Source organism: Pangasianodon hypophthalmus, chromosome 7 (assembly GCF_027358585.1).
Source record: "Pangasianodon hypophthalmus isolate fPanHyp1 chromosome 7, fPanHyp1.pri, whole genome shotgun sequence".
In the NCBI taxonomy this organism is placed as follows: Eukaryota; Metazoa; Chordata; class Actinopteri; order Siluriformes; family Pangasiidae; genus Pangasianodon; species Pangasianodon hypophthalmus.
In genome coordinates, this window is record NC_069716.1 from 21511620 (window position 1) to 21651984 (window position 140365).

The following is a 140365-nucleotide window of genomic DNA, read 5'->3' on the forward strand; positions in this document are numbered from 1 at the left end:
TAATTATATTTAATTCTCATGATTTGTATTCACAGTAGGCATATTTATTTTTACATTTTGACAGGGGGTCTACTTAATATTTGCTTGTGGGTCTTATTTTGTTTAATGCTTTGGCACAAGCACCATGCTTATATGGAAAAAAAAAAGTTTTCTGTACCAAGGGAAACACAGGGTTATAGAATGTGCTTGGTAGGCAAATCTCACACGGATATTTCAGGGCAAATATGGCAGCAACATACTGTGTGCAGAGAGTTTTTTTATTGTATGGTGGAATAATATAAGCAGTGAGGAATTTTCAATCTTACCTTATTATGTTATCCTTTCTTAACACTGAACTATTTAAAGGCAAGAAATTAAGGATACAAGTATTCTGTAAACAGTTTATTTTGTGTATAATAAAAGTTGTAACAATCGAAAGTATGTTACACCCATATTGATCAAAAACATTTAACAATACTTTCTATAGTGTTAAACATTTGAATTAAACAAAGAATTAATGAATAAAGATCCCTCTATAAATCTAAGAGCACAATTAATCAAAAAGCATCTCAGTGTTCATTGACCAAAATATATGTATTGCTGTAGAACAAATATATAGAATATATATATATATAAAGCTACATAAAGCTACTACTACTGACTTCCTGAACATCCTGATTGTGCATAGCAACTATGCAGTATTTACCCTGAATGTAACAATCAGATTAACAAGAAGTAATCTCCCACAGAGGGAGGCAGAGACTCAGTAAACATTTTATTTGCTTTGGCATATGGAAAAAAGAGCTAGTCACACTAAACTACAGCCTGTTTGTGTTGGTAACTCATTACTGTGTATGCTCAAGGCACTCAACATGCTTAAGACTTACACATAATAGGCTGGTGCTTGGTCGTTGTCATAAATACATTCAAATAAAAGGAATGGTTTCAATCTAGCAGAATTACGAAGAATAACTTACTCAAAAAAAACTCACACTTGTGCAGGATCTTTAAGTCATTAAAGATTTCTAAATACAATGAATCATCTTTATATGTTTATACTATTTGGTAAGACTGATCTGCGAAAATGTAATCAGTAGCTTTGCATACATACATACATACACATACATATACATATATATATATATATATATATATATATATATATATATATATATATATACACACACACACACACACACACACATATATATATATATATATATATATATATATATATATAGAGAGAGAGAGAGAGAGAGAGAGAGAGAGAGAGATGCATATACACATATAGTCTTCTTTTTGAGACCAGTAAAATTTTCTTTTCTTCATTTTCTTTGACCAGCAAAATGGAGACACAACCTCGACAGACACACAGTTTTGTCCAAGGTTGAACTGTCCACTTGTTTTTGTACATGTATTGTCCTTGTAAAAACCCACACAATACAAGTGCAAATACAATCAACAGTGAACTTTGTAAGAGCAATGACATTTCCTCTTTGCAATGGCCATAACTCTTCTGAAAATATTCAGAGCTTTTACATTTAACAAACCTATGAGCGCTGAATACAAACAGGAATCCAGATAAATTCTTTCCATTATTTAATGTAGGTTAGGATTGAAAAGAGCCAAGGACAACACAAAAATAATCTGTTTAAAATATTCCAAGGCACATAGGGTTGGCTGGACAGTGTAGTAAACGTGTAGCATTTCATCAGCAACGAGTCTCACTGTCACCATTCTGTGACTGACAGCTTTGGGCGTAACGGACGGCATCAACGAGAGTGTGAAAAATGATCTCTGTGCTCTTGGGGTCATAATAACCACCTCTGCGCAGGGAATCGATCACCGATGTGCTGCACTGGGCTAATAACAAGCGCACAGCAAACTCCTTGTACTCCTTACACACCTCCTTCAGAGCGCTAACTCCTGCCGTATCCAGAAATAACACGGCGCTGCAGTCTAGGATCAGTGTGTGAAAAGAAGGGAGGAAAATGTTGGTGGGCACTTCAGGGTCTTCCTTCTTCCTCTTCTGCTTTTCCAGCTTCTTGCGCCTGGCTTTCTCTTTCTGTGGGTCCAGACCTACGCTGCGATACAGAGACTTCTTAAACAGAGTCTGGTTGGCGTAGTAGATGGGAGCTTCATAGCGAAACACAGCAACCCCGGCTTGCTTGTGGAGGTTTTTATATGATTCCAGGTCCTTGAAGAGGTCACGATGCCCTGCCTGGCCCAGCTCGAGTGTCCGGGCACATTGTGTGCGGCCTAGCACACAGAATGCAGACACCAGCACGCCTACCAGCAGGCCCAGCTCAGTGTTTACAAGCGCTGACGTGGCCATGGTCACCAGCCAGATGACAGCGTCTATGCGGTTCACCCGCCACATTCCTGGAACATCTCGGAACTTCCGCAAGGCGCCACGCAAGTTCACCACAATGATAACGGCTAGCACACATCTGAAAACAAGGAAGGAGATGGTAAATGACATTTAACAATGCTGAAACTCAAATTTAATCAAGCCCACAAGCATGCAGTTTTCCACAGTTTAATATCCTAGCATACTGTCTTGTGAAAAGCAGCAATGGCTACGGTCAGCATCAAGCAGGAGCTGGAAGATTCCCCCAAATCTTTAAAGGTCTGGTATAAGGGAGCACTTTAGATTCCCAGTAAGTGATGATACTGACAGCCAGCGAGTGGTGGATCGAAATTACAAAGTAATTGTAATTTACAAAGTGCCAAATCTGCCAAATGTGAGTACAATAAACTGATGCTAATACCACAAACATCTAAAAATCACTCTTATGTGTCTACACGAAAACACAAAGCAAAGAGTATGCACGCACGGCAAACTCTCTGCTTCATTCAGACAGCCTTTCCTCACCGAATCTGAAGAAATCACCTTGGCGATTGGGAAGTTCATATTCGATAATGGAGAATGCAGGAATCGAAAACAAAAATGCATAACTTTTTTCCCTCTCCTAGACTGAGATTACACTGCATTACAGTATACACTTACTTCTGTAGTGAGTAGAAGAGAGGCGCGATGACAAGTAGCACCAGCAGTAGGACGAGAGCAGTAACCAGGCTTGAGAGCTGAGTCTGGCAGCCAGTGGACTCCTTCACCAGGGTCTTGGTCAGGGCAGCACTAGTGGTGAAGCAGCGGAAAAATGATGGAAAGATATTGCAGAACCCGATGGCGTACATCTCCTGATTGGGATCCACTATGTAGCCATGCTTCTGAGCAAACATCTCAGACAGAGACACAGTGATGGCGAAGCCCACAATGGCTATCGAAAAGGCATCAAGCGCTATGTTAGGTATGAGATCCCAGGCTGGGAGCTGTGGAGGCATGAAGCCTGTGGGAATGGCCCCAGACACCTCAGATCCATACTTCTCCTGGAAATGACCGAAGTGGGAAGCCAGTGTGGCAATGATGACCACAAACAGCTCAAAGGGAATTGGTGCCTTGAGTTTGGATTTAAAGCGGTCGTTCAGCTCTTTGGCGGGGACCAGAACGAGCAGGCAGAGGAGGCTGGTGATGAGGTCACATATGTTGGTTTGGCTCAGGTTCTCGATGAGCCTGAGCCAGGTTTTGATCAGTGAACCCCAACCTTGGGCACGAGGCAGCTTCAGGCCCAGCAGGTACTTCAGCTGTGAGGTGAGGATGGTGAGAGAGGCGCCAGTGGCAAAGCCACTTAGGAGCGAGTCAGAAAGGAAGACGGAGACAAAGCCGACCTGAAGGAGACCCATTAGCACCTGGAACAGAATAAAAAGCTCAGGATTAGGATTGTTTGTTGAGATCAAATATAGCTGCAGTTTTGGCTCAATTATGAGATTGCTGGTTTTTACACCAAACTGTTATAATTTTTAAACCAAAAGTTATACATTTTTAAGAGGAATAATAACTTGTTATTTGTTAAGCAAATTAGAATCAAAATGTGTTCTTCAACCTGAAAGGGTTACACAATACACGATTTCTTAAATATTATCACACATCAGAGGACAAACACATTACGCATCTAGGATATCATTCACATTTTCTGGGAGGACAATCAGGTTCAGTAGGCTGCTGATATAACACTCACCAGTGTTTTCTTTTTTTTTTTTTTTTTTAACTTCACTCATCTAACAATCAGAGATAGAAAACTATTAAAAAATTTATTTGATTTATTTGTTTAAAACTTGCATCAACTGGCAAAGTACCTCTCTTCCAAGTCCCACTACCTGCTGTATTACACACATGAAGCAAAGACGTGGTCTGCGTGTTGTCTGACTGTTTTTTACTAGGCATATTAATTATCTTGAATGGATGCTAGACGATTGTTCTACAATCAGGAATATGAACAGATGTGGAAACAGTGATACAAATGAGCAAAACACAGTGCAGTGCAGCTACATGACTATAGTCGTGCAGTCACCTCACCTTAATACTTCATCAAATGAAAATGAAGATAATAATGTCTCAGACTTAAATAATGTCTTTATGTGCAACGATAGAACACCACAGCTCATAGGTGAAATATTAGCTAAAGCAAACACTTTCTGCCTTTCTGCCATGTACACAAACAGGATTATGCTTCATCACCAGAGACATTATCAGGAGACTAAGATTAAGATTATGACTTTATTAAGTCAGCTCTCCCATGGATTCAAGTAAATGCATATTTTCCATAGCTCGTCATACTTTAGAGTTTAATTACTGCTTTAAAAAGCACTTTCTGCGTTTTAGCCTTAGGCTCAGTTGGACTTCTGAGCCATGGAGCTTTCACTTGCCTGGTGAGCTAGCTAATGCATATATTATTTGTCCATCCCTGTCACTATATTGATTTTAGGAACCTGCAATCACTGGTTACTATATACAGACACTCCCTCTAACATACCAACAAATGTTTTATCATTTGCTGACCAGACTTTCCATACATGTACTTATGTGTTTGAGTACTCAGAAGTGACTCCCAGCTGCCTGGCCATAAATTAAACCCATACACATAACACATCACCATGGGATCCCTCTCACCCCTCCCATTGACTGTTCACACTCCTCTCATCTGGAAGATTACAGACCATCCATGTCAAGTCTAGGTTCATGAACAGTTGCTTCTCTATGGCCATTAAGACTCTTAAACGGATCTGACTGATGGCTATTTAATTTATTTCCTACCTACTCTACCTGCTCTGCCATTTTACAAGACAAGACATAATTTATACCAATTCCACTGCACAAGTCACTTTCCATACACTGTACATAATAATGCTACTCACGAATATGCAAACAGTTTACATCATCAAGAATACTACTGGGTATAGTGTTTGATGTGTAAAGTTTAGTATTTAGTATTTACTGTATATTACATAGTTTAGTGTTTACTGTAAGTTATATAGTTTATTGTTTGTTATAAATTTCTAGTTTCATGTTACTGTATATTGAATAATAGCTCCAGTAGCACATTCTTCAGCCATGGATCTCCTTGTTAATGGGACTGGATTATTGACAATTTGACAAGATCCTGGATTTTTCAGGTTTTCAACGATGTTGTTGGACTTGTTCCAAAGATAACAGCAAGCCTGTAATCACAGACCTGTTCAGGAGCAGGCTTACCCAGAGTAAATAAGATTAGCGGACACGTAATCATGGCGTAGAACATGGCCATGACATAAAAAAAACCCATGGTCATTTGCAATATATGCACAGGAATGGCTTTGTTATGCTCTCGTTTTTACTATTGAAAGCATTTGTGGTTAATACATACTCCATAATTCAATGGATAAACTGAACAAGAATGTTAGGGCTCAGTGTTAATACATGGAGTCTTTTAGTCTCTTCTATGCATAGAGATTTTTCATTTGGCAAGGGGAAGTCTTACAGAGACATAATGAGATACAATGTCATCACAATGACATTAGAGGGGAGAACAAAAAATTTTTTTTAGCACAATTCTATTAATTAAAGAACTTTAAGAGAAATAGCCAATGGCTTAATATATTATCTTGTTGCCACAGTAAACTATAATGGGCACACACATTACTACATTGTGAGAATGAAATAATGAAAATCACAAGGTGGCCTCTTCTTTTGCAGCATTGTTGTCAGTCATCTTGTCATGGTTTTAAGTCTGTCTGATATATCTGCTTTTTCCAGTCAACATATTCAGCTTAGCTGTTATTTCAGGCATCTCAGTCTGGCTATAGTAATCAAGTTTATCTTTATCTTAACTCCCCCACCGCCCACCAAATCTGGTATATGTTAGAAGACTAGGTCTAAGCAGACACCTACCTGATACACTCCTGCCATGAAGGTCACAGTGACCCCTATGGTGATGGCGTAGCAGCTACGGTCACAGTGTGGAATTGTGCTGTTCTCCAGGCTGGTGAGGTTTCCTGACTGATCGGTGAGATATCCAGCCAATGTCAGCTCCCTGTCCACCACCTGACCCACCAACAAGCACAGCACCCCGAAGATACCCACTGAAATGTGCCTGGATGTGCCAAGCAGAGTGTAGATAATGCTGGAGAAGAACGAGGTGTACAGCCCATAAATGGGATCCTGGCCTGCCAGCAGTGAGTAGGCGATGGACTGGGGAACCAGCAGGATGCCCACAATAAGGCCTGACATCATGTCACCCAGGAGCCAGTCTTTGATCTGATATTTTGGCAGCCATTTTAAGATGGGTACAGAGTCTAGAAGCAGGGCTTTTGCTCGAGCTGGGCTGCAGACACATTGCTTCTTCAGTTTTTCTCTCAGCAACACCCTCAGAGGCTGGTCCTTTCTCTCATATTCCTCTAGGATGAATGGAGTCTGAAGTTCATTCTCAGATTCAGCTTCTGCTTCTGCTGTAACCTGGTCCGCCTTAGCACCTGACATCATGTAATCACCCAGAGCTCTCCCTTAGAGGAAAACACACAGATAGGTTTTAATAAAGCTATCAAAACAGTGTTGTGTGGTACATAAAAGGTAAATATCAGAATGACAAATTAAGTTGCTGTGCATCTGAACCTGTGGGAAATTGGATATGTAATATGGCCTTTTAATGCAGAGCAAATAACTTTATCAAAATCCAGGGTTTCAACAGGGCAGACAGGGACAGTCAATATTTGCTATATGGCACCAAAGTCATCCATCAAGCTTTATCTAATTAAATGACGTAAAATGACTTTGCAAGCCTGAAAGAGCCTATTTTTTTTTGGAGATTTATGCTTCTGTGACTTATTCTGACTTGCACATAAAAAGAAATAATGTTAACATGTAAGATAGCCCCTTCAAAAAAATTGCTGCTTCTAAAGTATTTCAGTTACTTGAAAGGTGTTAAGTACAATTCCTTTATGAAGAAGAAAAAAAAAAAAAGAAAGAAAAGCATTACAGTCAGAGAATATACACTCACTGACCACTTTATTAGGAACACACTGCTCATTCATGCAATTTTCTAATGGGGCAATCATATGGCAGCAGCACAATGCATAAAATCATGTAGATACAGGTCAAGAGCTTCAGTTAATGTTCACATCAAATATTAGAATGGGGGGAAAATGTGATCTCAGTGTGACTTTCACTGTGACATGGTTGTTGGTTCCAGACGGGCTGGTTTGAGAATTTCAGAAACTGCTGATCATCTTGGGATTTGCACACACAACAATCTCTAGAGTTTACACAGAATGGTGTGAAAAACAAAACAAATTCAGTGAGCAGCAGTTCTGCAGGAAGAAGCCTTGCTGATGAGAAAGGTCAGAGGAGAATGGTCAGAGTGTTTGGGGTTATAGGAAGGCTACAGTAACACAAGTAACCACGCTTTACAACCGTGGTGAGCAGAAAAGCATCTGGACAGTTGAAAAACATCACCTAGCCCACTTGTGCATCTGCCTCAAGGTTTGCCATGTTGTGCATTCTGAGATGCTTTTCTGCTCACCACGGTCATAAAGAGTGGTTACTTATTTATTCGGCAAACTCTTTTACCCAGAATGACTTCACAGTTGAGCCACAATATAATCCAAGCACAGTGATGAGAAACTGAGTCTATATGATTTTGATTAAGGATCTAACTCTGGCTTTCTGGTACTCCTGGAATTTAAACTCGATCTTCTGTTCAGGAGCTCTGAACCATATCCAATGAGCCACTACTGTTCTCACTAAAGCAAACACTAATGCTGCATGCAGGAATTACCAAGCAGTCAAAAGCACAATGAGAGCAGTCATGATCTAATCATCGCTAATCACAAATTAATTATGCGAGCAAGCTCACACAAAATCTTCCAGATTTCCAAAACAAACCATCCTCTGTGTAAATGATGTGGCACACAGCTTCATGGAGGACCTCCCTTTGCATAATTCCTGCATTTTTTTTTTACACAGATGTAGATTCTGTGATTCTGCAAGACTCTGCCCCTAACCCTGATCTAAACTTTCACTACATCATCACAAATGGATAATAGTTATCTGGGTGTCCATATCAGAGGTCTGTGCTGACTACGCATAAATTCCTGCACCTTATATTGTATTACAACTAATACAAGTACAGGAGTCCTAACTAGAATTAATGAAATAACAGCTGACTAACTACAATACAATATTATTGACAGTTATCAGACATTTATCTGTCATGGCATGAGAACATGTAGCTTATATAGACCACTTTTTTTTTTTTTTTAATTCAAACCTGCAAACTAATGGAAGGTCATGCTATTCTGTACATTTTGTACTGGTTGCAGTTATATTTCAGTGTGACCAATCGTTCCAGCGAGAGAGGCTCTTACTTACTTTTTGAGCGCTGATTATGATTATGATTGGACAATTACGATCGGACAAATTCAAATTAAAGGACACTATCCATTGGCTGTCTCACTGAAACACTAGGATGCTAAATTCATTTCGCTTGCCGTGTCATTTTGCCGTGTGGAATTGGATCCAAATCTCTGGGGTTGACTGTTTTGGGATCGTTTTTGTCTTTTTATTTTTAAAAAAAAAAACGCAAGCAAACACACATGCTTCATTTAAGGGACTAGTGTGTTTTTCTAGGTCAATCAGATAACATTGCAGGGAGAATTTTAATCCTGTGTACCTATGTACAGCTATTACTGTGCACTTTCTAGAGCTGCATTACAGTATTCCATTCATATTTCCTGTAATGTTTAACCAGTTTTACTTGCTTCTAAATTGAACGCTTTAGGATTTAGTTCAAAGTAAGATTTGCAATCAGGTATAGATACCGGTCAGTACAGGAGTATAACGAAATCGAAAAAACTTTGAGTTTGGTTTGAGTGAATAATATAAGAAAAGAAAGAACGAATTAAAAACAAACAAACAAACAAACAAAAAACCCCACTTTAAACTCAGCAGCAGTAGCTTCCCAAACTCTTAAATAAACCTAATCTCAAGTGGCACTATGTAGAGTATGATGGCTCATAGTATGTCCAATAGATAGATATTGCAGTAGTTGTAAACAAAGTGTAAATAATAGCAGGATGTCAGAAGTTTTAGTTTACCCTTAAAGATGCATTAAACAGAGTGTAAACTTGTGTAGGTAGGTAACTAATACCAAAAGTAATATCATTCATTTCAGCTAAGTTGAAGTTTAAAAGCTCACAATGACATCTGCAACACTCTACTGAGTTTTCTTCCGTGCACTGACTTTACCAGCATGCTTTTAAACGAGGTGTCTGTTAAGAAGTGCCACGCCAGCAGTGGATGAATGGGCCATTGATCAAAACTTTGCGACGTGTAACTTCAGGTTACATGTACATTACCAGACTCACAACAGTTCAGACAGTGCACAGATATAACGCTTAATCTGTAACTCACCTCGTAAAGCTTACACACTCATTCACATCTTATCATATCCACCGGATGACGTGCTGCATCTTTCCCGACTCCGACTCACTGACACTTGTGAAAGGAAGTAGACACAGAGTTCACCAACGAGATCTGAAGCCGCCACGGAACACCGCTGTCACGTGGTTCACTTCAGCACGAAAACATGTCACGTGAGCAGATATATACCCCGGATGTTGAGTAGCGTACTGTGAAACAGCATACTATCTTTCTAACTAGTGTGAGTTGAGAGAGTGCGCTACAAACCCGTACAGCCAGCCGTTTAGTCATACTGTTTAGTACAGTAGTATGCGGTTTATACATACACTACTCCCATTAAAAGTTTTATTCAGGAAACAGAATCACATACAGAGCTGATGATGATGATGGTTATTATTATTATTATTAGTAGTAGTAGTAGTAGTAGTAGTAGTAGTAATATTATTGTTGTTGCTGTTACTGTTACTACTACTATTAGTAGTAGTAGCAGTAGGAGTAGTTTTAATATTATTATTATTATTGTTGTTGTTGTTGTTGTTGCTGTTATTACTATTATTATTAGTAGTAGTAGTTTTAATATTTATTATTATTATTATTATTATTATTAGGAGTAGTAGTAGTAGTTTTATGATGATGATGAAGACGAAGATGATGAAGAAGAAGATGATGATGATAATTAGCAGCAGCAGCAGTAGTAGTAGTATTAGTAGTAGTTTTATGATAATGATGATGATGATTAGCAGCAGCAGCAGCAGTAGTAGTAGTAGTAGTTTTATGATAATGATGATGATTAGCAGCAGCAGCAGTAGTAGTAGCAGTATTAGTAGTAGTTTTATGATAATGATGATGATGATTAGCAGCAGCAGCAGCAGTAGTAGTAGTAGTAGTAGTTTTATGATAATGATGATGATGATTAGCAGCAGCAGCAGTAGTAGTAGCAGCAGCAGTAGTAGTAGTAGTAGTAGTAGTTTTATGACGATGATGATAATTAGCAGCAGCAGCAGCAGTAGTAGTAGTAGTAGTAGTTTTATGACGATGATGATAATTAGCAGCAGCAGCAGTAGTAGCAGCAGCAGCAGCAGTAGTAGTAGTAGTAGTAGTTTTATGACGATGATGATAATTAGCAGCAGCAGCAGTAGTAGCAGCAGCAGCAGCAGCAGCAGTAGTAGTAGTAGTAGTAGTTTTATGACGATGATGATAATTAGCAGCAGCAGCAGTAGTAGCAGCAGCAGCAGCAGCAGCAGTAGTAGTAGTAGTAGTAGTTTTATGACGATGATGATGATTAGCAGCAGCAGCAGCAGTAGTAGTAGTAGTAGTAGTAGTTTTATGACGATGATGATAATTAGCAGCAGCAGCAGTAGTAGTAGCAGCAGCAGCAGCAGTAGTAGTAGTAGTATTAGCCATGCTGCACTATATGAGAGACAGTAAGGTAGAGAGTTTCAAGTGGTATTCTGGTGTCTCAGCAGACTGTATGTGGCATGTGGTGTCATGTATTAATGTGAAGGTCAAAGACATTTCTGTAAACAGGTCTCACACAGATACAGTATTCCAATATACAGAATGCTGATCCCCAGTTGAGTGCATTGACACTTTCAAGTACAATTACACAAGTGGATTGATTTAATTTCCTGTTTTCTCTTGCAGAATGCTTCTATGATAATGTATGCTTCATGGCCAAAAGTATGTGGACACCTCACCATCACACCCATATGTGGCTCTTCCCCAAACTGTTGCCACAAAGTTGGAAGCATACAATTGTACAGGATGTCTTCGTAAGCTGTAGCATTACAATTTCCCTTCACTGGAACTAAGAGACCCAAACATGACATTGCCCAAGTATTACAGTACCCCTGTACGCACAGCGAGGTCCATGAAGTCATGGTTTGCCAAGGTTAAGGGTGGAAGAACTCAAGTGGCCTGCACAGAGCCCTGACCTCAACTGCACTGCACACCACTGGGATGAACTGGAACACCAACTGCACCCCAGGCCTCCTCACCTGTCATCAGCGCCTGACCTCACTAATGCTCTTGTAGCTGAATGAGCAAATCCCCACGTGCTCCAAAATCTAGTGGAAAGCCATCCCAGAAGAGTGGAGGTTATTATAACAGCAAAAGGGGCTAAATCTAGAATGGGATGTTCAAAAAGCACATATGGGCGTGATGGTCAGGTGTCCACAAACCTTTGGCCATATAGTATATATGAACTCTGACCATGTACTGTAAATAATCCAAATTATAATTGGATGAAAGATTAGGAGCATGCACACCTCTTTAAAGCAATCCACATAATCCCAGTTAGTTCTGCCCACATCTTAAGTGTAGAAGACATCACACACGAGTGTGTGGAGTGTGTGCAGTTACAGTCCTACAGGAAACTCTCAAAGGACATTTCTCAGCTAAGGCACCTATATGGCTGTAGTAGATCAGGATGTGGCTGAAAAGTTTCTGGACAGTAATCCTGCCTTTGCCAAGCAATACTATGATTCCCACTTTAGGGCCCAGGTTGTGTCGAACCTGCTGTCCACATCCAAGAAGACTGCAGTGGACATCAGCCAGTACCATGACCTGAGCTCTGTGGAGGAGAGCGAGTTTGTGTTTGACATGGTGCGGGACTTTCAGGACCACCTACAGATGGAGAGGGCTCTGTTCAACCTCATGCGCCATCTAAGCTTCATAATACGTGCTGACCGCATGAGCCTGTTCATGTACCGGCAGAGGAATGGCACGGCCGAGCTGGCCACTCGCCTCTTCAATGTCCACAAATATGCCACATTGGAGGAGTGCCTGGTCCCTCCAGACAGTGAGATTGTGTATCCACTGGACATGGGTATTTTGGGTCATGTTGCCACCGTCAAGAAGACAGTTAATGTACCTGATGTGACACAGGTAGGCTAATGTCTAGGGCTGGTGTGTTGAGATGACTGAACATGTGTTATAATCTCAAAGATTTTTCACCATTTATCATTATCTTCAAGATGAGTACTGATTAAAACTCAATGATGAAACATCCAGTCATTTTAATTTACTGCTATGAGACATTTACAATGATCTAGACAACTGAAACCTTTATAGACATTTAGAATTTTGATAGGATATTAATATTTCTAATATTAATTTTAAGACCTAAAGCAACATGACACAATGTATTTCATAATGCATTTGAAAATGTGACCCACTTGCTTCCAAAACAATATTTTGACCAGTAGAGAGCAGTGTAAGTTTAAATTTCTGTAGCATGACATGATTTTAAGAAATTGCCAACAGACTAAAAAACATCAAGTTGCAATAATTTATTATATTTTTCCCGGTAGGTAAAGAATTTGACCAATTACATCCTATTAGACAATTTTAACACATAAATAAAACAATTGTAACACATTTAATACTCTATAATAATTAGTTTGTGTTAATAGCTTAACATAGTTACATTTGTTTTCTTGCAGGAATAGTACATTTCAAATAGTACCACTTTTTGAATCAAAGATCCAATAGATTAATTTAGTCCTGAATCACACTACTGCAAAGAAGGCACATTATTAAATGTGCATGACACTGGTCTGAAATGAACACCATGAAATTCTCCCTTATAGCAATCAGTTCAGAAAGGAACAGACTGTCTCTCTCTCTCTCTCTCTTAACATGAAAACCTGCTATTCATTCTGGAAAATGCCTTTCTTTGTAGACCACGACCTTTCCCTAGCACATAATCATTTGTAATAAATTGACTGCCTTTATCTTCGTCAATGAAAATGTGACTGAAATACAAAGTCTGTGGAATGCAGCAGTGCCACTCCCTCCCTGCTTTAGCCCATCTCCCGTATAACTGACCAGCTGAAAATATCACTCTGTGTTCACCAACTCTGTCTTTAATAATATGCTAAAAGATTCCTCTTTGATTTGATTGCTTCAATTGCTCTTTGGGTAAATTATTTGCTCCAGAAACTATATGAGTGCAAAGTAGAATTAGTGCATTAGGTCTGTTTCTTTCCACTGGCTATGATGGGCCACAGGGAATAAAGCTCTTTAATCTTGCTTGAATTAGAGCGACCCTGGATTAGATTTAAAGGTCAGTGCATAAAACCATGTTCTCTAAGTCAGCGGAATAGCAGCAGCTTACCTGCACCTTGTATTTTTCAGCTCAATCACAAATGTCCATAAACTATGTAGTAAGAAAGATAGGGACTGTTGTTAACTAGTCAAAAACGGCCATGTGAGCTGTTGGTGAAGAATGACAGCAGATTGAATACATGATTTGTTCATGTTCAGACAGACATTTGGCAGTTGCTCATTTAATGACAAAAGTGATTGTATATACAGTAAATATAGCCTAAAAGCATGTTCAAAATGTTTTTAGGCTTCAGGGAAAAAGATCAAATGTATACCAAACAGGCGAATAGATTCGATTTGATGCCCTGTCAACACTAGCTAAAATGTTGCATGCAAATGTCATACTTTATCATTCATTGCAGTATTTATAGGTTGTGTCATGCTTTCTTAATGGTACTTAACATGTGGTTCTTTGTTCAGTGCCCCCACTTCAGTGACTTTGTGGACACACTGATAGAGTATGAGACTAAGAACGTACTGGCGACTCCCATCATGAACGGGAAGGACATGGTGGCTGTCATAATGGCGGTGAACAAGATTGGTGGCTCCTGTTTCACCACACAGGATGAAGAGGTGTCTGTCTTTCCCATTCTGTCTCTCCCTCTCTTTTTCTCTCAGATAGTGTACATCATATTATTTGCTCTTATTCCAGATGGCATAACACATAACACTGGGCACTACACATGGATGTGGAGAATTGTACAGAAATGCTTATACTTTATTTCTATGCTCATTTTATCTTCCCAGCTTAACTGTGTTTGTTAGAGTAACTCCTGCCTGTTTTTTTTTAGACGCTAGACAAATATTTGAACTTTGCCAATCTTGTTCTTCGAGTGTTTCATCTGAGCTACTTGCACAACTGTGAAACCAGAAGAGGACAGGTGAGATGATTAGTAATAGTTTATTGTTTTGCCTAATGCAACAACATGGTGGATTAATTAATTTCCATTTACATCTACCTTGCAGGTTTTGCTCTGGTCTGCCAGCAAAGTGTTTGAGGAGCTGACAGATATTGAGAGGCAGTTCCACAAAGCCCTGTACACTGTGCGAGCCTTTCTCAACTGTGACCGCTACTCCGTGGGCCTTTTGGACATGACCAAGACAAAAGTGATTTAACTGATCACTGGAGTAGTGCTATGACATTTGAATTAGAACTGGGTTTTTATCTTCCTGATTAGAGAATGGTAATAAGTAGATTAAATGTTAACCATGTGTCTTTACAAAAACACTCGATATGTAAACATTTCTTGAGTGTACTGAGACGTAAGACAAGCCTTCGCATTGCTGCTTTGAGACACAGAGACCAAAAATTACATATATATTGCAAATACAATTCTTTGTAACACTTACCTACAAGGTCCATAAATAAGCATTTATTAATACTTAACCTAACATCTATCATCTAACAACTAATCTTATCATGATGTTCCTGAGATAATCAGCAATTAACAGCCTCTGAGTCATATAGTATATAGCCAAGAATAATGATACCACTTAAGTATTAACAAATTTGCACACTCATTGTGTTAATATCATGACTTGCAGTATTAATTAATTAATATATAATTAATTAAATAGTATAATTTAAGAAGGGTGTGTTTGGAACCCAAATTATAGGCTATAATACAGTATAAAGTTGAGAACCTTTCGGATTTTTGTTTTCCAACACCCCAGTTCTAAACAAAACCTACCATGAAACATATTATTAATAGAAATGAAATTTGTGTGGTATGAACCATAAGCAAATACGCTGGATTCTAAAATCACATCTACATACAACTCTAAGCTTGGTCTCAACAACTGTTTACAACTCTTATACTCTTATTTACCATATTTTACATTCCTTACTGTATGCTTGAATAAACGAACCTTCTTTGATATCATCATTATACCCATTTTTATAACATCACACTGAAAAAATGGTCATGTTGTCTGAAAGCAACTTATTAGCGGTGCTGGGTTTGAATTCGGAACCATGAACTGTCCCAAGTTACTTAAATAACCTAATGTTTGGATTAACCTACAGTACATTGTGTAAAAAAAAAGCCCATTAATAATATAAATGATCTTCATTAATACTACAGGTCACAGTATTAATTTACAGGATGAGTTAATATGATGTTAATTCATAACTGTTACCATTAGTAATGGATATTCATATATGACTCAGTTTGCTGTTAATGTATACACTTCATTATTTTCTGATGTGCTCATTATGAAAGCATTACTTAAGGATTAATATATTCTTATTTGTGGACTTTATGGACTTCATATAAGATAACAGATTGACCCAATTGTACATCAGTGAGTGCTAACATGACTGTAAGCATCTCTTATTATACTTTTAGGAGTTCTTTGACCTTTGGCCTGTTCTGATGGGTGAGGTGCCTCCATATTCAGGACCAAAGACTCCTGATGGCAGAGTAAGTTCCATAAAATATGACATTAAATAACCATTGGTTCCTAAATCCTATATTCTATTTCAAAATACACCTGTGTGTGTGCAGGAAAAACTCATGATATTACTTTCCCCTCAGGAAATCATCTTTTATAAAGTGATTGATTATATATTACATGGAAAGGAGGACATTAAAGTAATACCGTAAGTCACTCCACTTTTATCATTTCTGATCTCTGAAATATAATTACTAGGATTTATTTATAGCCTTGGGCTGAAGCCAATTATGACTGTCATAAAGAGACACCATAACAGCAGCACCAATTTAAGAAGAAGCTCAGAAATTACCTAATGTATAATACAATAAAATAATAGCATTCATTCATCATAAATGGAGCCATGGAATAACTGAAATTTGGGAGAGTTTCACATATGAATCATCTCCTTCTACTTTGTTAGCTCTCTATATAGTTCTGTCTCCTCATTTCCCCCCTTGTGATGAAATTTGGCATCCACCACCTCCCCATCTCCTCCCACTCAACTCTATCTCAAAAATCTTCAAAAGTCTTCAAACGAAAAAGGGGCCTATCTATCTAGCAAAATCACACCTCGTGCTACCAAGAGTTAAAGGCATGGTCTGCATTCACAAATGGAGGGCTTCCCCACAGTTGGTTTTTTTGTAAACAACAAGCAATGCTGAGCTCTGATGCAATAATTGGATGTAAATGTAAATAAATAGTGCTGGATAATGCTGATGATAATGATTATATAATACAGTTTCACACTGTGGTGTAGAGAAATGTAGTCTTTCAAGTCATGGAAATTGTTAACTATTGATTACATACATTTGATCATTAAACCAAATTATGTTCATCATGCATCTTTGTCAGAAAAGAATATATCAGAAGATATTTGGATTATTATTTTCATGGCAAATATGATATCAAGATATCAAACTCCAAATTGTTACATAATTTGAATGGAACTGTTGTTGGTTCCCATGACAAAGGTAAGGCTCTCCTACTGCTAACTCCCAATTTCCCCCCCAATTATAATGCTGTGCAGATCCCTAGACATGTATATTGTTTCAGGAATAGTATTTAGCCTATATGATTCTATGCTTTAGCTACAGTCTAAAAAAGATGTATTGTACATACTGTATATTGTCATATTTTTGCAACTCTGCTATATTTGCTCTGTTATGTAGGAACCCCCCTGCTGATCACTGGGCTCTGGTCAGTGGATTGCCCACCTATGTGGCTGAAAATGGCCTGGTAAGAGTCCTCTGTCTATCAAAACTATCATGCCAGTCAGCAGAAAGGCATTATCTGAATGTAATGATGGAATACTGTAATGATGGACACAGCAACTAATGGATTGAACCTTTTAAGTACTGGTGAATCTCATGATGTTGATGGTCTCCATCTTTCCAATAGATCTGTAACATCATGAATGCTGCCCAGGATGACTTCTTCAACTTTCAAGTAAGTTCAATGAATGTATTATTTCTGCTGCATTTCATTTGTTGAAAAAGTGAACTATATTAACTGAAATGTGCTCTGAATGTAAACTTTGTTGCTGTTGTTATTATAAGAAAGAGCCTTTGGATGAATCTGGCTGGACTGTAAAGAACGTCTTGTCTCTACCCATCGTGAACAAGAAAGAGGAAATAGTTGGCGTGGCAACATTCTATAACAGGAAAGATGGAAAGCCGTTCGATGAAATGGACGAAACACTAATGGAGGTATTTGCGGATTCAGCCTGAGTCACTGTTGTATTTTTATACAACAGTCTCTGCATTATTGATTCATGAACTCTTCACCCAGAGGCTATGAAGACTTCCAAATTAGTCCTGTTTTTTTTTTTTTTTAAGTCAGAGTGTTTACAATGATTGTAATGACTGGAATTATTTTAATTCCAGTTCTTATTCTGTTTTATATCAGTCCCTAACTCAGTTCCTGGGCTGGTCAGTGCTCAACACAGACACTTACGATAAGATGAACAAGCTAGAGAATCGCAAGGACATCTTTCAGGACATGGTGCTTTACCATGTCAAGTGCAGAAAGGATGAGATCCAGAACATCTTGGTGAGTTTCTGCACCATAACATCGTCAGTTAAACATTGTAAACAGTGTATCCTGATAAAAAATAATACATTACCCTGATCCTTTAATAACTGTTAGAATATTGTAAAATTAGTATAATGTGGAACTATAGTAACCTGCAAAGAGACTATTATCTTCCCTATGATGTTGTTAAAATAATTTTATTATTATTATTGGGTCTTTTGTGTTAGAATACTCGTGAGGTGTATGAGAAAGAACCAGATGAATGTGAAGAAGATGAACTGGAAGACATTCTGGTAAAAAAAAAAATAGTCACACGAATGAAAAGAAATATTTAAATATGATTAATTAGCTATATTTTTAAGTTTCATTTTATCTGTCTTGTAGGCAGAAACTTTACCAGACCCAGAGGAATCAGAGATCTATGAGTTTCATTTCTGTGACTTTGAGCATACTGAGCTGGACCTGGTTAAGTGTGGTATTTCCATGTACTATGAGCTGGGAGTGGTGGACAAGTTTCATATACCTCGTGAGGTGAGTTAGAGCTAACAGCAAGCCAATTGATATCTCAAATTATGGATCTGGGGGTCCAAGACAGCATAATTGGCTCTGCTCTCTGGGTGGCAAAGATTGGCTTTGTTTCTTTCCTAGTCAACCATAGGATGCGGCGAGTGGAGGAAGCATGTGTTAGCTCTCACAGTCCCAGACTGGTAGCTGTCATGTGGTAGAGAAGCTCTAGCTAGCAGATAGGAAGAAAACCATGTTAAACGACTGTACATGGTCCTTTTGGGTTTGTTTAAAAAAAACAAAACATTTTCTACCAATTTGGTCTTCCAAGATGCCCACAACTGGCTAGTGTTGTGTTGATTGACAGGGCAGAGGGCAATGCCATCCTTCCCACTCCCAAATTCTCAAATTTGCTTAATTGTACTCCCCATGGATGGCTGTGGCATCATTGGGATTCAAACTCATGATCTCCTGAGCACTTTTCTGTACTTGTTGGTAAGTAAAGTACTCATATGTTTCCAGGTGCTGGTGAGATTCGTGTACTCAGTCAGTAAAGGCTATAGAAGGATTACCTACCACAACTGGAGACATGGCTTCAATGTGGGCCAGACGATGTTCACACTTCTCATGGTAAAATGCAGCTGTGTTAGAAACAAGCACTAGATGCATTCAGCAAATAATAGACCTATGACTGAATCTATGAATAGATTTGATCGTATCTCGCTAGAAACAAACAAATGACCCCCCTTGCTTGTGTATTTGACAGATTCCTTCAAAACATGTTGTCACCTTATTTTAAGTGTGCTGGCAATATGTACTGGTATAGGGCCCTCCTCCATTATGTATTCCTAAAAAGGAGATCTAGAAGCACGATAATGAGGCATCCATGCATGAAACTGCTTCATGCTGCCTCATCAGTAAACACAGACATTGACTCATATGACAGGCAGGATGGAATTTTGGTGCTGGTGTGAGTCCAGTCTGTAATGAGCACCACTCCCAGGTGTCATTGAATGTAATGAGCTCTCTAGAGTCCAGTACAGACATTGAGTCTCCTCACGCAGCTCTGCAGAGATGTCTTTTAAACCTTTAATATAGGTTCAGGTCAAAACGATACATTTTTTTCACTAAAAGCAGAGTAATATTGAGAATGATTTTTCTAATAAGAAACTGTACCTACTTGGCTTACCATCTGAAATAATGAAACAAGAAAGAACATTTTAAACTAACGTTTATATTAGGGACATGTTTGACCAGAGAGTAACAAGGTGTAATTAATGTGTTAAAATTGTCACTTTTATACATAATTGTAAATTCATATTTTTTAAATATTCAAATTCATCATTTTAAATATGTAAATATGTAAATAAACAAAATGAGGTTACAGAGCATGTCACATGTCTTATTTATGCTCTCACCCATTTTTCCTTAAGCATTAAGAATTTTGTCTATTTTCTTGTTTATTTCCAATTATTTTCATATACTTGCCTTAATGCTCTAAATATTTCTCTCAGACTGGTGACCTGAAGCGCTACTACACAGATTTGGAGGCCATGGCCATGGTCACAGCTGGTTTATGCCACGATATCGATCACCGCGGGACAAACAACCTCTACCAAATGAAGTATCAGCTGCATACCATAATTACTGCCATAAACTGCAGAGATGTTGCACTTACTTTTGATGACAACATCTCTCTGTAATCTGTTGCTTCTTATTTGTGTGGCATTAATTTAGCATGTTTTAGATCATCTCCTTTCTGGAATTATTTTCTCAGATCTGGGAACCCGCTAGCAAAGCTGCATGGTTCTTCCATTCTCGAGAGGCACCATCTGGAGTTTGGTAAAACCCTGCTGAGAGATGAAGTGAGCCTAAGACTTGATGTGCTTCCCAAATTTATCACAGCATCTCATAATATTTTAATGAAATTACATCTTGTCCGTGCATGAAAAGCAAATTCAAAAGAACCTGACCTCTAGGATCTGACTGAAAAAAAACTGCATGTTCTTCTATTCACTGTCTATATATTCATCTTTTCAGGGTTTGAATATCTACCAGAATCTTAATCGACGGCAACACGACATTGTCATCCATTTGATGGATGTAGCTATTATTGCCACAGACTTGGCTTTGTATTTCAAGTAAGGATATTACATTTTATGCTGTGAATATGGTATGTGAACACTGGCTTGTTGATGAATGTATCACCATGGAAACTGTTAGAACATTCCTGAGCTGTCAGTAGTGTGTCACTGTGAATGACATTCACTTAATTGTTATATTGCTTGCAGGAAAAGGGCCATGTTTCAAAAAATTGTGGATCAATCCAAAACCTATGAGAACTGGACCGACTGGACCAAGTACATGATGCTGGAGACGACCAGGAAAGAAATTGTGATGTAAGAAATGTCCAACAGTGTTGCAATATAACCCTGCAGCAGTAATATTTGAGTAACTCACAGAAAGAGAAATATTCCATTGCTTTCTCCATTTTTGACTATGATATGGGTCCATGTGAGTTCATTCACAGAGTCACAGCATGATGTTGATGATGTTTCCATGGCAGGGCGATGATGATGACTGCCTGTGATTTGTCTGCTATTGCCAAGCCCTGGGAGATCCAGAGCAAGGTATGGCATAATGCAGTTTTGCTCAGCAGGCCAGATTCAACAGCTCCTGCATGAAAAGGCTGTGGCTGCTCAAATATATCTGTGCTGTCAGGCAATATACAGTAATGAGATTCGGGTGCATTTCATATGGTAATGTGATAAGTTGTTTATACTGTGTTATTATGCATTTAGGATCTGCAGCCTTGCTGATGATTATGTATGACAGGCTAAAGTAGGTAACTAAGCTGTGGAAAAACAACTATGAAAAAATGATGACTGAGCATAATGTTTTGGTCCTGTTCACTTGTGATCACCAGCAGAGTACTTTGCTTCTGATCAAGTTACTTCACTCCTGTTGAGCTGATTAATTGCATCCAGTTACAGGTGTTAATCGGCACAGAGATCTCTTGTGACCCAACAAAAAAGACATGGGAGGAGGTGTTTTTTACTTTCATGAGGCTTGTGAGACAAAAAAGACACTGTTAATCATCCTGGTTAGTGTGGCAGTGGATTAAATTACTTATTTGTTTTCTTTATTTTTGGAAACAGAACCAACCAAGAGGTACAAACAAATATAACAATGATCAAACTTTCTGTTGGAGTGGACATGATTGGACATGAATTCCTTGGGGAACAGGCAGGATTAGTCAGAATTTCTTTGGGAGCTGGAAGGATTGGTCAGAATTCCTTCAGGAGCAGGCAGGATTGGTCATACTTCATTAGTTAGCAGGCAGGATTGGTCAGAATTCGTTTGTTAGCAGGCATAATTGGTCAGAATTCCTTCGGGAGCTGGCAGGATTTATCAAAATTCCTTTGTGAGCTGGCAGGCTTGGTCAAAATTCATTTTTTAGCAGGCAGGATTATTCAATTTCTTTCAGAACTTGCAGAATTGGTCCAAATTCATCCAGGAATTGGCAGGATTGGTCAGAATTCCTTGAAGAGAAGGCAGGAGTGGTCAGAATTCCCTCAGGAGCAGACAGGATTGGACAGAATTGCTTTGGAAGTCATCAAGATTCATTAGAATTCTGGGAGCTGGCAGAATAGGTCAGAATTCCTTTGGGGGCAGGCAGGAGTGGGATTTAAAAATAAAAAAATAAAAACAGTTATGTGCAGACCTCCAAGTCCAATTTGCAGTCTGCGCACTTCCAAGAGTAACAGCTTACATCAAATATTTGTGAATATTGTAATTTGTCTTTTTCCAGAGAGTGTAGCAGCAAATTAAACCCCCTTTAAATAAGATGGTTCCTTGCAGTTATTTCACATATAAATGTAAAAGGTTTATTCAAAAGCTTCATTGCACAGACAGACTGATATCCCATGTAATAAAATATCAGTTGACTGCTAATCTAATTTTATTGCTGCTACAGACATAAAATATTACAATCAGAAAATTTATCTCCATGCCCTGCCTCAGCCGATATTCCACTGAAGTGTAACCTATGTACATTTGTTTGCGTAGTGCAGAACAAATTAATGAATGGAGCACACACAGGAAACTTAATCAGTGATTAGTAATTACTTCACTTACCATCAACATCAAAGAAGTATCAGCACTTTTATCAAGCTCTTACAGCCGCAAAGGCTAAAGCCTAGAAGTTACTCTAAGCACCGTCTCAAAATCTTATGATTATCTTAATGCTTTGAGGGTTTTGGGCAGTTTGCTTTTCCTGCCCTATTCCTAAAGGCATGCTTGAAACCACATCCTGGTATGTTTAAACTCGTTTGGTTTATGCATGTGTGATCCTGCAGGTGGCACTCTCTGTGGCTGCGGAGTTCTGGGAGCAGGGTGACCTGGAGAGGACTGTGCTCCAGCAACAACCTATTGTGAGACATTCACCAGAATGATGAGACACAGAGAGGAGGAGGAAGAGGAGGAGAAGGCCATGGTGGCAAAGACAGAGAGTAGAAAAAGAAAGAGAGAGATTGCCCATAGGACACATCGTGATGTACTGCCTATTATGTGGTGCAGTGAGTCATAAAGAGCGGTCATAGTGGCCCAGTCAGCTGCACTATTCCCTAACTTGCCTATTTTACACCACACTGCCTCCAGATCCTTTCATATCCTGTTCTTTCCATTGGCTACTGACTTTAGCTTTAAGTGCAACAATTCAAAGGATTTAAAAATGATTTGTTTCACTATATCTCAAGTTCTGTTTACCTTCTAGCCCATGATGGACAGAAACAAAGCAGATGAACTACCCAAACTGCAGTGCGGTTTCATCGATTTCGTCTGCTCCTTTGTGTACAAGGTGAGGCCTTCCATTTTGATGTGCCAACATTCACTTATACTGTAACTTTAAAAAAAAAACTAAACTCTTTCAGGTTTTCTAGACACTGATAGATTTGCACCTGTATAGAAAATACTGTAATTAAGTGACAGGGTTAATTACATTTTATTGAATGGTTATGTAGTAAGTGGGTCTAACAATTACAGAGAGTAGAGTGTAAAAATGCAATGGGAGAATGTGCAATGCATTATTTATAAAGGCTCGCTTCTCAGATGAAAATGAATGACCTAATGAGGCAGCCAATTTAGTTGAGGACAAACGAAGTTCTGCATCTTTCATCACTCCCAAGTTTAAGTGTGCTAAAATGTAATTCAGCTTTAATCACTCCAGGTTTTTCATAAACTTTATTTCATGATGGTGCATTCATTAATTACGTATTATAAATATAGGCTGTCAGGATCATTCAAAAAACAATCCTAAATGTAATTTCCTACATTTGAAAATCAAAATAAATTCTTCAAACTCTGCCCTTTGCATAGTTCTGCCCAACAATTTAAATGGTCTGGGTGCAATGGGTTGGTGATGATGGAGCACTGGAGCAATACAGGATTTTTTGATATTGACTTCTCTCTGAAAAAGTAGATCATTTAGAGCTTGACTAAAGAATTCCTGAAGATGTCCTACAAAAATTCATTTTTGCTTAAATCTTCATTGACTACTCCAACAACTGCCCCTAGTCCTCCATTACCACTGAGAGTAAACAGGTTTTCTATTCTTTTCTGAGCACAGTGAAACGTCAATATTCACGTCTGTGGTAATCGTACATCACAGATATGTTAGTTTGAGATTAATTCGACTAAATGCTATAGTATTACACACTCTTCCATATTTCCCTGCAGGAGTTCTCTCGCTTCCACGTGCAGATTACACCCATGCTGGACAGGCTACTGAACAACAGGAAGGAGTGGAACGCTCTTAAAGAAATACATGAGGCCAAACTGGCGAAGATTGAGGAAGCCAAGAAGGCTAAGGAAGAGGCTGCAGCTGCGGCAGCAGCCGCCAAACAGGGTGAGAACTTTAAAACTGGCTTGTATTCACGTTAAAATTTAAAAATAAAAAAAGGTACTAGTGCTAGGGAAATGCTTATCACCCTAGACTATTCATTCACTCATTCATCTATAGTAAGTGCTTCAAATGATCCAAGATTATCCCAGGTTGCAAGGTAGGAATACACCCTGAATGGGATAAGAGTCCATTCCAGGGCACTATGCTCACACACATTCAGACCTAGGGGCACTTCCATTTTATTTGCATAGAGCTTTTAACAGTATGCATTTTCGCAAAGGAGCTTTACAGAAATTCGTAGATTTCCATTCAGAGTTGACAATAGGAAGCAAAAACTTCCTGAGCTGACACAAAAAATTGAGAGGAGCCAGACTCAAAAGGGAACCCATCGTCTGGGTGATACCAGATACTGGAATTATAAATCATTACCCTTACACAACTGTATACTGTAAAGTCAAACAGTACAGTAAGTGTGTTGAAAGGATGTTCAGTATGAATATGAGCATCATTGTCTCTATGATTACAGCAGCACTTCTTAGGTAAAGTCTTAATGTTTAGAGTAGCCAATGGAGGAACCTGAAGGAAATGTGGACATGTGGAGAACATGCAGAACTTCTAACAGTGGACATTGTCACAAAGCAGCATTACAGATCTCTGGATTTAGATATAGATTTAGATTTATCCCTAATAAGCAAGCCAGAGGTGACAGTGGCAAGGAAAAGCTCCCTGAGATGCCATGAGGAAGAAACCTTGAGAGGAACCAGATTCAAAAGGGAACCCATCCTCTTCTGCATGTCACCAGACAGTGAAATTATAAATCATTACTCTACAACTGTATACTATAGCTGTGTGTATAATCTATAATTTACAGGTGAGTGTAGTTTTTAGCAAGTGCAATCATTAGGCTGTCCAAGTGAGACCATCCACAGACATCTTTAGGGTATCAGTTTGGTACCATCCACAGCAATTTCACAGGAAATGTCAGACTAAACACTATTTACACTTACAAGCTAACAGTGATTAGTCAAATAGTACCTGAGCCAGGAGAGTCATTTCCTCCATTAACTCCAAATCTATCTAGTAGAATATTAAGATCTATGGTATCAAAAGTTGCACTAAGATCAAGCAACACAACCAAGGAGAGACAAACCTGATCAGAGGCCGGTAGTAGGTCATTTACCACTTTAACCATTGCTGTTTCAGTACTGCGATGAGGCCTAAATCCTGCCTGAACGATTTGATGAACACTATACAGACAGTAATCTGAGCTCAGTTTCTAACAGGGAGGCTTGCAGCTGTAACCCAGCAATGCAACCTACTGCACCCTCTGGATTTACTGTTACAAAAGAATCAGACTGACAGAACTGAGAGAATCCTTTCATTTCTGGGAATTATGTTTATGTGTTGATTCTTTCACAGTGTCAAGGTTGAGAACAAGACAATAAAGTAAAAAGGCAGATTTGACACTAAACACTGACTGAGAAATGGTGAGCTTAACTTTGTTCTTTTCTCTCTGCCCTTCCAGCAAGCGCAGCCCAGGCATCCCAGTCCAAGACCTGTGTCCTCAGCTGAGTCTTCAACCGTTCAGAACAGAAATATTCCATATCAATATCAACATATCTATATATTCTCTTTTTCAGTTAGATTTTAGAATCTAGATTTTAGAGTTTAGAAGATTAAAGGGATCAAAACAACTACTTAATGTCTGTGATGTAGCTAGGGGAGAGTAAATATACTAAATAAAATCACTATATGATCTGTACAAATTGCCTGTTTGATTCTCTTTTAAATAAATTGCCCTGGTAGCCAATAAAATGTGATTACACAAACTAAGGGATGAGTTCGTTCAATGTCTGGGTGGTTAAATGTGGAGGAATTGTAATGATGATGTCCATTGACCTTTTATGAACATTATTATAGCACAATTACAGCACAAAGCATTTGGAAATGTCATAAAATATTTCAGGGGGCTTTAAACCCAACCCCCCTCCCCCAAGCTATGCTGCTGCTTAATGTGCTGGAGAATTTAGTAAATTACGAATAGTAATAATAATACATTGATATGTGTATATTAGTTAATGTACATATAGAGTTTAAATGATTAATTAGAGCACTGTTGAAATTTTGTGTAGTTGCCAAACATTAGACTGTATCTTTCATTTAATTTGTACTACCCTTGTGTGCAACAGAATTATGTATATTCAGTAAAAAAAAAACCTGACAGTGCTAAAAATAAACATAGCAAAGATAATAACTGATTTACGTGTTGTGACTAAGCCATGCTTCTCTCCACCTAGAGGATGCTGCGCACTCGGCTGAGCTCTTGTGCGTGCTAACCGTCCCACAGGGAGCGTGCATAATGATCTAACACACGGCAGGATGATGCCCGCAGGGGATGGTGTAATTGAGCGGGGAGGCGAGTGAGCTGATTGGCAGATTAGGAGCTGGTGAATGGGGGGGCTTTAGCTACAGTGCTGACGTCATCTCAGACGCACAGTTAGGGTACGTCAGCATCGTGTGACGTAATGGTGTACTGTCTTTGGATTACAAAGCTGCAGGAAGGGATATCTACGTGTTTTAACCCTGCGTTGTCAAGAGATTTACGTGCATTCACACACACACACACACATCTTATGCAGAAAGCAGAATCGCTCAAGGTAATGAAGCGGTAAACTGCCACCAGCAGCGTCATCGGGATACTGCATTAACGTAAAGGTTCTTCTCTTCTTCCTTTCCATCTGGGACTTTGCCTGGTTACAGAATCTTCAGTATCCAGTTGTGCATCTACTGCTTACACAGTGTGTAGCTCAGCCATGACAAGGATTCAGCACCCTCCTCTCTCGAACTCCTGTCCAACCTGCACTGCTCGTTCCAGGACTAATTTCATAGTGCTACCAGTCCTTTATGTGGAGGGTAAATCAGCCCATATCACATTAATCCTTGTCAAGCTTATTTTGTTGCAGAGAAGTGGAGCATAACACAAATAAATGATAAAACACTGTACCACATGCATTAACAGACAGCACGCATTGTCAGTGTTCATTAGGACTTTTTTATTGTCTGGAGCCAAATCAATGAATATATGTTTTTTTTTTTTTACAGTATATGAGGATCAGTTTCTACAGTTTAATAATGTAAACAATCTCAGAAGAGAAATGTATTCAGTTTAAAAGGAAGCCATCATCTTTTTTTTTCCAACTATTTACATGAATTAAAATATAATTTATAACATCAGATAATTTCCACCGTATAGATAATCTGTGAAACTAGATTTCAACAATTCAAAAATACTGAAATGCATTTGTCTCCATTCTCAAGACATATGAAATCACACAATACAAAGAAAAAAAAAAAACACCATTAAAAGACATTCAAGCTAAGTGGCATATAAATTAAAAAAAACCCAAAAACAAACAAACAAACAAACAAAAAAAAAACCAAAAAAAGACTCAAAATAAAACCAATATATGTAAAAATATAAAATCTTACTAGAAGTATTTACCATATTCCAAAAAACTACATTAAAAAAGGAAAATCATAGTGAGTTTGATAGTCATTAGATGTAAAGACAAAAAAATTCAATAGAAATGAAACAACAAAGAAATCAATGTATGCCCTTTGACGCTGTTTTCGTTTCCACCAAACACACGATACTGAAGCAGCAAGACTACAACCGTCACTGGCTTCATGGATTCACAAAGACATCAGATGCTCTGTTCGCTGAGGCTTCGGCACCAAATAAACACACGATGGGACTGGATTTTGATATTTACGATCATGATGTAGAGTATATAGATTTTTTTTTTTTTGATAAAACAATCAGAGATTTAAATGGCGAATTTTTTCCAATATTGCGATATTTTCTGACCAAGGATATGACATGGTTATAAAGTGAGAAGATTTGTCTCTTTCCTTACACTTCTTACTGTAGCAATGAAAACACAGATGCACTAACACACTTGCTCTCGTACACACAAGGGCCAAGCAGGCCAGTCATGACATTCACTCATGAGACAGATTCAATGCGGTACTGCACTTTTCCTATACACACATTAAGTATACTTTTTGGTCAAATAGTGATTGCTAAAATGGAGATGTATTGCATTTAAAGAGGGTTCCCTTTGGGAGTTTTTTTTCCCTTTCATTTGGATTATCTCAGTCTGTACATTCTAGATTGACACCATATGTTGAAATGTATTGAAGTGCTTTCAAACGTTGAATAAATGGTGAAAATTCTATAAGAAATTATATCTTCTATATATATATATATATATATCTACACCAACACAAATACATATAGATTCATATATATGTACTCTATATATCTTTTTGTATGGCTGTATTGAAAAAGTTCACTTAAGAAAACAGATTGGACTTTTAAAGGACAATAGAGATTATTAATAAAAGCTTAATAGCTGTTTTCCCCCTATTGGTTTAAGGCTCTCCTGACGCGACTGTCTGTAAGACCTTCATGTGACCCATTAGAGTGTCCGAGTCCTGACCAACAATGCCCCACTCCAGTAGTCCTATGAAACACACTTGCACACTCATGTACGCACACGCACACACACACACACACACACACACACACACACAAAACCAATCAGAAATCCGAGTCATACAAGTTCACTACTGCGTGATAGGGATTTGGTGGCAATATTATACACAACCCTCAAAGTCAAGGGAACTACATCTTGCAGATTAGTTAATGAGAAGCTGTTAATGGTACTACAGTCCACTTCTCAATATTTCACTGAGACATAAAGGACAGGATCTCAAAGATCGGCAAATAATTTTCTGAATAAATCCTTTAGTTTAGGAGAAAGACTGTCTGATGACACGTATTGCATCTTAAATCTTTTTTTAAAAAATAATTATTTTATTACAATAATTAAAAAAAACAAAGAAAGAACAGAAAATAGTTCATCATCATCTTCTAAAGGGATACTTTTTACAACAGAATTTGACTTTTGAAGCCACGTCCCTTTTCGTGCTTCCCTGTATTGCTCAAACTTAAATCCTCACCACACGCTTGCATCATTAATACACCTTTGCCCTAGTAGACACCCTGACACGCCTGTTTTTGAACACACACGTGAACATATGGCTGTACAACACGTAACCATACAAGTCATGTTTACATTAGACACAGAGCTATGTACAGATTATATACCTATGTATATATAGATCTATATATAGTCATGTAAACAGCACATTATCCTCCTTCAGTAGTATACATACTAAGAACAAACACTCATTTGGGTTTTTATTTTAAATGGTGTGGGTATTACGAAAAGTGTGTACGAACGATTATCTTGGGTCGGCCAAAAAGGCACATCCTGATAGAGTAGCCTTAATGCTGAATAAGGCGTGTTGTACTTAGTGTGCGCTTGATTACAGTCAAAGAAGGATTCAAATGATGTAAACATTCAGTTTCCTGGTGTGTTACTGAGGAGGTGATTGGTTAAAACAGGTGAGGCAGGGATCATGCATAAGAAACACACACACCCACACACACACACACACACATTTAAAAGCACATGGCTCCACTATACAGGATCTACAGGATAGAGTCATAACCCCCAAATTTAAAAATAAAAACAAAGCAGAGAGTGACTGTCTCCCAGCTTCATCAATCTGCGGGCTGAGCTCATCCCTGGACCCGAGAAAACACAGAGACGGCACACTCAGATACACGTGGGTACACTTTTACACTCCAAACACAGACAGAGAACGATTAAGAGTTTAAAGTACGAGGCAAGAGCTAGAAAAACCCGAAGACCTTCCCCTATTAGATAGGAGAGAGTAGAAAAACTGAGTATAGAGAGAGCATGTGAGAGAGGGAGATGTAAACAACATAGAGATACACTGGTATCTCTCGGGAGATTGAGCTTTAGAAATAACTTCCTCCCGGATTTCCACGGCCCTTCTCTCTACCCGTAGACACTCATCTTATTCCGATGGCTATTGAGTTGATGGGATGTGTTACTAGCTGATACTGATCAACATTCATATCCTCGAGGGATACATTCTACTGAGAGACCACATTTTTCTAGCAGAGTTTTCTAACGTAATGGTCATCCGTTTTTTTTTTTTTTTTTCCATTCTAAATAGGACATCCAAGTGCAATGATTGCATACCTAGAACCTGACACACTGATAGCATTGTGGACGTGACGGGTAAATGTGAATGGTGCAGCTGTACAGTAGTACAGTAAAGTTGGTCAGGTCTTCGGGCTCCATTGCTTGTTATATGTGGCAGCCAGCAGCAAGAACCCAACCATAGAAGGAGGGGAGAGGCAAGAAAACCACAAGCACTACCTCGTTTGAGTGCATAGATGAAATAAGGAAGCACTAAAATGACAAAAAAAAGACAAAGATTTTTTTTTCGTTCCTTTTTGATTTGTAAACTCTACGTTGTAAGGAGTTTTTTTGTCGTTTGTCCCTCCCCCACTATTTGTCATTGTAACACACAGTTGAACATCCACAAAGTTTTGCTAATATAAAGCAATTATCATTTATATATTTGTACGACAAAATGGTGAAAGTTGCAGTTCCACCGAAAAAGTGACAAAAGGTTACAAAAACTAAGCAAAAAAAGCAACACACATACAGACGTCACAACGACCAAACGGAGAGAGCAAGGGTTTGCTACAGAAAGCCAGGGCCGCTCAGAGGCCACTAGTGTTTGACGTCCACACATTTCTTTCTGTTGTTGTTTCATTTCTTGGTTTCGTCCTCATGCCTCAGAAGCACTCCGGCCTCAATAAGAAGGTCCAATTTTTTCCCGAATTCAATGTTCAAAAATGTAAACATGAGGTGGAGTCTGGGCTGAGGTTGTGAGGTGGCTCAGGAGCGAGGATCGCTGAGCTGTCAGTAAGGCGTATCAGCGGTGTAGACTCCTCTGGGCCTCCTTAAGCAAAGTGTCAAAGTCCAGAGAGTCATACTTGCTCTTCACTGGGCCTGGACCTGCCTCATCTGAACAGCCAAACACAAAGCACAATTGCAGCAGGACATTACTTCACTAACATTTATCAAGGTTTTTAGTCAAACAGGTCATTGTGTAATGTCTAGTAATAGTAATAAGTCAAAGCAACAGACTTGTGGTATAATTGAATAATTACTAAAGAAGACCTTTGGATAACAGACCCACCATTTTCCCTCTAACTTGGTACATGTATATAGATATAAAGACTGTATATATTATTCAATAAACTGCTTATCTCTAGCTCATTCTACATCAGGATCGACCCTCACGTCCTCCTCCATCTTACCCAGATCTATGTACCGCTTCCTGCTGAACCTCCGACTGCCATTTCCAGCGTACTGACCCAGAGAGTCATGTCGCCTGTGCTTCTGACTCAGCTCATTCTGATTCTGCCTAAAAGTGATGACTCCACAGCGCTCCCTAAACACACATACACACAGGTTAGAATCATACGGTCCTGCACATAACTTAGCTACTAACAAAAGTAAGAAAACGGGCAGGATTTGAACCTACTCGTTTTTGATGAGCACCCGGCAGTCCTCTGGGTCGCCAAAGGCCTTGAAGCGTTTGCGCAGGACAGCCTGTGTGACGCTGCTCGGCAGATTGTGAATGTAGAATACTTGGCACTTGTCCTGAAACCCCAAAAGGATAAGAGTTATAGAGGTATTTTGACATACTGTATACTTAAATACAAATGGGAAGATAAAAAAACTGACTGGAACTGGAAAAGTACATTTTTCACAAGCACTATATTGTGCAGATATTTGAGTTGGTCATCTTCAAAAGATCCATTAATGTTGATTATGCAGCCTCAACACTACTTACCCCATCCTCCTCTTGTCCATGTGTAGTGTTATTGCTCTGCTTGTCACAGTGGCTCTCACAGCTACAACAATCAAAGAGAGGAGAGTTAACCAGAGACTGATTTACATAGAGAACAGACGAAGAAAAAGCAGGCGCACTGAGTCTCCAGAACTACCTGAGGTTGATCTGATGGCAGGGTGAGGGTGGCTGGCATGAGTCTGGGCACTCAGCCTCAGCCTCAGAAGTGGGTGAGCAGGCAGGCGAGGGCTGTCCTGTCTCCGCAGGTTGGCGTGGGGAGAAGTCGGGGGGCAAATCAGCCTGCTGGGCCTCTGTCTCCTCCTGCCCGTTTTCCTCCCCCATCTTGTCCTCCTCTCCCTCCTGGACCTTAGTGTAGCAGACAGGCACTGGGAGGATGGCAGCAATCCTTTTGTGGCTCTCCCCTATGTTTAGCATGCAGTAGTCATGGTCTCTGTAGGCGCCCTTGCTCTGGCTCTCGCCCGTCGGACCCATGCGCCGCAGCTGGGCGTACAGCTCCGTCTGCTCCGGAAGCTTCCGCACATGTGTCCGCACTGGGCACAAGCCCTTGCCAGGTAGTTCGGCTTTGCCCTCAGGCTTGAAGAGCTCCTCCTCCACAGGTTTGTGGGGTGGTGTTGTGGGTGGGGTGAGTCCTGGAAAATGGGACACACTTGTAAGCCAAAGTGAAAAGAATACGAAATAACAAAAACAACCTATGAATGCTTTTAAAAAGAATATATAGCAATTTGTGCAAGCCATTGCTTATAAACTTAATGCTTATAAAACATTAAAGCCAATTTAATGGGACAAATTAAGCTTTGGCATTTATTGACTTGTTTTTTATATATATATATATATATATGTATATATATATATATATATATATATATATATATATATATATATATATATATATATATATATATAATTCTAGAGGAAAAATAAAGTTAAAGGTACAGACAGCAATTTGGGCAAAAGCTAGCTCAAGCTAGTTGTTAGACATTGAACCCCGACCTTGGGCCCTCCAAAGTCATGCCCCCAAATGCTCTCCTACGCTACAATGGCTGATGCTATTACAAGAAATGGAGCTTGGATGAAAGTGGATATTGGTTATCCATGTAGCTAATATTGTTCTGCTATTTACAGAACCAGGGGGAGCATAGATATTAGTTTTGTCCTCTGAGCAGATGTTTTATTGATATCTGTCAGAATGTGAGGAGAACTTATTCAAATAATACAAAAATGTTCTGACTTAAATATTACTAACCACACCTTTAATGGCTGAAATGGCTTACAATGTTTATATTATTGATATTGATAGACAACTTCATGACAAGTCTACAATGAATGTTTGGAATAATTCTGTCTCTCAGACGTAAACCAACACCATGCTATTTGCTATGTAAATGTCACAGTCAGTCTAACCTAATGGCTCTGATGTAATGGAACACTCTGCTTCATTATTCATTTAGTCGTCTACCTTCCCGAGCACACGGCTAATCCTGTGAGTACATGGCTTCCCATGGCATGGGTTTGAACTTACACGATGGTCTGAGAGAGTGACATTACCTGCAGTGCCGCACAGTTCCACGCAGAGAGTCTGCTCAAAGGGCCTGCTTGGATCTCTGATCACGACAAAGAGAGAGTGAGGAGTCAGTGGCTTTGTGACTTTATAACAAGGAGAACAGCAAGAGCAAGTCTGAACAGACAATTCATAAAAAAAATCTTAATAAACAAAATAAATCCATTTATGATATTTAATATATGATGGCTGATATGCCGAGCATTTCTGAACAATCTGTGTCACTTTGCATCACAGCAATAATCTATAATTAACAAAACAAACTGGCTCCAAGTCTAGCAGGGCGCTTTCGGATATTAAAGGTTTAGCATCACTATGTGTCTCCCAGACGTCACTTGGGAGGCGTCCAGAAACATTTAAAAGCCTTTAGGCCTGGTCCAGCTCCAATTCTACAGCAGAGTAGGAGTTAAAGGAATACACACCCTGTGGATTTAGGAGTCAGCGGCAGGCAGAGGCAGGCACGCTTTTCTGCAATCAGAAACAGAACAGAAAGACATCCTCAGTCATACCCGAGTTATGAAGTTAGTTGGTTGTCAAACTTCCTGACCTACTGTTTGTCTCATACCGTCATTACAGCAGAGGTTTGGGGTTTCAGGGCTCTTCTGGGAGTCTGCTTTCTCAATGCTGTCTTCGGCAGGGGAATCCATGGCAAGGTGGTGGACTGAGCTCTCCTCCTCACTTGAGTGTCCACTCGAACGTGATCTCTTTGCAAATCGGCTCGGGAAGGAGGCTAAGCGGCGAGAGCGGCGCACCGAAAATGAGCCCTCATCTATTTCGGGGCATTTTGGCCGCTTGGCAGCCACCTGAGAGCCTTCGATGACACTTGTGTCTTTGTGCTCAGCTTTGGGCCGGGCTGCGGTGGTCCTGCTGTGGCTGTACGGGGGGCTGTGCAGTCTGTAAGGCTTGCTCACATCAAAGGAAGCAACAGCCTCCAGCAGCTCCTTAAGCAGGGAGTGCGCTTTCGTTTCTCTGCGCCGTACAAAAGGAATCTTGGGTTTAGCTCCTTTACTGGTGCTGCTGTAGGAGAGGGGGGTGGGTTGGATGACAGGTTTAAGACAGCTGGGGGCGGCATTACGGGGGATTGCAGGGTTTTCAGGTTTGGTCTTGCGTGTCACATTTTCGCGCTCCTTGCGGTCCCAGCTGGCCTGCTTGCGTGATGGTACACAGTATGTGTGCATGTAGCGGATCAGCTCCACCACAGAGTGACGCTCCTTCTCTGAGGGGAACTGAGGCTCGAGTGGCTCTGTGCACACGGTGCTCTCCACCTCACTGCTGGATGAAGACTCCTCTTCCTCTTCATCCTCCCCGTCCTCATCCTCCGAGTCACTGTCCTCATCTTCCTCTTCTTCCTCCTCCTCGGTATCAGCTGCAGGTGTGTCCTCAGTGTTGGCCTCCTGGGTGAGGTGGCGGTGCAGCTCAGTGCAGAGATGACCAGCAGGCCTGAACGCTCGCGGCTTCCTCTCCACTGTGCATGTTCTGTTCTTCTGTAAAGAGACCAAAGGAAAGAGAGAGATTTATTGGATTTGATAACATTACCAGGTAACAGGCTACATAAATTAACATAAAGGAAAAATCCACCCTGAAGGACTTGCATATCAATATTTATAATCAACATCTACTCTGCAATTCATCTCTACCTAAAGTCGCAGACGCAGCAGTGCTTTTAGTCCTTCAGTCTGTCCAGCTCCCTCACCTCCTCATCTGTACGCTTTCAAGCTCCAAAACATTCATGATAAGACTGCTCGTCATTTCACAGATCGCTAACTAGCCAAGCCTAGCAGAGTTTCTGTCATAATTCAGCACATCTGTCATATAGCTCCACTGCATTCTGTAACTCTGAGTCTCATATCTGCTGTCTCCACTACTTCTGCGCTGGATTTCTCATTATAACGACATTGAATGTTTCTAGAAAATGGTGAGTGAGAAAAGAAGCTCTTGCAAAAAATCTGACCATTACCTCTTATGTTTGAGATCAGTGATTTTTTTTTTTTTTGCGGCAAATTAGCACTAGAATCACTAAGCACATTGCAAATATCTCAATATAAGCATATTTGTTATTGTGTTTTAGGGTGGATCTTTCTTTTAAGGCATATAAAGATTACAAGCTAAAATAAAATCAGTACTCCAGCAAACCACCAATCTTTCATTCTTCAAAACAATTCATTTACTAAGACTTTTTCATCGTCTACCTCATACTCTGTGATTATGGGCTAAAGTTGGAAACATGCTATGAGAAACTAGATGCTGAATCAGGCTTTATGTAAGCTCTTAGTTTGAAGCAGGGCTGCCCTTTACCCCTCCGGTAGCTATGGTTTTGCTATGACAGATGGCCACAGTCAGTGCTAATTCTGCACTCGCCTTGGCAGAGCTACAACACATCAAAGCACAGACACGCAACACAATGTGGCTTGCTAATTCTACGCAACACCAGTTTATTACATTCTCTTCACACACAGGTAGAAGCCAGCCAAGCATTAGTGTGATGGCAGGAATACGCTATTACAGCACAGACAGTGCTGCTTAATACACAGTGTCTCTGCTGATGCTAGCATTCCCAGACACAATTCTGTTTCATGTGCATGAGTTTTGTGTTTTATTGCTGCAAACAGACTCAGCTCACCTTCAGAAGAGGACGGGTAGACTTGAGTTGCTGAGTCTTACTGAGCGCACTGCTCAATCTGTTTGAGTCCAGACCCACAGGCACATTTGGGGGGGACAGCAGGAGCTTTTTCAGCTGTAGACAGGAAAGAAGAGGGAGAGGGAGAAAGAGAGAGAGAGGGAGAAAGAGAGAAAGCAAGAGAGAGAGAGAGAGAGAGAGAGAGAGAGAGAGAGGAAGACAAGGACAACTAATTAGCAGGCATGCCACTCTATCCATCCACGCAACACATCATCATCACATGAAATGTTCACTGCTTTGATTCCTGCCAAAGAATCACAAACACAATATCAAAATGCAGGTGGCATGGAGACAGAGAAATGTCAAGCAGCAATGCTAATTTCAAGCTGTACTGGGCATCACTGCTGTGTCGGAGCATTTTTTCCCCCCTGTTTCATCACTAAAACACAACACTGCATAAGAATGAATAGCTGACACAAATCTGCTTGTGGCACCAATTCCTCCCCCTGAGCTGCCCTGGTGGTAGAGCCAAGGGAGAAAAACCCGAGAGAGAGAGATAGAGAGAGAGAGAGATGGAAGACTGTTTCTTCTGCTTTCTGAGAGAGAAACCTGGGATGTGCGTCAATGATGAAATCAGCAGGGAAAAGAACCCTAAGCTCACTAAGTTGCTGTAGCTTGAGGTAGTGTGTTAGTTTGGCAGCTTCTCAGAGTCCACAGAAGGAAGTGAAGGGGCACCGGGCGCTTCCATTGCACTATACAAAACGCCACCGGCATGCCAGGGCCATCTACTCCATGAGAACATGTGCTCGGCTCTCTCCCTCCCCACGTTGCCCAAAGGTCCTCAATGCGCCCCTTGTTCCCTACACAGACAGGCCTCATTGAGGAGGCTGAGGCACACTGACAGCACAGGCCACCAGAGGGAGCTCTAAAACTTTTCAGGATTATACAGCTGCCCAGACATAATAAGCTATAAAGCTGTCTGAGGAGGCGTAAGAAGAAGGAGGAAGCCTCCATTAGCTATATGTCTGACCAGATAGAAATACACCTGTCTAGACCATAATGTTAGGGCAGAGATGGTTTTTTTTGTATCTTTATGATATGGATAGAAATAACCCTCCACCATTTAGCCCACAAATGAGACTGTAAGAGCAAATATACAGTATAAATGCTGAACAGTGTCTATTTTTACTTTTACCATCACTGTTGTAAGTATAATAACCATTTTAATAACCATATTACCAGTACCATAACAACCAATTAATAACCATATTAAAATGCTAAGGTCAATTCTACTTCCCTGTATTCATCTTAATCCTTCCATGTAAGGCGTCATATCTTAAAGGTTAGTTCATTATAATTCATATATGTATTCTGACCTTCTTTAACATCAGCAGTGGATTTTCTAGGTGCCAAAACTTTCAAGTCTCTTCAAAAAAATCAGACAAGCAATAGTGCTGGAAGAGTTATTTCCAATATGTTGTTCTACTGCAATGTGCTTTCAGTTAAAAAAAGAATACCATTTGGAGAAACCTTCTAATCCCTTAAGACACTGATCTGCTCATATTAAATCAGTTTAAGAACAAGCCGTTTCTCCCCTAAGCATCTATTGCTTATGGTTGTTTACTCCAATTTCCATTCTGTAATTTAGCCCAATTTCATTCAAGCCCAAATAAAAGAAAAGGTACCAGGGATTCAGTCAGCCGCTTTCACTGAGGTAACAATAAGACCTTTGTAACCTTCAACAAAGCGATCTTTTTAGCCTTTTTAATAAGGCCTGAATTTGGACTGGTTTGCTTTTTTTTTTTTTTTTTGCATTAAGGGAGATGTAGTATAGCCTCTAACAGATATACAGGCTGTAACTCATAATTCATTTAATAGACTGAAAAGAAATGTGTTCAAGTTGCTCATAAGATTGTAGCATCATGCTCATTCAAAAGCATCAATGGAATAAAATAAAATGTGTCCAGAAAGCTAGTTTCGTAATGCACTCTAAGCAAACAGACAGGCAGTAATAGACTGCAGGGAGCAGGAGAAAGGAAAACATCTTGTTTTTTTTTTTTTTTTGGTTGTTTTTTTTTTCATCAGAGATCTGTATAGCCTCTCATAAACAGGTGTGAAAACTGCAGAATGGGACTGAACAAGCAAGAAAAAGAGGTCATGGAAAAAAAAAAAGAGAGGGACAGAAGAGTGAAACAATTACAGAAAGAGTCTAAATCCTAACATGTAGCTTGTGTTGTACTCCAACTCCCCGCCTGTGAAAAGGATTCTTATTAGTGCGGTTGCTAAAGAGAATTGAAAAGCCCAAAATGAGAAAAATTCAGACCTGTTTTGCCTATCATACCCATGCTGTGGGGTAGTCAGAGGCCCATCCAAATCCACCTTAAACAGGAAGGAAGGGTTCTTACTAGAGACGGGTCTTCTGTCTCTGGGCTCAGCGAGCCTTGGACAGGCTCACTTTCCAAAAGGAGCTCGTCTTCCTCCTCCTCCTCAGGGTCTTCACCCAGCGAGGGGAACACAGACAGCCCCCCCACCCCGTCCTCCACAATGCCATCCAGGCTGTCTGTGAGAGCGGCGAGCAGCGCCGCATTCTCCTCTTCGGTCTGTAGGGGAGGTGAGAGAGAGAGAGAGAGAGACAGAGGAAGAGAGGGAGAGATGGGGATAAGACATGTGATGACCTCCAACTGAAGGGCCAGACACTGGTCCATCTGCACATTCTGCTCTGGGGACAGTGCAGCTATCTGATTACTGTGCAACGATCGATCCGAGGCTTAGGTGCCCCCATACCTGATAAGCCCCAGAAGAAAAAAATCCTCTTTCAGTTAGAATTGTGTGTACATCTACTAATTTTTGTTCTCTAACCTTGTCCCATGTAACCATACTCTCATAATGTGTGGAGCTCCATGTTACGTGGTGCTATCATACAGAATTTGGTCCCACCTGAAGGTTAATTGAACTTGACGTAATGATCAATGGCTTCCCTGGCACCTAAAATAGAGCTGTACTCAGTGCCTAAAAATCAATCACGGTCCAGAATTACATGATGCATAGAGTGAATTAGCACTAGATACAGCAACTCTCTATGATCAATCATAGTTGACACAAAGACACTTTTGGACTTGACCTCCAGCATCACATTCTTGACAAACTGCCAAGAGTTGCCAAACCACTGGATTTGGTTGTCATATTAGCTCCATTAAACCCAACTGAGCTCTTTTCGGATCCTTCCGGTGGGAATAGCTACGTAATGCGCTAAGATTAGATCAGAGCCGGAGATTGTTGGCCCAAGGATTGCAGAATGTGGGGTCTGACCTCGAAGAGCTCGGCGTCCCCTGCGCTGTACTGTATGGAGGCGGGGGAGCTGTCTGAGTGGTCATTGCACCAGTGTAGCTCGCTGAGGCAGTTCACTGAGTCAAAGTCGCTGGTGTCCAGCTGAGAGAGGTCGAAGTCGGGGAAATCAGTGTCCAGGCGATCTGAGCACACCTCCTCCTCCCCATACTGAAAAAGAGAGAGAGAGAGAATAACAGTAAAGTTACAGGCTGACAGGTTAACATCAAAGAGACATTTCTCCTAAAGACCATATCTAATAATATACTTCCTTCTTGGGGGATCAATAAGCAGGCCTGTGGTCAGGCAACTGTATCGCTTTGCAACGGATATGTGGTAGGTAGCATGAGCACAGTGAATCAGGGAGTCATCCGGCCCGATCAGCAAAACTTCATTACCAATAATGAATCAAGAATTACAACTGAAATTAGGCGTGTGGCATTTCAATGAGAAAACGACACCACATGTGGGACAGGGAAATGCAGAAAACAAACAGTGCGTGTGTGTGCACAACTATGAGAGTATGTGTTCGCACATGAGAGAGTAAGTACTGTGAGAAGGGAAGTGCTTCAAACCCCAAGGGGGTGCAATGAAAAAAAAAACACATAGCTCCTCCTGATGTGTCCAATCAAGCTATGCAGTCCCCACTTTAATAACTTAGGCTTTTTCTGTTGTCCATGCTGAAGCAGTAAACCTAGTCCCACTTTACTGTCACAGAGGTCAAAGCATGAATATTCTACACAGCCACTCAAATGCATTCTTGATGAGCTCTTCCACTACACACACCCATCTCTGTTTCACAAAGCTGACTACAGCGCCAATCCATTTCCATCCGATTCACGAAACCAGGTCTGGTCAAGTGGATACAAGGTCTGAGCTTTTTTTAATGTCCACTTAGCTTCTCGAAAAAGCAATCAGCAACATAGAATCACGTATATTATGATGTTATTACAAAAGAATGTCTCTCACACTACTGATTAAAAGTTAAATGAAGCTACATCTTATTCCAGGAATTTATTCTTATCGTAATCTGCCAGCCATGAGTGCTACTGAGCGTCGCTCTGATTGATCCAGACACCAGTGCAATGAGCTGAGGTGGTTAATGATATTTCGAGATGCGGTTATGCCATTATAGCATCTCCAGACTTATGGCTTGGCCGACTGTAATTAATGTTAATAATGATGAGAGATATGGGCCTGCTGTCCAATACATATGCAGACTGGTAAATTGTGGAAGCCCTGGTTGGGTAAAGCATCAGTGTGAGCATTTGTGGCACTAATGCAGGTGTTCATCTTGTATCCAGAGGCTTCATGCTCACACAGGCACCCTGCTGCTGCTGCTCTTTTTAGCACTCTCCTCACATCCTCCTCACGTGCCCCTGAGTCATCTCGATCTTCTCCTCCTCCTACAGCTCACCCTATCCTCAGCTCTCAGGAGCGGCCAAGCGACCGCAGCTAATCAATCTCAACATATGCTTGGCGTCTCACATATCCACATGTCTTTGTCTTTTTTTTTTTTGACCTTTTTTGGTCCTTCCTTCCGCTTTTCCCCTCTTCCCCCTCTCTCCTTTCTTCTCTCTATGTTATGGAGAGCCTCAATATCAATCAATAAAAACCTCCTTGATGCTGGAGGGTTAAGGTCACTCGCTGGGCCAGCACACACATAGAAACACATACATTTTTGTGCATACACTGCAGCGTGCAAGCATGCAAGGACATGCTGAACATATAAAGCACATCAGCACTTAATGCTGTAGAGCTGGCTCTGGTCAGTCAGCCACTGAGGTGTGACTCACATGCCAACACTGACCTTACTTGTGGTAGGTCTGGATTCCCTCCTATTTTGCCCATTACTGATACACTAAGATACTGATAAACTAACTATCTCTCACCCTAGTAACCCAAATGTCTTCACATAGACCACTGATCCCATTTTTAGCTCATTACAATTCATATAATGTAGGTGCATAATTCATATAATTATGAACATAACCTACACGCCTTGGTGAACAGACTGACCCTTTGCAATTAGATCTTATAAAAATAAAAAAAAAAAACAAAAACACAGACTTGCGTATACTTTTCGTTAAATGCTGCCTCTTGCCGTATTTTTTTTTTTTTTTTTGCCATCTTGTCCTTGTAGTCTTTCTACAAAGAAAAGACCAATGACCTTTAAATCTTGACTTATCTGTAAAGCAAAAACAATGAATACATCAGTGTGGTTTATCACCAACATTTACCTTCAAAGACCATTAACTACTACCAGGAGGTGAGGACTCATGTTTCTGTACATTAAACAAATCCCAATCAAAGGGCATCAAGATAAGAAACAAACAAACAAAAAAAAAAACAGACATTCCTGAGCACCTTCACACTCATGATTGCTTTATTGCTTCTTACATACAGCCATGTTTCTGACCAGTGAGTTCTGCTCCTGCACACAGCCATACAAGGTCAGGCCACTGGAGGGGAAAGCAGAGGGGTAGCTGACATGTAGCAAGGTCACTGGACAGCCATAGAACAATATGAGGAGCCTGAACTTTCCTGAATTACTACAGAAAAGCTGAGAGAAGGCATGGAACAAACATATAAACGTGATGAAAGATTTTAGCTGACAAAAGTGTAGTGAATTCAATTTAGCTCTTTTGTCGGTCACACTTTCAGGTGACTGACTAGCTTGCTAGCTAGCTAGCTTACACTACTGTAGGATATTGGTGTTCTCCTGTAACACATTGCCTAGTCTAAACAAAAAAAATCTTTTTTTACTCCTCATGAAACAGCCTTGCAAACATTAGCAGTTACGAGTAGGTTAGCTTGCTATCTGGCAGGAAGTGTAGTGTGTAAAATGATACATGCCACACTCATACGAAGTGATGTCAACCATTCTTGTGTGAAGATTCCACACGTAAGGCCCATGCTTGTGGTATTTACTACTTTCGATTATTCAAACCAGAAGTTGTGAGAAAATGTTGATGCTTGTAAATATGGCACAACCAGTGCAAGTTCAGTTAGCGATCTAATTGAAACACCTTGTCGCCTAATTTTACTCAAACAGAGACTTTGCCTAGTTATTTTGAAACACATCTGAGGTAAAAGTTGATATCACCGTTAGTTTTGTCTTGTTTCCGCTGCAATTATGCTTTCACATTGTCTGTATGAAAGACTTAATAGCTTTGTGCTAGCATATTGAATGTTTGTACACAGCTTTTTTTTTGTAATAAAAGGCCTAAGGACCTCTTGCTTTGGGGATTCCTGGCACCAACTGACTGAATTTGTGAACTACTCACCCTTCTCCTTCACCCACAAGTTAACAGGCTCTTATCTGGGCGTCCTGTTCCCTTTCAGCATGCAGCTATCTAAGGTCCGTTATATATAGCTGTTATCCTTGGTCTTATGACTGGCTTACACAAGCTGCTTGTGACGGGCCAGGCATTAAACACTGTTGATGCCAAATGCAGATGGGCCAGGACTGAGTGCTTCTCCCAGCCTTCCCTGGCTCTATCAAACACACACTCACACACCACCCACAACCACATAACCCTTCAGCTTACTCCTAGACAGAGCCTGACGCTACTACTAAATGGATTCCCTCACAGACTGCTTTACCAAAGGCTGGTCTGTAGCAACCAGTTAGACTGGGCAGGAAGGATTTTGCAGCTTATTCATAAGATCAGAATGAGATATTAGCCTGTGTCAAAAGCACTACTGACTAATTTGATTTTGTTGGATGAACCCCCAAATAGGTGGCACATCCCATTACCTGCATTAAGCATTGATTAAATGTGCTGTTCTTGGGTAGTTTTTGAACAAGCTTTCTACTGCAGTCTTGCAGGAAGTTGAAATTAACTGCAGACAGATAGAAGTAGGACAGTTAAAGGAAGATCTGGGGCAGCAATATACAGTGGAAAAGCCATCCTCCTCTCTGTCACAAGTTGAAGTACGATTGATAAAAGACTCCACTCCATAGCTGCAGGCTGGCAGAAACCTTTTTTTTTTATATTCAGCCTCTGCAAACCAGTAATCTGACTGGGGCTTTCAAATGTGTCTAATACTGGACCTAACATGGACCTTGTCAAATACTTACAAAGAAGTACATTTCCTAACAAAACATTTTCATTAACAAAACATTGTGACATCTGAGCCCAGCAGGTGGTGGAGTTAAGACGGAAAATGGCCGAGTCCTAGTGCCCTTAAACACACCAGGACAGTAATGGGATCATGGTGAACTGGATTCAGTTCTTAGAAAAAGGACTTTTGATATTCTGCCAATTCATTTGGGGGAATCTGATGGGGGAAAAAAAATGCAGAAACTGGGCTGCTAAGAAAAGGAAGTAAAATAGTGAGTGACAACCTCCCCATTCATGAGATTTAAATTCCCAAATTACCATAGTAGATCACTGCAAAACACTACCCAATGATCACTGCTAAAACACTGTTCAGCTGTAAGGCAGTGGTTTTTCTGCTTCTGCTCCCCAAGCAAAACGTCAGAGCCAACCTTAGCCAAGAGCTGGAAGTGATCCAAATAGGCTTAGTTTTATTCCATTCTCCATTTCTAAGCTCTTCTTTACTCTACACAAGTGCGGTCACTACATCCTTCCTACCACATGTCTTAGGCATGATGGTACTTATTGCAGTCTACTTAACTTTAAACAAAATGATTTGACCAAATTATTATGACGAAGTTTTAAAAAAATAAGCTTTGCCAGAAGGTTTTGTCTGAAGGACAAACTTTTAGAGAGGAGTCTTGTAAGGATGTTGTAGAATATAATTTATTAGGTTACTGCAGAGATTCCCAGCATGTTCTGACATAACTCATTTGGAGACAAATCCAGTGAAGATTATGCAGCATCAATTTCAACTTATGTCTTCACAGTCTTTTCCACCTTGGTGCTTGAGTTCAGTGAAAATTCATAGCCATAATCTGTTTAGCTCACCTGGATATACTCTGGTCTACTTACTTTTTCAGAGAAATGAATACTAGAAACACTATGCTGTAGCACCATATGGAGGTTTGTTTGGACACCATAACCACAGCTGATGATGCTGGCAGCACTAGGAAGATTAAGATTAGAGACCCTAGATTCCATCTGTTGCCCAGTGCAGTACTGACAATGCTTCAGAACCAGAAGGTTTTTTTTTTCCTTTTACACTGATGTATCATCATTGATATATTGATATACTGACAACATCTATCTACTTTGGAGCCATTAATTCAATTTGAACCACCTTCTAGGGTGTAAAGATCATGAGAGAGATATCACCACTCCTTTAGAGTGAGGACACAGTAATGCAGCAGCAACCCATAATGTTACAGGAACAAATGGAAGGAGCACAACTTCTACGAGCCTTTAATGCATGAAGCATGGAAAAATGTAGGGAAAATTCCCAGAGGGCAAATGTGTAACTTGCAATTTCCCTGGCTTTACCTTTCAAGTCTAATGAATTTAGGTTTATGCCTGCATAATTAAAATAGCCTCCTTTATTTTGGACATTGTCAAGCCTGTCACTCACACAGAATCTCATTCAGCGCAGTTTGCGTTTACGCTAAGGGAGGATCATTGGGATATGGGTTAAAGCTAATAATTACCTGGCAAGACTATCAGGAGAATAAAAGAAGAACATGCCAGAAACTGTTATTAATGAATAATTCCTCCCATGCTCTGCAAGGACTTGATTCTCATCACATCTAAGTGGCAGTGTGTCTTGGCCTGTCAGTGTCTTCCATGGAGCAAATCTACTGATAGAACCAGCAAAAGAGCAAGTTAGACATTCCAGCTAATGGGATGAATGAGGCAGTACCACAAAAAAAAAACAACGGGTTTTTGCTTATTTCTTTGAACCAATTACAGTCAAAATGCCACTCTTGTTGCCTGCAGCTTAGCTGTGAGTAAAAATAATGGTCTGTTGTGAAATACATCACAAGTTAAATTTACATCAAAGGCAGATTCTCTTACCAAACTGGTTACACCAATGAACTACCGTAAGCCTGTAGCCAAAAATTGTCATGTTATTCCCATATAACTTGTAATCATTAAGACAAATCTTATCAGCTTTTAAATAAATGATACATTAAGACTTAGCCTCACACAATTTGCAGAACTTGTGGATGGCAGAAACATAAGCTTGTCTGGCAATCAGACAAAAATAAGACTCCTGATCCAAGTCAGCCTGTATGTTACTCAAAGATGTAGGAGAGGAAGGATCAGCAGGAGATCCAAAAGGTTGTCAGCACCCCTGAGCTCTCTAAGCCAGATCTTTTTCACTGGAGTGGCATGAGTAGCCCGTCTCCAGTTTCAGATCCTTGTGTACGACCGTTAGCAGGCCTCTGCATGTCACGTGCTCCTTGCACAATTCCGTGAGCCTAGCATAAGAGCTGCAGCCCAAGCTCAAATTAACACCACTGGGGGCATGTGGCACCTAGGAGATGCTGAGGTAATTGCACCTGCTGCAGTCATGAGTATTGCTAGGGAGGGTGGGGGCGTTTCAGGACAATGCAGGTATTATTTCTAGGCTTTCACAAAGCTACCGTCTCTGAGGAAACTCAAAAAGCCTAAGAACAATGCCTCAGTCATGCCAACCTACAATGACAAGGCAAATGTTATGAACAAGACTAAATGTGGCAGAGCTACAGCAGACAAGCCATCTCAGTAGTCCTCATTATGTGTATTCTAGCTAGTTCTGTCCTGGCTAATGGAAGTGACTAGGAAGAAGAAGGAAAAGACAGAGAGGGTCTGGGATGTAAATTGAGCCGTATCATTGGGATGGCTGCAAACAGATCCTGAGTCACGACAGCCGAGGAAGATGGCACCAGCCCAGCTCGGACTAATTCACATGCTGGAGTCAGCATCCGTCTGTGCCCTCGGTCTTAGACAACATGGATTGCAGTAATTAAATCAAACCACTTTTGTAGACAGCACTCCTCAAGCAGGACAGAAGGCAGTGTTAGAGATATTACATTTTTTTCTAGAGTAACAATTCTTCTGTGAGCTGGAATTATAATACACTCTGAAGGCGCAGTGTCCTTGAGCTGCCTCCATCCTCAGCAGGGGTTGGATGTGGGCTTCACTGTATGCACAACCCTCATACGGTAATATTTGGAGGTGGACTGGGACACCATGACCGTATATGATTACACATTATACTTACAGCTTGCGAAGTGTATATTGTGAGACTGGGGAAATGGATTTAGAGACCCCAGTTTCCATCCTGTGCTCAAGTTATGGGAGTTCACCAATGTTAAGAACCTTCCTTGTACAAAGGGCACCACAAGGGGTCAGTCAAGGCTCCAAAATTTTGTAATAAACCCAGTCTTACTTCTAGAGAGCTCTGTAGGTCACACGATGACATGATTATATATCTCATGGATCTTCTCATGGATCTTCTCATGGATCTCATAGATTGCACTAGAAATATTACAAAGCATTTGGACTAATTTGATATTCAACTATCTGTAAAATTGAATTAATAAATATTCAGTTAACCGGATGCTAACTAGATACTGGTGAGTTTAAACTTTCTTCCAGTCAGCAATGTGTTTGACAAAACTAATAGAGAATTAATTCAAATATTGAATCTACAGCAAAAAATATTTTGAACATCAACACAGCCTTTCTTTTTTTCAGAGTAGCCTCCTTTGTAAGCTCATCTGTTCTATAAAGTCCTCACCTCTGATAAATTGAAAGGGTGCATATCACTTTGTCATTTAAATTCTTTCCCTCTTCCCATGATGCAACCTAACAAACACTCGAATACTGATTTTAGTATTTAAACCCTTGCACATAAAATGGTTAGCCATGCACACCTATTATCTTCACTTGAGTCTGACAATCTGAAAGAGTAAAGGACATTCTTCCATTTATTGGCTGGGAACATAAACCTCCTTCTAAATATGGAAAAAGCTTCTACTGCAGTGTCTTTGAATGCAGCTGTCCCTTAGAGGAATGTCACAGTGTAGTGAGGTAAAAAAGATCTGAACACTGGTGCCCAATTGTAGGCATGTTAAACACCGCTTTTCACTGCAAAACAAAAAAAGACTGCCTGCAAGGGTGAGATTTTGGCAGAACAGTCATGCAGAGTGCCACGGACACCATCACAAGTTGCTCTTTCGTCTGTTAAGAGCTGCCAAGAAATCAAGGCACACTATATTCCCATTTCTATTTTAGGGGTGCAGTGAGAGAAGGGGGTTTGTTTTGAAACCCAAGAATTGACTGAAGTGCTGAACTGACCTTTGCTTCAAGAACGGTTGAAAGGAAACCGCTCAGACACAGCTGTTCAACTCACATGCACATTTAAATGGCAGTGGTCTATTGCAGGAGACATTTAGAAGCACAAATGCTAAGATACTACGAGGATTAGAAGTAACACTTTGAAAACAAATATTGAATCATAACACTGTATCCCATATTAGCTTATCCATGCACTGATTGCCAAGAATGGTGGAGGTGCAAAGATCTGAATTCTTCACAGAACTCTGTGTATTTCTTCAAATTACAAGGTTATGAAAGATTGCAGTGCTCCAGCACATGAGAACACTCAAACCCTTGCCAACACTAATGTCAAAGCTATATCTCCACTTTCCCACATGTATTTGATGATGAAACCTAAGTCCATTTTAACCTTCTGCCACAAATCCATCTTTACCCCATAAACTCTTAACACACACCCAAGCCTTATCGTAACCTTAACCCGGATAGAACCTAATAGTGCTAAGAATGAATGGGAGAACCTTATAATACTAAGGTCACATTAAGACTGAGTCAGCAAATCATGATTGGTCCGCAGGACAGTGCTGGCTTTCGGGATGAGCTCTGAAGCACGGGGATGATTCACCCTGAATTCCTGATGCTCAAACAGAAGGCTGTGCCATCTGCCAGACCTTATCTTCAAGCCATTGGAGTGGAAAGTGTAACTCCAGGGTCTTCCAAAATAAAATGTAACCTGCCCTTTATATGCTCCCATTTTCCAGCTGCCTGTTGTTGCCTGTTTGTGACCTACTCTAATAATAATTAGGTTAGATTACTGTGGCCTGTGACCGATTCTATGTCCCATGTTATTTTAAGAGAACTTACCCGGTTAAGAATGGCAGTGATGCTGACAACACAACAGGCATTTGTCACTTTGGGAGAGGGTTAGCAGGCACAACAACCTGTGTGTGGATCTTAATAAATCTGTCAGGATATGTTAATTAAGGTTAAGGTCATTAGGAGTAATTAAAACAGGAGTGATTACTGTCAGATTCCCCACCCAGGTTGTCATGTCAAGGACATTGCAGCAGCTTAGACCATGTGCTGAGCAAAAAGCCCAGACAGCTGAAAGTAACCGAACGTCATGGCAGAGTAGCAGCATTACAGGGAATTAACCCATGTGAATATCAACGGCTGCCTCCCATTTATGCCTTACTAGGTGAAAAGGCACATTTTCTATCCAAAAACCCTCTTTGGAGGCGCAAGGCTAACTGCTTTCTTAAAGTCAACAAAAATCCATTTGTAGGGTGTGGATACCTTCTAATTCCGATAACATTACATTCACAGTTCCCATGAATTCATTAGTGTTCCTGAAAACAAAAGATAACTGAGGTCCACATTTATTACATTCACATTCCTTCATCTAGTACTCACATATTAGACCATTTTTGAATTAAAGTAAAAGGTTTCATTTAAGTTCATGGGAGAATGAGAAAAGACAAGCAAGAATAAACATTTTGCTGTCCAACACAATAGGACAAGGCTGAAAATATTTCGTCTGAGCTCTTAATCAATTAAAAGATGTGCCAAACATCTCTCAGAGCGAGGCAGCCACAGACACCACTAAGATGTATTTGCTCCCATCATATATACCAGGGCTGTAATAGATGATGGATATTGACACAGTCTGCCCCCATTGCTCAAAATGTAGCTTATTTGCTGAGCAGTGCTGTTAGCAGAGTCTGATCAGATGCTTTTGCAGCCTCGGAGCCCTACTACGTCAGTTCAAAGTCATGCTCACCCCAATTTCTCTTTTTGAAAAATTGCGATTAATTCTCTTTCGGCAGCCCACCAAACAGTTCTTTTACACGGACCACTGCATTTCTAGAGGTGTTTGGGCCTGCAGTTTGAGTTTGTCATTTTCATTTATTTCATTGTTGCTGATGTATGGTTATTATTATTTTGTCAGGCACAGTTGGCTGTCCCACTCCTCTAACGATATAACCATCTTAATAAGTCGCTAATGTATTCCAACAAGACAAATGCAATGACATTAGTGTTAATTAGTATCAATAGATTCAAAAACCACTGTGCAGCATTTAGTTGCCAGACTGCGGCACAGCTCTGCCACCCATACCTCCTCCTCAGTGTGCGTGGGTGAAGATCGGATGTGTGTCCCACAACCGGGGACTACCTGCAGAGTAAATCTCAGCACGGCTCCTCCTCCCCGAAAGGTCAGGCCTTTTTGGTGCAAATATCAGGAGCACCACACGGGACACCAGAATGGGACACACTGGGTAACAGAACTCCCCAAATCTCCCTGCATGGCCCTGAGATCAATTGACGCACTGGAGGACTAGTTCCTGCTCTCAACAGCCCCAATCTACTCAGCTACATTTTTAAGTCCGTCTTGGCTGGGATCGAATGAACGTTATCTCATACTCTAGTAGGAGCCATTAATAATACAGACTGGTCCATCAGAGGAACAGATGCATGGTTTAAAATTATGTATAGCTGCTCTTTCAGCTCTTACTAGCTACAAGCAAGCGCCATCTAATTAGGGCAGTGCAAGTTTCCTACAAGAATCGTAAAGTTAGGATCATATTAACTGGTTCCAGAGAGTGTTCAAAGTAATGCTGACCCTAACATTTAACAGTGATCTTATTGTGCTGATGCTTTTGGGAAACCCAATCCTGAGATATTGAGAAAAGGCTGTGGTTAAAGCCCTATTTGGATAAGATTAGTTTTAAATGGGATAATGTAATTATTACTGGAGTGTCTCTGGGATGTTTCTGAATCCAAATTCATCTGTGTCCTTCTTTAAAATGAGCAGTAGAAATAACCCCAGGCAGGTAGTACATATTCCATTGTCATTGACATGTTGGTAAAGATTCTGTCATATCCTGTAGGAAAAGTGTTTTCACAATTTTTCTTAAGTGTAGCACCACTCCAGGAAGCTCTTGTCTCTGTTGTCCTCCACCTAAACCAAACTGAAGCCAGTTTTGGCTGAGTTTCATACAACGAACAACAAAATGTAGACGAGGTTCAAAAGGACTTGTCAGAGGAGCAACGCCTCTGGCAGCTTTAGGCAAGTTGTTATCCTAGCACAGGTATAGCCTAGGGGTGACAAAAATATCATATTACCTTACTTACGGTACAACACATGATATGTATCATGATACACAGGCTTGCTAACCAACTGCCACCAAAACAGTAATGTTGTTTTTTTTTAAATTATGAGAAATGTATGGCCACAATGCCTATATGATTAAAGTACTTTAAACTGAAAAGGAAAAAATATAATAAATTCAAATCATTTTAATAAAATTTCAAAGTTTGGTACAAAATTTTACCAACTACTTCCAATCAGAGTTTGTCATTGCTATTTTTAGGCATCATGATACCTGCAATATATCAGAAAAATGTAATGTGACTGAATGAATGTTTTATAGTTCCTGCTTTTTTTGGTGTGACAACAAAGCATACATTGTTCAGACACTCCCATCTCTGTAATTTAAATGGAGATCGTTTAATCCTGTCAGATGATGTCCATAATCATGACAGATGATGTCCAGAAATCCAATCTGGTCTGATTCTTAGGGCTCATTTTATATAATATAAAACTGTGTGTTTCTAATATCAGCCTGTTGCCATGTTTTACCATCCACACTCACAGTAAACATCAAGGTTGAAAGGTTACTGCACAGCACCCCTCAGACTCCATGATGCACCCTGGTCACATAACAACATCTTCTGTCTTCGCTTCATCGGTAGGAGAGATTTAATTAGATACTGTGTGAATCATTAGCTTCGCTCTCCCCTGCAGAGTTGTTCTCTGACTAGTTTAATAAGCTTGTGTCTGATGAGCCAAGCAAAAAATACAAAAGCAACCTGTTTATCTGAGACTCTAATACCACTAAAGACCAACAGCAAATAATTGTGACGCAAGTGAAGAAAAAATTTAATTGCCTATGATTGTGGGCTTTGAGTTTCCTTAGCCGCCTTTCAAAGCCTTTGGACGGCTTGGATACTGTACAGTTAAATGTAACTAAAAACTCCTAATTGGCACACCCTCAATTTGCCAAACCACCATGTCTCGTTCATTGTCTGATGGTTTTTCAATGAGGTTTTGTGCGTGCAGACATAGAAAAGCTTCTGCTCGTTGCTGAGAAACTGAAACCCCACAGCAAGCCAAATGACAGATTTACAAGGTCAGTCAATAAAGATTATAAGTGAGGGCACCTGAGTGTAAAATAATTACAGCTACAGCTAGCAATGATGTGTATCTAACAGTTTTTCTCCTAACTTTGGTTAGGTCATAGATCAAAACCAATAATAAAGGTGCAGTGGATTACAAAGGAATCATGGATTTCACTAGTGCTAGTGTGTCTCTGTGTACATGCGGGATCACTAAGAAACTTTACTGTGTTAGACATAGTTAGACTATGTTAGAGCAACTTTGGGATATAGAAGCACTACTTTGGTCCCACATGCATACCCTAAAAATTGCGCTTCCAAAAAAACGGTTCATTCCCAAGGTCTCACAATAAACTCACCTGCATACTGTAAATCTGTACCTGAGAATTGCTGCTGTAATCATAAAGACGCTGATGCTCATACTAAACATCCTTTCAACATACTTAGCTCTGTTTAACTCTATAGTACATGATTGTGGAAGTGCAATGATTTAAAATCCTACTATCCAGTGTTTCCTTCTGAGTCTGGTTCTTCTCACAGTTTATTCCTCATGTTGCCTCAGGGGGTTTTTCCTTTCCATTGTCGCCTCAGGCTCGCTTATTAAGAATCTAAATCTACATTAAGATTTCTGTGTCAAGCTACTTTGTGACAGTGTCTGTCGTTAAAAATGCTAGACTACTATCATTATTTAATTGCTGAAAACAGATGCAATGTCCTCAGGCAAGCCAGTTCCACGTGACTGAACTGTCTGCTTTGCGAGAAAGAGGAAAAGTAAAATTGGTGTCAATAGCAAGATAGAAACAGACAACACAGGAGAATTTCACTACCCTATGAGACAAGACATGTGGTTATTAAGACTGTTGTATCGCTAAAACCTTCTCCTCTGTGCTATTCTGCTGAGCACCATTGGAAAGTGCATCACGTTTGTTCTGTCACAGCTCACTGCTTCCGCTACCTAGCTTCTCCTCCCTCCTCAGCACCAATAACACGCCTGCACTGATCTTCCCCCCAAAAAGCTCATGTTCAACAGGCAGCTATTTCCTCAGGCACCCTCACACACACCTGCAGAAATCAGGCCTCATGCACATCTCCTCCTGCACAAATCTGCTGACACGCACAAGGCAATAAGGGCACTCCAGGCCGGGACGCAAGGACACTGACGGCACCGAAGGGAGGCCAGGAAGAAATGCACTTCCTGTGCGGAGAGGCGTCTTCTGGGACATAAATGAAATGCTAGGAAAGTGGTTCTCATCCCACAGGGCCCCTTATACTTTGCACGGCCTAGATTCTCCGAATGGGAAACCTATAGATGAGGTTTGAAGGATATGATGCTTCAGTCATTTCTGCAGGTATGTGCAGATGAACATTTACAGTGAAATGGACAGAGAAGACCCAGAGATGCCTCCAAGGCAACCAATATAGCAGGAAAAAAACAAGCCCCTCAGGTAACTGTCAGAATCTGAATCACAGCTACATCGTGCATAAGAAGTCTCTAGTGACAACATACATATCAGACAACTTGATCAACTTGTAATAATTTGCAGTATTAAAAGGGTCCAATTTAATTCTTTGCTCTGTGTAACTACGACCACGCATTACAACTCCTTCCCCAATACAATTATCATTTCTTTACTGAGGCAATTAATTAGCTGAAGTGCTCTTCCAGGCCCTGAGGCAAGTGGCTCTCTCCTCTTCCCTCTCCAGTGCCATTTTACTGCTTTCCATTCACGACCACATCCACAGAACAACTGTGGTGAAGCAGTATCAACCTTTAGCATATTTTTCTCAAATGTCTTGTTGGGAAACGTCTTTCATTGGAGTAAAGGAAGGACAAACGTAATGCATGAACTTGCATAATGTAGCATTTTTGGACACTGCAATCTCAGGAAGAAGGGTATTTATCTACGCTACATGCACATTTGCAGGTAAAAAATACACACTAAAGGTATAAAAGATGTACCACCTCAGTGACAAGGAGTGGTACCTTTTGTATCTTTTGTACCTTTAGTGTGTATTTTTTACCTGCAAATATGCATGTAGGGTACAAGAGTGGCTATTAATGCCCAATTATGTACCTAATTTTCTTTTAGCAACATTCACATTACCATGTAATGGAGAAGCGGTACAGAAGATATATCCTTGAAGGTATTACCCCAGTGACTTGGAAAAGTACAGTTAGTACCCTTTTTTTCCTGAGTGTGTGTACTTAGAGGTACATAGTGCGCAGTAACATTATTGAGTACTGTCAATTATTAATTAATTTATTACTTTCACTTTCTTGTCGGATCCACATTGGTCACACAAGTTGAATCAACAGCCATTAATTCAGCAATGCATGCGCACAAAAGTTTATAATAGGGCTCTTCTTATATGCAAAAACACTACTGATAATAATGGAGCATAGTAGTCATAAAAACACACACCCTCATACACATTCACTTACTATCTCTGTCTCTCCCACACAAACAGTGGTGAGCGTGAGATGCCTGGGGTGTTACAACTTCTAAGCCGTCTTTGGAGGATTGAGAAGTCATAGCAAATGCCGTTCCCTCTTCCTGAGTGCTTGCTTTTTATGAATCTCGAGATCTGTTCGGCTCTTCTGACAGGCGTGAGCCGTAACTCTGCCCAACCCCCAACCCACCACAAGCCCTGTCACTCACACAACGACAGTCTGCGTGACTAATCCCTCCCAATCTGTAACTGCCGGTTTGGGGATCCCAGGGTCTTGTCTCAAATCAGTACTTATTAGACGAGAGCTGTAATTACTAACATTTCATTCTCGATGAACTAAGACTTCAGTCTCATAATTATGCAGCTTCTCGGTTTTTGTGTGGGAAACGATTGCATGTGTGTTACCCTTGCCTCGCAGTCACGTAATCTCCCATATCGCTACAAGTCAGCGGCGCTCTTGCTGTGAAGTGTTATCCAGATATATTTCAAATGGCACAAACACAAAATAGCCTTGGATTAATGCTCTACATGAACATCAAACAGCATCTCTGATTGACCCCTAGCCAATGGCCAGTGTCTGTCTGGGCTTCAGCCAATCCAATCAGTATGGAGATGTCCTTGAAAGGCTGACAGTAGCGCCAGGGCTACCTTCGTGACACATGAACCATCACTCACCTCGCCCACTGCTGCACTCATCATCCAATCCCTGCTAAATCACCAGCTGCCTAGCACCAACACCACATCACAGCCTACGCCTCCCACATCGGTCTACCACAATCTCCTGGCGGTTGGAGACTCAGTCAACATGTAAATACATCCACTGAAGATTTACGCTGCTGTAGTGTGACTGACTTACAGGCGTGAGATTCCAATCCCAGGCTACAATGTTTCCCGCCTCTGGTGTCTGGGCTGACCGATAAGGGAGGAGCAGGGATGCAGAAAGACAATCTGCCAGCTTCAGACAGCCATCAAGGCTGCGTTCACTCATTTTCTCTGCAAAGTGGATGACATTTGGGCTCTTTTCATTACGAAGATGTAGAGTGATGTGCATAGAACACCACACATGCCCGGGGGAGTGAGCAGAATAAACCATCTGACTCAGCTGGCTCAAGGACATACAGCAACATCAGCAGACAAATTTACTTTTGAAGAGTTGGCATTGCAAACTTTTATCTTAGAAACTGAATTTTACTGAAAGAAAACAAAAAGTAATGCGTAAAATAAGGTTTGAGGAATGGGATGTTCAAAGGAGTTTTTTTTTTTTTTAAGAGATAACTTGAAGTTTTACTGTTTAAAGTCATTGAAAGGGCAGGTGGAGGCAGTCAATATGGCAGTTATAAAGGAAGATTACCCAAATACGAGGAGATAACCATAGCTTAGGACATAAACCCATTAGGAATTACGCTACTGTTTACCTAACTTGGCCTCCATTGTGTCAATATCCTCTCAGGAGACAGAAACAGCAGCACTAACTCCCAGAACTTCACTAAAGGAAGGAAGGGAGTGCAAGTCGCAAGAGTAGAAATCTTAATTTGATATTCTGTTATGATAATATGACGTTTCTGTCAGACAGAAAATGGAAACTAGGAAGCTAAGGAAGGATCTGTTCATCTACACTTGAGTGTAAAACTTTATATATATAAAAAAAAAAAAACAAAAAAAAAAACCAGAACTGATGAGAAGAACACACTTGTTTACACAGTAGAATAATCCAGCAACTATGAGAACCATGACACAAATCTGTGCAGTCGTGCTGCACGTGACTGCTCGCTTCACACACAGCCAAAGCCATATTTGGCATAAAAGCTGGACTGACTTGAATGGAAACAAAAAGGGAATTAGGACAAGCTTTCTCCACTTAAGAATATGCAGGAAGATACACTTTAACTTATATTGTCAGTCTAATAAAAGGTAACATGGACGATAAGCAGTGTATCGCATCATTGCAGCTGCTACCTATCTGATACTACTGAAATAGATCAAGACAAGCACATGTGCTCCTCTGAGCAAGCAGGGCTACTTTGAACTTCACAGCTGTCAGATCAAAGGGGCGTGTTCCTTTGAGTTTCCCACAAAAAAACAATCTGGTTCTGTCCTCTTGATACCTGCAGCGTTCAAATTCAATCACATCAGGGTACGTCTTCACATCAGGAGACCAAATATATGTAAATTATAATCTGATAAACAAAGCAAAAAGGTGTATGAAACACCTGTTCTTCCTGATCAATCCCAGCTTCATTAACAGATAACATACAAAGGTATCCTTTTTCTATACTACAAATTAGGGATATAACCAAATACATTACTTGGATTGAACAGATAATGTGTTCTACAAGATAGAAATACAGTTACAAATAGGAGGTGCACTATTCACAGGGCATCTGGCTGAGCAAGGGGAGTGGGATCCTGCATGACACAAGTCGCATGAGTCTGAGGTTTTTATCTTATTGCAGGCAGGTAAAAGCAAAAATAATAACAACGGGATTTGAAAAAGAAAAAAAAAAAAAACAGTCCCGTGCGCATCTCTAGTTGAGACCACTCGAGCCGAGGTTGAGGAATTGTCAGAGCAAGAATTCACAGAGCATGCTGACCTGTGCTGCCATTTCTATTTTTGAGGCTTTTCCCCCAGTGTTTTCCAGGGTTTCCAGGGGCATAGTGGTTGGGTTCATTTAAAATAAATACATTTATAAATAATTCTGGTTTACAACACCCGTACGAAAAATGGACTGGACAAATAATATTCCTGGCCTTCACTAAAACTGACCCTGAGGTAAATGGATAATGCCTGCTACTGGTTTTGGTCTCCATCCATCTCCTCTCCTTGTAACCATAAAAGCAAGTAAAAACTGCTTCACTTCCAGTTGTTCTGCAGTAAATCTCAGTCAGTCAGGTTAAAAGTGGATCCAGCTGCCTGCAGCCAAAGGTGGTTTGCTGGCCGCAGTAAATAAAACATGACTGTGATGCGTGACCACTCCATCACACAAGTGACCTCGCATCTCTACACTGAGAAGGCACCACCTCCAGAGTCACCTGATGGGTCTGTGCACACTGCTGGTGTCTTTTTCACAAGAGACTCAATCTGGAGAGGGAAAGGACCACGTGCTAGGCCAATCGAGTGACTAGTATGTGAGAACGTCACAAACCAAGTGACCCCGAGGCCTGGAAAGTCACACTGCAATATTTCCATGTAATCGTCTTTCCTTGAAAAGGCTTTAGTGTGTGTTCTTGGGCAATGTGCAACTATGTTGCTCTTTTTTACTATGTACTAGTTCAGAGATAAGGGCAGTTGCACAAAGTTGTGAAAGTCCTTTGGGACTTTGTGCCAGGCACAAGAGAGTGGAAAGGGGATGGCAGGTAATCCATCTTTGTCCCTTCTCACCCCAGTCAGCAGCAGATTGGCAAACCCAGCTGGAGGTCTCTGTATCACTGGCTATCGTCTGGACGTAACTCCTATTCCAGGCAGCTCCTGTTCACAGCAGAGAGGAAAGTCTGCAGGGGGTAAAGTAACTCCTCTGGCACCAACAGCCAAGCCATTCCACTAATGGCTGCCTCAGGCACCGTTCATGGTCAGTTTCTTGTATTCCATAAACGCTGAATTCAATTAAATTATAGTTACTTAACAATTTATTCATGAACGATACATATGGAGAAAGTGACTCTGTTTAACAAATAACTAGCAGCTCACTCAAATCTCTATAATAATGTAATATATATATATATATATATATATATATATATATATATATATAAAATGGATGTTGCCATAAGAGCAGCCAGAGGTGTATTTTGGGAAAAAGAGTGGGAGTTTACACCTATAGGGCTCCTGTCAGTGTGAATTAGTGGGTGTTTGCCAGGAGATGAGGGATCCATTTATGCATGTAACAAGCTATTGGAGAACATGATGGCTTAGTCATTCAGTACACCCTCATATTTCCTCTCACAGCCATTTCCTGTCCATCTAGCTATGTGTAAAAGACACACTGCAAGGACCTTGAGTTATGGAGATCAGGGAATTGTTTTTACTCCACTGTACAATACCTTTGTGTCTGGAATCCATTTCCTGGAGTTTTGGTGAATAAAAGCAGGAAACTGTCATCAGTGTTACCGGTTAATGTCTGAACTATTGTCTGAGAGATGAGCTATTCTGTAGAGACACACTACAGACCACTAGAGAACATTCTCCAAAACGTATTCTGCAGGTCTTAACAATACGGTCTTTATTTGGCCTTTGCGCCAACCTTGAGCTACTGGCAAGACACAAACACTCTAGTGTGCTTCTTCCATCTTAATGAGCCTTTAGCAAGAGACGCCCCAGAGAGCCTTTCTCCACTCTATGGTCCATCTCTAAATCAATAGTTCTATGGTGGCACCTCCAACACAAAGCCACGTTCTCCACATGAAAGAGCAACTCTGTGTCCTAGTTCTAAGTAGGTGGGATTTAAACCATAACACTACTTGGCAAGAGTTTCAACAGCATGTGATTGGCCTCTCATATCCCACCAGGCTGGCAGATTTAAAGGGCATTTACATAAGCGTGACTTCCATTTCCCATTAGAGTGTTTAACATTATGCTTTCCTCATTAGGTCATACGACAGAGGCTGTTACTGTTATAAATTTTAGTAGCTGTTACGATAAACACAAGCCGTACAAAAATCTCAAACATTCTTTTTTTTTTTTTTTTTTAGAAATAAAAGCAGTAATCCACTGAAAACCAAAAACAAATATTCAGAAAACTGTCAAGGAAGTATATCAGGGAGTAATTGTTTCTTTTTTCTTCTGCAAAATAACCTCAGAAAAAGTGTGTCCAGAGAAATCAATACGCAATCACAGCCAGGTTGGATCCCTCTGAAACCTGCACCGATGTTTGTCTTTCTCATAAGGGTGTATGCCTGAGGAGACTCATCCCTTAACCCTCCACCATCCCCAAGATAAGGCCTGCATGACCAAGGTTTTAGAAATGCCTTAAAGAAAAAAGCACTACATACTCACCAGATTTTGTTAATAAAGGGAGATTCAGACTCTGGCAATACAAACCCAGAGTCTGATCAGGCTGAATGTGATGCAGATTGTGTGATCATATGCGAAAGCCAAACATTCAAATATATGCAGGGAAAATGCTAATGTGACCCAATGAGACTGCTCTGTCTTTTTCAAAGACCTAGTGAGGCTGGAAATAAGGTCACGCATAGCCTCTCTGCATCAGGGAGCTACTGGAAAAGCACAAGGAGTACTGAGAGAATACATGGGAAGACTAATGGAACAGATGAATGAAAAATGACTGCAGAATTCAGGCTTTAGACAAGGAATAAATACTAGGAGAGGAAACATAGGAGACACAAAACATCACTAGGAGCCCAAAACATCATTTGCCTATAACATCTGAACCCAGAGACAGGGGGTTTAAAGTTAAGTCTTTAAAAAGCCAACCCTTTCATGCGTAATAATAGAGAATTAATCATAGAGAAATATTCACCTGCCATAGATGACTAATAAAAATGCTATCAAAACCATGTTGCACAATCTCCTTGCTTTGCATTTTATTTCCTTGTAGCACTGCATTTTGTCTACTTACACAACATGTTACATCGATTCTACATATTTGGAATGCTTCTTGAATGAAAACACACCTATGCTGAGTCACATCCATACAATTTACAAGTCCTTACTAGTAAAGGGCATGTTACTGTTTCAACGGCTCCTTTTCTCGATCCCCGGCACAGCTTCAGACAAAATCTGAAGGCAGTGTGATCACTTCACAGAAGGCCGCAGCAGAACAGAGTAGGAGAAGAAAATTCACATATTTGGGACAGTGCCATAGCAAGCACATGTTCTGGATATGGTAGAAAAATACTGAAATCTCTCTGAAATCTCATATAAACTATAATATATAATCTTGAATGAGATTCTCTGACCCTCTATCCCTTTAAGATGTTATTCGTCTGAACAAGCTTGTACAAGACGAGTAAAGCCAGTCCATGCCAGCTAACTCTGGCAAGTGACAAAGCAAAAAGTGATTATTCATTTCCTATATGTGTGCGTGACAAAGTGACAGTGCAACAAGTGACAGTTGAATTGAAATTTGTTTGACAGTATGCAAGGTAGGTATGACTCTGCAAAGCGACGGATCAAATGACTCCTTGGACTAATCCTACGACGCACGTAGGGTACGATAGCATAGAAGCTAGTACAAAGCCTAGTATGTAGCATGTTAATCAAAGTTAAATAAATTTTAAACAAAGGAGATGTGTATAAATCCTGTAGTGTGCTGTAGGCTATAGCTACTAGCGTTTCTCATCGGAACTAAAACAAATACTGGACTGTGCACTGGAACTACAAGTGACACAAGCAACTTGTCACTTGTTAGTGTGAACATAGTGCAAGACACTATCATCCTAACTGAGCTTGTAATGGGCTTGAGTAAAGCCAGTCTATACCGGCTAAGAAAGTGACAAACTGCAGAGCTATGTTCATTTTGTGCTAGCCAAACCTGCCAACCCAAAAGTTCAGTGCTGAATAAGGTCACGGGCAAGGAAGGAGAGAGGGTGAAACGTGTTCACCTGATCCGTTGGAGACTCATTGTCCTGCCAGGCTGCTTCAATAAAGATAATTATGTGGTACAGGTTTTTTTTGTAGGTGTTGGCAAAAGGCCCATCAAGTCAGAGGTTCACTTCACTACGCGTGAGAGACAGTGCCATTGAAAGACTTCCGCGGTTAAGCAATTTTCCGTAAGGAAAAAAACACCATGTTGAGAATCATTACTGTTCTGTTGCTTTGGGAGGAGCCAGTCCTCTCGTTTCAGCCATCCCTTGCTCTCCTTGGCCTGAATGGAAAGTTTCGCAGAATCACGAGTAGCAGCCTGCACCCTTATGAATGCTGCCAGTTTCCATAAACCAAGGAGCAGCGTTTACTAAATCCCTGTAGCCCACAGCAACATGTTTATCTGCCAACTCATGTCCTCGACATTCCTGTGGGTGTGACCCCTCTTGCTCATAATCTGTTATGTGAGCCTTTCCTAATATGTCAGTGGAATGCACAAATGAATGCTCTAAAGAAACATCATTTATGTTTTGGGGATTCACACAAACTTGCTGATTTATATGAGATGACTGATCAGCTTTTTAAACTGAAATCTGACCACATCTTTGGCAAACGTCTATGAGCCATCATGAACGCATCAAGTGCAACTTCATATTATATTGTGTACCCCAGGTTCAACCTGAGGTCAACTTTGTGCAGGGCCCTTAGCGACTACGCTAACTAGTGTTTTAATGAAGTCCTTCACGGCTTTCTGTTGTCCCACATGAGGCTTTACCAGTCTGAGCTTGCCCTCCCTTGATGTCATTGCCATGGTGGGGCTTGGTGCGCTGTTCTTCTACCAAACGAAAACATATGGAAATTTCCTTCCAGTTGAACTGATTCACTATTGTGTCTTATGCAAGCTAAAACAAAAGGCTATTCTCATGGCAGGAATCAACAAAAGAGTCTAATAATATATACATACATTTGGTTTGGTGCAAGATTGGTGACCAATGGACAAAACGTTGTTCTAGGTTTCTGGTGCCAAAAATTGCAGTACTTTGTGCAAAACAGTTTTGAAACAAAATGATCTGATAAAGAGGGTTTTACGGAATATGATTAAGAGCATGAATTAGGGTTAGTCTTTCTCTAATTCCTACCTGGCATCTTCACATTTCCATTGCCTCCGCATACTGTTATGCAAACATATTTTATAGCGGCAGAAAATATGTCCTGACGCTTAACAGGCTGAATACACAAGGCTTTTACTCTTATCATAAAGTGTGATTCAAACTTTAATCACTGATCTTTGGAGAGCCCAGAGGAAAACAAGTTGATGGCTCCAGATGCAAAACGAGCGAGAGAACTTAGGTTTGTGGGTAATTACTGAATGCTCTGTGCTTTACACTTAATTACACAGAAACCATGCTGTTGTATGTTTTACCCTCTTGCACCAAAATGACCTGGGGACAGACTGCAGTCTGTTAGAAAACGCACTGTGCGCATTTATTTCACACAATAAGCAGGTGGGGGAATGATACTGTTCACAGACGACACACCTGCGACCTTTTTTAGATTGCAAATTTGCTGGCTCAAGCCAGTCTGGCCTCGCAAATGACGACCAATCCAAACAATGACCTCAAATGCCTGGCCAACCTCAGGTGAGTTTTAACTCCAGCGCACCTGCTTTCATCATCTTTATCCGTTTAGAAATACTGATTCTGAGTACAGTATCATTAATAATTAACAGTAATGAAGAAATAACATTATCGTTCATCTAGACTGAAACAGCTTAGCAACAGGCAAACGTCAGCTTTGATTAGTGTGCAACATTTGAAACTACAATTAAAAAATAAAACTGCTATAAATCAGCACTACATAACACCTTATAAACAGTGTAAATGCGCTACTCTGCCCCTGAACATTTGTTGAAATGTGAAACTCTGTGAAGGCAAAATTCAACACAAGATCAGGTCAAGCAGCCAGCAAAAAAAAAAAAAAAAAGAAAAAAAAGAGAAGCTTTTTTGCAGGCAAAATTTACAGTCCACACGCCTCACGTGCCATCACAGATCTTTCATTAAGGACAGTGGGCCCCATTTGTCAAGCTGGATATGAACAAATTTATTCATAAATCTTTTACAAAAGTGTTTACACAAGACATTTGGTGTTCATGAAAACCTAGCTAATTGAAAATAGGTTCATATCAATGTTCATACAACAGCTCCTGAGTTAGTGTAAATTTATATATAAAAGGACTCACTAAATGTACACCTGCGATATTATTTTTACAGATATAAATAGCTTATTTATTCCAGTTTTATACCTGAATGTAATGAAAATTTTGTGAACCTCATATTAAATTATTTGAAAGACAGTAACTCAAAACAAATCCATTAATTAAGACAAATAAGACTAACTACATTGCAGGACATTTTAGCACACACCACGCTTACAAGGCACGCTTTTACCATTTAGTCGTCATTTTGCTGTTTTTAGCTCTCTGTATGCTTTTCCTTTTATGGAGTTTTGTGGGTGTCACTAAATGTAACTCAGCTGTGCAGTGAACATGCTTGGTAATTTATGAGTGATTTATTAACACATGCATGCGTGTTATGAAGAAAAGCAGCGTAAACAAAACTTGTAAATCTGGTGGCGATTTTTAGTTTAGTTTAGCCTACGAATACATTTACACACAGCTTTACTAAAAGACTGATAAATGAGGCCCAGTGTACATTAATAATAACGTGAAGATCACAGGCTCAAGAATGCCAAAGTACAAACTGGGAGGCAGAATAAAATTCAGATCATCTTTAAGAATGATGTTTAATGAGGCAAAGAGAAAGTTTCTCACTTCATTCGAGACTTATGACTGGAGACTCAAAGCAAAGGTTAACCTTTGATGCCAGATGTCAGCTGACGATGGATTACTCAGTATCAATTATTGATGTTTAATCCCCTTCCAGTCCACAGTAAGAATTGGACATAGATCCATAGCAGTGCTCACACACACACACACACACACACACACCCCGTTCCCTGAACCCCCTGAGGCTCTGCTCAAAACTCTATGACAAAATACAGAGGCTTGGATGCAGGAAGAGGACACTCTAAATAACTATTTCGAGTGTCATCACAACACCAATCAGAGTGGCAACATATGCATGAGAGCATTCTGCATAGTAATGGGGGTGAAGATGGCAAAGAAGAGACCAGCAGATGACGTGCAACATAATCTAAATACATTTCAATTTACAGGATGCAATCACAAATTCAATATTACACTCTTCTCTTGCATTACAAATTAATGTCCATAGATTGAATTTCTCGCAATTTACAATCAAAGTGCAATCAAATGTAATGAGCCAGCTTCCTGGCATAATATCAACCTCAATATCTTAAAGAGGTATGTTTCTTTTTTCATCCTATTGTTTTTCCAAGCTGAGGGGGCAGGAGGTATGGAAAGGGAAGTAAATGTGTGACCACAGAGACCATTGTGTCCCTCTTTAAAACGGATGTCAGTTCTGCTGGTTTATGGTGGCAAATGAACATAAAAATTCTCAGTGGCACTGAACAGAAGATCAGTTAGTTCCCACTGAGCTAAGACGGTCAGAACAAGTTAAGGGTGCAAAGACATTTTCTTGACTCTCGTCAAGCCAGGTGACTCATCCCATATCACGAAAGCAGTACACATAGCACTGCAGTGCTGCACATCACGACAGCACTGTTGGTCTAGAAAGCCTGTCAGCCTGAGACCTGCTGCAGCATATTGTACACCTACAGCTAAGCAAATCCCTATGATTTCAAGCAAAGTCGGCAATTCTCAATTTAATATGACCATAGTATGGCAGTATCGGTTTGGCTTGATCTTATCTCATGTCTTCTTCAGTCTTGGCTTCTGTAGTGTCTGCTACACAATGACCTTCAGCTATATGATCCCCTAATTGCCCATCCTTCATAAATCATACAGAGCTCGAACATCTACGATGGAAAAGAAGTCATTAAATGTGTGATGAGCGCCGTTGCTAGGATTGTAAAAGTCCTCTGGTGTATGCTCAGGTTAAATCAAATGTCACACTCTCATGCAACCATTTCATCAGCATTCACACTGTATCCACACTGACCTACATGTACACACTAAGCACGCTATGTACAGATGGAAGCCAGTTAGATCCCACTGTCACTTGATTACTGCAAGGCAGAAACATGCATGAAAAGGGAGTGAGTTAAATGGCAACCTGGCTGAGATTTGGATTAGCAGGTTCTCAACTATTCCATCAGCGAGCAGATCAAGGAGTCTAAAACTCAGTGGAAATGACTTGTGTCAAGCTGCACTCTCGGCTATAGCCAGTTTAAACAGGGAAAGACAGGTCTGGGGTTGCCAGATTGGAATTATTGCCACTGCAAAACAGTCAGTTTCTATCATATCAAAGCTACTTCGTGCTTTGATATCTCTATTGCATCAAAAACAGAACAGTTGAAATGCATATTTACAGATTATATCATTTCCAGATAAAACAACTGTAATGTCCTGTTTCTCTGGAAACTTGTACTACGCTTAACTATTACTACATCAACAATTATTACACAGGTACTTCCTGAATTCTACGCAAGCACATACAGTATATACACACAAACACACACCCACACACACACACACTGTGGCACCCTGAGCTCCTTTCTCCCTGTGTACGCATGGGATTTCCTCCGCCTTAATTTCTGACATGGTGTGTGTTCTGAGATGCTTTTCTGCACACCATGGTTTTAAAGAGTGGATATTTGAGTTACCATAGCTGTCCTGTCAACTTGAACCTTTTCCTCTGACCTCTTTCATCAACTCAGCGTTTCCGTCCTCAGAACTGCCGCTCACTGTATGATTTTTGTTTTCCGCACCATTCTGTGTAAACTATAGAGAATGGTTCCTCACTCTTATCCACAAAGGGCCAGTGTGGCTACAGGCTTTTATCGCAGCAAAATTGGAGGCATGCTTGATCGTCAATTGGGAGTTGGAGACCAAGATGAACTGATTAAACAAGTGGAAACAGGCTTCTGCTTGGCTGGAACGAAAGCCTGCATCCACACCAGCCTTTTGTGGATAAGACTGCAGACCTATTCTTTAGAGAAATCAGCAGTTTCTGAAATACTCAAACCAGCCTGTCCGGCACCAACAGCCATGCCATGGTTAAATATACTGAGATCACACAGTTTCCACATACTCATGTTTGATGTGAACATGAACTGCAACACTTCAAGCACGTGACTTAATGATTTCCTGAATGAGCAGAGGTGCAGGTGTTCCTAATAAAGTGGACGGTGAGTGTATACACACATGCATAGTCACAAACCTAAAGCTGTTTTTTTTCTATCCCAGAAAGACCCAATCTGGCAACCCTGTGCAAGTCGTGATCAGAGCTGCTCCACTTTTGCGCAACGCAGTGGAGGGAACAGGAGAAGGCAGGGTTGGGTTGGCGTGTGGGCTGCTGCGGCGCACGCGCGTCCGCCGTGACGTCGCTGCACTCCACTACGTCGCACGGCAGGGGCGAGCACGTGACTGCAGCAAGTTCGTGTCACGAGGACGGAGTACTATTTTACGCGCGCACGCGCGCACACACACACGCACGCACGCACGCACCGGGCGGTTCGACCCGGTAATTCAGCGCGAGCGTAACACAGTGTCTTTCTTATTTTTTTTTTAATATTTCTATATATGCATTTTACATGCATGTTTAATATGCATATAGCCATAGAGTTCACAGAATTCTATCTAGTTGAATTCTAGTGGAAATTTAAGCGTTGTTAAAGAACAAACCCCAACACTTCACTAATATATATATATAAAATTTTATATTTATGCTCAGTTTTATATATTATACAGACATGTTTCAAAATCTCGACGCGCATCATTGCTGTATATTAACGACTTGAATCCAACACCTCCTGCAATATCCACTTAAACACTTGGTATTCAAGTGAACATACAGACTGCACTTCCTTTCGATTTCATCATGCACCGGTCTGGTGGATTTCACTCTCCAACAGTGTGTGAACTTTTCCTCACTTACGCAATGATGCGCAATGATACCTACAGACATCTCTTCCATAAAGTAGCCCAGAGATCATACATAAAGCAACGCATCAGGTGACACATACACATGCAAAACCTGAGCACACTCCAAGCTGTTCAGCTTTAAACCTATAACAGATAGCAGGGATGTAGGAGCTATGAATGAATGAATGAATGAATGAATGAATCGGAACATTAGAAAAGGCGCGATGCAGAAAAAAAGCCAAAGTCATTATAACCAGCAGCATCATAACCTAATGTTACATTTATTACAAACAGCCTGCTAAACTAGTTTCCTGCAGACAAACTCAGCCAGGATCACACTTAGACCACATCTGCTACACTACTCTATATCTGCCTATAAACTAAATGTGCTAAAATATTTCGAAGAAATAGCTACAAAACCCAGCTTATAATGATCAGGCTACAGAGCAGTGAACGCTCTGGGTGGATAACAGAAGAGCAGATCTCTGGAGCACATGTCTAGAGTTCAAGTTCACCAGGCTTTAGCACCCACGTGTGTGACTCTTTTTTTCTTCCTCAAACTCATTTCAAACTTCTCAGATTCTATCATAATCCTCCATGCCAGCCTAAATGAGCTCTTCCTAGACTTTTCACCAAATGAAACATTAAGCGCGTGATGATTTCCTAAACAAAGGAGCAGGTTTGGCGCGTTTTTATTTTTATTATTTCAGTCATTTCCTCCAGGCTGCACGTGAAGCGCAGACGTCAGCGGGGCTCGAGACGCCGGCAGCGCGAGAGCAGAGACGCTCTCGCAGCATCGCTCAGGAGCATGAGCCGCAGCTGCACTGCAAAACACCTCACGCGCAAAAACACCCAGCCGATCCAACAGCTGCAGCCCTGTTCTTATGAAGCACGAGCGTTGCTTACCGGGCTCCCGGAGTTTTCTGTCAGGTAATTGAAGACGAAGGAAGAGAGCTCCTCATCTAACAGCGAAACGCAGTCCGCCATCTTCTAGAGAATGAGAGCCGAGGAGCGCGTGAGCGGCGGTATTACGACTTGGCTCGCGCTGCAGTGCCACTGGTCCGCCGGCAGGGGGCTATTACACAACGGTTACAAAATCTATTTTGTAACACAGACAACCGAATTAAAGGGGGGGGGGGGAAACTTGAGGAAATGAGTGGAGGAGCCAAAATGCTTCCAGACAGGTGTAGTGCATGAGATCATTAAGCAACTAACACAACTACAGGGAGTCCCAAAAGTCTCCACACATACAGTAGGGGTCTATGTACGCCAGCACCATGTCGGTTGTGCCGTCATCACTGGATGTTCGTGGACGTCCACTTCTCAGTTGGTCCACAAAACCTCCAGTCTTTTTGAATGTGTTAATAAGTTTGGCAGCAGTGTCATGTGTGATGTGTTTGCCATGTTTCCTGTTAAAGTCCATCACAACCTTGTGGCAGCTTCCCGATCCGGCCATGAGAATGATTTCAGTATGTTCTTCTTTTGTCAAAGGCATTCATAAAGGCTATCTGAAAGGAAAAAAATACAATATAAACTAAGTATGAAAAATTTTGGAAGACATTTTGCTAAAAAGGTGTTAATTTTCCCTATGCATGGTGAATTTTGGGACACCCTGTAGTATGTCCTATGTTCTCTGTAGTATTTTCTATGTTCTGGTGTGTATAATAATGCTTGAGCAAGCCCAGTAGACCTCGATTTTTGGAGCAAGATGGCAAGAGGAAATGATTTAAATCCATGGTTCTCAAAGTGGGGTCCAGGGATCCCCAGGAGTCTGTGATTACACACCATATGTCCAAAAGGACGTGGACACCTAACCATCACACCCATACAGTATGTGGGTCTTCTCCAAACTGTTAGCACAAAGCTGGAAGCACACAGTTGTATAGAATGTCTTTGTATGCTGTAGCTTTATGATTTCCCTTCACCGACTAAGAGGCCCAAACCTGTTCCAGCATGACAGTGCACATGTGCACAAAGCAAGGCCGATGAAGACATGGTTTACCTAGGTTGGAGTGAAAGCACCTTTGGGATGAATTGGAAGGCCGACTGCACCCCAGACCTCCTCACCCGACATCAGTGCCTGATCTCACTAATGCTCTTGTGGCTGAATGAGCAAATCCCCACAGCCACGCTCCAAAATCTAGTGGAAAGCCTTCCCAGAAGAGTGGAGGTTATTATAACAGTAAAGCCAGAACAACTTAATATTAATGCCCCTGGCTTTCGATTGGGATATTCAATACTCAGGTATCTACATACTTTTGGCTATATCTAGTGTATATCTAGGGGATCCCTGACTTTATTGTTTTTGTTTTTAAATCACATGATGGTGGTAGAAATTAGGCTGCTGTCAAATAGTATCAAGGTTGTTATGGTTATTATTTAGTTATCATAGTTGTAAGACTAATGGACTGGTTATTTGATGTGAAGGTGGTTAATCTAAAATTTAGTAATTAAAAAAGTATAAATAATGTTAAACTGCATTTCTAATGAAATGAGGAACTGCTGTCAATATGATACATAGTGGTTCAAATTGAAATGGAGCTTCAAGTAAATGAATAAGATGGTACATATTGGCCAAGGGTGGCATGGTGGAACTGGTTCAAGTTCACGTTTCCAGAATACAGAGTAAACAAGAAACAATGAAATTCTTGCGCTACAGTGGCACACCCCTACAGTTAACATAAACCGCTTACAACAAAAGAACAAAAACAACATACAAGAAAGCAACGTAAGGAAAGAATTCAAATAAGTGAGAGAAAAGGTATTACAAAAGTGAGATTGCAAAAACTGAGCTCTGCATTGGCCAGGAATCAAACTCAGGCTTTGCACATGGCTGGTGAGGATTCTACCACTGAATCAGCAGTGTTGCCCTCTCAGAGCTCCAGGGTTCCTGGTTTGATCCTGAGATTGTGTTAGTGTCTGTGTGGAGTTGAGCATGTTCTAGGTTTCCCCCACGTTCTCTAGTTTCCTCCAGTAGGTGGACTGGCTAATCTAAATTGCCTCTAGGTGTGTGTGAGTGTGCGAATGTGTGTGTGCATGGTTCCTGTGATGGACTGGTACCCCATCCAGGGTGTCTGAGAACCACTGATCTAAGTGACTTAGAAAGAGGGTTCATTGTTTGGGGCCAGATGGTAGGAGCTTCGATCACAAAGACTGTTGGCTGTGTTTCAGTAGGTACAGTGGCTAAAGTGACATCTGCTTATAGGTTTATGAGAAAGAAATCAGCAAACATGCTTAGAAGTTGTGGTCAAAATCACACATTCGGTGTCCATTATATAATAGAAAACAGAAGAGTAACAAAGTGGGGTCCACGAGTCTGATTTGTTATTTTGTTACAGTGGAATAACCAACCATTATCAAAGTTATTATATTTATTATTGAGTTGTTATAATTACTAGGCTGGCTGACTGGTCACTGAAATTTGAATGGGGTTAATCCAAATGTCAATAACTATAACAGCAAGTAGGTGTATAAATAATCCCAACTTGGGCCTATCGTGTTTTGTGATTGGAAAGGTCAGGAATAAAAAAACTGTTTAGAGCTCTAATAAACATCCAGAATATTACTGAGCACATTTGAGTAATGAGCCTGATATTTAAATAGTTGGATTAGGGTCATAAAATAAATCTTTCTTGACAGGTCTGTGAAATTTATTTTCCATTTAAAGGGGTCTCTGGCTGTAAAAAGTTTGAGAACCCCTGCTTTAGGTGAATGAGAATGTCATGCAGGATGTGATCAGACTGCATCTACAAGAACAGTCTGTCAACAACCGCATGTTTTTAGAATATTTCTGGCAATATAGATTGATGTGTGAGAAAGTGGACAATAGGAAAAACTGCAACCGAAAAAGCAGTAACCCTTAATAGGATTTAAACTTCTTCCACTGTCTCAGTGCTTCATTTACTTATCATCCTATGACTCATTTATACAGCAAGGATGGGCTATTTTTTCACTTCTACATCAGTGCAACCCATATTTAGACTAGGCTATATTCCTCACAAGCACCTGCATATCTGACACATTTTCCAAGATTTACTAGCATATATACAGTAATACGCTCTTTGAAATAGTGGCATTGGCATTTTGGTACTCCACAATAAGACCTGGAATTTATTAGAGGAATGCCTCTCGTGTTTCCTAGGAGTCGTTGACATCTGGGAATCGTTGACCAGCTTTCACTAATGATTTTGCCATTTTCTCATTGCCCAACATTAACCAAACATCATGAGATGTGGTGTTGATCTTTTCATTGCAGTTAGTGTGACTCACTTGTTTACTGCCATGCTCCAACACAGAACAAAACACACAGTCCAGCTTCGTTTCAGTCAAAACTGCAAAAAACCTATGCACTGCACCAGGAACGCCCATGAAATTAACATTAATAATAGATCTAAATCGACAAGCTAGTTTGTAAAGTGTGCTGTGATTTCTCAGACAAATCAGAAAGTGCCCTCAGGCCAATAACCCAATGAACAGCATTCTGTCTATCTAGCTATCAACACAGCTTATGCTGTTTAAATTGTTCAGGTTATAGGGATTAAGTCGAAATGTGCAGAGTACACTAAATATTAGTGATTGAAAGGTCCTTTAATCCACCACATTTTGTTTAATTTTATTTTTATTGATCTGTGAGTTGCTGAGGAAATATTTAATGCTACATTAAAAGATTTGATTTTTGAGTGTAAGAATACAAATATATAATTTTCTGAACACCGTACATTTTATCATTTTTGTTACAATTACCTCAGCTGGGAAATTAGGGGTTACTTTTATAGGGATTACTTATTTTATTGGAACAATCTAGATGTAATCAGGAAAAGTGTGCTGGCCTTAATAAAACACTCACTAAGAGTCCCATTAATATCTGAGTGTGACCAGTTAATTAGTTTCACAAAGATTTAGGCTTCCTTATTTAACTACTACTCTGTATCGTTTTGTTTGGTCTATTGCAAAAGTATATTATAAATCATAAGAAACTAAAAATTATATAGTGTGTTCATGGTTTACTTCCTTTTCTATTAAAACAGATTAGAAAACACAGTGAAACTGTGTTCATGGTTACATAGGATAAATGATCCTGGTGTTAAACAATCCACTGCTCTAATTAACAGTGCAAAAACAACAACAATTCAAGCTTAGGACCGGGCATGTGAAACTATAATTTACTTCTTAAGACATCAAAGCAATAGACAGATTATAAACAGTAGAAGTAATGTATTACAGTATGTACAAGTAGTGTATTACAGTGTGTGTATGGTGTATACAGTATATGTGACAGGTACTGATGGATCCCTATGCCAGTTTTATTCTCCACTTTTTTATTTAATGAGCTTGATATTTATTTCTTCACTCTTTTTCTTCTGTTTTCTGCTTTATTCTTATGGTTTGTATGAGGAAATATGTCATTTCTGAGGTAACTACTGACACAACTGGGCTCAGTACAGTTCTGAAATATTTAATTTAATATTTACTTACTACAAATACTATTTATTAAAACTTCTCTGTGTAAAGATGACAACCTGTATTTACATATATGTGTATCCTTACACTTTATCTGATTTGTTAAACCCAATAAAATATTGGGGAAAAACATGTGACTGGCAGTTTATTAGTTTATTGGATGCATATCTAATATTTGGCAACTGTAATGAAAATGATTTTTTTTTTTTTAATATCAGACTTCAGCATGCATTTGCATGTCACTGCCATCACTGTCCATCATTAGCTGCATGCTAGCAGCACCAAACTTAGGAAAAAAAGGGAGACAGCTGGTAACAGCTGCAAAAACAGCAACTCTGCATCTGGCCTATTTTCTCTCAACCTAATTATGAACAGCTGATGAACCATCAGCCGAACTCCAAACAAAAGGATTGCGCTGCTGATTCATTCATTCTGCTGTTCCAATGAACGATTATTGTCTTACAAATATATAATATATAATAATATTATAAGCATTAACACTACATGCATGACCCATGTTTGTGATGAATGACAAATGTGGATCATGCATATGATGTTAATGATTTTGAAACTCAGAGGTCACACTATTGACTAATATTAAAACAGAGGATAAAAACTGGAATTGAACAATAAGGTGTGTAATGTGAATGTAGCCTTAAATGCCTGAAGTGATAGCTCTTATTCCCTGAACAAGGATTGGCAGTTTGCTCTTTGATCGCATTGTTGTGACACAACCAATCCCTGAGAACTGCTCCGTCCTCAGAGCTGAACAGAAACAATAATAAACCAGATCAGTGATAAGAGGGATCTGAATGACATTACTACGCTGTTGCAACAGCAATCCAGAGTGAACAAAGGGCTAGCAGGTGACATTTAGGAATTCAAGGTCCTTTAAAAAATCTGACAGTAGTCACAACCCCACTGTGTGTTACATATAGCCAGGGTGTGCATATCACCTGCTACACGGCTGTGAAAGGTTACACGAGTGAGTCACCCTTTAGCACAACTGTCTGAGCAGAGAACTGTGCTGTCTGTGGGTATCACTCAGTGGAATACCCCACTTCCTCAGTCACATTATCTTATTGATTCGTCCATGAGACTCAGGCTTTTAGAGGTCAACTGTTGTGTCTCCAACCCTGGCTGTCTACAGGCAACAATAAATACAGTTTGCACATTATTTTCTAAAGCAGATTGCTGGTTTTCCGTTTGATTCTGTCAAAGATAAATTACAGTTTGGTGTTGCTCATTGTCCTGCCCAGGGTTAGACTCAATTCAACATCAGAGTCATTTCTGATTTATTTATTTTTTAACGTCAAGTCTATAGTATCAAAATGAAGTTGTTGATTGTTCAATGATTTAGACTTGAGTGTAAACTGTTCTTAGCAAGTACAGTCTTTAGGCTGTCCAATTAAGAACATCCACAGCCATCTTTTGGGTGTCCTGCAATCTCATGGTATTCTTTAGGCTGTCCAAGCAGGGCCATCCTCAGCAGCAGCAAGTGAATTTTCAAGTGAAGGAGGCTCCAAGGAGAAGTAGAGAATCAGGATGGATCGGGCATGCCGCAGGGCAGCCGGAGTCAGGATCTCTGGTATCTCATTAGCTTTCTTTAGAACGTTACTGTTTATAGCTGATACAATGTTAAATAGCTGATAAAATGATAAACAGGAACCTTTTTTGCAGACGTTCCACAACATTTACATTTTTAATGCTGCTATGGGACACTTTTAATATGACACTTATGAGACTTTTTTTGCTGCTACGTTTTGCTGCCACGTTTTGCTGCCACATTTCATAGTCAGTAGTTTACAGACAATTGTTTGCACTGGTTTCCCCATACAATACTGTTCGGTTGCCATGTCTAGTTAACTCGCACTGTCCTGTGGATTTATTGTCTCATGTATTTACTGTATATTTGCACTGGTCTCACACTGTAGCATATCTGCACTTTATGCATTTCTGTGTACTGTGCTAATGTGTTATGTGTTGCACCATGTTCCTGGAGAAATAATATTTTGCTTCAATGTATACAGGCTCTATAGAAGAAAGACAATAAAAAGCCACTTGACTTGAGTTGATTAAACATAACTATAAATGGATAAAAAAGTAAGATGTGTCATTGTTTACTTGATAAAAAAAATGTAATTGCTGGCAAATAATCAACTTTGGGGTGGTAATGCCATTCAGTGTTTTCCCATAACTGCATGCCCTCCTGAATTTTATTCCTTACTTCTCTAATCCCTTGTGTCAGTTTAACAAAATTACTATATTGCCAAGCCATGACTGAAGGTTAATTTAAGCAATCTATGACAAAGTAGTTCCTGCATCAGAAAATAGGAAATATTAAGTCTTGTCTCAGAATGAGAATAACTTATTGCAAAAGTGCAGAAGTTGTCTTGGATTTTCCTAGTCACAAGACAGTCTGCTTAAGAGCAAGCATGAAAAACAAAACTAAAAGAATATTCAATTACTGAGTAGATTTTACATATCTGTCCTTTTTATGTGTTTAAATTCATTTACAAAAGAAGGTAATAAAATGATGATGAATCTGCTGTAGTAAGACAGTATGTAGTAAAATTACCTTATTGTTTTCAAACAGTTTTAACAACCCTTTAAATATTCTTTGCAAATGATAAAAGTCTACAATGGTTGCCAATTTTATTTATTTTTTTAATCATCTTATAAGTCATCTGTTTCACTGTAACAGGCTGTAGCGGAATAGTACAGCCATTTCAAAGGATAACCATTTGTGTTAATAGAAACAAATGGAAAAACCAAAGTCCAACAGAAAAACCAAAGAGTTCAGATCTCTCACTGGGGATTTGGTCATATACAGTGCACTCAATAATTAATTGGGTCTTATATCCAACGCATTTGATTTGATCGCTACAGGGTCAACATTAAATGAATTATAGCTCTTTTTAATATGTGGTTTTCATATTTTCGGGGACCAAAAGTAATTGGACAAACGCTGTCTCATGGTCAGCTGTCTGTCTTTGCAGGAGTTAATTTAAGCACAGCAAATGATCTAGAGATGGTCTACATGTAGCAGTTTCATCTGTAGTGAAGAATAAGAATATACTATTGGGCCTAGCAGAGCATCACCAGTAAAAATACCCAGCATCTGCTAATATTTATGGGTCACGGACGGTCATGCATTTCAAAGGATTTGCAACCAAGCACTAAACACAACAAAATTATTTATTTTTCATTACAGTCCCCTGACATGGAGGTATTATGGTTATGAAAAGATTATTATATGGTTTGCCCTGTATAGTAGGTAAATTCAATATAATTACAATTTAAATTCAGAACTGTAAACCCTTAAACCCCGTAGGACCTGTTGGTGGGTTCAGACTTACATTCCTCAGTCTCATAACTACATGAATTTGCTATTAGTTGCATTGTAGTTACAACTGAAATCATACTACTTACTGAATAATTTGCTTTAAGGTAGATACCTGAATAATAAGCTGAGATGTTAAGGAGCTGGACATCATGCTTATTTGTTTTTTAATCACTGTTTTGTGACTTTGAATTTAATTGTATTTCTTGTATTTCTAAAATTGTAAAGCAACCTTAAGCATAATCATGAAAATTATTATTATTATTATTATTATTATTATTATTATTGTAGTTGTTGTCATTTCATTTCACAATCAATGTGCTGTTTTTTTCAGGATAAAACAATGTAATAGGTGTCTACCTCCAAATTCTCTGTATTTCATAGCTGATGTGATTACACATGCAGTACTGTAACACCAGTGGCAACTAAAATATGCGATGCTTACTTTGACTTATAAAGTAAATTACAGTGTAATTTCCCTCCCTGACCCAAAGTGGCTACAGTTTCAAAGCTAGTTCATTAACTTTTTTGTTTCTAAGTGGAAACAACAGTGGGAAAATTGAGTTTAACAAGTTTTAGATAGTTTAATTGCTGAATTTCCTGATTTATCACTGTTGTAATGGCCTCTGATAGCTGCACAGCAGCTTCTTTTGTTAATTTTTGTGCAAGAGTGTATATTCGGATTTAATTTCTTAAATGACCCTGATTCTAATAGTCTCTTAATGGGAGTTAATCTTCTGAGAATAAGTGAATCCCATCTTAGCTTTTAGTAAAATATGCTTTGTACTTAGTGGGAAAATCTGAATGGGACAGGAAGGCTGTTTACTCTAACCTTGTTAGAACTACAGTGTTGGGTGCCTCAAGGACGACCTGAGCAAGCACCAGAGGAAATGACCCGTTTAATCACAGAAATATGTCTTTGTTACATTCTGTAGGGTGAAGTTTAACTAAACAGCACTTTGCAGTTATAGAGACTTTCAAACACATTGAACTGAGGATAAAGGGCATAAAGTGCCCCACTGTGACTGGAGGAAAGGCCAGGGTTATTATGGACATGCAAAGTAGGGAAGGCAGGCTGCACAGCGATTGGTTAACCTGCTTCTATCTGAGAGGCTGGAGTGAGAGGGTGTGTATGAAGTGGGGCAGGTCTTATATTGCTGGAAAGCAGTCTCCGAGAGCCAACACGTATATGGCTGTCACGTGACTGGCATGAGTGCCATTTTAAGTAGGAGCAGTGCATTTGCCTCTGTCACGCTAGTTAAATAAATGGATGGCTGGGCAGGTCAGAAAAAAATTTAAAGTCATCTGATTTTACACAAAAGAATAGGGGTCTGGAATTGGCACTACATTGGACATTTCTTGGCATGCCTCCATTTGATACCCTCTTCCTAGTCAAGATAGACTGAATGAAAGGAGAACGTGAAAATGGCATGAAGTGTGGGGGAGGAGAACAAAAGAGAGAAGGAGGGAGATAATAAAATAGTGTAGGCTTTTTTCCAATTGAATAAAAAAATCTGGATTACTAAAGGATTATGGGTTGATAAACGTACAACGAAGTAAACAAAAGCACCTCAACTCATTTAGATGGCTTAATTGCAGATCAGTATCAGAGAATATAATGTTTTTTTGTTTTTTTTACTTTTTCAATTCAATTGAAGATTGTATATGTCAGAGGATATATGTTTCCATCTGTGCTGTACACTGATCTGTTAAACCCACACGCACATGCAGTCTCTTAATTCTCAGTAAGTTTAGTCGTGTGAAATGAGTTCATGCTGTTGTGTACACGGTCAGTACTCTTCCCTAGAAAGCGAAGGTCAAGCTGAGGTTAGAGTGTACACACAAAAGTAACACTGTCTTAACAAAAATTTGCACCCAGACATACTTTCTGAGAAGTATAAGAATAATCAGGCCCACAGTGCATAGCAGTGTGGCATGGGACAAACCATTTAAAAAGGGGCCCCAAGGAAACACACACACACACACACACACAAAATGTAAACAGCTGCAACACATAATTGAACTATAACTCATTCTAATGTGATATTCAGTATTGCTTCAAGAACTCACTTAGTGCCATACACTCCCTTAACCAGTCCAGTTAACCAGTGCTTCTTCCTTTATTTCTGTTTTCTTTTCTTCTTTGTGCACCTGACTTATGCAAACATCTTGGCAAACCTGCATGAGTGGAAGTAAGTAATAGCCAGTGACACTGTACATATGAAAAAATGTCTGTAATTAGACACAAAAGATGTGGAAGTTCTTACCACAATAATGCAGCAGACCAAACCATTTTACAGAATAGGGGAAATATTAAATTACCTGCTGAGTGATGCATAGGCCAACATTTTGACCATCACAGTTTGATTAAATAAATGTTTTTTCTTCAGATGGTTTTATTGTGCATGACAATACACTACTAAACATTCCTGGGCATCTCACCTGGCCTGGGCCCGTGACAGCTTCCCTGGTGTGCCCCTGTGTTGACAGGCTAAGCCTAATCTCCCCTCCCTGCATTTTACATTCATCTTGCCCTGAGGTTCACCATCAAAGTACACAACAAAGCAAGGTGCTGGTTTGGGACAAATGCATGTGGATCTACAATGCTCAAGGATGACACACTCTGAGGTTCTGCAATGTTTGTGTCTATTGCTGCATGTATAGAATTCCTGCCTTTGTCCTGATTTGGTGGATTTCTTTTCCCGCCATCTCTTGCCCGGGGGCTAAACACACAAAGAGCCATCACAGGCTCGTCACTTATGTAGGAATATAACAATTATGCCTAACAGAAAAAATAAAACAAAAAGTCATCTTCAGTTTACTGTGTGTGAAAAGTGAAATGTGACTATTCCCAGTGCAGGTAAATGTCCCATGTTAAATTACCACCTGCTGTAAAACAACTGGAAGAACTAGCCCACACAGTCTAGAGTGTAGGCCAGAAAAACAATAAATGTGCTAATTTAACACAGGTCATCTTGCTGTATGCATTATCAGGTGCTCCATTTAGCCAAGCTTACAGAAATAGAGGACAGTCCCAGTGTCTTTTCAGCACATATCTGCCCCCGTTCATGCCAGGCTTCCATTAGTGAACTAGATGGGTAGGTTCATTGCAAATGCTTGGGTAAGTCTTGTGTTTTCCTGTGCTAATGGGTGGTTGTCACGTGTTGTATAATTGAGGCCACTGGTCTTCCAAGATGTCCATCATGGTTCATCAGGCTCACATCCATTACAGGCCTTTGAGAAGAAATATCTGAGCTGGAGACATCCTAGTTGAACCAGCCTTCCTGGTCCACAATTTATGAGGAATTTACAAGGAAGATACACCATTAAAATAGTAACAAACTGGGGCTCCATGGTGGCAAAACTGTCCAGGTTTTTACCCCATCATCAGTGGACAGGAGCTCAACTCGAAATGATGGCACAGTCATTTATAGCTTGGCATCCAAGACAGCATATTTGGTGTTGCCTCCAAGCTTTCTGGGGCAGCTAGGACAGTTTAGATGCCTTATGTAACTGGCTTCATGTGTCAAAGCTGGTTTATGCATCCTACCAAAAAGGCCTCCAAAATATTTCAGGGGCAACTTGTAAATATATTTTAAAAAAAGTGGCTTTTCTAACTAAATTTTTAAAGTACAGTATGTTGTCCACCACTCATGCAAGATGGTGTGAGTCTATGTTGTTGGTGTTCTTCTTCCGGCTGCTCCTGTTAGGGGTGGCCACCGTGGATCATTGGTCCGCATATTTGATTTGCCACAATTATTATGCTGGATGCCCTTCCTGACGCAACCCTCCCCGATTTTATCCAGGCTTGGGACCGGCACTGGGAGTGCACTGTCTTGTGCAACACCTGTGGCTGGGGTTGGTTTCCTGGCTGGGAATCAAATCAAATATTATATCATCTTAATTGAGGGAACAACAAAGCGTGTTTTTATCTATCACTACTTGCTGATTACTACCTTGTCTTCCTTGTTTGATAGCCTACTAATAGCAAAGATCCTCCTACTATTTTGAAAAATAAATAGGAATAATCCTGGCCTTGGGAGGTTTGTTTGAGCATGAACCAGGCTAGTAGCTCTTGAGTAATAGAGAAGACTGAGATTGGGTTACAGCTGTGACAAAGTAATATTACAAAGTAGGCCTATCATAAAACCTATCAAATGTCTCGAGATATTTCACATATATTGACACGATTGAAAATCGAAAAAGACGTCTAGATATTTCTTTAGACATTTGTCTACATACCTATATATTACTTCTGTATGCATTAAAGTACACATTAACTCAAAGCAATGCCTGGAATTCAGTTGGTTCTGGTCTCAGTCGGACCTTTGTTTAGCATGGGATCTGGTGTTATCAGAGGACTGGAATGTGTGCTAACCTTCCACCTGCAGAAATGCTGAGTGGACAACTGCATCCCAGGCAAACTAGGACATGTGACTTTTGGACGCAAAATGGTTACTGAATTGACCAATACTACACTGCTTGGATGTCCCCTGAGACGCAATGATTTATAGGAAGCCATACTGGGGATGAAGAACAGGGAAAACATAACTCAACTTCTGACAGCACAAAGCACACCGGTCCCACTGCACATGCTCACATGGATACAGACACATGCAAGCTCACACAGGTACAGGAGACTCCCACACACTCACATAAATAAAAGGTGGCAGGCATTTGCTCAGGACTCAAGGACATTCAGTGGGCACGTCATGGCTGCAAGCGATCTCATAAAGTAGGTAATGGAGGTGTGTCTGAATGGAAAGAGATGGAGAAAAGTGGAGTATGTTTGAATACTGTCTAGATATTTGCAATTTTCATACCAATATTTCTTAGCTTTTCAGGCATTGGAGAGAAATAGAGAGCACAAAAACAGAATTTTCATGAGTGACACTTTCACCGCTTCCCTGCGGATAGAAAGGCAGGCCAGGGCATACCAATATTCAGCACAGGACCAATAGGTTAGATCTCATCACCGCCCACTCTCATGAATCCCACACAATGGCAGATGATTACCTGAATGCTCGATCATCCCCAAAGGACAAAATGATAATGAAGGCAATGACTGCCATAACCCTTCCAGTGCACTCTTTCTCTAAGCCCTTGTGCAGCCGTTAGCAGCATAGAGACACGTCTGTGCCCAGAGACACAGGACGTGATAACACAGCTGGCTTATCACACAGCCACACGCCTTCAACAGTGAACCTCTGGGTAATTGAATTATGCACAGGGCTATTATCCTGATTATAAGCAGCAATGCATGGGCAGTTTGGGTTTGTCTGTGTGTGTGTTTGGCTTCTACCTCAGTTCTGACAGGGATGCTACTGTAGGTTTGCTGCAGTGGTTAGTCATACAAAGATTATACAACAACTGGTATTCATTCCATTCCACCTCACACTCATAACGGGGGAAAAGAGCTATATATAAACAGGAGCAATAGCATCTGTCCTGCAGTTCACTGCAAAATGCAAATGTTATATCTTTGGCAAGGGAGAGTTTTACAGCACACTTAGTACAAAATTGAGGAGATATCTGTGCTCCATGAAATGCCCTACAGATTAATTTTCCCTAAAGATGATCTTTTTCCCTTTTCTCTTTTAATGAGTGTCTTTTGTAACACTTGTAAGCAGGTACATGATAGTCCATTTACATGAAGCAGAAATGGCAAGAGGTTATTGAAGCAAGCTGCAAACTTGTTTCAACACAAAAGAATACTTTAATTACTACTGCATGCTTCATAAAGCACAGCTCAAATTTAATGTATCGGACAGACACCAGCTTATAAATGCAGATTTCTTTACATGGCTGCACATCAAAAAGAGGCAATAGAGGAATTCAGTGCACGTTCCTTTTTTTCCCTTTTTCTTTGTGCAGTAAAGTAGTCAGAGCTCTTTTAGGAAAAGAGCTTTGCTGGAACATTCAGAGCGTGCTCGGCTTTCCTCTTTCACTGCTGTTGGAAAAGCAAAAATCAAAAAAGGATGAATTGAATCCTCCTTTTCCCTCATTTGCATGAGTGAAAACTCCCACAACTGACATTTTGACCTAAAATCATCTTTTCTGCTTCACTTGGCTTCAGGGTAATCTTTGTGAAGTCATTTTAAAAATTTCAGTACCATGCTTCAGCTAACATAAAACTTTATTATAGCATTATAGTAACATTAGGGAAGTAGTCCACAGTTTCTAAGAATGTAACATATAATTCAATTCACTTCAATTTTATTTGTACAGTTCTTTAACACAGGAGATGTAGATCCCTAATGAGCAAGCCAGACATGCCAGTGAAAGAAAACAACCCTGAGATGACATGAGAACCCAAGAGGGGAACCAGACTAAACAGGGAACTCTGGGTGACACCGGATAGTAGGATCACAGTATATCATTACAGTATGCAGTTACCGAAAGAAATTCCAGAAATAACGTTCCTGGCAATGCTCCAAAAAACGTCTGCTCTAATAATGGCTTTTGACTAAATGTTATTGGAATGTTGGGCACACAACATTCCCAGTTTGACAGAAAGTAATATTCTGGAACTTAGAATTAAGGTTCTACAGTTAGAAATGTTGCAGCAGTGTTTTATGAACAAATTTAACCATCATGTAAAAATATTCTCAGAACATCCAAGACACCCGAACAGTCTAGGAACCAACAGATACGGAACCATAACATTCAGAAAAGGTTGTGCTTACCAAAAATAGTTGCTGGGCTGTCAAAATATTGTGTATATTCCACTCAAATGTGTACACACACTGCTTGATACAGTAATGTGGTACAGTACAGTACATTTTAAACATATTTTAAAAATCTACATTTAAAGGTACATAATATAATCATTAAAATACTTCAAAACTTGTATTATTTTGCAATCATGTCTGTATCCATTGAAAATCTCATGCTTGAAACATTTTATCCCATTAATTATCCATTATAGATCATGAAAAATTTATATTTTAAATGTGTCCCACAATGTCCCATTCAACCCTGTGACCTGAACACATTCACCCTTAGGAAATATATGGGATCTTCCACAAGTCGCATGTTCAATAGGGAAGTTGCATCATTTGCAAATTTCCTAATGATTATTGGAAGAAGAAGAGTATGTTTTCTCTTTTTTCTTCTGTTTTCTATTTTCAGTGATATTGTGATATTGAATCACGAGGTCTCTTTGAAAGTGATATACCCAAATTATAGCCTGAAAAAAATATTATTAATTTAAAAAAATATATATATTATTAATTTTAAAAAAATCGATTTTAAGTAAATCATAATAGGTTCTTAATGCTATCACCACAGATGCTAGTTAGTGCTAATTCTATACTAAAAATATTCTGTAAAAATATTTGATATTGTTATCAGACATGGGTTAGCACATTTTTGAATGTTTAAATGTGTGCTCTCTTTGATTCAATGCGGAAAATTAATTTCATATTTAAGTTTTACAAGGCCTAATGGCAAGGCAGTTGTGGAATCAAAGCAAATGCATCCCAATCTGCTGTCTTAAGTCTACATTTATGCAATGACATTTTTGTGACCATGCACTATTTAAAAAAGAAATCTCACTAGTTACTCCTTGCTCCTCTCTCTCACTCTAACACACACACACCCACACACCCACACACGTGTAAACAAGCACACAGGAACACCTGACATACCAAACATCAACAGCTTACTGAATCTGCTTAAGATGATCATGTTAGGAAGGAGGGATATTGTATATGTGTCAGTTAGACTGTTATTCAAAGTAACAGTCCCATGCTAGCATGCTTCATGTGCACATGCTAATTTGTTAAGGTTTAGCATCTGCCTGTGTATTTCTCCCTGTTCAAGAGTGTGGCAAGGAACCAAATTCAGATGGGAAGTAACAAGAGAGGGGGAAAGGGAACTGACATAGGTTGAGCCTAATTAAGGGGTTTAAGACAGGGATTAGTCATCGGCTATAATGCTGGATGCACACTCCCAATGAATTCCCACTCTCCACTGCAGCACTTCCAATCACCTGCTGCTATGAGATGAATGCTCAAAGCTTATGAGGCACCAGAGCATTGAACTTTGATTGTAACAAGCAAAAATAACCATTGTGGTTATGCGGATAGGAAAGATTTAACTAAGAAAACAGGCAGCTGCACGAAAGAAAAAAAACTGGACTTTCCCGTCTGAGCCTAATGCAAGACTCAGATGTCATGCAACTGAGTCATGAAAAATGCACAGTTCATGAACAGCGAGACTGTATTGACACACATACCTACAGAGGAGGAAATGAACCTGATTCATCCATGAAGAAGGAAGTACAGCAGGGTTACACACCAGCAGTCCTCAGCAATACCAGACAATCACATGATGCAATTACCCACAAAATACTGAAGTGGTTTATGGCATACTATCAGAAATCATTGTAGTAGGCTTTTTCTACAGCTGCTGATCAGTATCTGCTTGGCCACTGTAGACTTTTTTTTCGCATTCTTTCTGCTGTCTGTGTTGTCCTCATTGTCATTTATTATTTATTATACAAGTGCCTTCGTCAGTGGATGTTCGTGGACATCCACTTCTCGATTGGTCTGCAACACTTCCAGGCTTTTAAATTTGTTAATAAGTTTGGCAGCAGTGTCGTGTATGATGTGCTTGCCAGTTTTCTTTTAAAGTCCATCACACCCTTGTGACAGCTTCCTGATCCAGCCATGAGAATGATTTCAGTGCGTTCTTCTTTTGTCAAAGGCATTCTTAAAGGCTATCTGAAAGGAAAAAAATACAACATAAACTAAGTATGAAACATTTTGTAAGACATTTTGCTAAAAAAAAAAAAGTGTTAATTTCCCCTATGTATGGAGACGTTTGGGACACCCAGTATTTAAAAGGTGCAAAATGGGACCATAATTACCTTCTAAGCTAAAGCTTAAAAGGTACACTAGATGTATCTTTCTATGTAATGTTCACATACTGAAGGTACAAAAGGTGTGTGCTTGTGGGTACAACTCCAGGAACAAGGAAAGGTACAGTTTAGTACCCTTTTTTTTCGGAGAGTGTCTGCTTTCTCCTTTGCCTCTTTTCTTGACCAGTAAAAAGGCACTTTAGATAAAGGGTATTGATTTCTTCTACTAGTCCTGCATGCTAAATACTTTCTATAGTAAAATTAAATAACTGGCTATTTACAGTCACATAAGTTAACAGCCAGAATGTATTGTACAAGGCTGTCAACATCTTTCTGGAACTAATTACATGTGGAATATGTGTCAAGTATCATGGGTCAAGTTAGCATGTTTTTGTTCTTACTTCACGGTATTACTGTTGCAATGCTAGTCTGCAAGATTCAGGACATAACCCTGCGCTGTTGCAATGTTACAATTACTCACTATGTACTGATAACCCTCTCTATTGCCAAGACAATGAAGAAAGCCACTCCCTTTTTCTCCAGAAACACTCCAACTAGATCTCTCCTTCTTAGTTTTTGTGGAACAGTAATCAAATTACAATGTCAGGAATACTAAGATAAGGATTAGATTATTGTACAAGAATGGTGCAAAAGGTTAGAAGAATGTATGCCAAGCAGGAAATGGATACACTTCTAATTGTATTGGCTGCATTTTTTTTTATTAGTATTAAAAAAAACAGACCATGATATACTTAGAGATATGACTGTTTTCTCATAGTAAATCAGTTGCCAAAGATGAAAATTGCTATGCTTTATCCATAAACATTTCCTCCTGAAAGTATTCACTAGTAATTACATCTCTTTTGCTGTATTGCAACAACAAATTTAGGTATTAAATTTATTTCTTAAATAACATTATTTAGATGTTATCAGAATTATTTAAAAATACAAAATCTAAAAACTTATTAACTGATAAGCGGTCACTTCCCTTTATTTTAACAGTCTAGATTAGGACTAGTATTTCTTCTTTCTTGAGTAGTGAGTAATTTCTTGAGCACTCACACCAAATATGTTAAACCGGGTACACCTGTGTTAATTTCAAATGTGCTTACGTTCAACTGTATGGTTGCACAATAAATATCACTGACTTTGGGAGGTCTCATGACTAAAACAGCAGATCAGATTAGTCTTGCTGTGATGAGGACCAAGGAAAAAAAAGATTTTGAGCTATTTGGTCTAAAAGCAAAGTGTTATGTTTGATGAGAACCAAAGACAGTCTGACGCCCAGGTAACACCATTCCTACCATCAAGGATGGTGGTGGTAGCAATGTCCGTGTTGGAGGTTGCTTTTTTTTTAGCAGGAAAATCTAGTTTCTTTCAAGGGGAACATGGATGGAACCAGATACAAGGATATTCTTGAGGAGAACCTGTTCCAGTCAGCCAGAAATCTGTGTCTAGGGTGAAAATTTACATCCCAACAGGACAACAACCCAAAGCATAGGACAAAAAATACAAAGAAATGGCTTTTAAAAATTATGGATTTTGATTTGGAATGGTCAAGTCCAAGCCCAGACTTAAATCCAGTTGGAAATCTGTGGCATGGCCTGAAAATTGGTGTCCATCAATGTTCTCCATCTAATTTGGCAGAATTGGAGAAAATTTGCATTGAGGAATGGAAGAAAATGCCAAAATCAAAATATGCACAGCTCACAGAGGCATGGCCAAGACAGCTCAAACCTGTAATTGCTGCAAAAGGACAATTAGGCAAAAGTATTGCAAGTCAAGTATTGACTCTGGTGGATAAATAATCACTTACTAATTTATCTGTGATAATTACTAATTAAGCTGTGATAATAATAATTCTGAGGACATAATTATTAAATACTAAATAATTAATTTAATCTTTATTTCTGTAGAGAGTAATTTCAAATGGAGCAAAACAAAATCCCATTCTAATATACTTAAATTTGATGTTGCAACGCAGCAAAAAGAGAAATAATCACTAGGGGTGGATACATTCTGGAGGCACTGTAGATTTAAAGGAGCATTAGTGGTGACTTCCTCAAATATCACTACAAGTTCATCCTCTCTGGGGGTATTCATTGCATTCCATATCTAGGACTGAAAAAAGGTGGAATAATGGCAAACAAGAAGCTCTATCTTTATCTGGCATTTCCCCAGTGTTGTGATGAGCTTTTATTGTAGTTGGTTTTCTAATTTTGCAACACCGTAAATCAGAGAAGGTGAACTTTATCATGGACCTTTATGTGTCCTGAATAGTTATCTCCTCCTATTCATGAGAATTACTTACAACTGGTCAAAAATTGTATCCTATGTTGCTTTTATGAGGATAGTACCAGAGTTTTTGGACCTATTGAACCCCAGGTATCTCTGGAATGCAGTAAATCTTATCAGTCTCTCTCCAACTATCCATAGAGTCATAAGACCTGCCCAGTACACGCAAGTCAGAGTAATGCAAATATATAACCTGTCTGGATCCACAGTAGGGATTCAGCCTGTAGGCTGACTTTATTCTGTTCTGGCTTCACAGAAGCCCCTATCTCTGCACAGTGGCTTTTCCTCCAGGGCTCATCATTAGCTGTTTGTCTGCTAGACCACACATAAAGTGCCTCTCATTCTTGTAAAGCATGTAGCACCTGTTGTTTTCTGTAGGTGGGCAGAAGATTGGACTTTGCCTTCATTGTTTAGAAATCCAGCATACAAATGTCCCAAAACCACTTCCAGACTCTTTCCAGTAGCTTTCTCTATCTCCATGTCCATCCATGGTATGGTGTTTCAGGGAAAAGCACGAGAGTCCAATTCCATGTCTCAAGTCTCATGGGACAAACTCTGGTGCCCTCTTCATTGTACTACCCTTATTTGAAATTTTCCACTAATTATCTTATCTGGACCAAAATAATTATCAAGCCCAGAATCAGCCCAGTGATAAGTTTCGAGGAAATGCTTCAGATTGTATTATCGCACTTCAAAGAGAAGGTAGAACTCATAAAAAAATGTTGTTTGTTATTTACTGGGATTGCAATGATAATATCTCAAAAGGCTCAAAGGTCTCTGTAAGGAATTTGGTTATTCTAATTCATTTAGCTTATAGCGTGAGGTCATTGTTTGGTCATGTATTTTGATTATCCTTTTAAAAGGCTGTAGTCCACTATTAAAGGAAAAATCCACCCTGAACAACTTGCATATTAATCTTTATAATTAACGGGTGATCTTTAAAAGCATCCAATATTTATTTTGTAATGAAATTCTGAGGTGAGTTTTATAGTTTAAACTTCTTTCATCTACAGTTTAGTCTATTTTCTCTTTGGTTAACCACTTCCTACATTACCTATAGTACTGTTCAACTAGCTACAGATAGTGGTACCAGTGGGATTTAGCCCTTGCTTCATCTCTACCCAAAGAGAGTGACGCAGCAGGGCTTTAGTCCTTCAATTTGTCCAGCTGTCCCGCCTACTCATCTGTACACTCTGCTCAAACAGATCAGGTTCCAACGCTTCAAATTCATGTTAATGCCACCATCAGTGCCATTGTGCTTATCTCATATATTGCTGACTGTCTGAGTCAAGTCTCTGCTGTAACTTACTTTTGAGTCTAGCATTTGCTGTTGCCATTACTTCTATGTTGGATTTCTCATTAATATGATGTTGAACATCACTGGGAAATGGTGAGTTAGCAAAGAAGCTCTTTGAGACATTTGTTTGAGATGTAAAAATGTTGTACACTTTTCTCCTATTAAATGCCATTTTTATTGCACTAGCAACATCCCCAACATCTGTGACATCAGCACAGCACACAACTGCTAACTTCTCACAGGAATAAATTTAAAAAAAAAATTTTATTCAGCCAATAAATTAGCAACAGAATCAGTAAGGACATCACAAATATTTTAATATAAACATATTTAATGTGTTTCTGTGTGGGCTTTTAGTTTAACTGTGAAATAAGTGAAATATGCAGCTATTAATAAAGCAACACTAACTGACACACACAAAGTTAGTGATGATGAAAACGTTTACAGCATGGTTAACCTCTGAGCTCAGTCACAGAGGAGAAATGGAGCTGTCGTGCACCACCTGCCACCACTGTTGTTTAATCAGTGTTACTGCTGCCTTAGTCCTTCAAGGCGTTAATCCAAGTTTAAGAAAGCATAGAGATTTTTCTGTCTTCATTTACACGGTAATCTCAGTGGGGTGAGGTACTGTAGGTCAGAGGTCAAATGGCAGCTTCTTCGATCCCAATGAAAAAAGCATTTGTCAGCAACCTCAATCAGGAGAGCGCTCTTGGCTCAAGGACAACTGCTACCGGTGGAATGTTAGTTCCACATCAGTGCCTTAACATTCCAGAGATGTTGCTCCATATTTAAGAGTCAGCAGCTTCATCAGGGTGACCTCCAAGCACCATTTACATTCAGTAATCATGCAAATAGCATGCAGCAACACAAACATGTTCCAAGCAGGTTGAAATTGGGATATCCATTAGAAAAAGTAGCTCTAGAAGCAGTCTGTCCCTAAGGGATGAGAATCAAGTTGGATTTCTACTTTCGTTAGTGGTGGAGCCCAAATCCTCCACACCAGCACTGAGAACTGCTAGCCCACAGATCAATAACTCTGCTGGGTTATGTGAGGAGGGGATGGATTGGTGGAGGTGTTAAGCTCCCATCTAACTACAAGGCAAGGCCACTTCAAGGCCATTTAGGTTCTTCTATAGTTCAGCTTTTCCTTAGGAATCAATAAGCATTCCATAGCAGTGCAGTGAGAACTAGCCATGCTTAAAGCAGAAAGCTTTCAGTAGAATATGAGAATATATGAAAGGAAATGTAGAGTATAATAAGTGCAAAATGATGCTGTCCAATGGATTTCTGTGAAACACAATTCACAGCCATTTCACACCTCCATGTCACACATTTCCTGGTTTCTTGGGATCCGTCACACACGTCTATTTCTCTAGCAGCCATGCTTCCAACCAGAAAACAGCCCTGTCCCCTTCCTGGGATATTTGGACAGTTGGAGTACTGGAATTCAAAACAAGGCTCATCACACTCATGTGATTGCTTCCACAAGCTATCCATGCCTCCACCTTGCTCTGCCAAACACACCACCATCACTTGTTTTCATAACTGTGTGCAAAGGTTAAATCTGCCTCTGTTTGTTTAATCTACAAATGTCGATAAGATCGTGGAAAGCAAACCTCCTCACATGCTCTTTAACCCTTTGCAGGTGAGAGACAGCAAGTGTGCGTTGACGTCTGACTCACGTAGGCAGCTATGTTGACCCTTTCAGCTGGTGTAAGGTGGAAGAGGAGAAGTAAACATGGCCTAATCTTGACCTGAAAGAGAAAGTGAGGCCCAGCTAGCAATTTCACATCTTTCTGTGTGTGAGGGGACTGCGTTGTGAACTCATCAGATGTAAACTGGAAAAGAAAGGAAAACATTGTGCATAAGCAAAATATTAAGACATATAGTCAATATTTGTTTACTGGATATGCTTACTTAGAGATACTTCACTTTCATGGTGATTTCAGGTTAAAAACACCATTTTCCAATATTTCTATACTAACCAGAATGAAACAAATGTTGGGCAAAGCTTTCTTATTACTGGGTATAAAAATAAGGCACAGTGTGCTGAACACACACACACACACACACACACACACACACACACATTGAAAGCAGGTGTCTCTGACAGATGCAGGCTCATTTGATTAACCCACAACAGCATTCTGGCTGGAACTGTGAGGAGCTCAGAGAATTAACACAATGCCTACGACTCTCTCAAGTCAGCCTCCTGTCACGCAGAGAGCAGTAATGGAGCCAACAAGAATAGAGCAGTCTCCGTTTACTGTTTATGGTGAACAGGTACAACTACACAAGCAGGATTTGTTTAAAGTTTAAACATATCAAAGTGCACACAGGCAGGCTCCAGCCTGGCGGTTATTAAACAGAGCAAGAGGAGGTGCAGGGTACACGCACGCATGCCTATTGTTGTCATGTGATTCGCTCTGGAAATAGCCTTCTGTCACAAAGGAGGAACGGATCAGAGTGTCCTCTGTGGTATGTAGAGAACCTCAGCTCCCCTTATGGTTCACATCTTTCCTCAGCTGCAGCCAAAAGAAAGCTCACTGCCAGGGTAAGAGAGTTGTACATAGGTAGAGAAGGTTACGGATTTAGTGGCCAGTGTAAGGTTGAAGATAAAAATAGATGTGGATTCTGAATGATTTATTAGATCTTGGTTTACTGCTATATTCCAGGGAAAACCCATCTACTCTGTAGCAGGTTTATTTTCTGCAGAGACTACAACAAAAGACTTCCCATGCAGAGGTCATTTCCCAGGGCCTTCACACAACTCTGCAGATTCTGGCTGTTTGTCTTCAATCTTGTTTAGTAATTTATCCACCTGGCACTCACATCAAAGTTCAGGGATGCCACTGTGGGAGAAAAAATAAATGCTGTATCTGACTGTTCAGGGTAGGGGCCTAAAAGGTTCAAAAAGTTCAAAACATGGGAATTGACACAGGGCCCAGAAATCTGTGGAACCTCTCAATGTTTATCCACCAGACAGTGAAATATGGAAACATACATAAACAAATCTTGGGTAGTATATTTAGGCATTACTATTCTACACCCTAATCTAGTAAAAGTTTGTTTTAATTTGTTTTCCTTCTTACCAGGGCACTAAAAATACCAAACTGAGACATTATAAATTGAGCTAGAGTAGACAAGCATTTTAAATTACACATTACTCTACTAGCATATACTGTACATAAATATATTACAGCACAATCTGTTACTTTATATAGTGCTGTACTATTTACAGCATTATTATATAGTTTGAGACACATTTATCCTGGACCATACAGCATAGCGATCATAAGTGTAAATTTGTGATGACATTGCCATCAAATTCAATGGAAAACCCAGAAAATATTCTCATAAATCTAAACCCAGATAATAAAGTATTCCAGGCTGAATTCAGCTGAGTTTAGGCACATAAGGGCCATAATGGGAATAGCAAGTGTATTGTGGGTCAAAAGTGGTCAAATAATGGTCCAAATGGAAGGCTCCAGGTTTTTCATTTCTGTGTGATAGAAATGTCAACAAAAACTACTACTTAAGATTGCTGTGTTGTACAGTCCAGGAGAAAAGTGATTCTAGCTAGGCTCAAGCTGCTTAATAACAAGTAAACAAGTATTTCTTTAATAACACTATATAAATTAACGGGTCGTGCTGTAATGTATTTGCATGCTGCTTATGTACCTATTAAATTTGTTGCAGCTGTAAGCTGCTGTGAGAGAGCAGTCTCATCAAGGTTGAGTTATTGCCATGTTCTGGCAGTCAGATTTGGAGTACTTCATTGCAGTGGGCCATTACTCTATTACTATCAAGGTAAAAAGTAAATCAGACCATAAAGGTCCTTCGTTGTTGCTACTCTAGCTGCTAATGTGAAATCATAGCATCACACCACAACCTCCAGAGAACTCCTCCTGTATTTATGTATATGTTTATGTACTGGAAAACAGAAGCACAGGGTTTTACTCGACCAGGGTACAAATAGTACATGGATGCAAACTGGCCACCATACCAAGCTGTTTCACTCTGTCCTGTTCAAAAGCGGTATACTAGGAAGGGGCTGTCACTCACTAATGTTCTCACAGCACTGGCTGAAATATTTTGGACACCGATAGCTAGCAACAGGCATGCTGATCTTCCAGAGTGTCTGGCACTGCATGGTTTCACGAAAGAGAGAAATGCTCCCCTGTCCGTTGCTTTGCCCTTCTGGAATCATCCTTGTGCAATAAGCCAGATGATCATGTCCCTGCATTTTCTCACTGTTCTGCTCGGTTATGGAAGACAAGCAGCGTAGCCCTGGCAACCTCAGTCACCTAAACACCTGCCTCTATACTTCTCATGAGGCCCAGCAAGCCCCATGCATCTGTCACATAGCAAAATGATACACAAACCAAAATTTTTAGCATATCCACACATATATGAGCACATACACACACATATGTACTCAGAACAAGTCATTTTGACATGTGGGCACATTAGCAACAAAAGGTCACAAAGAACATTACATGCTTCACCAAACTACTGCTTTCAGAATTAGTGAGTAGATCAGAAATGTGCAGGTGTATAGCAATTATAATATTTTACTCATTACTTAAACTGGATGTGGCAAGGCTGACATTTAAAGTCATACCCCTCTCCCTTATTCCACTGCCTCTTCAGTCTAACAGCAGCACTGTCTTTGTTCATATATATATATATATATATATATATATATATATATATATATATAGCATTATGCATATATTAATAGGTGCATTTGTGTGTGCATGTGTATAAACAGGATGTGACTGTGTATATGCGGGCAGCACAGACACCAAAATGAGCTGCACTCAGGGGTGTGTGGAGAATGTGAAGATATGCAGGGCTAAGTCCAGAGCAATCTATAGACAGACTTGGCATCATATCCTAGGACACACCAATACAAAATTTTTTATGATCATCACCTCATTACATCATGGTCAGGCAATATTTCAGTTTTCTGTTTTGTGTACATTTTTTTTTACATGATGCAAGATTTTTTTTGCGGCAAATGCAGTCTAAAAATGGCCGCAAACAGCTTTCTACCTTTGGCCTTATTTTAGAAGAACAAGTATCTTTAACACTTTATATTTCTTTATATTTCTTTCAAGAAGCCTGAATCACTGAATCAAATCACTGTTTAGTGTATTGAACTGAATTCATTTACAAACAGTGCTTATGAATCAATTGAAAGCCAGTGCACTGTGAATTGATTCACTGTCAACCCAAAGATTCACACCCATCATTACTATTATAGCACACTATATTGCTATATACTGTGGTGTTGGCAACCAGGAAGCATTGTAAAAAAGAAAAAAAAAGAAAGAAAAAAAAAAAAAAGGCACTTTCTTTTTTTATTGCCAAACACACATTTACAACACACAACAATAGGCTTGGTGGTTAGTAGCAGAACTGATGAGGCCAGGGAAATCGGAACAAACTCACCGGACGTCCAGCAGACACAACAAACACAACACAATGTGCTGGTATAACACATACTGGTAGAGACAACCAGGCAACATTTCTCTGATACTGTAAGAGCACTCATTTTAACAAAACAAATAACGGGCAGCCACAGGGTCTCATGGTTATGTAAAATAAGCACCTGTTATGCAAAGGTGCAGTGACATATTAACCTGAAATGTGAATAATTTCAAGCATATGTTGCACAAGAAAAAAGGTTTACAGTTAGCCTTTTCCAAATCCTATTTGTGATGACTGAAAACAAATCTGCATAGCTAATTAGCTGATTTATCACAATACTGTTACGCCCATGTTAGTTTCACCATCAGTCATCACTCAGGATCACTGTGCTTATATGATCATATACTGCTTTTAGAACTGCTAATTAAAAATACAAACCATCATCTATTAGTACTCAGTATTATTCATAATTTCTATACTAATGGGATGCTATGGGTTTCTGTATCTACAGCTAAACTATGCTTAGTACTTTACTTAGAAACAAGTAAATCACCATAAACGCTATTTCTTGAATTAAATGTACAGTTTGTAATTAACACATAACTCCACAGATAGTGTAATAATAATTATACTGTTTTTGTAGGCTTGCTAATCAATAACTTAAAAATTCAATGTTGCTAGATTTTCTTCTACACTCTGCCCTGGATATCAGGTCTGCTCCTAATTTTTTCTTAAAAGTCGACCTAAGAGGCAGACATACTTTCAGCATAGAGGGTGGATTTGGTTAGGGGGAAGCTTGTGGGTGTTTTCACTTCAACTGAAATGAATAAATCAGAATCCACTGGAGATCCAGTGTCATTGCCAGTTGACTCAAATCTCCTGTGAGTCTTTGTCAGAAATGGTTGGTTTATATTCTGTGAAATAGTGTATCTGTGTTTTGGGGATTTTTAGGTTTCGTTTTTTGTCTTTTTTTTAACCTCAAATCACCTGCTTTACAATATTCCTTGTGCTAATACTGGTATGCTTTAATATATAATTATTAACCTCTCTACTAATCATTACATTCAGTGCTAGCCAATGAAGGTCTGATGAGACTGATTGGTTGATACTGTATATGCCATGCATACTTAACACTAGATTTTGGTGTTTTACTGAGTGGTGAGGTGTTTGTGCTTTTTTTTGACTAATAAAAAAAAAATCATTAAGACAGTGCATCAGAGTTAGGATAAAAAAAATACTCAGAGCTACATACCAAACATGTCCCTGACAATGTCAGTAGCTACAGTAGGTGTACAGGAGGTGACTAATGGACAGCCGCTACAAATAAATAAAAATAAAGGCGTAAGGGGAAAATAAATGGGATGTCATGACATGATGAGCTTTAAAAACTGCACTCAGCTGAAACTCCTTGCCAAATTATGCACTCAGCCACTGCATTTCTCCTAAAAGCAGTCTAATGCATTATTGAGCAGCACTGCTTGAGTCACAGGTTTAGAGCTGTAAATAGCCAGCAGACATGCTACACACACTTGTAGCTCTCAGAGAAGCCATTTAAAACAATTGCAGGATGAAAAATCGCTGTCTCTAACATGTAAGATTGGCACCACAAAAAGTTTTTTGAAAGAGGATTGAATCATCTTTCAATGCAGAACTGAAATGTATCACAAACACAGCGTAGGGCTTCCTGAGCCAACGTTTTGCTACAATGAGAGGTGTTTTCTGCCCATTAGAACTCACTGCCATGCAATCAGCGGAATAATAATGATGATTAAGATTGAAACAAACACAAGAAATGCATACCTTAAGGCTGTTAATATGCATGAAAAGCTCATTGAAAAGCTAATTGTAAACTGCAAAGGTGACTTTGCTCACTGTAGGTCGACCTTATCTTAGGGATATAATGTTTAAACATGCTTTAAGAATGATTACAAGGAATGATTGTGGGCTTGTGTTAATGGTTTGCCTTGCAGCAAGCCACATCCGTAAGCAAATACAGCATCTGGGCTGACCACCATTAGCCTGAAGGACAGGCAGGAGTCAAACAGTTCACAGTGGCACCAACAAACATTAACACTGACCCTCAGTGGCTTTCAGTTCACCTGGGAAGCTGTACTGAGTTTACAATTTACAGTAGAGGACAAAAAATGACCTCAGAGCTTCCTGGAATTTTGCAATTGTAGCATGGCACATGAACTGATGTCATGGCATATTCCACTGTGGGATTATATGCAGCATCATGTGGATTGATGCACATCTGCAAGCTTTTTTTTTTTTTAAGCAGATTACTGCACATCCCTGTGGAATGATTTAAAACAATACAAGTGTCTCAAGTCTTCACATTCAATCATGCATTTGACATGAAATACCTGGGAAAGCTAGTGACGGTTACACTGGTACATTTGTTTATTGTTTTGATTAATGAGTTTGCTTGGTCAGGGTTTTAGCAAGCTGTGTTCGTGAGAGCGCACTGTCCTGTGCTGTGGTGTCCTTGACAGGCTGGAGTATGGATAGGGGACTGAAGCTGCATATGGCTAGCTAGCAGTAAGACACTGAGCAAGCCATCCTATATTCACCTCCTGTGGTGGAGAACGAGGACGCTCCATCTCCTGGGAATAAGAGCTCAGCCGTGATGAGTACATCTGTCTCTTATTCCAGCATAGAAGAAATGGACAGTGAGAGAGACACAGTTCTGCACCACACCAGATATACCTCAAAGTAGTAACTGTATTTCTCCTGAATTTGGTGTGGAACATGACAGGAACACATGACTGAAAGGCTCAGTGCAGCAAGCAATCACCCAAGGCTGTGTAGTATTGATCCAGTGAGTGGCCTGGACAAGCTATTGATGAAGTAATCATCCAGGCCATAGCCTTGTTTCCAAATGCCCCCCTCCGTGCTATATGATTCATGACTTAAATGCCATCTTAGATAAATGAACACACAAGCGAATAAATAACTAAATGTACCATTGCATGAGAAGGGCTCTGTCACCCTAAAACAATTAGTGCTAAAACTAATAATAGGTAAAAAAAAAAAAAAACACTCCAGTGCTCCACTGCTCGGTTACTCTTATGTAAAACTATAGAATAATAATGGAACATGATTCACATATCACTTTTAAGGGTCTAATTCCTAATTTACTGCTTTTGATACCGCATAATGTTGTGTATTATACTTTATAATGTTTGAACATGATGGACAAACATAAGACATCAACTCTGTCACTGTAAATGAATATATAATGTTTTTTTTTCACAATATCAATATCAATAATCACCTGTCAAATGTATATCGTGTTCCTGTGGCCGTCATCTAATAGACAGAGATTCAGTTAACAATTGATAGCAATTAGTAATTAACAATCAGATAGCAATTTAATGGTCAATATATATTACTATCAGCTCTGTTATATTAAGTGTAACAGGGTAGACATGCATGCTGGAATACTGAAGATCTTATGTCTAGTACTCATAAAATTAAAATAAATAAAATAATAATGAATAATATAGCCTTATAAAATAACCTGAATGTAATTTGTATGTGCTTAATGACCAGAATCAATAAGCTCAAAGCAAGAGCCACAGAAAATTCCATCAGGATCTGATATTTAAAAAAAAAGACAAACATCTTGGGTTTATTGTCAAACCAACTAGTTATAACTGTTTTTAGAGCAACATGTTGTAATTTCAACCTGTTTCTTAAATGACCATGTTAAACTACAACTAGTACAAATACAAACATTCCCTGAAATATATAATCATTGTCCTGTTAACACCTTTATACTCAGTTCTGTTACCACCACGTCAACCATGTTATACAAAAGAAGTTGATCGAAAAGAAGAACCGCTAAGGCTCCCCTGAACTGAGTGAGAGCAACAATGGTCTATTAATGAGTTGAACATGCTGGGAAGCTTACTTTATTAAATATTAATGATGACGGAAATGATGAAAATCATTTATGCTAACATAATTGTTACAAAATAGCTAATAGTTTTAAAAATGATCTAAAAATGCCTCAGTGATAACTGACTATTAAAATAAGTGTCATTTAGCAGACATTTATATTTACCTTTAATTTACATACAACTGCATGATTAAATAAGAAGAACATGACGTGTACAAGAGGAGATTTTTACAGCCCTAGGTACTGCAATACTATCTCCCATCATGTAAATGCATCTTTTTTTTTAGATGCCTTTAAAAAATTGATGAGATGAACTTACATGTTCATGGAATAACCCAAATAATTGAATTGTTGGAGTGTATACAACCATATTACTCACTGAGCATGTTTTATACTGACTCATATTGCTTCTCTTCACAAACAGGAAGTGAAAAACCAACGTTCTATGAACAATCTACCTCATCATAAATTAACCTATAGCATGGAACAGCTTCATTATAACTTTACAATAACATTTTATAATATTTTATAAGAAACAATATACATGACATCCAGAGGAAGCGGTGCAATGTAGCAACGGTGTGATACTATTAATGAAATGCAAATAATTACTTTAAAAACTTAGAGAAGACGGTGCACCCCCAGTGTGGTTGAAACAGACAAACACCACTTCCTGTTGAGCTTAACTGTAGTCAGCAACACTTGCACATTGTTCGTTGCACATACACAGCAAACTTTACCAGAAAACCTAGTATGTCAGTATTGTTTATGTACTGCTCAACGACTGTTGAGTAGAAAGCACAAACGTTGTCCGCCGTTGTGAATGTCTTCCGAATATGAGCAATGTGAGACTTGAAAGATCCGGCATTACATGTAGATTAAAAATGACCAGTCATTGATCATTAGTCATCATTTTCATTTTCTTTTGTAATTCAAATCTATTTCCTTTTAAGGAAAACCCCACCCCGGAACTATTAATATGTTTATAATGAAATATTTATGATGCGTTTAGCAATTCTGGCGCTTTGTTGGTTGGTACTGTATTTTTGTTATTCCTTTGTGAAATTAGTGGTTGAGTGCCACATACAAAAGTGTATGAGCTTAATTTTTTCACCATTTTCCAGCAACACCTTTACGAGTTGACAAGCACGATGGCGTTGACGGCGGGACGGCTAGACATACACAAAGACTAAAGCTCTGCTGCATCACATTCTTTAGGTAGAGATAAAGCAAGCGCTAACAGTTGACAGCATTTTGGGTGACATGGGAAACCGTGTGTCAACACGGTGAAATATGACAATGAAAGAACTTTAAACTAAAAAAGTCAACACATAATTTCATACAAAGATCACATAATTATAATGATTAACATGCAAGTTGTTCAAGGTGCATTTTTCCTTTAACAGGTCCTGGTACCAGTCTGATAACATTTCTGCAGAGTTTTTCTTCTACGTCAGAGAGACTGAGGAGAGAGAGTTTTTTTAAATCCCAAGACACAAGCTCATGTTTAATGGAGGCAAGCAACAGCCTAAATTTAGTCCACAAGTGCATCACTATTGCCTTGGTGCGCCACACAGCTTTGAGCCTCACATGATGGATGACAGCTACAATTCTCCATGAAGGCAAACGGTGGCCACAAAGCAGTAAGAAAGTAACATTTACTAAGTTCCACTCCAGCTCTCAGTGAATCTCTCTGGATATCTATCACAGAATCAGGGAATAGGAAGTACGACATTCCTTTCTATTTTTTCCAGCACTTTGTGGATATTACCAGAATGCTGGCACAGCCAGTGCATAAAAGTAGGAATCAGACGTGATTGCTGCCGATCGTGATGTAATCAAATCAAGCTTAAGAGCCTTAATGGAGGCTTTGTTGGAGGGAAGGGATTGGTGATGACACAGCACTACCTGTTTAGAGCTAAAGTGCATGGAACTAATGGGAGTGAGGGCAGGACAACAAACTGTGGAAAAAACCAAGCCAGACAATAGGGCATGGAGGTCAGCCTGCAAGGGCACAGGCATTACCCAGACCTCACTAGCACAGAGTACTCAATTTGGCCCTCTCCGACGCCTTATTTCAAGGCTCACTGCTTAAACTGACAGCACAAACCATATACTTTATCAGAGCACAACTCAGAGTCTTGTGTGCTTCATCTGGCTGAAAGTGCATTTGATGTTTTAGTTCATAATGGCAGGAAGCTGAAGAGGTGCATGTTTTATATTCCAGTTACAAAAAAACGACCGATTTTTCCTCCTGTCCTGTTTCCTCATCACATTTTTTCATTTCAGTAACTACCACTGAATAAAAAGGACTGAAGCAGGCAGGGGGCATCTTAATATCCGTACACATACACAGTGTGATGGAAAAAAAAAAACCCTTGTTGCAATTTGGAGCATGATTATGACAGATGAGACACATGAAAAAAAAATGGTAGGTTCATTTTGACACTGTACTGAAAACAAATAACATGCCCTCTAGTGGCGGCACAGGATGGTGACTGAACTGAAACACACAGGCAGTAACACTAACCTGAATTTACAACAGACGTCTGACGGAGGCAGGATAACATGTCACTCTGAATTCCATCCCAGGGTCAAACATCAAAACAGGGAACCCTGTGGCCTCCACAAATACCGCTGATATCCATTTCAAATGGCCTGAAAGTTATGTGTGGGAGCACTTACAGAAATCCTGGGTTACTGCATTCAAAGGTTTGTTTAGAAGGCAATTTCTTGGGAGCTTGTGTCACCTGACAAATCGTTTCCTTTTCAGGTTATTATAACTCTTATTATCACAACTATACTCACATGGAGCCTGTGTTTTTGTTTTTCACTCTCCCTTGTACACATTATTGACATTGGCAACACCATTTACTATGTTACCAGCGTGGCTCCTGTTTACAGGTAAGCATATTACAGTAGCGGCAAAACATGTGCTGCCTGTATTTGCTGAACACTGAACAACTGAATGGATACAGACTGTTTCCCAGAATTCTAGTAAAAATCCAGTAACAGGTCAAATCCATTTGTCTGTGCTGTGCATTAAGCCATGGATCCCATGTTTCTAGCAAGGCTCCTGTGCTGTAAACTGAGAGGTGAATCTGTGATTCTTCCGGCTGCTGTAACACACAGGGAAAAAAGCACTTAAATGTTCAGTACAGACTCTCTATTACTGTGTAAGGAGACAGGGACGTTTCTAGCTCATATGTGATTGACCCCTATCACAGCTCATAGCCTGCTCCAGCTTGCTGCTCTCTCTGGCTTGTGACATTTTTATCCCAGGAGCATTCCCTGTCTGTCAACACTGTTATGGCACTGACCTTGAGCTCCTGCATAACCTTGACTGGCTGGCTGAAGAGAAAGGAACAGCTGATACTGAAATACAAAAAATGGACAGACAGGAAAACATAGGGATGTTACAAAAGAAAGTCAAACTGAGTTTTCACTTTCATTTCATTTCCTAATTTACATCCATCACTGTCATATACAGTAGGGGTGCAACACACTGACACAATGCCTTCATATCTGTATCTGTGTTATGATTTAAACACAAAGTGGGCATAGCCTAAACTGGAAGGGAGTTTCTTTCTTTCTTTTTCTTCTTTTTTTCTAGTGTTCTGCTTGGTCTCCTGAGTGGCAGAAAAGCATCCGGAGATCGCAAGTTTGAGTCCTGACAAGGCCAAAGCCATCCGTGGCCGGGAGTCAAGAAAGCAAAATTGTCCATGCTCTCAGGGTGGGAGTGATGGTGTACTCTTTCTCCCCTGTCAATCACAGCGACACTAGCCAATCGGGTGTGTCTGTGAGCTCATGCATGCAGAATGGATCAGATAGCGCTTTCCCCCAAGTGTGATATGCTGCCCTGTGATGCAGCCTGAGGAGCAGTTTGAAAAGATTTGGAGATTGGCTGCATGTGTCTCACAGGAAGCGCATGTTAGCCCCATCCTCCCCAGTTGGTAGCTGTCGTATGATAGGGGAGAGTTAGCTAGTGAGTGGGTGGGTATTAGCAAGACCAAACTGGGGTGAAAAAGGGGAAAAATTAAAAAAAGAAATAGAAATGTTCACAGGACAGTTTTTTTTAATTAATTTGTTTGTACCTGCCCATGATATTTTCTAATGAATTTTGTTGTTTCTGTTTCCCAAAATATAAACAATCTAGTAGCCTAACTTAAATGACCCAGGCACTGAGTAAGGATGGATGAATGAATGAATGAATGAATGAATGCGCTAAATGCATTGTTCACATTCACTTTATTGAATGTCCCTTGAGCTTATTATCTGACTGCTTGCTTGTGTTCACAAGCTTCATATCTGACCTGCATAAAAATAAAAAAAAAATCCACCATGTTGAGGCTGAGGGCAAATCAAGATGAAGTCCAAATGAAAGTGAGACTGAGAAGCTTGAAACCAAAAACCATCAGTTCCTTTTTGAGGCCAAGCCTTGACTTCAGCTAGTTGGCATGATTCATGCATTGTGCCAATGTTCAGGTTATGTTAGAAGAAGGAATTACTTCTTGCAAAAAGTAAAAGATAGCATCAGCATTATTTTTTTTTTACAAACTCTTAGTTGAGACCAAGACCATATTTAATGAGACCAATGCCCAAGACAAGTCCAAGTACAAATGTCAGTAAATCAGAGAAAAGTCTAAATCAATACAGAAAACATCTCGAGACCAGACTTGAGTCCAAGACTCAAGTCCTACAGCAGTACAGTACATACCTCTATTCTCAACCAGGCGTCCTGTGAACCTTTCTGGCAAAAAAAAAAAAAAAAAGTGTATCTCCTATTCATATCTGTATCTGCATCTATTTCAAACACATTATCTGTTCATTCCAAATAATGTATTTGTATTCAGTTACATCCCTAGTATAAACATGCTGTGAATACTCATCTGACCTCTTGATTACATTGTGTTTTACTGTATATAATCACATGTGAGCTATTAGTGATTGTAGTTAAACAGTCAAACTGTTTTATAAATGCTCTCTGTGCTATTGTTTGTCTGAGTGTTTGCAGTATCCTGCATGCTTCACATCGCTGCAGTCTCCATGGCTCTGTTTGGCCGGTGAGTCTCTCTGCTCTTTGTTTCTCTCATCCACTGTTTCCTTCAAACCTATTCACAAGACAGCAAGAATGCCTAAATGAACCATACACACATACTCAATAAAAGCAGCCGCTGAAATGTCAGCAATGTCTGCGATTTGCCTGCCACCTCCAAGGCTGACCCGACTGGGTGCCATTTGTGAGAGTGGACAGAGCTGCTAATTAAAGAATAGGGCATTGGTGAAGGGGTGGAAAAGGGCATCATTTTTCACATGTATATCTCAGATGCAAGCTGTCAGAGAAGGATCAGGATGGACGCACGCGAGGCGGTGGAAAAGTAAACAGCAGGCCTATTATCCTCACACACACACATGTAAAGATTGTGGGTCAGTATTCAAAGAGACATGGCTGCTGAAAACCCATGTGGCCTCCAGGAATAATAAAGGGATGTGTATATCGGAATCTTAAACCAAGCATCACTCAGCACTTCCAAAGTTAATGAAATGAGAATTGACACTAGTTAACGTGAAATGCACCTGTTTTAAAATATAGAGTCACTTTGATGGAGGAGAGCTTCAGATTGGTTCATAAACTTTAATGAAAACCTGTAGACCTGAACAGGATGAAAAATTGAGATGATGATAATTGGATTCATGCCATCCTAGGGATATTGGTGGAGGAAGGTGGGTGCAGTCCATGTTGACAGACACTTTATGGAAAAGCTATCAGTGTGTGGTCCTCTCAAAGATATATCATCATTTATTCTTTTTATGGCCAACAGAGGTAGATGGAGAATCAGTAAAACATGGCAGGTTTAAGGTAGGGTTGGATTCACTTGAATCAGGGAGGTGTGAAGGTCACAGAATATACCAAGATATATCTCTGTGTGAGTCACAGACAGAGACAAGGAAGAGGAGGGGGTGAGGGGTGAGCTGGAAAGAAGAAAAAGCACACATTGTGTATTGGTGTGACTGGATTGATTCCCATTTAGATCGGTCTCTTTGGCGGGTCTATAGCGGAAGAGCCGGAGCTCTGTTTCCTCATTGGGGACATTTCTGTGTGGATATGGAAGACTAGTGTGTGTGGATACTGAAGGCAATATCTCTCTCCAAACTGTATTATCATGCAGTACAGATACTGTCTGAAGTGCTGAGTGGCTCCTTCAATCAATAGTGCTGGCATTTAGGATGCATACAGCCTCACCAAATTCTTTCCCAATAACACTATAGAGTCAGCAGCATCATGATGGACAAAACATGTAATGCAAAATGTATGTAAGATGATATTTTTGAAATGGTAAATATCATGTGCAGTCTGAAAGGTCTGCGAGATGTATACACTCACCATCCACTTTATTAGGAACACCTGTACACCTGCACATTGATGCAGTTGTCTAATGAGCCAATCATGTGGCAGCAGCACAATGCATAAAATCATGCAGATACAGGTCAAGAGCTTCAGGTAATGTTCACATCAAACATCAGAATGAAGAAAAAGTGGGATCTCTGTGACTTTGATTGTGGCATGGTTGTTGGTACCAGATGGGCTGGTTTGCGTATTTCAGAAACTGCTGATCTCCTGGGAATTTAACACAGAGCGGTCTCTAGAATTTACACAGAGTGGTGCGAGAAACAAAAAACAATGAGCGAGCGACAGTCCAGTGGGTGCAAATGCCTTGTTGATATGAGAGGTCAGAGGAAAATGGCCATATTGTTTCAAGCTGCCAGGAAGGATATAGTAACTCATATAATCACTCTGTACATCCGTGGTGAACAGAAAAGCATCTCAGCATGCACAAAACATCGAACCTTGAGGTGGATGGACTACAACAGCAGAAAAACACCTTGGGTTCCACTCCTGTCAGCCAAGAACAGGAATCTGAGGCTATTATGGGCACAGGCTCACCCAAACTGGACCGTTCAGGATTAGAAAAAAAATCACCTGGTCTTTTTCCAGTCTTCAACTGTCCATTCTGATGTTTGATGTGAACATCAACTGAAGCTCTTGACCTCTATCTGCATGATTTTATGCATTGTGCTGCTGCCACATGATTGGCTGATTGGATAACCACATAAATGAGTAGGTGTAAAAGTGTTCCTTTTAAAGTGACCGATGAGTGTATGTTTCATTGCTCTGGATAAATACTCAACAAAATACTGAAGCAAAGGGTATGGAAACAGATCAAGTTCATTCAATTTTATTTCCCTAGCACTTTTAACTTTGTCACAAAGCTGCTTTACAGAAATTTGGATACAGATTTAGATCGCTAATGCGCAAGCCAGAGGAGACAGTGGCAAGGAAAACTCGCTGAGATGACATGAGGAAGAAACCTCGAGAGGAACCAGACTCAAAAGGGGTGACACCGGATAGTGAGATTATACATCATTACTTTGGAAACACTGTCCAGTTTTATTTTACTGGCAATGACCCAACTTCTGCACTACTCTAGTGCTTGAAAGACAAAACATATTTTCCTTTCTCCTTGTCAGTAACCCACAGGGTTTTTAAGCTTATCCCACATCATGTTATCCCCCTTTTTATAAGCTGTACCACTTTGATGGAAGATACATCTCTGTGCTTTTTTCTTTGCACATTGTGTAAATGAATTTAATTAAATTAAAAAGATCACTGTTTACAATGTCACTGTTTACCAGCAAAGCCTCACTGACCTAAAAGACAAGCACTGGATTGTAATTTCTTACTTTTATGTTACTGTGGCCTGTCAGAGCAAAACACATTAACAAGCCAAAAACACCACAACAATTGTGAAAACACAACAGCCAATTCAGAATTGTCAGTGTTATTTCAAAACAGAAAGCATAGGTCCACGATGAAAATCACATGCTCATTGCTGATTGGCTACAGCAAGCATCAGTCTGAGACATGGCAGAAAACAGAGAGCTGGAGGATGTTTACAGTTAAAGGACATATGAGCCTGATTGAATCTACTGATGCTTTGATTCATGCTTCTTTTTATGAAGGACACTCATAGGATGTTATTTTAAATATGATGTCAACTTTGCACAGCATTAATACGAGTATGTGAATGCTGAAAACCTGCCTAAAGGAAGCTGGGTTATTCGCATTCAATTTTTTTCACTAGGCCAACAAGATAACAGACTGAAAAAACTGATTTCCCTTATGATAGTCACACACCATTTCCAATCAGCAACAAGCATGTGATGTTCAGTAAGGGCCTACTCTTTCTGTTTTGAGTTAATGTGTTTCTGAATTTGCTGCTGTTTTTGGTTTTGTTGTTGTGTTTTTGGGTTTGTTAATGTGTTGTGTACTTGCATGCCACTGTACTTTGTCCACTAAGCAAATACAAAAAAAAAAAAACATACAAAATTATAAATAGATGTAACAGTTTACACTCTAAAGAGTGCTAAAATTAGAGGTGGAACCTCACATTGCAGTTAGTGCAGATGTCATCCAAGGGTTGTTATTTAAAGTTCAATATCAAGTATTTAGTTGGGACATGTTATGCAGTGTCTTGGGAGTGAGTCACTGCCAAAGACACCCAACAGCCCGACAGTTCTGAAGCAAAGCCCCCAGTCTGCTTGGCTAGTGACTAACATTTATATACAGTACAGACATGCTGGGTCACTGTTTACAAGAACCTGAGAGGAGGGAGAGAGTAAGAGCAAAAGGTGAGAGGAGTGAAAGGCACGCTTATATAGCCTGGCTTTCGAAATATTGCGGCTGTGCCGCGTCCCGATGAAAGATCCAGAGTGTCCGCTGTGGCCGACTCGCATGCATGAGCACATTGTTCACTCATATACAAACAGGATAAAATGTCAGCCAGGATCAACATTTTAGAAATAGTGCTATAATTCAGGATGAGTGAGAACCCATGAGTGATGACATTTAATGGCGAGCTCTGGAGCAGGGGTTCTCAAACTTCAATCAGGGACCCCTTTTACTGTAAAATAAATTCCATGGACCAGACCAGCACAGATTCATTTTATGAACATAATCCAGCTATTTATTGGTGCCATAGAGCTTTTTATTCCTAAACTTTCCACAAACAGAACACAATGTCCAATTTGATGTCAGTTATAATTGTTTTTTTATTGAGTTATTGAGGATTGAGAAGTGACCAATCAAATAGGATAACAGTTATAAGAACAGACCAACTTGGGGTACCCTGGACCCCACTTTGAGAACCACTGCTCTAGAGAGATGAGTTTTGGTAAAGCTGGAATCACAACCCAAAAGCCAGCATGTTAGTCCTGCTAGCCAGCACTCTAGCTATCAGACAGTGTGGTAGATTTCATCACTCAACATGGCCAAGAGCCAACTGCTCTGACATGTGAAAGTAAACAACCAATTACTGGCAGTTGGTTAACCCTCATTCAGTCTACTCTCAATCCACTCGATAGTTTCAGCCTCCGCTAATTACTTTAAACAATACTTTTGAAGAACTTTTGAATACAGGATGTCATGACCAATCCTCAGGACAATCCAGTTGTCCTGGTTCAATTATTTCAGCATAAAACATCCAATCAAGTTCATCAGTATAGGAAAAAACTATGAATAATCATGCCATTTTATCATCTGCAGTGACCTTCTCATGCTACACTATGTAGTTAGCGCTATAGCTATCCATGTGCATCTGAATATGTATAAGCCATCAGTGAAGTGTCGACCTTGAGGATGTGCGCTGGAATAAGCAAAGACTCGTGTAAAATTAGGTTTCTTCTTTGCCTCCCTAGAAGGCATGGACTCCAAAAATCATGTTGAGGTAAATTTTGCTAAATTGCTAACATTAACTAGTTATGTTTAAATAAGTTAGCCTGTTTTTTTTTTGCTAATGCCAGGGCAGACTAGCATCAATTCCAGTAACTTACATGAATGTAAAATTCTAGCTCTTGGTAAATATTGGCTATTTAAATGCTATTTCACTTCTGATTAATTCATTAGCAAACTACGTAAAAGATACCTACAGAGATTGAATGATGTTTTCAGTATAATTATTACTAAGTATAATTTCTCAGGACCTTTTCCCATCCCTAGTGTACACATGGCAGCCAAGATGAGATTTGAACTAACAGGTTTCTACTAAGTATACAATATACTACAGCACATCATACAGTCCATGTGTAGAGCATCTGAGGCTGAGACTAGAATTAAAGTTAGTGTCTGCTGCGTTGTGGATCAGCTGCACCAAATGAAATCGCAGTTTAAAGCTGCTGTAATTCATTTCTTAAGCGCTCATGTCATTCCAGTGTTCAAAAGTCCAGTCATTCTGGTACAAAGGATTGTGCTAAGCATATAATATCCAGTACATCATTCAATCCATGGGTGGAGCATCTGAGGCTGAGATGAGAACCTGAGAATCTGCACCATGGACCCAGTGGACTGATTTATTCACCCTGTGTGTGGGTTGAGCAAGTTATAACTCTCTGATTGAGTGACTGATAAAATTTACTGCATGTGAGAGAAACCAGTTATCTACACTGCACAGGGTTCAACAACCTCTGACTTTTCATCAGAAAAAGAGCAAAAGACAGAGACAGAGCTCTATGTCTTATCATTATCCTTTTCTTCTGTCCCAGAACATGACATGACAGCTATGCTTCAGCTGATAATACAGCTTCAGTTAGATGCTTACGCTGTAGTCATTTCCATCATAGGACACTGGTTTATCTTACTGTAAAAGTTTAAACTGCTGGTATTAACGTCTTAACAAGACTTCAGCTAAGCAGTCTTTATAGCTAGCATTAAAATACCAGATGTATTTAATCAGCAACAAATATTCATAAAAACTATTCGTAAAAGAAAACATCTCTAAAAGGAGAAGGTCCTATCTATCACTCAATTATTTTGCATGTGCACATGTAGCCAATACAAGAGAAAGCTGTAAATAAACAGGAAGCAAAAGCACTAATAATAATAAATAAGAATAATTAAAAAAAAGCAGATAATAAGCCTGGCATTGCAGAAATGTGATTCAGGTTGATTTTTGACCAAAGATTGCGGTTCCATTGTTGTCTACATTATAATCCACACCGAACATGTCTCAGCTACGCTTCCGTTCACGCAAATGGCAGGATGAAGAGCAACTGCACACTTAGATTTTAATCTGTCATTTTCAGCATTCAATTATCAGTTATGAATAGGTGAATTTACATTTCTGGTGATGTTTTAAGAGCGATATTAACTGTTTAATGTTTAATAATTAATGGAATTAGTCATTTGAGAGTTAGTTGGTATAAATGGTGTCAATTGCATAATCAGGCATACATTATCCATGATTGTGCCAGTGTAGATTGAAATGCTACTCAGACTGGAGGTGTAGTTGTGACACGTTCTAGCCAGTATGAACTGGCCTTTATAGTACAGAATGTAGTGAAAAAGGCATCCACACAGGAATGAGGCAGAGGTAGACTGAAGTCAAGAGTGATTCAGTGAGCGTTTGTAGGACCACTGAGACCTAAATGATCCAAATGGTCTCATTTGCAGATTGAGCAGTTATTATTTTGTTTGGTAAAGTCTCTAGTGTAATTCATTATGCTTTAAAACTCTATGTCTGATTTCTGCTGGTGTTTACCTGCAGGTGTCATTTCCTTGGATATAGCTTGCAAAAGCACAGTTATGGTTGCAGACGTTTAATCTAGCCTTCATTTGTTTATCTTCAGTAACCACTTTATCCTGGTCACGGTGGATCCAGAGCCTATCCCAGGATCACTGCGGGTGAGGTGGGAATACACCCTAGATGGGATGTCAATCTATTGCAGGGCACAATACACACACATTCACATGTAGAGGCAATTTAGCATAGCCAATCCAATTACTGGCATGGTTTTGTAAGGAAACCGGTGAACCCAGATGAAACCCACATGAACATTGGGAGAACATTGGGAGAACATGTGAAATTCCACACAGACAGCTCAGGATCAAACCAAAGCCCTTCCAATCTATAGTTAATCCTTATAAACTGAATTATGACCAAGTTTATGGATGTGCAATCAAGTGTGTAACTGCATGCATTCTTTTCTGGAACATGTTGCTTTAGTGTTATAATACTGAGCAGAGCTTTGAAAAGAGATTTAGATGAAGGGACTACAGTGAGGAGATGGACTCCTTCAGTGGCAAGTCTGGCAGAAGTTAGAAGGATCACCAACATCGATTAGAGCAGCTTTAATCCCAGGCTATTCCTGCACTGCAGCTCTGAGAAGAACTGTGTTTTGTGCTCTGAGATTTTCTTAGAAGCTGGATGGCCACTCGCTCAACTGGAACTAACGTGTTCTCCAGAGTACTGGATGCAGATGCACCTCCTGCAACCAAATGGACAAATCCAATCCAGCACTAGGCTTTCTATATTCCTATAAAACTCCTATTCGCAGCTGATCTCCCCTGCACATGGTACTCAACACTAAACACACACACAAGACATAAGGAAGCCACATCGCATTTATCTTAGCATGCAACCATGGCTTTGAGATGAGGGTTAAAAAAGGAAGGGGAGGTACAAATCAGTGTTACGGGAGAGAAAACAGACGCACTAACAGCGTCACAGAGGGAGTGCAGCATGGCAGAGGGATCCTACTGACAAGAAGCTATTTTTAGCCCGCTGAATAGAAAAATTTATTTATAGTGTGTTGTGCCACAGTGAGGGGGCAGCTGAAGGGAGTCAATGCATCAAATCATTGCTGACAAGCAACTATGGCTGAGGGAGGAGACAGTGACAAACACAGAACATGCATCCATGCTCACCCGTGCCCACACACACACACACACACACACACACACACACACACACACACACACACACACACACACACACACAGAGTGAAGCAAGCAAGATACAGGCATCAATGGTGGTGCAGTGACATTCACACGCTCTCACAGGAGTAGCTGTGTTTGAGCTAAATGCAGCATCGAACCCTGGTTTCTGCTTTCAAAAATAAATCCCTCATCAGACCAATAGACCCCATGTCATGCATGTAAAGCTCCAGCCATCAGCAAGTTGCCAAAAGGTCACTAAATACTTCACTAGCATGATTATAATGTGATGAAAAAAATTAATAAAATACTAAAAAATGAGAAAAAACGACATTGTTCTGAGGAACTGGATAATTTAATAAGTTCAAAAAAGCAAACTACTGATGTTCTTGTCCTTAAACTTTGTAAGACTTTGACTAGTAAAATAAATAAAAATAAATTAAAATGATTCCAGTATCAGAGTAAAGCTTTACCATGGAACAGAAGGACAGAGCCTGCTTCTCACCAGAGTCTAGAGATTATTCTACCACTGTTTTCTTGGTTTAAGCTCAATTCTACTGAGGTAATGCTTAGAGCAGAAGCCACAATGCTTTTTTGAGCAATTCCACACAACACTGGACAGCGAAGAGAGTCCATGATTACTTCTGAGAACATGTGGTGAGTAAATCAGTGGACAGAATAAGCTTATTCCAGGGAAGGGAGAGGCTGTGAGAATGGAGCTGTGCTGCCCCTAGTGGACTGCTACAGTAACTGCAGGCAGGCAGACACTGCAGCAAGCCAGGTATTCTCTCTGCATTCAGTGCAACAGTGGCTTCTGCTGAAGTTTTGTTAATCCACAGAAATGCTCAGTAGGTAAATCAGTGCAACACATTGTGCAAAAAATGCCAAAACACAACTACAATGCAATGCTAATCCAGTGTTAAAATATAGTAATATTTTGCAATTCACAATTCCAGGTTTAAACAAATATTTTCAATGTTCTGAATATTATACACCTTCATATGTACATACTACAGTGTCTCATAGTTCTAAAAACATTCCAGTACCTAGTACACATTTCACTCAGGAATTATTTCACATTCAATTCAAATAAAAACATCAGTAGTAAGCCCCATAACATAACACTGACAACAGTCTCACAGTGTTTAAAAAAATAAATAACCTCAAGCTCATCCAAATTTAGCCATTATGTCCCCTTCTGCATGGTAGTCAGGTTTATCAGAGCTGACTCATGCCTTCAGATCCACAGTCAACAGCAAAGCTCAAGGTTCTTAAGTTCCTCTGAGAGTCAGCGACAGATACTGCAGAGTAGGGCCCGAGGCATAGAACCCGTCCATCATCCCGTTCATTAGCCCATCACTCTATCACTTTATGCCCACTATCACACTCAGTCAGAGAGCAATTCGCACAGACAAATAATTCTGTTGAAGAGTCTGTTAAACCCACACAGCACACACTCCATCAGCGCCGCACAGCTCATCTCCACCTGGTAGTGCGGCTGTGACAAACAGCTCCCTCTATAGCAGCTTTAAATGGAGCGGATCTGCAGTTGAGACTCCCAGTGAGGCCCAAGCACCACTCCAGCTCACAGACTGGACAGCAGAATCATCATCTGCCCACACTCACATGGAGAGCCCTTCAGTAAGAGTGTGTGCACATGGTGACCAGTGTGTGTGGGTGTGTTTGGAGTGCACATGGAGACATGCTATGGTAGTAGATTCTAGTGGTAGGGCAGGGTGGGTGATGCCACCACTGAAGGCAGCATGGTGAGGTAGTTGGAGGGGACGTAGCCTCTTTGACCTCGCACCTCCACCAGACTCCACTCGGCATTGCCCTTCTTATCGTGGGGCTCCACTACCCGCACCGGTTCTCCGGCCCGCAGAGACAGCTCGTGACTGCTCCGTGCCATGAAGTCGTACCCCGCAAACACCTGGAGAATCAGAAAATAATAAGAAGCTTTTATTGCATAAATGTATATGACTTTTACTTCTGCTTTATTGTTGAGCAAACTGGGAAGCAGCCCAAACTAAATAATTCACAGCAGCTATTTGTAGTGGATTAATACATTAATGATATATTTAGTAATAGTTGTACAGAGCAGTGGGAAAATCTATTTGCACTCCGCTATTAGTCTGTGTTTTGCTTCTTTTAATATACGCTACAGCACTCAAGAAGACAATTTAGGTCACAACACTGCTGGATTTTTCATTCTGATCGGTCAGAAGGAGATGATTAATTTTCTATAACAGAGTTCTATCATTAGTTACAGCAGCAAGGGTTATACTAATGGGATCATTCTGATATGTTATCATTTCTATAGCAACAATTAACACAATTAACGCTTCTATAGTGGATACACCACATAAACTTCTAAAAAAAAAAACTAATCAATGATATAGTGAGGTTTTTACTAAACATATTTTTGAAGGAGTCTCCAGTGTCAGAGCCTTTATAACAGTCAGAGGTAAATGTAACTTTACATTTTTCAACATGGGAAGGTCTTCAGCACTTCAGCGCTTTCATGTTGACATAATTGCATTTTGTTGTCTCATTAACACCAAGAGAGAAAACAGAGGCTGGTGAGGGAACGGCTGTTTATAGCTGTTATAATGTAACTATAAACAGATAAAAACTATTTTTTTTTTTTAATAAATAAAAAAAATTGTTGGCACTGACAAATTACTATGGTATAAGAGGAATGAAAGATTTTGGGAAGTGCTGTTATTGGAAAATAATGAACATATATCACACCACCCTGTCCTTGAGATTTTTTCCTTTAACAGAACATCCCATCAGGTTTTATTTCCATTTTTAATTAAAAAAACAGAAAGAAGAAAATGGTGGATTCTGGAGTAAAATGCAACAGGGACAGTTTCACCGTTGCTGTGCCTACTTGCTCCATTCTGGTTTTATATTCCATAATATGCATCATAATGATATAAACACTGACTCATTTACTGTTCTTAAGCTGGAGCTAGACTCTCAAATCAAAATGTAGATTAAGCACACCCCCATGTGGCAAATACGGGTAATGTCTACTACAAATAAAACATCAGTATAAAATCTACATTTATTTATTCACTGTCTATAACCATTCATCCAATTCAGGGTCACGGTGAATCTGGAGCCTATTCTGGAAATACAAGGTGTGAGAATACTCCCTGGAAGGGATGTCAATCCATCACACACACAGACACACACACACACACACACACACACACACAGTATATAAACTAGAGGAGCAACCCATAGTACCCAAAGGAAACCTACACAGACAAGGGAAGAAAAACAGTCATGAAATTCGTGATCAGAATCACAGCAACATTATCTGCTGTGTCACTGATCCGCCCCAACAAACAAACAGTTTTTAAATTGATAATATCTTGTTGGCAAATTATTAACCTCCCTCACCTGAGCTTACAAAGGTGAAGGATACAACACATCTCTGAAATTGGATGTCACCTGGCTATGTTTAATGACCCAATGATTAATGACTCTGTCAGGGGAAAAGAAGAAGGAGGAGGGGGGAAAAAAAAAACCAACCAAAAAAAGGCCACACTTTTATTGTCACAGCTGCCATAAATCTCACACTCATAACTACACTCACCCAGCTAGAGAGCAACTCATCTTGGCTTCAGATTTCTCAGTACAAGCTGGCAAAATAATATGCCGTTTGACAGCCAAAGCACATGAATGAATAATTCAGCATGAGTACGTAACCATGGAGAATTAAAATCTAATATGGCTGGCAAGGCCGTGCTGCTCATTTCTGTGCTCGTGATTTTCCTGTGCAAATATTCTACTGCAACGCAAAGCTCATGCTCACATTTACCCTTCCTTAAATGTGGGCATACTCTTTTACATTTGTTCAAGTGTGCATGTGTGTGTGTCTTCGTGATTGATGCTCTCAAGGCGGAGCAGTATCGCCATCAATCTCTTCAGCTCTCCATCTCTCTGACACATAAATCAGACCGAGGAACTGGCCGGCATTCATAACCTGCCACTTAATGCTCACAGCAGTGTCTGTGTTGTTCACCTGGAAGCAGGGCCTAGCCATGGTGATGACGGGCTGTATTCCCGATGTGTATGAGTGTCTCCTTGTTCCTGGACCACTGGATGTAGCACTGAGAAGTGGGGAAGGAGGAGGCTGTGCCATGGCAACATGGTTGTAGCGAGTCAGCTTGGATGCTGGAACATAACCCCTGGGACCTGAAAAGACAGACAGATTTTGATGTATACATAATATTAAATGATTGTCAGGGAGAAAAAAAAAAACATGTCGGCTAGTGCAGTGACAGCAAATGAGCAGTAGATGTCCCTGCTGATACTATAAACATCTTAAACAAACACTCATTAATGCAGTGTTAGTGACATAGATATACTAACAAAAATGGATTAACTTAAAATAAACATACTTTATATCCAGTCACTTTTTTTAAAAAAAAAACTATATCTTTACTTCAGGATTCACAAATAAAACAAACACAGTACAAAAAGAATCCATTGAGGATATATAAATGTAGTAGACACCCATTTGTTAAAGCAGTAAGCCAGGACAGGGTGTGTCTTAGTTTTATCACAGGTAATGGTGATCTGAGGCACATGAAAGGGCACCAGAAACAATCTAAAAAAATCCAGCATTCAATAAGTAAATTACATTTATTATTATTATTAATATTCACAATAAACAATTCTTCCACCACAGACTGTAGTCTGTTAATATAACATGGTTAACATAACAGGCAAAGGCTGGGGTATTCTATGGACAGAACAACTGCTTAAGTGTAACAATGGTTATTGGTTTAAAACCTGGCATGTTAATACAGAATTCAATTACTGTGTTGCAGTTACAGGTATGAGTATATTGAGGATTTTACATCATCAGTTTTTAGAACTGAAACTATCCATTTTATAATTAAGCAATATCACATGAGCAAGAGTGCTGTTGTACTGAATATAAGCACAGCTGTGATTCGGCCAGGGGTATTAATAACCATGTTGATTTTCAGTACAACAGCATGATTGCAAGTGTGATATTGCTTTTGTATAATGTTCTAAACAAGAAATTAATATCAAGTAACACTTCAGACACAGTATGGCCAAATATTTTGTTTATTTTTGCTCTGTCAATGAAAACAGCGCCCAAAGAAGCCAGAGCTGGATAGAGTATTGCGTGTTGCCATGCAACGTACAGACTGACTGACAGCTCGTAGGAAGTGCAGTGATGGTTTTTATTGCTAGAACCAGAATTTTATGTAAGGATTCATATACAAGAGGATACAAACAGTGAAATGTAACCACTGTTGTTATATCAGTACTCTTAGAATGCCACACCGTTTGTCCAATCAAATTAGTGGACTGTTTTATAATAACATTTTTAATAGGCCTTCAAATAATGAAATAAAACTAGGGTATCTGGGAAAACTTTGTGGCTTTTTATTTTATTATAAACTGTCTATATATATATATATATTATCCCTTAATACTAGCACTGTCTATAACTCTTTTTTCTATAGCATTATAGCAATGTTTTCCCCTCAAAGTGTCTGAACTTTAATACAACACTCATTTAGAGTCTCATTAGGATCTTAGAGTGTCCGGTTAATAACTTCTTACAAATATTTAAGTCTATGCTGCAGCATTTGTTTCATTTTTTCCTTATTTATTTGCCATTCTATGCTGCTTGGTTTTCGTCTATGGTTTTGTCCTGTGATGAAGCTATAATAATAAATAAGACACTCCAGGTTCAAAAACTTTTGACTGGCAGAAAGTTTGAAGTTGAAACAGCACATGCTGTTCTAGAAATGCACATAAACACATTATATAGAATAAAGGACCAATGTGGAGCCCTGGAGTGCTTAAACAATCAAATCATGTTCTCTTCCTTTGTCTCTATGTTGGGCCAGGCTCAGAGATTAACTCTCTCTTCACCATACATGTGTTTGTAAATAATTCTTTATCTTGCTCAAACTTGCTATTAGTGTTGTTGTTAATGATAATTAAAAAAGAATACCTCCTGCGTCCACCAGCCAGCGGCGTCGGTCTCCTCGCGTGTCCATTTCGCTGATCACAGCCACCAGCTCGCCTTTGTTCAGGGTGAGGTCGAGGTCACGTGTGGCCACCACAGGCCCGGTCAGCTGGTAGAGCTTTTCTGTGCCATGTCTGTCAATCAGTACTTTCAGACGCTTCTCAGACACTGCAACAACGGGCTGACAGATCATGGATCACACACACACACGCACACACACACACACACACACGACTGTTAAAATCAATGCAAAAAAAATTACTTCTTGTAAAAATCTTAAAAAAATAAAATAAAATAAAAAAATTTAAAAAAAAAATCTCTAAGACTAATAATAAATGGATTAAAAAACATGCTCTTATTTATTTTAAAACATCTAATCATTGATATGGAGAAGCTTTCTGTAAGGAGCCGCTTAAGTAATGTCTCCACTGGAATCTCCAGTGTCAGTACTTGTAACAGTCAGTAAGTTCCATCCATTCATTCTCTGTACCGCATATCCTTCACAGGGTCACGGGGTAACCTGGAGTGTACCCCAGGAGACTCCGGGAACAAGGCAAGGGACACCCTGGATGGAGTGACAACCCATCGCAGGGCACAATTGCACACACTTGCACAACCATTCACACACCACAAACAATTTGGAAATGAAAATCGGGAAGCTGGAGTACCTGGAGGAAACCCCTGAAGCACAGGCAGAACATGCAAACTCCACACACACGGGACGGAGGCAGGAATCGAACCCCCAAACGAGGCAACAGTGCTAACCTGGTCAGTAGGTTACAGGAACTAATTTGTCTCATGGATGTTTCAAAACATTAAATGTAACTATAAATTCAGGAATTCAAAAGTATGGTGTTTCCCTCATTAATAAATTAAAAATTGTATTAAAAAATTGGCAAAGTGCTGTGTTATAAGAGGAATAAAACACTTCATGATGTGCTGTTACAGGAAAATCTTCTAGGTGGTAATGAAAACAAACAATACACCACCCTGTTGTTGATTTTTTTTTTTCACTATAACAGCACACGCATCCTTATTTCTTACTGCTGTGAACCTGGGAAGCTTGTCACTATGTTCATAACGGCATGTGTTTAGTTAATGGGAATAATGTACCTGACTCTCACAGACACTGCAAGGGAAGGGATAGCCTTAGCCAATCATACAAAAGCACAAGAAGTGGCAAAATCACATTTCAAGGCTGAGATTTATGAAGCATGACAGTGGTGTCACTGCTACTCATTTTGTCCAACCAAACAAATACAAGAGTTGTCACAATAATAGTAATAATAATAATAACATACTGCTGTGGAACTGTCAACTACAGAAGCTTTGTCACTGTGGTAATAATGTTATGTGTTCAGCATAATGTATCTGACTCAATGTTCTAATTATTGCCCATGACACTGTGAAAGCCATAGTCTTGCAAGCTCCGGCCAGGCTGAATTAAACCAGTGCCACACACTACAAAATACAGTATACTGAGATGAGATCATCACCACTACTCACGCAATGTGACATTTGAATTGTTGTTCATTTGGTACAGCTGGAAGAGGATGTCTCAGGCACATAATTAGAAAATGTCTTTAAATACTCCCATCCCCCCAAAATGGTGTGCAAATAGACCAGTCAGCTTTTAAGTTAATAATCATCTCTACATGCCACAAATGAAATAAAGCAGGGCATTGATCATACACAGCATTTGGCCTTTGATCATTCAAGGCCTGCTTATGAAGTTGTCAGTATAAGTGACAGCAACAGGCATAAGCTATTGATTAGAAACTGAATGTTGAACAGATCAGACACAACTCATCTGTCAGAATCTGCCTGTTCAACATTCTCATCAGATGAAGAAATGACCTTATGCCCATCATCAGTAACCACAGACAGTGAAGTAATGGCATTTACCGAACAGGAGAGCCACACCATTATGTATAATGACAACTGTGTCACGTTTACTTATTTTGTCAAAATAAAAGTAAAGGTTAAGGAATATAACTTTATTTTTAGACACCTATTTTGCTATCTTTCTTATTTCACACAGCTTGGTCATATGTTCCATATTAAAAGGAGTTAGACAAATAGACGACAGATGTTTGCTCCCAGCTGTAATACAGTATGCCTTGTCATAAAGTGTTTGGCTTGGACAGGAGTTTGCTTAATGGGCGGGCTCATCTGAAACACATGACCCTTGAGCTGCCTAATTAAAGGTGAATGGCTCTATTGAGCACATTTTCCTACACCATTCTGCTACGGCTCACAAGCTCCATAACAAGTTACGGGTGGACATGCTGTAACCCACGCAGCATGGACAAATAACCAGGCTCTGTGTTGGGACGGACCTGCACAATGGGAGCGTTGAGCTCATCCTGAACGCTCTGACATAGCATCTCCAGCTTCCTGGCACCCTCCAGCACTGAGCTCTCTGCCCACTCCCAGAATGCATTGCTGTCCAGATAAGTATGTGGGAGCTGTATAAAGAAAAGAGAGAGAAATATAATAAAGAGATAAAATCACAACATCTATATTCAGCCTCTTGGTCGTAAAAAGTGTAGTAAAATGTGAGGCATGAATTCCAGCTCTATATCCAGCTAAGCTCCTACTAACTGGAACAGAGTGCAGAACAAAGACCATCCGTTTCACTGACTGTGGATTACGGGAATTGGACACCTCAAGCTACGCCTTAACTCTATACACAAGCCATTCTGTTATTCCCAATTGCCCTTCCCCTACCAACCTGATGAGTAAAGCTGGTGGTGAGCTGTTCCATATCCATAGCCAGGTCCTTCTGCAGGCAGCTGAATGCACCTAGAGTGGCCCACAGCAGCTGCAGGGCTTTGGCATTGAACTGAGGCAGTTCGTTAAGCAACAGTGTGTTCATAGTCTTGTAGGTGTTTGCAATGGCCTGCTCATCATAGCTCAGGCTACTCTTCTCCTCAATCATCTCGAAGTCTAGCAGCTTGTCCTGCCTCTTGCGGATCAGGTTATGTGGCCCAGCCATCAGCTCACACAGAGAGGATAAAGGTTTGAATACCAGAGTCTTCAGACGAGCCTCCTGCAGGAACCAAGGGTACATTTATTAATATACTCAGTGCATAATCTCATTTACAGGACTGGATGAGTGTTGGGTCTGAAAAGGTTAAAAGTTTTGGAATGGAAATTAATGTTTTACTGTGATGAAACTTCGACTCTGCACATCTGAGCAACATATCTGCCTCCTCAGTCTAGCTCAAGATGAATCATAGTCATATGACGCAGAATGTGTAGGCGCAGGCACAGGATGATAACAGGATGATAACAGGATGATAATCTCCAAAGTTTGTTCTTAGTGTGGCAGAGCTAATTTCTGGCACAGAAAAGGTTTCAAGGTTTCTTCCTAAAATTCCTTGCCAGTGTCACCTTCAGCTTGCTCATTAGGGGTCCTGTAAATCCACTAAAACTGAAATTGATGATTTGCTGACATGACACACTGAACCCCCATTTCTCAAAACTTTATATCATGTATAATCTGACCACTCACATAAACAGGGAATATCCACTGCCTGAGTGCAACGGTAATTTCCTTTGCGAAGAGGCCAGCCTTCTCACCCTCCAGGTCTAAGTCGGCCTCCTCTGGGCTACAGCTGAGGAATCTCTGTAACAAAAACAGTACACAGCTCAGAACATGGCACTATAAACTACACTATCAGAACGCACAGGTGCGACACAAATTCAACACCACTGGGTTTTCCAGATCCTTTGTCCTGGGGTGAGGCCCATATTACTTTTCCCCTTCACCAGCTAAAATAACAATGGAAGCAAGCACACCAAGCAAAACAAATTCAAACAAATATGACATTAAATGTCAGGATATGAGAAATAAAATCAGAGCAAGAGTTTTAAAAAGGATGCTGGTTTCTTTATTTACCTGCAGATGGCTGAGATAGGCTGCCATGTTGGCATGCAGCTCTGTGACACCCTTCTCCAAAACAAAGAAAAAGCCTGCAAGGGCATCAAACTCTTCATCCTTTAGCTACAGTGAACAGAGAAAAGAATATGCTAATCCTTTACAGCACTAACAATGTGTTCTGAATGTATCTAAACAGGAAGGCTTTTAAATTGTATAGTTCTTTTCAGCAAACTGATTCCGAGTCTCAGCTATTGCCTGTTGCAATTCACAATGAGTGAAGTGTTAAATACGCTATGCATACATGTCTGATTGCCCATCAGACTCATTTACACCTATCCCAAGAAAGACAAAGCCTATGCTGGTTAAAGATTAAGTCATTTTACTATAGGGCATAATCTCACTTTAAACTATATGAGAGCTTTTTGTTACACAGTGTGCAATACCTTTGGTACAATACCGGTTTCATGTTTAATGTACTGGCCCAGTCTGGCTGTCTTCTTAACAATGCTGTGACCACTCAGTCGGTTGATCTTGTCTTTGATGGTCAGGTTTTCTGTCTTCTTGTACTTATCAGCTTTTTTTTTTCCAAAGAAAAAAAAAAAACAACCACAGTGATATATAATAAACTTTCTTACCTGGGAATAACCAATAGCCAAGCATTTTTACATAAGCAAACTGTGTTGATGCTGTAAATGTTTCCAGAACTAACGTCAGGTCCTCACCCACTTCACGGAAGCGCTTGTACTCGTTAATCCTGCAGTTGAGCTGGACGGTGGTGTGAGCCATGTGCTCCAGCAGGGAGTAGGCAGGATGCTGGGTATCAGTGTGTTTCTGTATGGTCTGCAGCAGCAGGGGGTAGCGGGCAATTCTCTGTACAGGCATCACCAAGAAGAAGCTGAGAGTAGAGGCATTCACATCCGGTCTGAGAGAAACAAAAAGAAAAGTGCAGAAGGATGATAATGTGCTCTGTTAATAATATAAGATGGTAATAATAATAATAATAATAATAATAATGATAATAATAAGATGATAAACTGAATATTTCACACCAGGGATATACAAATATAATGCATTCATTTACAGTAACTGAGTTATTTGTACCAGGATCCAATACAAGGCAATACACCCTAGATGGAATGCCAGGCCCGTCGTGATTATGAAATTTTGGCTGAAAATTGTAGGATTATTTTCTATTTCTCTATGATTATTTGTTAATGAATACATGATTTATTCATTTTGAGATCAATTCAGTTTAATGCGATTTCTGTAACTGTCTTGGTTCACTCATGATTTATTCAATTCAATTCATTTTTATTTGTATAGCGCTTTTTTACAAAGGTCATTGTCTCAAAGCAGCTTTACACAAACAAAAGTAAAGTGAAGTGTGTGTGTGTGTGACGTCTCTGATGAGCAAGCAGGGCGACGGTGGCAAGGAAAAACTCCCTGAGATGGTGATAGGAAGAAACCTTGAGAGGAACCAGACTCAACAGAGAACCCATCCTCATATGGGTTTACACTGATTTACACGTCTGTTCCGTCCTTGTTCATGTTTTTCTCCTATCTTAGCCTTGGACATTATTTATATATTCTAGCACGTGTCCTTTGTACTCACACATCAGTATAAAGCCTGCTGTATTCAACTTTTGTTCAGACTACAGAACCACCAGATTGTCTTCGTGAACGCAATAAACTATCTCTTTTATTATAACCTGGCTCTTGGCCTCCTGATTCTTCAGTCATCTTACTTCTGATGAAACTGCAGTATTTTGATGATCACCCAGAAAGATTTACAACAGTTATTTGCTGTACACACAACTGTGATTAGCTAGTTAATTGAGTTGCTGAGTTCAAGATACCCTTTTAGTATATTCAAAGCATTAGTGCATTTATGTACTACATTAATGTAAGTGAGTGAAATTTGTCTGCCTTGTAAAAAAGTTACAAAGGAAAAGACAGCACGAATCGTAACTTATGACTGAATTAGGTTACTAAAATAAAATACATAAATTAATAAATGTACTATGCTGTTCTAATGAAGTAAATATTATAATAATTAAGAATAAACAGTGTATTTGGATCGAAGCATGTGCAATCACTTCATATAAACTTTATAAGCTCAAAAAAAATGACAGGCCTGTGCAGAGGTGTCTGCACTGACAGACAATCAGCCAGATCATAAAAAGCTGGTGATAAAAAGCTGTAAACTGAACACCTGAAGTGTGACAGAAACTTACGCAGAGGACTTGATGACTTTCACCATTTCTAGCCACTGGGCTTCCTTCTGCTTGTAGCTGTCCTCTAAAGCTGTGATGTTATTATAGTTGGCCAGATATTCCTTGTATGCCATCTCTATGTCTTCTGACATACGCAGGAAAGAACCACCTACAAAAGAGGACAGTTAAAATTAAGGTTGGCATCAGCAGTGATATTTTTAAACTGCCCACCATGAAGCTAAAAGGAACCTAAACATTTATGCCTGTAAACAACATAATAAGCATGGAATGGCTTGAGTCTTAAAAACAAGGTTGTTTTCCTGCCATGGCTGATAGAAATGCTTTCATTTCTAACCTCAGCTTAGGGTATCTGTTTACTACACCCTGAGTTTATTTTCTGTCAGTTTCCTTTTCCTTTGTATGCTCTAAAGGATCTGATGCAATTCCACCATTACATCGTAGTTTTCAGAGTGTGCCAGAGCTATTTTTGGTACATTCCAATCAAACAACTCATATGGCTGAGGTATGATGGGTGTGAATCAGAAAGATGAGAAAGCACTCAGAAGAATTTGAACTTGAAATTCCTGTTTGTTCTACAATGTTAAGTATTTCTAAGTACCTACAATGTATGTACAGTGCATTCAGAAAGTATTCACAGCACTTCACTTTTTCCACATTTTGTTATGTTACAGCCTTATTCCACAATGGATTAAATTCATTATTTTCCTCAAAATTCTACAAACAATACCCCATAATGACAACCTGAAAGAAGTTTTATTAAAAATAGGCACACCTATTTTTGGGCAGTCTGGACCTCAGACTGGGGCAAAGGTTCATCTTCCAATAGGACAACGACCCTAAGCCCACAGCCAAGATAATAAAGGAGTGGCTACGGGACAACTCTGTAAATGTCCTTGAGTGGCCCAGCCAAAGCCCAGACTTGAACCCGATTGAACATCTCTGGAGAGATCTGAAAATGGCTGTGCACCGACACTCCCTATCCACCCTGATGGAGCTTCAGAGGTCCTGCAAAGAAGAATGGGAGAAACTGCCCAAAAATAGGTGTGCCAAGCTTGTAGCATCATAATCAAAAAGACTTGAAGCTGTAATTGCTGCCAAAGGTGCTTCAACAAAGTATTGAGCAAAGGCTGCGAATACTTATGTACATGTGATTTTTTTCATTTTTTATTTTTAATAAATTTGCAAAGATTTCAAACAAACTTCTTTCATGTTGTCATTATGGGGTATTGTTTGTAGAATTTTGATGAAAATAATGAATTTAATCCATTTTGGAATAAGGCTGTAACATAAAATGTGGAAAAAGTGAAGCGCTGTGAATACTTTCCGGATGCGCTGTATCTACACTGCAAGTGAAGCTAGTGCACAGAAAACACTCTGAGGAACCTGAACTTGACAGTCTAGTTTTTCCTGTAACACTTACAGAGAGTTTCAAGGTACTGAGGATCACTGGGCTTCATCTGTTCCTGGATGCTCAGGAGTCGGCCGGACACGTCCATCACTTTGTCAATGTGCTGGAACATTCCATCCAGATTGGCCAGTGGGGGCTGCAGGGGGATAGAATGTTTATTATGTAAGATTTTATGCCACAGTGCTGTTGAATTCTCGATTCTGATTAGTCAGAAGGTGTTGATTACTTTTGTATAACAGCAACATTGACACTAGTGCAGCTGCAAATTACAGGTTTATATTAATGCACTTGCCCTAATATGCAATCATTTCTATAGCAACAGTGTACACAGGGATTGTATGATGGACGCGTCATATAAACAGATTAAATAAATGCGTGTAATTATTGATATTGTGAAGTTTTCAATAAGGAGATTTTTATTTTGCATTTTTGGAAGGAGTCTTCATTGTCAGTGTTTTGTAAGAGAGGCTGGCGAAGGAACAACTGTTTATAGCTGCTACAGTATAAGTGATAAGTGATATAAGTTACAAGTTAGTGACAGGAACTAACTTGTTCTACAGATGTTCCACAGTATTAAATGGAACACACATGTTGCTCTTTCATAAATGAAAAAATGTTAGCACTGACAAATTGCTGTCATATAACAATAATAAAACATATCAGGGTGCACTGTTATTATAAAAACTTCCTGGTCACGTCAAGTTGGATCACATCACATACCACATCACGTAAATCACACCACCCCATCCTGTTTTATTCCTTACATATCAAGAACATATTACACACTGATATTACCATATCAAGAAGCTCTTACATTTTAACTGCAGAACAGCACTTACATACAGGTGGACGTCTACGTACAGATTTAATATTCTATTTTGATTCTATTTTCTTCACAGAATGATCACAGTACTTCTGAAAATAATTATTTACGAATATTAGCCTTAATATATAACAGATTGCTTAATCAGATTACAGTCAAGTCCAGAAATCTTGATACATACAGACTGTCTAATTTGTCTGTGCTGACGAGATCGAATGTGGTGATGATTAGATGAAATGTCACAACAAAAATGAGAAGCGAACCTACCTGTATCTTCTGTAGGTTGCTGCGGATAGTAACTGTGCAAATCTGCAGATGCTTCAAGTAGCTCCTCTCTGTGTCCACCAGCTCTTGTATGGCCATGATCTGCTTCTGAGCAGCCCTTTCCCTTTGTGCTGCCTCTTCCTGTGCAGTTTTCCTCTTCCTATCTTCCTCTTCATTGTTTGCAGAGTCCTCAACAGCTCCATCCACATCTTCCACAGCCACCACTGGTATCTGGTATGTCACCTCTCCGGCCACCTCCTTCAGCTCAGGGAGTTCCTCTGACGTTCCCTGCCTGCTTAGCCTCCCAACTCGACGCGCCATGCTGGGTCTGCTTGATAGCTGCAGAAACAAAGATCTTCAGGTTAGCCAAAAAAAAAAAAAAAAAAAAAAAAAACGGCTAACACAGAAACCAGGGACTGAAGAACAACATAGACGACTTGAAGAGGAAGGAAGCAGTGTATTTGCCAAGTGAAGTGACAGTCACCGGATATATATACAGATAAAATCAAGATCAAAACAACTCACTAAATTTTAATTTTATAATCATACAGTCTGATAAAGGTACTGTACAGGTGCCTTCTTGTTCCCCAAGGTACAAACAATGTAAACAACCCCTCAAAAGGTACAACACCGGTCCTTAGGGTATAATTATATACTAACGATGCTACTTTACAATTATGTCCTTCTACCTAAAGGGCAAATTGTACTCTTGAGGTTACCAAACAGAGTACATTATAATCTCAATTCAGCATGTTTTTCTGAAAATCTAGAAAGATTCCAATTTGGATTAACAACGTAGAAAATGAACACAAGTTATACTGTAACATCTGTTTGCAAACAAATAATTAGCATTGTTACATGTCCTCTGGGGTGGAACACCATGTGCACACAGAAACAGTGTCCACTCTCAAAATGATGCTACTTGTGTCATGTAGCAAGATTTCATATAGTCCTTGACCTTAAGAAACCCTAATTAAAAAAAAAAGAACCAGAGTTGTCAGAAACGTGCTGCCTGACAAGTAAAGGAAACAGCGTTGCTGGGAGAGCATCAAGCACAATATTTTCACTCTGACTATTCTCTTCAGCTGTGTCAACATTCACAGAAATACAAAGCTTCAACTTACACTTTACCAAAGCAAACCTCACAGATCTCCTACAGGGATAAATCGCGTTAGCTGGGATGAGCTCGCATGTACACAAACAGGAAAAAAAAAAAGCCCCTGCTCAGCACGTTTTGCAGAGCTCTGACAGCCCTGTAAAAAGTGGTGCAGTGCAGTGCAATGTTCCTGCAGTCGAGTCAGGAGAAAACAGCAGGTCTGTAACAAGACAGATTGCTTAAAATATCTATTAAAGTGCATCATTACCTTCAGAGACAGAGATCAATCAATGCTGGATCTTCCAGTGTAGACAGAGCAGGGCAGAGCAGTGCGATTCAGCAGAGGAAAGTCTGGCACAAACACACACACACACATACGCACAATCTGGCTGGGGTAACTTTCTCCACTGAGTCAGACTGCAGGGCCTCATGTGGCATGGGTGTGTGACTGAAGGGGGATGGGTGGGTCAGTGGAACAGTGTATCAAGGGAAGGAGGGGCCATTAGCAGGAGGGAATGGGATAAGGCCAGTGAGGACACACACACACACACACACACACACACACACACACACACACACAAAGCTGAATAGGGTGATTGACTGCAGCAGCTTGTGAAAAGGAAGTGACGCTTGCTGAGGAAGGAGTCTAAAGTCTAAACAGAACAAGCAGGAGGATATGCACATACACACATTTTCGAAAGTAAAATCAAAGGGTAAACAACCGAAAACAAAATCTCTTCACAGTTCCGAACAAGCTCTATATTATACCGGACCACCAGCATGCTATCTGGAGTTACTCTGTACTCTTAGGGAACATCATTCATAATTCTGCTCCTGTCATTCATCTTCAGTAAGAACTTTATCCTGGTCAGGACTGTGATGGATCTGGAGCCTATTCTGGGAACATTATGCATATAAGGCAGGAAACTACTCTGGATGGGACACTAGCAGCAGGCACAAACACATTCACACACTCATTCACACCTTGGCACAATATAGAATAGCCAATTCACCTACTGCCATATTTCAGTAGGTGGGAGGAAACCGGAAAACTCAAAGGACTCACACGCGAGGAAACCCACATGAACACAAGGAGAACATGGATCAAACCGGTGACTCTGGAGCTGTGAGGCAGCAATGCTAGATTTGTGTCCTGCCTCCTTGTTGCATATTGCACAATATGTATATGAGTGGATTCACAATAAATCAGTTCACTTGACCTTTAAGTAACCGCAGTATGAAGGACAAACAAAGCAAGATGCAGACTTAACTTGATATGAAGAGCCTACAACGCTGTAGCAGATGTGATTTACTTACAGACGACAGTGAAAGTTAAACAAAGCACAGACAACACACTGAGTAGCTGTGAACAAATTAACAAGGCATGGTGCAAATTATACACAAACGTGTGCACATGACCTGCTGTTACACAATGGCACAGAGGAGGCAGCAGACATCATGTAGCTACACACTGCTTCACAATACATGGAAGAAAAGCTTCTTTATTTTCTTTTTTTTAACCATAATTTCACTACAAACAACATGTTTATTGGATCATACACATGCTGTGATTCATTAAATCCCAACAATGTGAAACAACTGGGATTGGTCAAGATGCTCACAACACACAATGAACTATTTACTGATTTATTATTTCCTTTTATTATTTCATGATGACATTTATTTACACCACAGTGCTGCTGAATTATTCATTCCAACTGGTCAGAAGGTGCTAAGTAATTTTCTATAACAGTGGCTCTGAGACGAGTGCAGAATGCAATGTTTATATTAATCGAATACATTATATTGTATACATAACAAACTGTCCAAAGGGACTTGTATGGAGGACACCACACAAATGGATTATTTTTTTTTTTTACTTTCAGTTTCGCTGTAACATGACAAGGTGCATTTTTTTTTGTCTTATTAACCTGAAATGCTGGTGACAGAACAGCTGGTGCGTAAGTGATAACAGGAACAAACTTGCTTTGCTAACATTCCATAACAATAAACGACACTATACTGTAAATGATTTAAAAAGTATGACGTGCCATTCTTTCACAAATGAAAATTTATTAGCTTTTGCAAACTGCTGTGGAATAAAATATAGAACAAAACATTTAGGACATGTTGTCATTGAAACAAAATCAACTTCGGAGTGGTATCACCATCACACCACCCAGTCGTTGATTATTTTCTTATAACAGCGCACGCCAAACATTTTGATCCGAGGCGGCTTAGACGTGAAAACGCCATCCAAGCACAGAACTGAGCAGCTGAGTTTTTTTTTTTTATTTAGATCCTGTTCTGGAACGAGATTTCACTTCCAGAAGCTCAGACACTGTACTACCACTTCCTCGTAACGATAACAGCTCTGATATGTGAGTAGTGGCCCTTAACTCATATATGGTCAGAAGTGCAGATATATATATATAAAAAAAAAAAATTCCTAGAAAGCAGACAATCTGAACATATATAATAACTTACTGATAAAATTTTTGATGTTAAGTGAAAGAAATACTAAAGTATGTACATAATACATTATGATTTATGATTTTCCTGAAATATGGCAAACTACAGTATATTGAAAAAATAATTCTTGCAGAATCAAGAGATTGTAACCTGTAACAAAACTTTGTTAATTTACTTTTTAAAAAATTCTAAAAGATTTTGGAGTTATATGAGATTTTTATTCTTTCTTTCTTATTTCAGTTGCCTCTCCAGTGTACAAAATGGACTAGATTACAGTTAACTTCATCTAGGTTTTTTCAATCCCTATCGCATTGCTAATATTAATAATAATAATTAATAATTAATAATAATAATAATAATACAATATTGGAATGCTTGAATATTCAACTTAGCTCTTTGCATTACAAAGCAAGTGAGTGGTAAGATTCAGCTGAGATCCAGGTTCGCCTGTGTAATGTTGTAACAGGAAGACCTGTAGATGTAAGATGATAAATGTTTACTTTACGATAAAAGCTTGCGACACAGTGTCAGTTCCACATTTGTGTTTGTCTTCACTGAAAAAAAAATGAGCAAAGGTCTATTTTGGGGAACTCTGTCTGTCTGTCTGACCTTACCTTGATTTTGCGTTTGTGCATATCTTGCAGCGACTTGATCTTGACATCAAATGTGTATCATTGTGATAATTGATCTGTCTACTAAAAAATGTTTATTGATAAGTTTTATTCTCAAATCCAGACAAATGTACAAGGTGGTCAGCAGAGACCGGCTGTTACACACTAACCTCTCATTTAGGTAATGAACTTTGAAAAATAATTCATTCATGACACCATAACAAATGTAGCCTTTTTTAAACACACCTGTGGAAAATAGGAAAATAATGGAAGATAAATGAAGATAAATGAAGACAAAGATGAAAGTTTGCATTTATGGATACTGCCTAGAGGACTCCATTTCATGTCAGGTAATTCAGGTAGGTCAACGTTCCTTAAAGATTATAAAAAAAAAAAACAACAAACAAACGATTTCCCTTCTGTTAGCATACCAGGCTAATTTGAATTTCCAACAGAAAAAGACTATTCTTGACATGAGGACAGGTCAAACAAATGTACTCTGTGTTTACATGAACTGTGTACACACACTTTTTAAATGTTTTTTTACTAAAAGAATTCACTTTTTTTAACAATTTTAGTATTTATTTTTTCTACATCTTTTAATACACAGTATGAAGCTACCTGAGTCACCTGAGGGAAGTGACACTGTCTCCTAGCTAAGCTTTAAATGGCAAAGCAAGAAAAAGTAAAAAAAGTGTCACAGTTACACTCGCTTTACTCTACAGGTGTCACACCGACAAGAATAAACAACTTTTTGAAACTAAAAATAGAATAAACCAGTTTATTAAATGAAGCACAAGATGAAAGTCTGTGTCTGGGGACAGTGGCGTCGCTTACCTACAGCCAGGAGCAGAACATTTCCCTCAGCTCGGGTACAGTGGCTTCCTGCTCGCTCAGGGATGCTGCTGTCGGGACTCGCATGGCAGCTTTAATCCTGTCAAACGCTCACATTTAGCTCAGTGCGCTTTTAAACGCCGGTGTGAGCGCCAGAACAACGGAATAACCCGAAACCGTGACTCAAGCTGTCACCTTCTGGCGACATTCCTATCTGCGTCTTTAAATCCTCTCACAAGTGCACACGCTCCGCCACATTCCCTATACAGTACGTCCCAAACACACACACACACACACACACACACTATAAACTACTAATAAACACTGCGTCAACACAACACCCCACCATATCTGCCTGACTCCGTAATAAATGACACTATGGCCGCGTATAAAACAATTACAGCACACTGTTTTGACGCTAAAATGCGGATGTGAGGACGCACAATTACCTAGAGTTCACCTGTAGTAACGTGACGTCACACGCGCGAGCATGGCTTCACGTTTAGCGCTGTTGAGTTTAGAGTTCCAAATGACTCCCATCTGGACACACAGTGCACTACGTAGGACGCATAAGTCACTACTCAATACCCTATGTAGTGCACTGATAAAGATTTAGGATTTAACCTATGCGGGTCACATTGATTTTCCTGCTCGGCCAGAGGACACTGCTGAGGGGGGACATGCCAGACTTCAGACTCAAGCCATGAACCTTTGAGATATAGTGACATCGCGTGGTTGCTTTTATTAAAACAACATTCAATAAGATAAATGGACATTTTACATTTTAAAGCATCTTTTATCACCCACACAATCTCTCTCTCTCTCTCTACATATATATATATATATATATAGACACACAATACTGTGCAAAAGTCTTAGGCACATGCAAATATATGCTGTAGAGCAAAGATGCTTTCAAAAATAATGAAATTAAATATTTCTACATTTAAAAAATACTATAAAGAGCAGTAAACAGTAATCATTGAAACAAAGTCAATTTTTGGTGTGACGACCCTTTGATGAAAAAAAATATATAGTAGTCTCAGGTGCAGTGTGTGCAGTTTTATAAGGAAATGAGCTGTAAGTGTTACTGAGCATCTTGCAGAACCAGCCACAGTTCTTCTGGAGACTTTGACTATCACAGTTGCTTCTTCTTTTTGCAGCAAAACCCAGCAGCCTTCATTATGTTTTTTTTGTCTGAAAAGTGTCTCTTATGTAATATGCTGCTTTCTTTACTGACATACAAACATTTTTCTGTAACATTTAATTTTGTGCTGGAAAACTAACGTTTGGAAAAAAAACATAAAAAAAAAAATAGGGTGCCTAAGACTTTTGCACAGTAATGTGTATATATACAGTGACTGCATACAATGGAATATATCTGTTAAGAGGGAGTTATTATTATTATTATTATTATTATTATTATTATTATTATTATTATTATTATTATTATTATTATAGCCTATCCCAGGAACACTGGGTGAGTAGGTGGGAATACACCCTGAATGAGAAACCAGTTCATCACAGGGCACCATGCACACACACATTCACACACTCATTCCACCCACATGCATGTTTATCAGGAGCTGGGAGGAAGCTGGCAAAGCCGGAGGAAACCGGAGAACCTAAGCTCAGGTGGTAAGCTGTGAGGTGGCTACTACACTAACCTCTACACCACTGTGCCATTGCCATTATTATTATTATTATTATTATTATTATTATTATTATTATGTATCATTTAGTAGTATCATTTAATAATATTTGGTCCAGTAGATCTTCTTCTGTGCTGCCAAATACAGCATAGTGAAGGTGTACAAAAGAGTTCAACAATTCAACAATGGAAAAAGTCACTGACAGTTTTCTTTCACCCGTCCCTTTCACCAGTTAAATCCAATTCTCTTGTAGAAGTCTCCCAAAACAAACATACCCTGGATATAGTGGTGGAAAGATAACAGTGCAATTCAAATCATTACTTGGACGTTCATAGGTTATTTACAGTAGAAACAGTTTTTATCTAGTGTAAATAACCCATGAACCTCCAAGTAATACATCAAATACTGCTTTAACTGACATTTGTCTGTATTCCTCTAGAATAGTCATAAATCATAAAATACAGATTCACAATAAATAACACTATAAAAGTGGAGATCTTTCCATAGCTTTTTATTCATAGACAGCTGGTATAAATGAGCTTGCAAGGCTAAGCCCCCCTGTCTTTCCAAGGGGGGGAAAACATCAATATAAGGTTTAATTTTTTGGCATCACTTATCAGATTAAGTGAAGTATTTTTGTCTTTAGTGGAAACAAGCACAACAGCACCATTAATGGTCATAAGCAAAATGTGCAGAATGGTATGCAGAAGTGAGACTGGGGCTGATTTCTTTCTAGCCCAGACTGTAGATTCATACAGCCCCTAGAGTTCAGTCTGATATTTTCCAGCCCATCTTGCTGATATCCATAATGTCATCAGCAGTGAATGAGAAGGTGCATGTGAAATAAAGTTGCATGTGTAATGAACATGAACAAGGTGGATTATTTACTCATAAATTTTTCACTAAAAAATTTGGAGGAGAAACTAAAAGTAGATAGACTAAGCACACATTGTCCAAACAAAGTACAAACTAGACAAAAGGACAGACAACAGAACTGTAAGTTTAGTGGGTTTTTTTTTTTTTTTTTGAACAAAAGAGTTACAGTGTTTTCTGTTTATCATGTTTGGTTTTTGGAGGAAATATAAACCAGTCATTACAGACTTGAAACGCTTAAAAAAAATAGAAATCACAAATGCAACTGCCTATCTCTCTCTCTCTCTCGCTCTCTCTCCCTCTCTCTTTGTGTGTGTGTGTGTGTGTGTGTGTGTAATAGTTTAAGCAACATCTTTCATACTATGCCATCGATGAAATCTCATGATATCATGCATTGCTCAGTCCTAATTTCATTGTCTAGCTATTGACAGATATTAGATTTTTATCACAACCAGTCGTGACTTCTCTTATTTATCTTTTTCCATTCAGTACACTGTTTGAGTGTTTTGTGAAATAAAACAAATCCCTTGTTTACAATATTATTTTTTTTTCTCCCTCAGTGGAAACAGAGCTTTCTTTATTGGCTCCCGTTGGGTTGAGAAAGTTGCCCCAGGCTCCTGTGGTGTATAAAAGAAGTTGTGTTCAAGAATAGTTGCATAAACCATAAAGTGGATCTAAAACAAATGGCTTTACAAAATCATGGCACGTCTTTAGCAAACAGCACTGCCATTTCAATGGTTAATTGCTTTCGAGAGGTTAATCGCTTTTTAGCCTGTGTAGCTTAACCCATGACATTATATTCTCATTAAAATACACATTTTTCTCCTAGGGCACTTGGTTTTGGTCACTGAGAATATTACGAAATATAAAATCATTCCCTGACTCACATTTGACTACTTGCATGCAATGCATTTTAGCATAAGTTTTCCATGTGTGCTTGATTCGTGTCTCCAGTTTTGTCTGTGGTTTCAGGGTTATTGATGTTGGAGAAGTAAATTGCATCCCCTCGGATGGATTTTGGCACTAAAAGAAGAGCCATGGGTCCGGTTCACATCTCCCTTACCCTCTCTTACAGACACTATAGAGATGAATTAGAGTTGAACCTGCAAAATGATTGAGGGCACAGAGAAAACAGCCCACTTATTTTGTAAAATGCTTAAACCACAACTGCAGTCATCTCCATACGTGGCCAGTTTATTGTGAAATTATTATTCTTCTTTTTAAAATCAATACACATTTCCAGGTCCTTAAAAAAGAAATGTATAATCCCATGGACAATGGTATATAATCATAATAGGTTCCAGCCCAAGTAGCAAGCCTGCTGAAGGCCTTTGAAAGTCTGGGTGAAATTTTTTGTATGCTTGTCTCATTTTTACTTCTGCTTATATTCTTAATGACAATATATAATTGGGATTGTAGACTGTAAAATAGACTAGGAATTTCAAATTCATTAATTATTTATTATGAAATCTCACATGTCTCAGCTAATGGGTAATTCAAAAGTTTGGAGTCAGGAATTGAAACAGGTTAGACAAAAAAAAAATGCTGTGAGTGTGTGTGTATGTGTGTGTGTGTGTGCGCTCTTAAAAAACAAGGGTACTAAACTGTACCTTTCTTTGGTGCACTTTTTCCCCTTTTTTTACTACCTGTAAAGTGTATCTTTCACCTGGAAGATTTAAGGTACATAATTGAACCATAATTACCTTTAAAAGGTACAAAAGGGGTACACTTGATGGAGAAAGAGGTAGATTTTAGTACTCTCTCTCTCTCTCTCTCTCTCTCTCTCTCTCTCTCTCTCTGTGTGTGTGTTCACAAGACCATAAATCCATGAATCAGGAAGTTAAAAACAATAGCGTTCCCATCTGACACTGAACTCACATCATAAGCATGTCATTGGCATGCCATAATGTCATTAATCACCATGACAATTTATGTTCAGTTGTAAAACAGTGTTACATTAACATTGAAATTATGAGTAATTGTTATGATAGCTGCTATAATGTTTGATGCAGTGACATCTTAAGTCACATGCAATTTTTGCTAAATGTACTCTAGATATTTTCATGACAGATACTTTCATAATCTAATGGAGTTTATACCATGGCCACAGAAAATACTTGTTTTGGATCTCTTACATATTTTACAGCTTAAATCACTAGTGGTTCTTTAATTAGCACCTAAACTCTGTGACAAGCCCTTTATGAACCTGCCAAGTCATACACTCACTGGCAGCACAAAGCATGAAATCATGGAGATACAGGTCAAACATCAGAATCAGGTAAAACTTGATCTCAGAAACTGAGATTTGATTTCACATTTGTGAAACTGCTGATCGCCTGGGGTTTTCCCACACAACAGTCTATAGAGTGTACACAGAATGGTGTGAAAAACAAAACCCATCAAGAGAGTAGCAGTTCAGTTCCTGGAAATGCCTTTTTGATGAAAGAAGTCAAAGGAGAAAGGCAGGACTGGATTGAGCTGACAGGAGGTCTACAGGAACTCACGTAACCACTCTTTACAACTGTGGTGAGCAGAAAAGCATTTCATAATGCACACACAACTGGACAGCTGAAGACTGGAAAAAACACCAGGTCTTTTTATAATCTTTTACTTCCCAGTTCCAGTGAGCTGGTGATCTCAGTAAAAAAAAAAAAAAAAAAAAATCAGTTTACCAATTGTCCACTAGATGGCAGGACAGGTAAGTGTAATCTGCAACCGCTCCATGGAGCAAAACCAAGCGGGCCATGCAGAATTTATTCATTTAATCAGTACTCAGGTTAAATGTAATCAGGTTTAAGGGGCCCAACTGATGTTCATACTTTGCGACAGACACAATCTGGAACAGAAATACTCTGTCCTGAATATTTCTGTTTTCTGTGTGAACACATGCCAAAATCCATGTGTCAAACAAAACTCAGCTGTATTTGATGTTCAACTGAAGAAGAAGGAACTTGGCCTCCAGGGTTTGTTTCAACTCTCTCTCTCTCTCTCTCTCTCTCTCTCTCTCTCACACACACACACACACACACACACTCACATTTTGGCTTCATGCACTCCCTTCAACACAAACACTCTAACCAGAGTGAGAAACATGTGCTGGCCTGGTTGTCATTGCTAATAATATGAACATTTCCTTTTCCCATTTGGCTGCATGCACATTTTGTCGTCATGTGTGCCCATGCGCATAAATACCAGCCCTTTGGAACTCTAGCGTTGGGTGGCTAGAAACGCAATGCAAGCAAACAATGACTTCATCTATCCTCGGGGTGGCCCTTCTGCTTGAGCAGTATCGGAGCTCTTTCTGTTCTCTAGGCCATGGCACCTTCCACTTTCAGCCGCCTCTGCACCCGTGCAGGTATGGTTGAACGGAAAAACACAGAGGTTGAAAGATAAAGAAAGCTTGGCCTGTGTGATGTGATCCATTTGAATGCATCTATTCATTATAAGAAGACTGTACATGAATGAAAGAAGGTAAATGGAAAAACAGGGAGGTAAAGTGCTCCACTCCAAACACTAAAAGACTCATCAGATTTTGATTTTGGATCAGCGTGCTTCAATCGGCTGATAAACCCAGAAAGAGCCGGGACATGTTTGTATAAACATTTCTTATACCACAGTGCTATTGCTCAATTCTTGATGGTCACAAAGTGTGTGAATGACTGTTTATAGCTGTATCAGATTCAGCATGGTAAAACATTTCCTATAACAAAAGCTCTGACAGAAGCTCTTTCTGCAAGGTTTATATTACTTCCCTCATTCTAATTAGAAGGACAAAGAACATTATCATTTACAAAGTACTTACACTAGGAATTACATGGCAGAGACTCTACATAAACGGATTAAAAAAAAACATGTAATTGTTAATATGGCAAGGTTTTCTGTGAGGAGACATTTATTTATTTAGCATTTTTGGAAGGAATCTCCAGCGCTTTGTAACAATCAGAAGTAAAGCTGTAGCTAAGTTTTCCAGTTTCTTGGTAACATGATAAGCTACATTAACGTCTATTATTAACTTAAAGAGAGAGAAAAAAAGAGAGGCCGGTGAGGAAACAACTGTTTTTAGTTGCTATAATGTAAGTGATGACAGGAACTAACTTGCCTTGTGTATGTTCCACAATATTATGTATAACTGTAAATAGACAAAAGGTACCGCATTCTATAATTAATTTAAAAAATGAATTATTGGCACATTGCTGTGGTATATGAGGAATAAAACACTTCAAGACATGCCGTTATTGGAAAGTAATCAGTTTCAGGGTGGTAATGCATCACACCTCCTTGTTACTGATTATTTTCCTGTAAAAGCGTCATGTTTTATTTTTTACATATTCGATGTCTGCTTCTTCTGAAACAATCTCAGCTGTGTAATGGAAGCTGCTGGTCTGAACTGACGAGGAACAGAAAGGGGATTAAATCACTTACCAACAGGCTTTGCTTATATACAGTAAGAAAACACATTCATAGCCTTGTCTAAGTGTATGATGAATGTTCAGTGCTGCAATCAGTGTCCGTGCCCACATTTAGCTTGAAAGGGCCCGCGCGTATTTTTTGCGTATTTCGCCGTTACGTCTTGACAGCGTTAATGATTATGGTACCACTAATAAAACCAGGAATTTCAGAATAAAAATAATGAATAAAATAAAAGGTTATTTAAAGGATATTTGATGATAAATTAAAAGCCTTGACCAGTCTGAACCACTGCATGAACAAACTGTGTCTGCTTTTATTTCTGCCCCATAAACAGCTAAATTGAAAATAAATTGAAGTTGTCCTCATCGTGTTTGAAGACAGAATGGTCAGTTGCTACGCAATAGATTCATAGGGTGGAGGAAATGACCATGCTGTAGTGTTGGGGAAAGTGAGAGAGGCCAAGCTGTCTTACTCAGCAGGGCTCGCCTCAGGCCTGCACCAATGAGGCCATGCGTTTATGAAAGAATTTAGTCATTTCTGCTGTGGTTTGAGCGCTGCTAGTATTTTATAGGGTTTTTAGGGCATGAATAATCAAAAACGGCTGCCTGCGCACTTTCTCAGGTCCCGCCAACCCAGAGTTGGGAGCGTTTAGTTGTGAGCGTTTCTCAACAGGAGTGTTTAACCTTAGGAGCTTGCTGAGTGGGAGTGCGTACAGCGCTGACCCTTTTTTTTGTCATCCTCCACCATTTCTATAATGCATCTGGAGCTGAGCCCTGCTAAACACCAGGTACCCTCACAGGCCTAGTCCAGAGAGACCCGGGGGGGCTCGTTAAGAAAAGCAGAGATGTTTAGCGTTGGCTGGGGAAATAAACCTATATCAAAATGTAATAGGCCGGGTTGTAAAAGTATTAAATTGTACATGGTTTAGCCAGAGGGTGCTTTGGCCAACCCTGTGAGGAGTGCGTGCGACCATGCAGAGTTAACCGTTTCAATGAGGAGTCATGCACGCTGTAATCACAACCGTGTGCATTCCACAAACACCACGCCGCGCGTAGCCCTCAGGTTCTCTCTGATCACTCTTACACTGTGTCCATGCATAAAGTGCTGCAGCAGGGTTGATATGTCTCATAAAGCATTACTTGGAGCATTACTGTGTTGAATCTTTGATAAACCTGATATAGTATTGCATGGAATACCACACGCAAGCCTGGAACATGACTCCCCTTGTCCTGACTCATCAGGAGCTCCTGCAGAGAGATGTGTAGACAGCACTGTGATAACTTACACACTCTACGACTGCACACTTTGTTGTGCGTATACTCCTTCTGTCTGATGTGATGCCGCTGCCGGATCCTGACATGTTTCTACTACTGAGGTTCCTCTTATGTTTCTTATCCTGATTCTCTACTTCTGCTTGGAGATTTCTGCACTTGTGACTCACCTTCTGCTACTGTGGTGGTCTCACATGGAAACCATAAAGATTTGCTCTTCCAAAAAACAGTTTATGCCCAAGACTCACCTTTGCTTCAGCGCATAATTTCACCTAGATACTGTAGACTTGTACCTTCTAAGAGCTGCTGCTGTTATCATACTGTACTGACTGTACCGTTTAAGGATGCATCAATACCCTTTTTCAGACCGAGTCAGAGTCTAATACTGATACTGACACTGAAACCTACTTTGTATTAAGCAATCAGGAGCATAAGAGGTGTCATTAGCTAGCTGCATTAGTTACTTTGGATCAAGTAGGGTTGCAATGGAGAAGAGTTGATTTTGTTTGATTTATTAGTATCGATGCGTCTCTAGTCCTGTTATTATCCTTTCAAGATGCTTAGTGTTGTTTGTCTTTACTCTTCTACAGCTGTATACTGTAATTATTTTTAACACAGTGTCACTCAGAACAGGGTGGGTTCTCTTTTGAGTTTGGTTCTGTTCACGGTTTCATCTTTCATCTCAGTTAGTTTTTCCTTGCAGCTGTCACCTCTGGTTTGCTTTGTGACAAAGTCTATTGTTAAAAGTGCCATAGAAATAAAATTGTAATGATTTTTTTTAGAACTGGCCAAGCCACACACACAATTCCTGTCAAATGCTGTCTGGAACCTCAGATGCTGGGAATTTTTCCACCCAGCTTTGAGGTCACCCAGCTTTTGAGCACTGAGGTCACTCTCACTGGCGTGTATGTTTTTAAAAGCACTTACATTCACACCAACATCAGAGAGAGTGATTTCATTCTGTACTTTTTTTGCTTTTCCGTTACAGTCTGAGCGTGCCTGATCGCCTGATCTGCTGAGCCTGCCAGGACATCCTGGAACACTGCAGCTTCTCACACTCATAAAGATTATGTTTACCAAAACACTCCACTTAGGCAAGTCTACAGTTCATTAATTATAAGCACACAGTGGCCAGCCACATCAGTGTTCCCATCCTAAGCGCATGTGTATAAATGGAAAAGGAAAAAATAAATAGACACGTAAATGCATTTGCTTTTTTATCCCTAGGGTCAAGTTGCACAGCTTTGCCAATGTTTTCTGTGCCGTGGTCAGAGCAAAAGCAGGAGAGGCCTCGTTGAAGATTTATAGCCGTGCCCTTGTCTAGTCACACCCATCTAGTTGGTAGAACAGATAAATACATAGTGCTTTTTTACGAGAGAATTTTTTTTTTTAAGAAAAACAGACTAACCACTCTTGAGAAGAAAAGACTGGCTGTTCAGCATTATCAGAATTAGAAATGCTATTTATCACAGCGTTTTAGGTTTCTGAGAACCCTCAGCATGGAAACATCAAGAAAACTGAACTCTGAAATAGGGAAAATCTTATTTCTTCCCAGTGCAAGAACTTCACATGCACCGTTCAGCTTATTTACCTGTAAATCATCTGTCATAACGTGTATGAGTAAACGTTAACATGAATTATTTCTTAGCTGCTAGCACCAT

General features: G+C 39.7%; 4 protein-coding genes across 5 annotated transcripts; 1 reads left to right on the top strand and 3 right to left on the bottom strand.

Annotated features, from left to right (window-relative positions):
• Window positions 1-1328: 1328 nt before the first annotated feature.
• slc26a2 (solute carrier family 26 member 2) lies at window positions 1329-9921 on the bottom strand. The gene is made up of 4 exons (XM_026917451.3): window positions 9764-9921; window positions 6248-6858; window positions 2990-3729; window positions 1329-2429 (listed from the first exon to the last, which is right to left on the bottom strand). The coding sequence occupies exons 2-4, from the start codon at window positions 6836-6838 to the stop codon at window positions 1691-1693; spliced, it is 2070 nt and encodes a 689-aa protein (XP_026773252.1). The 5' UTR covers window positions 6839-6858; window positions 9764-9921; the 3' UTR covers window positions 1329-1690.
• Window positions 9922-11427: 1506 nt separating this feature from the next.
• Window positions 11428-27640, top strand: pde6a (phosphodiesterase 6A, cGMP-specific, rod, alpha). The gene is made up of 22 exons (XM_026918292.3): window positions 11428-12658; window positions 14300-14452; window positions 14671-14760; window positions 14846-14986; window positions 16228-16302; window positions 16417-16481; window positions 17485-17551; window positions 17714-17761; window positions 17872-18021; window positions 18221-18364; window positions 18574-18639; window positions 18731-18877; window positions 19373-19480; window positions 20365-20474; window positions 20628-20715; window positions 20891-20991; window positions 21142-21249; window positions 21417-21480; window positions 23209-23283; window positions 23625-23708; window positions 24587-24755; window positions 26278-27640. Exons 1-22 carry the CDS (start codon window positions 12182-12184, stop codon window positions 26322-26324), a joined length of 2577 nt encoding a protein of 858 aa, XP_026774093.1. The 5' UTR covers window positions 11428-12181; the 3' UTR covers window positions 26325-27640.
• A 141-nt stretch (window positions 27641-27781) lies between these two features.
• ppargc1b (peroxisome proliferator-activated receptor gamma, coactivator 1 beta) lies at window positions 27782-68532 on the bottom strand. Its single transcript, XM_026917754.3, has 12 exons — window positions 68382-68532; window positions 40067-40252; window positions 39163-39357; window positions 36761-36874; window positions 34706-35624; window positions 34563-34608; window positions 34128-34183; window positions 32719-33211; window positions 32565-32625; window positions 32253-32371; window positions 32026-32159; window positions 27782-31729 (listed from the first exon to the last, which is right to left on the bottom strand). The coding sequence occupies exons 1-12, from the start codon at window positions 68460-68462 to the stop codon at window positions 31638-31640; spliced, it is 2496 nt and encodes an 831-aa protein (XP_026773555.3). The 5' UTR covers window positions 68463-68532; the 3' UTR covers window positions 27782-31637.
• A 42643-nt stretch (window positions 68533-111175) lies between these two features.
• On the bottom strand, window positions 111176-130992 carry arhgef37 (Rho guanine nucleotide exchange factor (GEF) 37). Of its 2 annotated transcripts, none has more exons than XM_026918351.3 (13): window positions 130502-130992; window positions 125489-125824; window positions 124411-124534; window positions 122991-123138; window positions 121479-121678; window positions 121200-121330; window positions 120775-120879; window positions 120388-120501; window positions 119605-119922; window positions 119210-119338; window positions 116856-117051; window positions 114879-115051; window positions 111176-112772 (listed from the first exon to the last, which is right to left on the bottom strand). In XM_026918351.3, exons 2-13 carry the CDS (start codon window positions 125804-125806, stop codon window positions 112563-112565), a joined length of 2166 nt encoding a protein of 721 aa, XP_026774152.1. In that variant the 5' UTR covers window positions 125807-125824; window positions 130502-130992; the 3' UTR covers window positions 111176-112562. The 2 variants fall into 2 exon arrangements, with proteins under 2 accessions (XP_026774152.1, XP_026774154.1); XM_026918353.3 differs by lacking the exon at window positions 130502-130992 and adding an exon at window positions 126850-129006.
• Between the last annotated feature and the right edge of the window lie 9373 nt (window positions 130993-140365).

Coding starts and splice junctions, on each gene's coding strand:
- pde6a (XM_026918292.3), top strand. CDS start 12,182: ATGGCTGTAGTAGATCAGGATGTGGCTGAAAAGTTTCTGGACAGTAAT. Junction 17,762..17,871: donor ATGACTTCTTCAACTTTCAA/GTAAGTTCAATG, acceptor TGTTATTATAAG/AAAGAGCCTTTGGATGAATC. Junction 24,756..26,277: donor GGCAGCAGCCGCCAAACAGG/GTGAGAACTTTA, acceptor CTGCCCTTCCAG/CAAGCGCAGCCCAGGCATCC.
- ppargc1b (XM_026917754.3), bottom strand. CDS start 68,462: ATGGCGGACTGCGTTTCGCTGTTAGATGAGGAGCTCTCTTCCTTCGTC. Junction 36,875..39,162: donor AGACAGAAGACCCGTCTCTA/GTAAGAACCCTT, acceptor TCCTGTCTACAG/CTGAAAAAGCTCCTGCTGTC. Junction 33,212..34,127: donor GGAACTGTGCGGCACTGCAG/GTAATGTCACTC, acceptor CCCATTTTCCAG/GACTCACCCCACCCACAACA.
- slc26a2 (XM_026917451.3), bottom strand. CDS start 6,838: ATGATGTCAGGTGCTAAGGCGGACCAGGTTACAGCAGAAGCAGAAGCT. Junction 3,730..6,247: donor TCATGGCAGGAGTGTATCAG/GTAGGTGTCTGC, acceptor ATTCTGTTCCAG/GTGCTAATGGGTCTCCTTCA. Junction 2,430..2,989: donor CTCTTCTACTCACTACAGAA/GTAAGTGTATAC, acceptor CCTTGTTTTCAG/ATGTGTGCTAGCCGTTATCA.
- arhgef37 (XM_026918351.3), bottom strand. CDS start 125,806: ATGGCGCGTCGAGTTGGGAGGCTAAGCAGGCAGGGAACGTCAGAGGAA. Junction 121,679..122,990: donor AAAGTCATCAAGTCCTCTGC/GTAAGTTTCTGT, acceptor TGTTTCTCTCAG/ACCGGATGTGAATGCCTCTA. Junction 120,502..120,774: donor CCTATCTCAGCCATCTGCAG/GTAAATAAAGAA, acceptor TTTTTGTTACAG/AGATTCCTCAGCTGTAGCCC.